This window comes from Vulpes lagopus, chromosome 5 (genome assembly GCF_018345385.1).
Source record: "Vulpes lagopus strain Blue_001 chromosome 5, ASM1834538v1, whole genome shotgun sequence".
In the NCBI taxonomy this organism is placed as follows: domain Eukaryota; kingdom Metazoa; phylum Chordata; class Mammalia; order Carnivora; family Canidae; genus Vulpes; species Vulpes lagopus.
The window spans coordinates 53385054-53506949 of record NC_054828.1 but is presented as its reverse complement, the minus strand read 5'-3'; the positions used below and the strand labels follow the sequence as shown (position 1 = coordinate 53506949).

The 121896-nt window shown below is 42.8% G+C and overlaps 4 protein-coding genes and 1 pseudogene across 6 annotated transcripts; 2 read left to right on the top strand and 3 right to left on the bottom strand.

Annotated features, from left to right (window-relative positions):
* Positions 1-2166: 2166 nt before the first annotated feature.
* LOC121490998 lies at positions 2167-13734 on the bottom strand (annotated as a pseudogene).
* On the top strand, positions 10129-13196 carry LOC121491776 (translation initiation factor IF-2-like). Its single transcript, XM_041756949.1, has 3 exons — positions 10129-10155; positions 11855-11986; positions 12387-13196. The coding sequence occupies exons 1-3, from the start codon at positions 10129-10131 to the stop codon at positions 12978-12980; spliced, it is 753 nt and encodes a 250-aa protein (XP_041612883.1). The 3' UTR covers positions 12981-13196.
* Positions 13735-13864: 130 nt separating the features above from the next.
* Positions 13865-32070, top strand: GLIPR1 (GLI pathogenesis related 1). 3 transcript variants are annotated; one of them, XR_005987823.1, is made up of 7 exons: positions 13921-14447; positions 15723-15965; positions 22650-22759; positions 29130-29212; positions 31402-31428; positions 31531-31757; positions 31793-32070. XR_005987823.1 is itself a non-coding variant. In XM_041755327.1 (6 exons), exons 1-6 carry the CDS (start codon positions 14274-14276, stop codon positions 31683-31685), a joined length of 759 nt encoding a protein of 252 aa, XP_041611261.1. In that variant the 5' UTR covers positions 13865-14273; the 3' UTR covers positions 31686-32070. The 3 variants fall into 3 exon arrangements, 2 of the variants coding, with proteins under 2 accessions (XP_041611261.1, XP_041611260.1); XM_041755327.1 differs by having other exon boundaries at positions 13865-14414; positions 31531-32070; XM_041755326.1 differs by having other exon boundaries at positions 31531-32070.
* A 486-nt stretch (positions 32071-32556) lies between these two features.
* Positions 32557-55502, bottom strand: KRR1 (KRR1 small subunit processome component homolog). The gene is given in 15 exon segments (XM_041756948.1): positions 32557-32868; positions 34903-34996; positions 35089-35118; positions 35121-35168; positions 37490-37657; positions 39329-39385; positions 40738-40818; positions 41196-41228; positions 41230-41288; positions 41291-41327; positions 50373-50387; positions 50389-50546; positions 53102-53192; positions 53402-53502; positions 55403-55502. Coding segments are annotated over 15 exon segments (1212 nt in total). The 3' UTR covers positions 32557-32728.
* Positions 55503-83992: 28490 nt separating this feature from the next.
* On the bottom strand, positions 83993-84922 carry LOC121490452 (olfactory receptor 6C2-like). The gene is given in 3 exon segments (XM_041754138.1): positions 83993-84434; positions 84436-84838; positions 84841-84922. Coding segments are annotated over 3 exon segments (927 nt in total).
* Between the last annotated feature and the right edge of the window lie 36974 nt (positions 84923-121896).

Here is a 121896-nt window from a genome sequence, read left to right as displayed (position 1 = left end):
TTAATTGTGACAAATGTACCACAAGATATTAATAATAGGGGAAAGTGGCGTGAGGTGTGTGGGAACTCTGTAGTATCTTCACAATTTTGATGTAAATCTAAAACTTCTAAAATGAAGTTTTTAATAAAATTTAAAAATGGGACATGAAAATTACATAAAATTCAAATTTTGGTGTTCATAAAGTTTAATTAGAATATAGAAACACACACAAAGGGCTAGGACAGAGCATTAGTAGATCCGGAAAGCCTTCAGACTGGTATGCAGATCTGACACCTGTGAAATTTGTCAGAAAGAGGCTCAGATTGCAATGCAAAAACCCCTCAGCCCACACAAGGCAGGGAGCTACAGTGCAAAAATCCCCTGTGGAGATCTTTTGTTCTAAAAGAAGTATGTGTTGGGCAGCGTGGTCAGAATTTCAGTCTAAAAAAACAGAGAGGACTCCTGGGTGGCTCAGCGGTTAAGGAGCTGCCTTCAGCTCAGGTGGTGACCCGGGGTCAGGGGATGGCCCGCATCCTGCTCCCGGCAGGGAGCCTGCTTCTCCCTCTGCCTGTGTCTCTGCCTCTCTCTGTGTGTCTCTCAGGAATAAATAAATAAAATCTTAAAAAAATAAAAATAAAGTAAAATTAAAGCAGAGGAGGAAAACAAATTAATAAATCAGAGGACACAAAATGGAAAATCTCATGCATGTCACCTAAGGAGCACAAAACTTAAGAACTGAGAGACTGATTTCCCATAATGCCTGATTTACAGAAAACTGACATTGGAATTTTCTTATTCTATTTCTTTGAGAAAGAGGAGAGAGCGAGGGAGCACAAGCAGGGGGAGCGGCAGACGGAGAGGGAGAAGCAGGCTCCCCGCTGAGCAGGGGGCCCAATGACATGTGGGCTCTATCCTGGGACCCTGAGATCATGACCTGAGCCGAAGGCAGACGCTTAACCAACTGAGCCCCCCAGGCATCCCTGAATTAAAGCTTTAGAAAACATTTTTTTCTTAAATTGTATTTTTATTTAAGAAAGCATAGAGTCCTCTGCGGCCTGTAATAAAAATATAGTTGCCCCTGGAACCGCAACTGACGGAATGTGCTAAAGATGCTTTAGCAAAGAAACCGCAAAAAGAAAACAAAGGGAAAAAAAAGAACTAGAACATTCAAAGGAAACAGCAAAATTGCTATTGAAACCACCATTTCCTTTGAGTTTATCAAGTTCAAGACCATTTCTTTCTCAGAAGTGAGGAGTTAGGCAAAGTGGGTAGTTACGTAGTGTAACGGTTAATTGGGCAAGTCTCAGTGCTATGATTCTGCTGCCTGCATTACTTCTCTGACCGCCTGTATCTTGTATTCCTACCAGCAGACACTCGGATTATGTTCAGAGACCTAACGAGGTACGCTTGTTCCCATATATGACAAGCTTAACTCACGAATGATTAAATCTAGCAGCATTGCACATTAAGTGCTTCACAAACACAAGCATCAATCTATTAATATTTATTTATTTTTGCATGGGTATGAATTTAGAAAGTATATATATCCTGTTTGTACTTAAAATAATTTAAAAAGTTTAACCATGAAAAGTATTTTAGGATAAATTGGTTTCAGAAGAGGACTGTTTATTTTTTAATTTTTTAAATATTTATTTATTTGAGGGAGAGTGAGCGTGCAGACACATGCGTGGGCAAGTGGGAAGGGGGTGCAGAGGTAGGAGGGGGAGAGGGAGAGGGAGAGAATCCTGAAGCTGACTCCCCTCTGAGTGTGGATCCAGCTCTGGGCTTGATCCCTGACCCGGAGATCATGACCTGATGACCTGAGCTGAAATCAAGAGTAAAGCACTCAGCCCAGCCACCCAGGGGCCAGAGAAAAGGACCATTTAAAGCAGATATACTTTAAAGGAAGACCAAAAATTCTAAATAAAATGTGGCAAAATGATTTAAATGTTTTTTTTTTTAAGATGTATTTATTTCAGAGAGTGTGTGCATGTGGGAAGAGGGGAAGAGAGTGAAGGAGAGAAGCAGACTCTCTGCTGAGCATGGAGCCCTACATGGGGTTTGATTTCTCTATCCTGAGATTACGACCTGAGCCAAAATCAAGAGTCAGTCACTTAACTGACTGAGCCACCCAGGCGCCCCTAAATGGAGTTTTATTTAGGAAAATGAAAGTGAAAATTTGGAAATTGAACTTCTCTTTTCTCATATTTAACAAATGTTTAACTGTGAATTGCAACTACAGACTAATTCTTAGAAAATTCTTAGAAAAATAAGATGAAATGAATGTTAACTGAGATCAGCATAATGTTTTAGCAAAGTTATATGATCCAAGAAAACAGCATACTTCACATTTGACTTTCAAAATAAAAAGGGCCATTTAAAAAAGTAAAGTGTGTATAGAGAGGTTGACCAGCGCTCTTCATCAATTTTCTCAAGAATTCTTGTTATTCTTTGACACTTAAATCATTCTCCCTTTATAGACTGATGGAGTCATTATTTTAAAATTTGTTCTTCAAATGTCAACTGATTTAATCCTAGTGAGCATTTTATTTGTCAATAGCTTTGGAATAAATTCCTGAAATCCTGAATCTCTTGCAAGAATCTCAACTTCATATTACAATTGATTTTTCTATTGCATTTGCCTTGCATTGCAGGATGTTGACAGCGTTGCACGGTTAGCAAGGCAACTGCAAAGATGTTGACTCTTCCTGAAAGAATTAGAAGTTAGTGATAATGGAATGGGGGCATTTGAATTGGAAATAATTTTGTGTTAATTTATAAACAGGTTTTTGAGTATGTGTTACGACAGCTTCAGGTGCCCAATGCCACCTTGTAACTGTGGCCACTTGAATATGAATACTTTGATAATGAGCATGTGTATTTTTTGGAAGATGTGTATAATTTAATTGTTATACAAGAATATTTTGGTATGGAATTGATAGAATCTATCTATCTTTCTTTCTTTCTTTCTTTCTTTCTTTCTTTCTTTCTTTCTTCTTTCTTTCTTCTTTCTTTGACTGGATACAGTATATTTTATTGATAGTACATGACAAGGGTAGGGCTTCCAAGCCCCTCAGCTTCTTCAGGGGGTCTGGGATGGCAACTGTGGAGGTTGGGAGTTTCTCAGTGTGTTGGGGGGATGAGCTGGGGCAAGGACTCCCCAGTATGAGGGCCTCTCTCTTTCTCTTGCCCTGGCTGGAGCTGCTGGTCCAGGGGGCTCTTACTTCCTGGAGGCCACCTGGTCGCTGCAGCCAAATTCATTGTCATACCAGGAAATGAGCTTGACAGAATGGTCATTGAGAGAGATGCCAACCTCAGCATTAAAGGTGGAAGACTGAGTGTCACTGTTAAGGTGGCAGGAGACAATCTGGCCATCAGAGTAGCCCAGGACACCCTCAAAGGGACCCTCTGATGCCTGCTTCACCATTTTCTTGATGTCATCATATTTGGCAGCTTTCTCCAGGTGGCAGGTCAGATCCACAACTGACACATTGGGGGTGGAGACACGGAAGGCCAGGCCAAGGAGCTTCCTGTTCAGCTCAGGGATGACCTTGCCGTAGCCTTGGCAGCACCAGTGGAAGCAGGGATGATATTCTGGCAACCCCTCAGCTGTCATGCCACAGCTTCCCAGAAGGGCCGTCCACGGTCTTCTGGGAGGCAGTGATGGCATGGACTGTGGTCATGAGTCTCTTCACAATGCCGTGGAGTTTTCTTGGATGACATTGCCTGGGGTGCCAAGCAGCTGGTGGTGCAGGAGGCATTGCTGACAATCTTGAGGGAGTTGTCATACTTCTCATGTTTCACACCCATCAGAAACATGGGGGCATCAGCAGAAGGGGCAGAGATGATGACCCTCTTGGCCTTACTCTTCAAGTGAGCCCCAGCCTTCTGCATGGTAGTGAGTGAAGACCCCAGTGGACTCCACAACACACTCAGCACCAGCCTCACCCCATTTGATGTTGGTGGGATATCCTGGAAGATAGAGATGTGTTTTCCATTGATGACAAGTTTCCCATTCTCAGCCTTGGCTGTGCCATGAAATTTGCCATGGGTAGAACCATACCGGAACATGCAGACTATATAGCTGAGGTCAGTGAAGGGGTCATTGATGACGACAATATCCACTTTGCCAGAATTAAAAGCATCCCTGGTCACTGCTGGCTGAGAAAAAAATAAAAAATAAAAAAAATAAAAATAAAAGCATCCCTGGTGACCAGGCGCCCAACATGGCCAAATCCATTTAATCTGATCTTCACCATCATGTCTCAGGGATGTGACTGGCACGGCACCACAAGATGTGGCTGGCTGTCAAACAGGGGAGAGCAGATAGCCTAGAACCTTCTAATAATGGGGCAACATAGCATTGTCACCAACACCTTTCTTATCCTAATCTCCTATTGATAAGAAACTTGAATTTACTCTATAGTTGGCAGAATTATAAAAAATTAAATATTTTTCTCCCGCGTTAGTCACTATATTCATACTGCACATTGTATTTATTTAAAACATCACTAATACAAATATAATGCAAGCCACAATGCTATTTTAAATACTTTTGTAGCTATATTAACAATGTAAAAAGAAGCAGATGAAATTAATTGTAATAACAGTTTATTAATCCAACTTATCGAAGATACTATTTCAACATTCAATCAATATGAAAAGTACTAAAGAGATATTTTACATTCTTTGTTTCATACTAAGTATTTAAAATCCTGTGTATCTTTTATACTTAGAACACTATTCAATTTAGGCTAGCTACATTTCAAATGCTCAGTGAGCCCCCTGTGACTAGTGGCTATGACACAAAATAACACAAATTTAAAGACTCAGATCTTGCAAGTGCCCCAACTCTAGAACACATCCTGTCCAATATCCCACCAGGTTTTTGTTTACTTAATCTAATTTGAGGTGGGGATTCTGAAATAGAGGATATATTGACTGGATGTTTGCATACCCTTCAGATTCTTATGTTGAAGCTCTAACCCCCAATGTGATGGTATTAAGAGGTGGGGCCTTTAGAGACTAATTTAGATGAGGTCATGAAGGTGGAGCCCCATGATGGGATTAGTGTCCTTCTAAGAAGAGGAAGAACCCAGAGCTCTCTCTTTCTCTCATTCTCTCGACTAGGTGATGACAGAGTGAGAAGGCAGCCCTGTGCAAGTCAGGAAGAGGCCCTCACCATGAACCAAATCAGCCCACACACAATTGGTGGGATGCCCCGGTCTCCAGAACTGTGAGAAATAAAGTTCTTTTGTTGAAGCCACCCAGTCTGTATTTTGTTACAACAGCCTAAGAGGACGAAGGCAGAGGGAAAGATAGAGGTAATATAATGAAGATAGACTGCTTCTGCCTCACAGTTCAGTGGAAAAGGAAGACATGTATGTAAAGGGAAAAAGGAACACAGACAAAAGGAGAGTCAGAAAATCCAATAGAAGAGAGGCAACATTTGAGTGGAGTTTGACTCAGAAAGTTGGATGAGATGTATTAGAGTTTTCGGATGAGATGGAGTTTGACAAAGAAAGAAGTAAGAAAATGACACCTGGGTCAAAAGGAACAAAAAGGCTGGATTCGGAGAAGAACCTGGCCTCTGGTGCCTGCCAAGAAGCTTAATGAAGCTGAATTACAGGAGATCAGCTCCTCAGGGTAGGCTCCTGGCTTGAGGATTGCAAAAGATTTTGATACAACACTGCTCAAAATAAAAAGTGTATCTGATTTAAAATGCTGAGGAACAAAATAACTGTGATGATGCCCATCATCATGGCTTTCTACTTTCTGTAGTTCTACTTAGCAGAAATGAAACCAAAACAAATTCTTTGATCAAGGATCTGCTGACCAAACCCACGGGGAGACCCTAAAACGAGAGTATGGAGGATACTGATGTGAAGATGCCTGTGATCCCCGATCGTTGGTATCTAGGCTAGATAGTGAAAAGGAGCAAACAGGTCGGAGTGGAGGGTCTGAGAATAAGAGAGAAGAATAAGAGGAGAAGCCTTTGAGTCACCAACAGCATAGACAGCAGATTTAATAGCAGGGACTGTGCCAGCACTTGGGAGGTGGGAGGCAGAAGGTTGTAGGAATTTGGAGATACAGTAATTCTGGTTGGAGTTTGGAAGTAGAGCAACTTTAGTTGTTATGTCCATGTGAATGATTTGTTAAAATCAGTGAAGTAGAGTGGGCTGACGAAGTTTGTACTGGGTGTTAGGTATCCAAACGGAGACAACAGCCATCAGCCATGGCCAAGTCCTCGGGGACTATAGGGGAGGGTGAGAATGGAATTCATTGCAAATGGCTGGCTGTTTATACTCACAAAAGGTTGCTGAGGAAAGCTTGTGTGGCAGTGGCAGCAGCAGTAGAAAGCTGGGAAAATTTTGGTCCCAACATCCAAAGAGGCAGGGAATGAGAGCCTTCAGGCCAAGTACTTTGCCAGAGATAAGATGTCATTAGGGCAGAGAGAAGCCACGTAGCGTGAAACAGTGTCCATATCCCAGAAACACAGGGGAGAGCTGATTAAAAGCGCTAACCCTGTCATGGTGTGGGCTGCCAAATGCACGAGGTGTATGCGTCTGTCATTGGTCCACAGAAGAGAGATGCCCCGTGGTTTAATTAACGTCTTTCAATCACCGTGTACTTGAGCAAATTACTTACCACTGGCCCTCAATTCCCTCCTCAAAATGTAGCTACGCAACCCCTACTTTCCAGCGCCCCAATGCTATGCCACGCCCTGGGAAGCCTGAGGCAGGGGCTCTGTCTTGTGAAGGGACTGGGGTGAACTAGCAGAAGTGAGCCCCCCTCTTCACGTGAGCGGCCTAGTCTAGAAGGGGACTGCTAGGCCTCCCAGTGTGGCCGGTGAAAGCAGGTGGGCGGTGAAGGCCTGCTGCTGTGGTAACTGCACACCAGCTCTCCCAGCCTCTCCACATGAGAGCTCCTCTCCCTGTGCACACTTTGCAGTTTGTGCAAAGCTCTTTGCTGAGCTCCCGAGAGGCTGGTAGTACGGTTAGGCAGCAGGGCAAGCACCCTCTGAAGAGGCCCTGAGGGCCCTCGGTGGAGTGCGTTGTAAGAACCCTCCTGCCTTGTTCAATCCAGGCAGCATCACTCCACAGGGAAACAGAAAACGGAGCTTCAGCCAGATTTTTATGCTAAAACTGAGTTAACTCCTATTTGGACCCTTACCAAACTAGGAAGTGCAACCAGAGGATGTGAAGCTTCAGTGAATGCTTTTCTCTGAAACATATTTATGCTTGGGAAAGTTTTGAGAAGTATGTATATATATCTATTGTATATATAGGAAGACAAGTGTAGCAATGTTTAAGAGTTTAGAAACGTATATTACTCAATCCTCATGCTGTCATCTTTGAGTTCATATTTTTTTTTTTTTGAGTTCATATTTTTAAAGGTGACTACTCTGCTTAAGGTTGAGCAGAATTGATCCCAGTGCTTATAAATTTCATTAGCGTGTTGTCTTTCTTGTGATACCAAAGGCAAAATTTAGAAGTTCCACGTGGCTTCCTCTTTTGAAAAACTGTTCCTTGAGGTCTTTGTGACTAAAGCTAAAATCAGGAAGTGATAAACTATAATCTAAGGTGCAAAAGGGTAGAAAACAAGAAGTACCTAAATATGTACATTAGCAAGATGCTCTCCTTGATGGGAATTCAGTCCAATGCCTCTAGGTCCTGTTCTTGACTAGGCCTCAATCTTGCCCCCTACCCCCATCCTTGCCAGACCTGCATCGCCCAGCTTTATCAATAATCTTATCAGTTGAGAGTGTTGGGGAGCAGGGATTCCTGTCTCCTTCAAGGTCCTTCTACCTGGACTAAGAATCAAAGTGATATGAGACAGACCAACAGGAGGAAATAAAATTTAATAATGTGTGTGCAGGGAACCCACAAATACATGGAAATTCCAAAGACAGCCAGGCAAAATGAGGTATATACGTCATCTTGAATTAAGGAGAAGAGGGTAGGGGTCTGGGACTTCAGAGGAAAGGAAGGTACTTCACAGGGACTTAAGAAGAGAGCTCTGGTACTTAGGTGCTTTTCCTGCGTACACATGGGTCACTCAGAGATAATTTATCTCTGCTAATAAACCTTTGTTCTGAGAAAGACCCCCAGTTTAGTCTTTTATTTGGTTTAGGGAGGGGCAAAATTTCTCTTGAGTTCATAGGGTCTTGATTACCTTCAGCCCAAAATCATCTTCAGCTTCAAAATAATCTCAAAATAATCCTCCAAAGTCGCTAATCTGAAGGTAGCTTTCCTTTGGCTCCTGTAAGAGAAAATCTCCCTCACCCTTGATATATGATTAACCTCGGTATTTAATCAAATTCCTCACTTTGATATCTGCTCAGTCTGGCCTGCTCTTTATAATTTTCCATCCACCAATGCCCCTCCCCTCAACTCTGTTTCTTGACTATAAATCCTAAAATGTCTTTATTGTATTCAGAATTGAGCCCAGTTCTATCCTGGCATCTCTTTTCCCCTATTGCAATAGCGTCTGAATAAAATCTATCTTTACTGCTTTAACTAGTGTCTAGGTCTGGTTCTTTTAGACAATATGCACAACCAGGTTCATATATATACATTATTCTAACATTTAGGATGATATATGACATGATGCCCACATGATAATGTTGGAAGTATAAATTAATACAAGTTCTAAGAGGGTAAATGGACACTCTATATTTGAAATCTAAAAAACTCTCGTATCTTGTTATGCAATTGTATTTCAAAAAAGTGAATCCTACTAAATTTGGAATATGGGGGCACCTGGGTTCCTCAGTCAGTTAAGCATCTGCCTTCATCTCATGTCATGATCCCAGGGTCCTGGGATCAAGTCCCACATCGGCTCCCTGCTTAGTGGGAAGCCTGGTTCTCCCTTCCTCCCACTTCTGCTCTCTCTCTCAAATAAGCAAATGAAATCTTAAAAAACAAATTGGAATAGGTCTTATATATAAATATAATCATAGCAGCATTATTTATGATAAAGAAAAAATGAAGGCAATCTAAATATCCAACAATAATTTGTTTTACCTGAAGTACAAAGCAGTAATTTGAGGAAACATTGTACAGCCCTCAAAAATGCTGATGAAGAGTTACAACAGCCAAAAACATATTTATAAACTGATGGTAAGTAGAGAAAAATAAACAAAATACAAAATTGCATAAAATTATGTCATTTAGCAAATAAGTCTCTGCATATATATGTGTATATATTAGAAACATACTTAATGTACAGGAAGCATTGAAAGGACACTAAAATATTAAAAAAGGGAATCTTCGATCTTTTTTTTTTTTTTTTTCCTCTTCAAGAAGTCAGGATTTTTAGTTGCAAACAAAAGAAGTCATTCTGGCAAAGTTAAGCAGAAAATGCACTTATTAAAAGAAATTGGATGATAGGATCAGGGCTAGCGACTGAGGGGGCTGGAAGGAGTCTGCAGGGTACACTTCACTTCTGAGAGCGATGCCCAGACTTCGCTGATAAGAAAAATGTCGCCAGTGTCGCCCCACAGTGCGGGCCGCCAGCAACTCTAGAAGCGACCACCTTCTGAACCGCGCCCCAGAGGCTGTATGTGTCTGGTGCTACTCATCCAGCCCAAACCTGGAAACAATAGGGGGGTATTTCTTCATGCTGATCATCTCCAAATCCAAGTTGTGAAAGGTTTTGAGCACAGGAGTGACATAACTGACCTGGGTTACGAAGGGACACTTGTGACTGCCGCCCAGGTGTCCCTGGAGCTAGTTATGCTTAAGAAACTGCAAATAGAAAAGCTCTGAAAACCGACCAGAAGGCACTGGGCAGCTCAGCTGGTTAGGCACCTGTCTTTGGCTCAGGTCACGATCCCCGGGGTCCTGGGATGGGGCCCGAGTTGGGCTCCCTTCTCCGGGGGGAGTCTGCTTCTCCCTCTGCCCCTCCCTTAGCTCATACGCTCTCTTGCCCACTCTCTCAAATAAATAAATAAAATCTTAAAAAAAAAAAAAAAACCTGAGTAGATACTACCGTTTTGTAAGAAAGGGTAATAAGAAATTTATATTTATAAGGGAAATTTCCATTTGTTAGCCTCTCCCTCTCCCTACTCACTCCCATAAGGAGAGAAGGATGCTCCTTAATTTTTAGGAGCTCTTCTACATGGAGAGGGCAATAATGTAAATCAGCATGACCTTGTTTACGGTGCCTTTCCTGGTAACCTCCTTCCCATAACTGACTTTCCCCTCCCCCAACCTCTGCTTTTACCAGAAGGCGGCTTTAAGGCAGTGGCTTGGGTCATTTCAAGGAGTCCCTCAGTTTTCCTGGGTATCTCTCATGCAAACAGGAGGTATCCATGTTATTTAACTTCCGCTTGTTTCCCAGTACTCATGTGTCTTTTTATTATAGGAGGCGTCTCAGCCAAGAATTTAGAAGGGTAGCAGGGAAATAATTTTTCTTCCTCCACAGTTATGGTTATGCTTGAATACACAAATATAATTAACCTAGTTTTGAGAAATATGTTTTGAGAAAAAAAAACCCAAGCCGTGAGTCATCCAAGCTAGGCAAAACATGAAAGTAAAAATAAACTTTATAAAGTTACAGTTCTTAAGAGGGCAATTGTTTTTTGAAAATGCGTCTTCAATTGTTGAGTAGAAAAAAGAAGTGTATAAAGAGAGAGAGAGAGAAGAAATGTATAATGCAGCTAAAAACTTCAATAAGTATTTCAGTCTAGGGGATCCCTGGGTGGCTCAGCGGTTTGGCGCCTGCCTTTGGCCCAGGGCCCGATCCTGGAGTCCTGGGATCAAGTCCCGCGACGGGCTCCCTGCATGGAGCCTGCTTCTCCCTCTGCCGTGTCTCTGCCTCTCTCTCTATGTCTATCAAGAATAAATAAATCAAATACTAAAAAAAAAAAAAAAAAAAAAAAAGTATTTCAGCCTAACAAATGAAAATGCCAGTATTTCTGCTTTGTATATTATCTTAGAAGAAAGGAGTATGTTTATTAATAGGAGCATGTCTCTAATCCAATGTGTTTGTGTGAAAAGGACTTTTGAATAAAAACTGGAATTTGCCTACCATTTTCCATTTAATCTCCAAAGATGTTTAAAAACTAAGTATAGGGATCCCTGGGTGGCTCAGCGGTTGGGGTCTGCCTTCAGCTCAGGTCTTGACCCCAGGATCCGGGATTGAGTCCCACACCCGGCTCCCTGCATGGAGCCTGCTTCTCCCTCTGCCTGTGTCTCTGCCTCTCTTTCTCTCATGAAAAACAAAATATTTTTAAAAACTAATTATATGATATCATTATGGGTAATTGAGTCCATCCATTTCTAAAGTTAGGAAAATAAATAATTCAGGCTGTCCAAATGAATATCAAATGCAGTGGCATAAAAAAAAATCACAAGATAAAGAATCTGTCAAGAAACACATCTAACACCCTCCTGAAAAATTTGCATCAAAATCCGTTGTGGGGCCACGGGGGCTCAGCTTTTTAGAGGGCTGCCTCCGGGGTCCTGGATGGAGCTCCCTGCTCAGTGGAGAGCCTGCTTCTCCCTCTCCCTCTGCTGCTCCCCCTGCTTGTGCTCTCTGGCTCTCTCTTTCTGTCAATAAATAAATAAAACAAACAAATAAATAAACAAACTTATAATACAAATAATTTCGTATCAACTCAATGAAGTAGCTGCTGTTACTGCTCCACTGAAGGCCCGAGGCACGGTGCTCCGCCGAGGCCCGGGACCGCTCCTCGTCCCAGCCTGGGGGTCCGACCCGCAGCCCCCGGGGAGCAGGCGTCGTGCGGAGGCCGCCACGTGCGCAGGCGCAGCAGCAGGCGGTCAGGGGGCCGGGGGCGGGGCCGGGGGCGGGGCCGGGGGCGGGGCGCTTCCCGGGAGGCCAAGGGAAGGGGCGCGCCTAAGGCCCTGAGGCTTCAGGTGCTGCCGCCTCCGCGCCCCCCACCCCCCCATCCCTCTCATTCCCCCCATCCCCCCCACCTGGTCGCGCGAACGCTGCCCGCAGGGAGGCAGCTCGGAGGAGCCGAGTCACTCTGCGCCGTAAGGTGAGGACGGCCTGGCCAGGGCAGCCCTTCCCTTTTGTTATCATTTTCAACAGATTGGGGGGACACCTAGATTAGTTCACTTTAAACCAGGGTAATGTGGCTTCCTGGGCCTCTGCGCGCCGCGGGGCCGCTCAGAGCTTCGCCTAGGCAAGGCCTCCGGGGCGCGACCTGGGCCTCGGGAGGGCCCCGGGGAGAAGCAGCCCCAGGCCGCGGGTCACCGGACCGTCGCCGTGTGGACCAGCAGGCGGCCTCTGAGACCTGGTCCGCCAGCGCGGAGGGGGCGGCGACCCCCCAGGATTTGGGGGGCCACGGGCTGGGCGCGGGGCCAGAGTTCTCTGCTTCCTCTTACGGGAGTTCAGGGAGAACGGCCCCCTCCATTCGGCACGTCTCGACGTCCTAGGGCACTGCCGTTCCCCGGAGCCGGCCCGCAAGCCCCCGCTGCGGAGCCTCCGCAGCCTCCCGCTCGCTCTGCGCGCAGCCCAAGAGCAGCCCATCGCTCCAGAGGCCCGGGGACCCCCGTGTGACGTCACCGCTCTACGGGTCACGGGGTCGTGTCCCCTACCCCTGTCTAACGTCACCTGTCTCCGGGTCACGAGGCCGTGTCCCCCCGCCGTGTGACGTCACCGCTCTCGGGGTCACGAGAGCCCGCGTGTCCCCACCGCGGCCCACCCCCGCGTGTTCCCCGCCGGCCTCCCTTGAAGCCCGGCTCTTCCTCTGCCGCCGGGACTCCCAGCCAGATGGGGCGCAGGGAGCCGGAGAGGGTTGGGGGCGGGCGGGGGCCGTGACCCAGCCGCGCCCCCGCCAGGACCCCCGCCCGCCACCCGCACACGCCTTGTGGGGCAGAGCGTGGGTTCGCCCGTGGGTCCCCGAGGCTCCGCGGCCCTCGCGGCCTGTGCCCGATCCCCAGAGCCGGGGCGGCCACCTGCGGCCCCGCGGGGCACGGACGCGCGGACTCGGGCTCGTGGGAGGGACAGACACGCGGACTCCCGGCTAGCCCGGCCCGGCAAGTGCCGGCTCAGGAGCCCCCTGCAGGCTGCCTGGCCTCGGCCCTGGCTCTGACCAGTTCCCGGCGGCCGAAGGGGACACGGGCCCCAGGGGGCACCAGGGGCGGGCCTCAGGGGGCACCAGGGGGCACCGCCGAGGAGCCCGGACCCCAGCAGGCAGCAGCCTCCCGCCCTCCTCCGGGGCGCTCCGCCGCCCTTCCCCTCCCCCCTCCCTCCCCCCTCACCCCCCCTCCCCTCCCTCCCTCCCCCTTCCCCCTCCCCCCACCCCCACGCGTGCTTGTGTGTGTGTGTGTGTGTGTGTGTGTGTATTCTGCTCTCACTTCTGCTGGCCTGTGTCTGTTTCCACCCTTCCTGAAGCCAAGGTGAAGCCCCTTGGCCGTCCGGTGGGACCCCCTCTGGGTGCCCGCCCCGCCCCGCCCCTGCCTCGCCCCTGCCTCGCCCCTGCGGGTCCCAGCCCCTGGTCCTGGCTGCTCCTCTGGAGCTCAGCGGGGACCGCACTGCTGCTGCGGGAAGGCGAGCGCCCAGCAGCCCTCTGAGGCCTCAGCCCCCCGTGCCCGCCCCGGCTGGACCTCGGCTGGGGGGCCTGTGCCCCGCGGCCCAGCTCCCTGCTGCCTGAGTTCCCCAGGCCGGTGCCTGTCGCCCTCCTACCCGAGTGCCCACAGCAGAAGGTGCCGGCCGCTGGGTTCCTGCCGCCAGCTTGTTGCACCGGCCAGCGCCGCTGTGTCAGGGGCTGCAGGAAGCCGGACGCCCTGCTTCGCCAGGAGGCAGCCAGGCTGCAGGTGTGTGCGGAGCTGGGGCTACGCGGTGAGGCGGGGAGAGGCCCCTGCTGAGCCCTGCAGGTGTGTGCGGAGCTGGGGCTACGCTCTGAGGCGGGGAGAGGCCGCTGCCAGCCCTGCGTGGCCCCCGGGCACACAGACTCACTCGGCGGGACTGGATGTGTCAGCATGTTGGCCACACACCCCGACTGGCTGACGCGACTCTTAAAAGGCCTGGAGGAGCGTCTGCAAGAGGCTCGCGGCGGTGAGAGGCATGTCTGTCCCTCAGCAGCAGAAGCTCTGCAGCTGCTGAGCCCTGGTCCCCGAGCCTCCAGCTCTTCCCTCCGCAGCCCCACCTCGGGGCCCTGCAGCCCAGGCTCTGCGGCAGGTGTGCCCTGAGCACCCTGCACACGGAGGGTTAACCTTGCAAGGGGCAGCGACCATATATGGGAAACCCGGCCCTTTGAGCCTGCAAGGAGCTCCCGTCCTGCCTCTCTGGCTGCGGTCCCAGTCTCCGCCACCCCGAGCATGCGAGTGGTGCTGGCCATGGCTGCGTGGATAGTCGCCCTGCTGCCCCGGGAGGGGGTCGCCGCCCGCGCTCTGCCGGGCATCGAAGATGAAGCCTTCAGCCAAGCCTGCGTCCGGGCTCACAACAAGTTCCGATCGGAGGTGAGCCCCAGGGCCAGCGACATGCTGTACATGGTAAGGGGCGCCCACCGCCTCACCCGGGGATCCTCGCTGCTCCAGAAGCTCCTTTCCATCGGGACTAGGGGGGCAGCAGACTGGCCACCATGATGGAAGGGATCGGGGAGCCCACCCGTGCCACTCTCCCCCCCCTTCCCCCCCGCCAGCGCTTCCCGGCGGCTCACACACTCCACACTGTGTCCCTCGCTTTCTTCCCTGTCTGCGTTTTAAGGGTGTTTGTCTGGTCTCTGAATTTACTTTCTTTTGCTGATGGCAGAGGATTGACTTTCTCAGGAAGTGGCACAGGCTCTCGGGAAAGGAGCAGCTGAGCTGGGGTTCAAGTCCCAGCTGCACCGCTGGCAGCCCAGCCTAAGGCTTCTGGTTCTGAGCACCTGGGGTGGGGGGGGGGGCGTCGCTGCTAGAACTACAGACCGGGCCCCACAGCATCCATGTCCTTCTGGCCACAGTAGCTGGTGTCACGCAGCCGCGAGTCCACACCCCGCGGTCACCAGGCTTCGTGCTGGCCTGTCCGGGCTGGACGGCCACATGCACCCGAGGCGCGGGGGGCCTGTGTCCCCCAGCTGGCAGGCCACCGCCGGTCCTCCTCCCTCACGTGCTCACCTTGCCCCCCGCGCCCACTCCTTGGCATTGGCTCTCAGTCTCCATTGGGAGGAACCCGAGCTTTCCCGGGAGGCTGGGCCCCCGGGCGAAGGCTGAGCAAATCAGGGCTCTGTGCCCCCGAGGGTGGTAAAGGGTGGGGCCTGCTCAGGGCCGGGGCGGGGGGGCTGCTCAGGGCCTGGGTGGCAGCTGCTCAGGGCCGGGATGGGGGGTACTGCTCAGGGCGGAGGCAGGTGGTGGGGGGACTGCTCAGGGCCGAGGCGGCGGGGGGTGGGGGGGACTGCTCAGGGCCTGGGTGGCAGCTGCTCAGGGCCCGGGTGGGGGGCTGCTCAGGGCCTGGGTGGCAGCTGCTCAGGGCCAGGGCAGGGGGCTGCTCAGGGCCGGGGCGGGGGGCTACTCAGGGCCGGGACGGGGGGCTGCTCAGGGCCGGGGTGGCGGCGGGCGACGTTCCCCGGCTCCCCGGTGGTGCGGCCTGCAGCGTGCAGCCTGAGGGGTGTGAGGGGCCCTGCCTGCCACACCAGCCGCATGAGGCTGGGGGGCCTCTGACCAGCTTTCTCACCTCCCAGGGTGGACGCCGATCCCTCTCAACTTTTCCTCCTCTCTGTAATTGAAAGATCTTTATGAAATCTGGTTTTCATTCTTGATTCTCCTACTGTTTAATGTTTCTTTTTGCAGACTTGGGACCCGGCACTCGCCCGAATTGCCAAAGACTGGGCCAGAAAATGTAGGTTTGAACACAATGGACAGCTGCACTCAAAGACGCTGCACCCAAACTTCACTTCGGTGGGAGAGAACATCTGGACTGGGTCTGTGTCCATATTTTCTGTGTCTTCAGCCATCACAAGCTGGTACGATGAAGTTCACGACTATGATTTCCAGACGCAGAAATGCAACAAGGTCTGTGGCCATTACACTCAGGTAAGTGTCTGCCCTGGATTCTCTTGAAATCAATCTTTCTAACAGTAAGGAGAAAACTGGAATCTGGCATTCGGAAAATCCATAGTAAGCTGCTGCACCTGCAAATATGAAAGAGCCGGGGGTGCAAGCTTATCTTAAAAATAAATGCATGGGCAGAAGCGCCTGGGTGGCTCAGTGGGTTAGGCGTCTGCCTCTGGCTCAGGTCATGATTTCGGGGCCTGGATGGAGCCCCGCACCCCATTTCCCTGCTCAGCGGAGGCCTGCTTCTCCTTCTCTGTCTGCCCCTCTCCCCACTTGTGCTCTTTCTGCCCGTCTCTGTCTTTCTCAAATAAATAAATAAACTGGAGCAAATTGCAGACACAGAAGAGGTGGTGCATGAAGGGTTCCGTTATGTGCATAAACATAAAATGTGAGGCTCACCAACCTGGACAGACTGAATATTCTGGTAGCAGTACCTCCCTGGGGCACTTAATGCCATTTGAGAGCCACCAGAGGACTTTAGGAGTGAACGGGTTTTCGGGTGTGCATCTCCCATGGAATTGGAGGCCCCTGACTTGGGACCATACAGTTGGGGGAAATAAGCTCCCCTGAAGGAACAGCGATTCCATGTCCCCCTGTCCTGTCAAGCGCGGTGGAGAGCCAAGACGTGTCACACAAGGAGGAAGACAACCATGGACAGGCCAGCATGTAAACGCATATAACCCTCCTGCACCTATTCCGCCCCCAGATCTCCTGTATTTCGTCCCAGTGGCCACATTCAGAGGCTCCCGACTGAGACTGTTTTGCTTTAACTCAAAGTGGCTAATTCATTCCCTTTCACTTCCTGGCCATCCCTGTCACGCCAGTGACTAAGGTGCTGAGTCATGTCTGACTGATTCTAATGGACAAGAATGTGTTGAAATGAGGAATGAGGGGGAAACATTGTCATGAAGCGGGAGAGCGAGGTTCTTGTCTCACAGAGTCAAAGAGTGAGTCTTGGGATGCAGGACAGTGAGCCAGAGCGACAGCGTTGTATCGGGTGAGGACGCGGAGAGAGCTCTCAGCAGTGGGGGGTCCGGACCGGTGTGTCCCTTACTGAGAACTGACTGGGAAGCTTGTGGCCTTGAGATCCTTCTGCCGTCCTGGTTTGAGTGAGGACTTGTGATACCACTTTAATGGCTCCCTTTGGGGCCTGGATTTTTTTGCTTCACAGGTGACTGTCATAAAAATGACACCCTCCCCGCCCACACCCAGGGCAGGGTGGCCTGTTTGCTCCCTTATCTCTGGCTTCCTTACATCTCCGCATTTTTGGGATTTCTGTGAGCCTGATCCTGTAGCCTTCTATCTCTCCCTACCTAGCCCTGCTGTTCCTTACGCACAAACAAGGTAGTTACCTTGAATTAATAGGGGTTTTTAAAGAGCAAAATGTTGTTGGAAAGACTTTCAACGTAATTCAGCCTATAGAGCCTCTCCTGTCACCTACCTGTGCTGTTACAGGTAAACAGGTTTGGCATGGCTCTGTATTATTATGATGTGAGAGGAAGGGCAGATTTCGGTGACATTTTCATCTCAAGATCATCCTAAGCAAGGAGGAGCCATCAAACCACCAGTAGCACTGACCCCTTTCTTGAAACTATAAATAAGGTTTCCCCTACACGTATCCCATAACCATTTATCTTGGCTTATGTTTACAAAACATTTTAATCAGAAAATTGATTCCATCAGAATTCCATACATCCTAGCGGGCCAGAAAGCCAAATCCATGTGGTACAAGTGGTACCTGGTGCCATTAAACACGGCGCTGGTGAAATCTCCGAAAACTGTCATTTTGAGGGTACCGACTGTCATTCATTCCCTGTTTAAGCGTCTAACCTGCGCCAGGTGCCATGTAAGGCGGCCACCGATCACAGGTCTCTGCAGACCCCTGCGAAACAGAGCCCGGGAGAGCAGCTTATGTCCTAACACCGTGTGAGGACTACAGCTGCCAAGCCGGGAACGTGAGCAGGAATACGGGGTAGGGCAGGGAGTGGAGGACGCAGGCGGCGCCTGGCCCTTGGGAGGTGACTTGTTCCAGGAGAGACGTGTGTTAGTGGATGTCAGAGGGGACATGCCTGGGGCGACGTGGAGAAGCGGGCAAGGTGCCGTGTGAGCAGAGGACACGGCAAGCTATCCGGGCAGAGGGGGGAACAGGCGGCGGCAGTTGCTTACGCAGCCAGAGCCAGAGCCCTTGGTTCTAGAAAACGAAGTGAGAGTTTGTCAAATGAAAAGGAAGAGGATTCCAGGCAAAATGAACAGGGTGTACAGTGGGTACCAATGAGCCTTGAACCCCAGAAGAATGGCTAGTGGCCCAGCACCCCGAATACACGAAGATCAAAGGGCTGGTAAGCTGAGCACAGACCCCTAGGCGACCAGGTCACGCTCCATGTCCATCGTCCAGGGACTAAGGACCAAAGGCAGGAACTTCATGTGTCATCAAGTAGACTTGAGATTTCAGAGCTGGCCCTCCCCAAATAGCCAAGCGCACTTGTAGGGTGTCTCTTACATCTAGGATGAGCGGAGAAGGGGTAGCATTGGGGCCTGAAAGAATCTACTCCTACGCAGGTGTCAGGGCCCAAGCTGCAGATCCTTCCCTGTTCTCTCTCTGAGACGAGCACCTTCTGCCCCTGGGGACCAGGCCCAGGGACGCCTGGGCTGGGGCAAGACAGCCGCAGCAAGCACTCTGAAGGGAGCTTGGTACTCCGCTCCCCGCGGCTTAAGGTGTCACTCGCAGGTCACTGCAGACCTGGGAGGGCGCCGCAGTCACACCCGGGTGCACCCACAGGCGCAGAGGGGTCCGGACGCTGTTGCACAGCTCTTGCATCCCGCGCGCACCCAGTCTCAGCTGGTCTGCAGGAGACCCTGAGAGCCTAGCACCCCTGCAGGGCCTGATTTCTGCTCCAAGGAGAGGAAAGAGACGCTCCTGAGCCTGGAAGCTGCGAGCCGCGTGGGCCCGTGCGCTCTGTGAGAGAGGACCTGGCCGCCCACGGGGGGCCCACCATGCGGGGCCCATCCACTGCTGCTCTCCTTGCAGAAGTGAGGAGTGAACAATGTCTCTGGGTTGGGGGGTGGCTGTTCACAAACCGAGGGGAGGTGCCCTGGTGCCCACGGGTGGCCGGGCCGGGTCCAGGGAGGTTGCTGAAGCTCGGCCCACCACTGTGTGGACGGGAGACCCGGAGAGGAGGATGCGGGTGACGGTCCGGATCCTGGGGAGTTGATGCAGCTTCCGAGAACGCAGCAAACTGAATGGAGCCCAATGCTGAAGGAGATAGAACTTGAAGAAGTTACTGGGAGCTGCTATTTTATATTATGACTGCTTTTAAAAATTTTGTTCCTGGACGCCTGGCTGGCTCAGTTGGTTGAGTGTCTGCCTGAGGTCATGATGCTGGGGTCCAGGATGGAGCACTGGGTTGTCCCCCCACCCCAGTCTGGGCTCCTGCTCAGCAGGGAGTCTGATTCTCCCTCTACCCCTCCCTCCTGCTCACATTCTCTCTCACATAAAATAAAAAATAAATCTTTACAAAATAATAAGATAAAATGTTCGTGGATCTGATAAAATCTGGATCTCTGACATTTTTAAGCCCCAGCTTCTTGGACACTGCAGTTCTTTTCAGTTTTGGTTTAGATGCCATTCATTCTTTGCAGCTGATTAAGCTCTAGAAGCCTGAGAATAATGTTTGAAACACGGTTAATAAAGCTCTTTGCCTAGTACAAAAAAGAGGAAGAAGAGGAAGAGGAAGAAGAAGAGGAGGAGGAAGAGGAAGAAGGAGAAGAGGAAGAAAGAAGGAGAAGTTGTTTTCTCAGGTGACACAGCTCGCAAGAGGAAGGAGCTGGGTCAGGCATCAGGAATGGGTGAGGAGTAATAGTAGGATGCATATGAATCATCTGGTCAGGGCGGGTACTTTGTGGGCGTTAACAAAGGTTAGATCTCTTGTTTTTTTAGCAGCTACACTGGAGGAACACCTCAACAGCCTGGTTAAATATGACTTTGTGTTACAATGTAATGGTTTCATCCTTGCAAGAAATCTTATACTGGAGAGTCAAGACTACTCAGCTGCCATTTTAAACTCTTGCTGGAGATGACCTCAGGTGGCAGTATGACCTCTCACTTAGCCTCATCTTCTATTAATAAAAAGCAAGCTATTTTCAGATTTCGGCTGGTGGGGGTTCGTTGTACGGAGTAAAGACAATAGACGTAGATCCAATTACTCACTCATACAGGTTTGGGATTTCTTGACACATTAGGTCAACGCTTCAACACTCCAGCTTGGTCTCCACTGGAGATGATAGGTTTGCACTCTGGAAGAGTTCTGGTACATTAATATGGGAGATTATTTTGTCGCAGGCAGTCCGCCCTTATAAAACTTGGGAGTTGCCTGACTTCAAGATAGGGGCAGCTGCTTAGGTTAGGTAGTGCTGAGAATGAGCCCTAATTGGCACCACAGATCTCATTTTTGTTCAGTCTAGGCCGCACTGCCACCCTCTTGAGATCATTATTTTTACAGTTACTCAACCAAAGGAGGTGGGACACGTTTCAGTTTCTCTACCTGGTTTAACATATGTTGCAGTGTTACTACGCTTGTGAGATGGTGCCCGATATCGAGCCAGGAGAACTCATACTGAGCCTTGAAGGATGTTGGGAAGGGGATGTTAGCTCCAAAGGGCAGAGGTGCCTGCCCCAGTAGGCTCCCAGACAGAATGTTTTTGTTAGAAAGGTACAGAGAGTGGTTCCTAGTTCTGTGAAAAGGGAAAGCACTTGGATGGCGGCGTGCTCAGGGTGTGAACTGTGCCCACAGTACGTTGTGGTGAAGCAGAAGTAGGTTTCAATGCTCATCTGCAAAACCAGGGCCATGTCTCTTTAGTGATGTGTCATGAAGTTACACCTGAGGCTGCATGTAAAGCGCTCAAAACTACCTTGGCCTCAAGTAAATTCCCAGTAATCAGTGGTTCTCACTATTTTTTTATAATTACTTATTTTTCTTCACCATACTAAAGGAAATGAAAACATACAACAGGAATCTGTCTGATACAAAGATAGTCTTCAAAAATTTTGAAACAGAAAAAAATTAGAGAATAAAACATGAACATGTGCTGAGGGCTTGCTAGGTTGCAGCAGCTGTTCTGAGCGCTTTCTTACTAGCCCGTTGAGAATGTCGAAATAGGCCCGTGGAGTCGGTAGTGTTATCTTCACTAAACAGTCAAGGAAGCTAAGGCCAAGGTCACATGGTGAGTGGCTGAGCCGGAATAGGAACTCAGTCATTGTAACCCCAGAGCCCACAGGTTGAACCCAGAACCTGAATGCCCATACCCATTTCAAGCTTTTGAAAAAAGACCAACTGGAATGAAAAGTAAACCGTGGGACATCTGTGCAGTAAAGTAGTGAACCCAACAGCACAAATGGATCTCAAATGCTTATGCTTTGTGCAAGAAGCCAGTGTGGAAAAGCTACATTTATATAACATTTGATTCCATTTATATAACATTTTGGAAAACACAAAACAATGGGGACAGAAAACAGATTGGTGATTCCCAGGGGCCAGGGCTGGGGGCAAGAACTCATCACAAAGGAGCACAAGGGAACTTTTGGGGGTGATGGAAATGTTCTAGGTTGTGGCTACACAGCTATGTTTTTGTCAAAACTCATGGAACTGTATACCTAAAAAGGATGTCATTTACTCTGTGTTAATCACAAACTGACTTAAAAAGAGACCGATTAAAACAAAATGAATGCAGGGCACCTTGGTGGCTCAGTGGGTTGAGCATTTGCCTTTGGCTCACAGCGTGATATTGCTTCTCCCTCTGCCTTTGCCTCTGCCTCTCTCTCTGCATCTCTCATGAGCAAATAAATAAAAATCTTAATAAGTAAATAAAACGCAGTGAATGGAAACTAACATTTCATATCCTTGGAAACAGAACAGAAAACAAAAGCCAAAGGTAAAAGCATTCAAGAGTTGTGTGTGGGAAGCCCAAAGATGGAGAATACTCGAGGTAACAAACACCTGAAGAAAGTGCTCAAAGATCAAAGGATAAAAAATATAAAATGATGTACTAAGGTGATAGTAAAAGGAACACACGGGAGACATTGCACCCAGTTAGCGTGCATAGTAATCACCCGAGGAACTTAAAATATAGATTTTATTCTTTTTTATGACTGAATAATATTCCTATATATGTAACACATTTTCCTGGAGAACAGATTCTATTTGGTCCCAGTCCAGCTCCCAGCTCAGGCCTGTGCACCGCATCACCATCCCCATTCCCTGGTCCCAGCCCAGCTCCCAGCTCCCAGCTCCCAGCTCCCAGCTCCCAGCTCCCAGCTCAGGCCTGTGTGCCACCCACCCGCCCACAGGCTTTGCTCCCACATTCAAGCCTTGTGTGTGGTCGGTCGTCCCCGCTTCCTGGCCTTCCCGGACACCTGCCTCAGCCGCTCCTCCCCAATACCCACTACTTTATTCTGTGCCAGAAATGGTCTCGTGTTGTGTACGTTTATCTCACATGCTCACAGCCCAGTAATAACCATCACAAGTCCCATTTCCAACTGAATTCTGAGCGCCGGAGCACCCCTGGCAGCAATGGCTCTTCCTGACGACAGTGAGCGCCCTGCTGTGTGGATGAAGCCCTCATCAGCCTCACACGTTCACCTTCCTGTCTCTCCTGACTTTCTCTCAGGTCGTCTGGGCAGACAGTTACAAGGTTGGCTGCGCAGTACAGTACTGTTCCACAGTTGCCGGCCTGCAATTTTCCAACGCAGCGCATTTCATATGCAACTATGGACCAGGGTAAGTATCCAAATCAACCTCTTTCTAAAAAAAATTTTTTTGAATCTACTTTAGAAGTCTTATCTTCATTATAGAAATTTGGTATAAGGAAAGTGTAAAAAAGGAAATTAATATCCTCGTTAATTCCTCTATGCAGGGATTTACTCCATTAATACCTGGTGCTTTTTTGTAATATATGCGTGTCTGTGTGCACCCTTTACAAGCACTACATAAACACAAAGAGTGGTATTTTTAAGAGTGGTAAGACTAAAATGTTCTTAGGGATGTAGATCAATGGGAAACAGTAATAACACCCCAAAATGGGAGGACTGATGTTGCTTCGTATGTGTGGGTTTATTACAAACTTGGCATGTTTTACACAATTTTCAAAACAAAAAAATCTGAATTTCTCAACTTACATAATTTATTTCATTTAATTTTGCAAGTTTTGGTTTTGAAATGGGTATAGTTTTTCTTCCTTTGGAAATCAGGGTAGACCCATGACGTACTCCCTCCCCTAGCTCTCTTTAAACATATATGTGTGTTTATGAATCCTACATGTCATTATTGAGAAAATGGAGATCATACTGGAAATGCACGTTTTATACTTAAAATTATACTAAGAGCATTCTCCACATCATTAAACTTTTAAACATAGTGTCGGTAATCAGAAAAACAATGAGAGCAGTGCTTCACAAAGGTGGCGTTGAAGGTGGAGGAGGGAGCCCCTGTACCTCCCAGAGCCAAAGCCAAGGCTGTCAAGGCCAAGAAGGTGGTGCTGAAAGGTCTGTCTCACCACACCAACTCAGCTCCAAAGGCAGCCCAAATACCTGTGAAAGGGCGCCTCCACGAGACCGGCTTGATCACGGTGCCTTCGAGTTCCCCCGCTGCTGAGTCAGTCATGAAGGAAGCACAACACAACCATGGAATCACCATGGACGTGCGCTAGGCCACGCTGAGAAGCAGCTCCGCGACCTCATGGCCCGGCCGCCGCCCCGTCAGGCCCGATGGACAGAAGCATGTGTTCCCCTGGCTCTTTACTACGGTGCTTGGGTTGTTGTCCATGGAACTGAGTACATCTAGGGCACCTGGGGGCTCAGTCAGTTAAGGCTCTCCCTTCAGCTCAGGTCCTGATCCTGGGGTCCAGGGATCGAGCCCCCAGAGGGCTCCCTGCTCAGTGGGGAGCCTGCTTCTCCCTCGCCCTCTGCCCTTCCTAACCCCGCTTGTGCCCTCTCTCTAATAAATAAATAAAATCTTAAAAAAAAAATTGGGATCATGTAACCTGAGTCCAGCTGATTAAACATATATATTTCCACTATAAAAAATAAAGTAATACTTACACAATGCTTACTATATGCTAAGCACTTTTTAAAAAAGATTTTATTCATTTATTAGAGAGAGAGGCTCACATGGTGGGTGTGCAGGTGGAGGGCTCAGGGAGAAAATCTCAAGCGGACTCCACGCTGAGCATGGAGCCCCACCTGAGGTTCCAGGCCACGACCCACGAGATCAAGACCTGAATGGATACCAAGGATGCTTAACTGATGGAGCCACCCAGGCCCCACTCCACACTCTTCCAAGGGCTTAGCACATATTTACTTACTTAATCTTCACGAAACGTCTTGAGACAGGTCCTCTTACCATCCCTGTTTGGCAGATAAGAGAATGGAAGTGCTGACCGGGTGAGTAGTCTGCCCAGGGCTCCAGAGCTGGTGACTATTTCACATGTCACCGTGTCATAGCTGGACGGTGACCTGGGCTGTCTGGCTTTTGGGTCTGTGCTCTACGTGGTCACACAGCAGCTTCTCCTACTCAAGAGTTTAGATTGTCTGTGTTTTCTTTTACTATCTGATGAAAAACCTTGTATAGAACTTTGGTCCTAACTTTGTGGATTTCCCCACAATTCCTAGAAATACTATACCAAGTAAAAGGTATGATCATCTTTAAGTTTTTAAAGATGCATACGGCCAACTTACCCTCTGCTATTATACCGATGTATACTCCTTCGTTAGAACTGGATGTTGTATTTTTTTAGTATTTTCTAATTTGATTCAAAGTGTTACCTTGTGTTTTCTTTTGCATCTCTTTTTGACTACTAGTGATTAACAGATTTTCATCTGACTGCCTACTCACATTCCTTCTTTTGTGAATCCTATAGTCTGCTAATTTTTCCACTGGAGTGATTCTCTTAATGATTTATGGAAGTTGTTTATACTTTAAAGCTTTTAACTGGCATATATACAACAATCTTTTCTTTAATCGGTTGACCTTGAATTTTGTTTGAATTTTACCAATCTTTGGGATTCCAAAAGATATGCTAGAAGGCGGCTCTCTTCCCCTAAAATTCAGAAGAAATGTTTGATAGTCTGAGTGTAGGTGGGAGTGGAGGGACCAAAATCAGGTGTCAGCTTTGACTGAAAACCCCAAAGTCAGAAAATAGGGAAAAATCAGGAAAAAACAGCCAAAGCCATTAACTCAATCAGTGGTGACTTTTCGCAACATCTATATAGTTTAATGGTTAAGATGCAGGGTCTTGAGACTCACTTACTGTGGGGCCCTGGACAAGTTACTTAACCTCTCTGAACCTCAGTTTCCTCTGTAAAAGATCAGGATAATGAAAGCACCAACTACTCACCAAGCAGCTATGAAAATTACTTGAGAAAGCGATGTGAAGCACCAGGTTATGTGCAACAGCTGGCAAAGGTGAATATTTGAGAAGTATTCAGATATTGTGGTTACAACAAGGAGACATGGAGGTGAAGTCTCCTGGTTTAGACTCCCTTTGGTTCACTTCAGAGTTCTAAACAGTAAGTCGTAACACTAATAACCAGTTATAATGCTTCTGTAGGGTGACATTCACTTATTCATACAAATCAATGGGTTTATACCTTCAAATATTCAACAAGTATTTGTTTACTGAGCTCCGAAGGAGAACCAGCCAGCCGGAGTCCCCGCTCACATGGGGCACAGAGACAATAAAAATACAAATAAAATAACTGCATGATGAAAGGAGTCACGAAGGAACTAGCACTACTACTGTAGTCAACGCTATCGACGGGCAGGGGCTTTACTTGGATAAAGTGATGTATTTGAGTGTAGGCATGAAGAAGAGAATCCGGGCGCGTGGGGGAACTTCACAGACGTCCTGCAGAAAACACCTGCAAAGCTTCTGCGGCGAGGATTCTGGAGAGGACGGAAGAGCAGAGTGCGAGGGCCACCGGGTGGCCTGCCCCTGGCCAGTCAGCTCAGGCCTCGGGGGCCGGGGCTGCGTTAACTGTAGCCACGTCGCAAGAGGAATCACCCAGGTCTTTTAAGCAAGTGAGTGACAGGACCTGCTTTAAATGGGAGATCGTTCTGTAGACGCGGAACACGGACTGGAGAGCACAGTGTGGGTGACGGGCACGGGCACTAGGTCGGGATGTCCTCAGTTTCTACTCCTTCTGGTGCAAACGGTCCTAGGCCCCCATACCACAGAATTGTAAGAAGTCCAGTACCACTCCCGCCCCCCGTATGTCTGAGATTTCCAAAGGGTGGGGTGCAGGGCGCCTGGTTCTCCAGTCACCTCGAACTCCTGCTCCAGAGCCCCTAACTGCTGGGGAGTTTCGACCCCTCGTCCTGGCTACTTCCGGTCATTCTGATCGGCATGTTTCAAACGTGGACACAACTATCCCTTCCTTCCCTTGGGCCTCCCTGAGCAAGGTGACCTTGTGACAAGCGGAAAAGAAGATCCCGTGTGGAAGAGGAAATGACAATCTTGACCAGCAGATACTACCTCCTGTACCCTGCCGTAATGACCCTTACTTATATTTACCCTTTTCATTAAAAATCTTATCTTGGGGACGCCTGGGTGGCTGTGGCTGAGCGTCTCCCTTCAGCTCAGGTCGTGACCCTGGAGTCCCGGGATTGAGTTCCGTATCGGGCTCCCTGCAGGGAGCCTGCTTCTCCCTCTGCCTGTGTCTCTGCGTCTATGTGTTTCTCATGAATAGATAAAATCTCAAAAAAAAAAAAATTTTCTAGGGGGCGCCTGGCTGGATAGTCAGGAAAGCCTGTGACTCTTGATCTTGAGGTTGTTGAGCCCTATGCTGGGCACAGAGAATACGGTAAAAAACAAAGAAACAACAAGAAAACCTGACTTTTCCTGTGTCCTGGGGCCCTCTCTCTTCTTGCTCAGGCTACCAGGGAAACACTAAAATTTCTTGCTTCTTTATGAGAATCCTTCATGGCCCTGGGTCTCCATTGTTCCCATCCACATAAACGCAGGCCTTCCCAGGAGCATATTTCTCCCGGGATGAATCTGCCATTTCCCTAATATTCACAACTGCCTTGTCTTTAGCCTGTCTTTTGGTAGTAAGTTCTCCATCTTCTCTATAGTGTGGAAATCACAATTCAACAAAGAATGAAATCGCATGAATGATTTTATTATAAACACTCTAGAACTTGACCACTCAACGAGTACTGTGCTTTCTAACAATGAAAGATGTCATTGTGATTAATGCACACCTCGGATGTCTTTTATAATTGTTACCAGAATATTCCTTTGACTATTTTCCACAGTGTAAACATGAAGATAAACTTAGTTTCTGAATCAACCTAAATTAATTTGGAGCCAAACAAGATTAGAACATGTATTTGGTGTTGGAAATGAGGCGCTAATATTTTAATAGTAATGTCTCCTTAAGTTTGGTTCTTAACCAAACTTCTTAACTTTGGAGGTAAAGGTATAGTGTTAGGGGAGGGGAGTCCAGGCCATAAACTTGGATTAGAAAAAAGTTACAAAAAAAAAAAAAAAAAAGTTACATGTTTATTGTCATTCACCTCTACTGAAAATTACATTTCATTATGTACGAAAACAACGCTTCAGTCACATCAGCAGTATGTGACCTGGTGTTGGTACTACGTCTATCTATGTAAATACCAGATATTTTCGTATCACATTCTACTTGCTGCAGATATCTTAAAATATGGTTTTAATTTATCATGAAAGGGATAAGAATCATTAGACTTCTTGCTAGGTCTTATTTAATACTTAAACAAAGAAGCACATATTGCTGTATCACAAATATTTCTAACATTTTGATCACTATTTAAACTTAGTTTCCTTTATAATCTTACAAACTTGATTTTACGCACCTAAAAACAAACATTCAGGGCACCTGGGTGGCTCAATTGGTTAAGTGTCCAGCTTTTGATCTTGGCTAAGGTCTCTATCTCGGGGCTGTGAGCTCAAACCCTGTGTTGAGCTCCACACTGGACATGGAGCTTACTTAACAACAACAAAAAAGTAAAAATAAACTATTTTGAGAGTCCATCGGCTCCACCATGACACAAAAAAAGTTAAGAACTCCTTTCCACAAGAGATGAGTAGGGCAGCCCCGGTGGCTCAGTGGTTTAGTGCCACCTTCGGCCCAGGGCGTGATCCTGAAGACCCAGGATTGAGTCCCAAGTTGGGCTCCCTGCATGGAGCCTGCTTCTCCCTCTGCCTGTGTCTCTGCCTCTCTCTCTCTCTTTCTGTGTGTCTCTCATGAATGAGTAAATACAATCTTAAAAAAAAAAAAAAAAAAAAGAGACAGATGAGTACAATGGCAGATTTACTGAAATGCACCTGCAAGTCTCATTATTACTACTCTGAAGATGTTCATGGGGATTTAAAAGTCTGAATGTTTCACTTTCTAGTGTGTGACCTTGGTCAATTACTTATACTTTGTGCCTCAGCCTCTAGCTATATTGCAGATATATAAATAACAGTGTCTTACCCATAGGTTACTGTGAAAATTAATTCATTCAAGGATTCTTAGCTTAGTACAGTAGTTACTATATATTATTCACCTCACATCTTTCACATGAAAACAAACTGCCCTTTAGAAATTCCCCCAATCTCTTGTTACTTTCTTTTGGAAGGTACTCAACTCAGGCAGATGAGTCCTGTCCAATAAAAACTAAGGAGGCTTGCTAACCTGAGAAGAGTAAGTATGGGTCATGATACCTTAGGATGGGCAGTTTTTCGGATAGTAGTAATCGCACAAGCTAGACAGTTAAGTAGGCAGAGTGTTGCCCTGGAGTCAAATTCAGGTTCCCTTGGGACTCTAACATGTATACATTGTATTTTTGACAAGATAATTTCTTAAGAGCTTTAATTTCCTTATCTGTAAAATAAAAATAAATTTTCCGAGTTGTCTTAAGAATTAAATGAGGTGAAAATATAGGTTCGCAGACACAGACAGACACCATAAACCCTGTAAATGTTAACAGGCTTCTACTTCCATTTCCCTCACCAACCCTCTGAATCCGTGGACTTCCATCCTATGGATTTAGTCAAAGATTCATACTAAATTTCGTTGCCAAAAAAAAAAAAAAAATCCCTCCAAACGTACAGCTTTTTTCTATTTTATAGACAAAGCTACCGAACGCCATACAAAAGAGGATCTACTTGCAGTGCCTGTCCCAATAATGACAAGTGTTTGGATAATCTCTGCAGTGAGTAAAATGAAAAATCTACCAATAATACAATGTGTCTGAAACGATTATAACTGTGGAATTAAGAATGCAAATATTGGCTTTATCCTAATAGCAATTTTCAGGGAAGTTGGCATCAGGTAGCAATCAAACTGATGGCTTACTGTCCTAATAATGAACATGTATTTAAGGTAAATTTAAGGAAGCCGATAATAGACTTCTTAGCTGTAATCAGTAAACGGAGAATGACTATGAGAATAAAAACTGTAGATGCAAGATTTGCTAATTTCAGCAAGATTACAAAAACAAAACAAAACAAAACAAAACAAAAAACAAACTGCTTTGTAAACTCTGAATTCTCATCTTCACTCCAGGTACAGACAGCCATCCTTTTTCAATCAGTTTTCTGAGCCAGTCATCGCTTTCCTGGTTTAACCATTCATTTCACTTAACAGCAGTTTTGCTAAAAGAACTCGGGGTAATGTGTAGCAGCTTTGCAATCTCTTCTCAGAGTATCAACATATTAACTGACTATTTCCTTTCATGTTGCTTCAGCACTACAAAGCATAGTATTTTTTTCCCTCCAGTTAGGCAGTATAACACAGGAATTAAACCCACACATTCTTGAAATAATATGCCCAAGTTCAATTTCCAGTTCCACCACTGTGACCTTGGGCTACCACAGGAACGGGTTTCCTCAATAATAAAATGTAGATGGCAGTATCATCTGTTTGATGAAACAGATTAAGGAAAAAAGAAAAAAATATTTATATCTAGAACAAGAGTCGTGCATACAGTAGCACTCAATAAATATTACCTATTAAGCACAAATTCATCCTTCCTGTACACCCAAATGTTGAGTTTACTTGGTATTTTCTTTATGCCCAAATTTTGTGACATTTTTATGCCACGAACAATTGTCGTGGCATAAAAATGCTTAAATGCTGCTTCTTTAAAATCGGGATGAAAACTAATAATTATTTTAAATTATTTAAAGAGTAATTTAATTATTGCTACTGGTTAGCTCTCTTCCCCTCTAGAGTCTAAATTTCAAACAGGTAGGAACTATGCTAATTCACTTATACTCTACTCTGGCTGGCAAATAAGCACTAATTTGAAGGCTTATTTTCTTAAAAAATATTCCTTCTCTTTAAAAATCTAGTAATTAGTAACAACTCTGTATGACAAGAAGAAAGTTCCTGGACTTTTAGCTTTTGATTTTGGAACTAGCTTGAAATAGCTTCTAATCTTGTGGGATATTCAGAAAATTAAGGCTGTGGTTCGGTATGAAAAAGCCCTGGGGCTTAAGAAAATTAAGGGCAAATAAGCTACCATGCATGAGGGGTAAGGGTTAGAGGATAAAAAGCTTTTATTTAACAGATTCCATATCTGACAAATTATAACAAATACTAGAGAAAAAAGTTCCTTTCTGGTCCTGTAGGTACCATTGGCAAGTTTAATAAATACCCGTGGAGGCCCAATCAGGATGGTTCTGCATAATATGCCGGGTATGCCAATGATACTTGGGATGATTCTAGCAAGTACATGAATGCACATTAGTTTCAATATTCAGGCGCTGAATATTTAACATTGGAGAAAGAATATAACTAGCACAGCAAATCCTTGATTTCATGGGTATTAAATGCCCAAAAAAAGTTAAAGCAGCAGCAGCTCCCTGGCAATCCACCACAGACAAAGCCCAAATACAGGTATGATGCTTGGGGATGCTCACAGACACCCAGCCAGCTCCTTGCTGGATTCCACCACAGAATTCAACAGCAGCTGGCACAGAACTGATGTAGAAAAGGTATCTATTTAATAAAGTATCAAGAAGGCTCAGGCAGATGTAGAATTTTCTACCTACTCCTCTGAATGTCAAAATCTGAATAAAGCTCAATGAAAGGAGAGGAATAATTATGACGTGATGAGAACCAAATCCCTGTAAGAGGTCACAGTCTCTTTATTACTGACTGATCATAAATAGTATATTCTTTTCAGGGAGGAACTTATTCCCAGGAAAATATTTTAATGAATTGCTCACATTGACTGTTACTAATAATTATTTTTAGTTTTAAATTCTAATGGTTTAATTTTTAATTGTATTTATTTGTTGGTTATGGTACATAAAATGATTTTCCACTTACAATAGTGGTAAAATGAAATAAAATAAAATAAGAGCCTCACCAGTACCTATTTGTCTGCCTTTACAGCTAACCCACAGCGAGACAAAGTCACACGTATGTATATAAATCTTTAATTGTGCCTTTAAGATTTATGCGAATTATATTACTGCATTCTGAGAAATAATATTTAAGAGGATATTTATGTTTGTTTCACAGGTTACTACTCTACTGTGTATCCTGACTGGCCAGTATTTTCACGCAACAGATACTTATCTCTCTTTCTCACTGTTAGTCCACCAATCCTAATACTGATTGCTATAATAACCATTTGGGTCAAACATAGATATCCTCATTTAGTTAATCTGAACTGATAAAATCCAGAAAAACACAATTCATTCATATGTGGTTTTTATTTTGTTTTTGTTTTTTTCTTTAAAATAATGGTTGGGTATATTTCTTTTTTTTCTTTTTTTTTTTGGTTGGGTATATTTCTTATTTCTAATTTTAAAACATTTCAGAAAAAAATGTTGCAGTAAACCTTTAATCAAAAGAAAAATCTGTTCCATTTCCTCACTCTAGAATAAACTCATTTTTTACCTTCCACTTTTCTACGAATAAGCATTGTTTTCAGGCTGCTACGGCTGTGAGTTTCAGTAAGTAGCCCAGCCTCTGTCTCAGCTTCTAAAACTACAAAATGAATATGCTAGATTTAGGTGATTCTAAATAAATGACTCCACTGGCTCTCGTTACTAAAAACATTTCTACATAATTTGTTGCATGCTGCTTCAATTCTAAACATCTGGTTTTCCCTGCTCTCTTGCAATCTGAGGTCTTTGGTTTACCACTTTCGTAGACTCATAATAGTAATTAATGGATTTAAGAGGCGCTTTTTTTGCTTGTGGGTTGTTTAATCTTAAACATAAAATAAGATCATAAAAAGAAGCCTAAATGTTTACTCATTTTCATTAAAGAGAACACTGTAAAATCTGTATTTATTTTGCTGAAATCCAAATGATGGGACATGATTTTATTTAAAGACTAACCAGTGGCATCAAACACTGGAACTGATGGACAATTACAATAACCACATTCCAAAAATCTTTACATAAACTACCTAAAAATTACACCTAAAATCATGCTTAGGCAAAACATGCCAAAACAGATAAGGTGCAATGTATACAAAGATGTAAACACCACTTAGCATTACATTTTTCAAAAAACACACAGGGAATACAATAATTCTTATTTATAAAGAACAGTTGTTTATATAAACACTATTTTGAAGAATGACACAAACTCAGAAAATGTAATCAGAGTATTCCTTATTACATAGGCTGTTGACGCCCCAGTATTTCAAAATACTTTACAAAAGGATATAGCTTCATGAGTTCTCATTTAGGGACTTTTTTTAATGCTACTTTTTCTTCTTTCTTTTTTCATCTGCTTCCATTTTAAGCTTAACTTTTTCACCTGAAAGAGCTCCCAGTTTCTTATTCTTTGCTTTCTTAATGTTTTCCTTGATGGCAGCCACATCAATTTTATTTTCAGTAGAAGCTAGACAAAATAAAAATGATACATGTAATCCTTTAGATTTTACCAAATAAAACAAAGAATATATATTTGGTACAATAATTTCAAAGTACTGTAATAGGTGAAAGGTCATGTTGTTAAATATAAAATGCCTGCCTAAAGGAAAGTTAGACATTTTAGACAAAACAAATTATAAAGTACTTTAAAAATACATTAATAGAAATACACATCCAAATGACACATTAATAAAAGTACTCATGCAAATGGCATTATAGATTACCTTTTCAATTACTGAATTCAACAATATCAAAGCTGCACTTATTTTCCTTAAAGTGCACTTAAGATTATTTTTACTTATATTCTTTCCCACATTTTTAGAACTTTAGAGTACTCATTAATATACCAATTTTCCATTCTGCACATTAAAATAACATAGAATTACACTTCATGAAGAATATTAACATGTAGCCCTTCTAGCTTCCATGATTTTTACTAATAATGAAGATTTACATCAAAATCTACTTCATCTATTACCACACATAAAAACTTAAAAATAGGGGTGCCTGGTGGCTCAGTCAGTTAGGCATCTGCCTTCACCTTGGGTCATGATTTCAGGGTCTTGGGACTGAGCCTCCAGTCTGGGTCCCTGCCTTGCAGGGAGACTGCTTGTTGTCATCCCTATGCCCCTCCCCCTGTTCATGCTCTCTAAGGAATAAATCTTTTAAAAAAAAAACCCCTCAAACTTAAAAATGAAAATTTCCAAATATTAGTTCAATAAATGACTAGTAGTATTTTATTTAATAAGGTTTTAGTAATAAAGGTAATAATCTGAGAATATCTGGAGATCCTCCTAACAGAACCCAAACCATGGACTCAATGCCAAAAATGTGAACAACAGAGAGACGAAAAAAAAAAAGTAGCTTTTTCTCACCATTTAAAGAACAGTATTCAGAGCACAGAAGAATCACAAAATAAAACATTATCAGACTTGAAACCTTCACTATCATGAAATAGCTACATCTCTAATCATTATAAACACAGATTAAAATGGCTACTGAACAATCTTTAGGGTAAAACTCACAGGCTGAACAAACTGTAAATTATAATGTTTATGACACTTCTAACTTTACATAACCAATGATCTACATAGAATACAGTATTTAAATTACTGATATAATTAATATAGATACTAAAATAGTACTGGTAGGTCCGGTTTTGACCAATGGGTCAGCTACAATGATGCCAGTGACTTTTCTCCCCTCACTGTGCACTGGCTACTCTGGAAAATTACTTCAGAAAGAGTACAAGTGTTACTAGTGGGAAGGAAAATGTAGAAGAGGAAAGGATGAAATACAGCTAGGAATGGAGAAGAAAAGACAAAATTGTTTTGAGTCTTGAGGGAGGGGCAGATAGAGAAAAATCCTTCAGCAGACTCCCCACTGAGCACAGAGCCTGAGGCCCGGGGCTCCATCTCAGGACCCTGAGCTCATGACCTGAGTCACAACCAAGAGTCTGATGCTTAAGTGACTGAGCCATTCAGGCACCCACTCTGGGTGTCTTTTTAATAATAGCCCCTAAGACCTTCCTGTTATTTTGATGGTGTCCTTTAGCCCAAGGTCATCAGAAATCCGTAACAATATAGGAATGGAACTTTAAGCCACAAATCACATAAAGAGAAGAAAAGCGTGACTTCTGATAAGCTCTAAGAGGCATGATAACAGAGCTTGGGGAGCTTGATGCGTTAGTTATTTTTACGTCTACAGAGGATTCACTGCTCTAATTTATAGATTCACAACGAGTCCTTACCCAGCATAATCAGAGGTCAGGAGAGGACTGTCAACCCAGGATACTCTTAAAGAGGCGTTAGCTGCTAATAAAACACCTCAGTGATCTCATCTCTAGGATTAGTGATTAATGAAATGCCAAGAGAACTGATGAAAGATAATGGTTATTTCTTTAGTTAACACTCATAAAGAGATTTGGACAAATTCACTACTGGTTTACTTTTTAGATAACAGACTTCAACATCATGCCAATAATAAGAAAATAAGCATTTACCTTCCTTTGGTTTCACCACTGGTTTCTCTTTAGGTGGAATAAAAGCTTTGTTTCTTTCCTCTTGTCTCTTACTGGGAGCTTCTGCTTGTTTAGCCTGCATTATTATAAGAACGATTTATCGTTAAGTAGGAATTCAAGTTTCTATGAACTATACTATCAATGTTGTGAACTAGATAAGAGTCTTACCTTTGTGGCTTCCATTTTCTGACACTTCTTTTTTGACTTGCCTTCAGAAAATATTCACCACTAGCCAATTCTTTATCAATCTGTTGAAATCAGTATTTACAATTATATCAGAAATAAGGTAGATGGGAAGTCATTTCCTAAGAAAGGCATAATGCCCTTGGGATAGAGATAGTAAGGGCAAAAATCTATGATTAGTTTATAAAGGCAGTGACATAAAAAAAGATGTGCTCTCTAAGCTGAAGGGAATACACACAAAAAGCACAGAGGTAGGAAAGAGGTGATGTGTTCATGAAATATACAGCGGGCTGTTTAAGATGGGATGGAACATCAATGATTCAGGAAGATGTGAGGAAACTGGAAAGATAATATGAGGTACGCTTGAAGAAACATGAATGCCAGGTGGAGAGGGTGGGCTATGATTTAGAAATGACTGCAGGCTTCTGAGAGAAATAAAGAGACCAAAGCAGCATAAAGAAGGTACAGAAGATGGGGATCCCTGCGTGGCTCAGCAGTTTAGCGCCTGCCTTCGGCCCAGGGCATGATCCTGGAGTCCCGGGATTGAGTCCCACATCGGGTTCCCTGCATGGGGCCTGCTTCTCCCTCTGCCTGTGTCTCTTTCTCTGTCTCTCTCATGAACAAATAAAATCTAAAAAAAAAAAAAAAAGTACAGAAGAAAGAAGAGAAAAACACTTGGAATAAAGTAATGGCATGCAAAATGAAGAGCTAGAATTGTTAGGATTTGGGGACTAATTCAATACTAATTAGAGAAAGCAGTTTATTCATTCAATATATAATTGATTTATCTCAAATTTACACAGATTAAATCTAAGGCAACATTTTAAACTCTTAATAATTACTAACCTCTTTACACAATTACTAATCATTTAATCCTTATTAACAATCCTTTGAAATAGGTATTTTTATTATCCTCATTTTATGTACAGGGAAATTGAGGCATGGGTAAGTTAAATAAATTGCCAGTCATGAAGCAATATAAGTGGCAGAAGAAGTCAACTGGGACATTACTGTTTTTAGAAGCTTAGTCATAGGAGAGAAAGATAAGACAATTACTAACCACAGGACAGGCCCATAAGCAGTATGGCAAGTGCTATGGAAGCACAGTTGAGTAGTAAGATCACTGTACCTTCCCCCAACTAACAGTTCCTTTCTTTGCTTCCCTTTCCAGAATAGACCTCTTGATCCAACATTTCTGTTGTTTTATCACTATGATCTATTAGAAAGGAAAGACTTTAAGATACAGCCAAGGTAGGGAATCATGAAGTAAGATCCTTCAGGAGACAGACGAAGACAGAATTCAAAGAACAGGTGAAGAAAGGTTTGGTGCAGATGGAAAAAAAATTATAGGTGAGAGAAAAGGGAAGTTGAAAGAGTTCTCACTTGAGGGTCTTAAATATTGCCATAAAATAAAATGTAATATCTGCTAGAGGTGGGAAGGTGCTTCAAGAATTAAGAGGACAGAGAACTACCAGACAACAGTGAGGATCTGAGCCTGGAAACACAAAATTATAGTGGATATAGTCCAAAAATAAGACTTTCTCCAGCTATGTTTAGCAGCCACATTTTGGGAAAGAAGTCAAATTTTAGGACTGACCAAGTTTGAGAGTTTTGCTGGACAGATGTGATAGAAGGAAAAAGCAGCATAAAAGCAAAGTGATAAGCAAGAGATAAAAGGAAATTTGGGGCAAAAAGTGAAGCCAGAAAACAAGTAATAAAATGAGAGGCATTCGTAACTTCTATTTTAACAAAAGGGTACAGATGTTAGAATTCAGGATTTCAAAACCGGAGCAGTCTGGGCAGCCCGGGTGGCTCAGCGGTTTAGTGCCGCCTTCAGCCGGGGGCCTGATCCTGGAGACCTGGGATCGAGTCCCGCGTTGGGCTCCCTGCATGGAGCCTGCTTCTCCCTCTGCCTGTGTCTCTGCCTCTCTTTCTCTCTGTGTGTCTCATGAATAAATAAAATCTTTAAAAAAAGAAAACCCAAAACCCCCCAAAAAACTGGAGCAGTCATATAGCACATGGTCATAGGACTGATGCTAAAGCAGAGTGAGAGCATTAAGGGTTAAATTGTGTTTTTTTTTTTTTCAATCCATGGAATCTTTATTGTGGCCACAGGGGCACAATGGACAGCAACCACCTAGATATAGTTTACATTCTTACTGTGAAGCCCCTACTCCCCACATTCACATACTTAGCCGATTTACACTTACCTTTAGTTTCTTATACCCTGCCCCCTACGTGTACGTACGCACACACACACACACACACACACACACACACACACACACACACACAGTCTACCTAAATAACTCTCCATAAACTTTCTAACGAAATAGGTTAAAATAGTATCCCCCTCATGTAAAGAAATTCAACACTTAATACTGACCTGACTTTCTGGCTGTGGTGGTGAGAATGGTGTGTATTTTTTCTTAAGTTTTTTTCTTTGGTTCCTTGCGTTTATTCACATTTTGTGCTTGAACTGTGGCAAGAATCCTTCCCAACTTTGTGATCTTAATTCAGAATCTTCTGCCAACTCTTGTTTAATCATTAAGGTCTTTAGTCGTGGCGATACATAAACAAAGTAGGAATTTTTAATTAATTTTTAAAAAAACATTTTATTTATTTATTCATGAGAGACACAGAGAGAGGAAGGCAGAGATATAGGCAGAGGGGGAAGCAGGCTCCATGCAGGGAGCCAAATGTGGGACTTGATCCCGGGTCTCCAGGATCACGCCCCGGGCTGATGGCTGGCACGAAACTGCTGAGCCACCCAGGCATCCCCTGGAATTTTTAATTTTAATAAGCAATACATTTGTCAAACTAAGACATTATAAATATTAAATAATACAATTAAAATGAGTAGTTCTTAATCTCCTCAGTAGGAGCAAAAGATTCCATAAAAAAAAAGTAATATCAAATCAAGCATCAGAAAACAATTAGAAATTTAGATTAAGAAATGCAGAATTATTGGGGCGCCTGGGTGGCTCAGTTGGTTAAGCGTCTGCCTTCGGCTCAGGTCATAATCTCAAAGTTCTGGGATTGAGCCCTGCATCAGGCTGCCTGCTCACCAGGACCAGGAAGTCTGCTTTTCCCTTTCCCCCTCCCCCTGCTCTCTCTCTCTCTCAAAAAAATAAATAAATAAATAAATAAAATAAATAAATAAATAAAAATGCAGAACTATTAAAATAGAGATTAGAATTGAGATGAGACTAAGCTTTTCAATCATTAGTTCATTAAAACTCTTAAAATGTGGAGAGCCTTGGTGGCTCAGGGTCATAATCTCCAAGTCTGGGATGGAGCCCCGCATCAGGCTTCCAGGGAGTCTGCTTCTTTTTCACTTTCTCCCTCTGCCCCTACCCATCACTTGTTCTTTCTCTCTCAAATAAATAAATACAATCTCTAAAAAACAAAAAATCTTTAAAATACAAATTATTTGGAGCAGGGAGAGTTCTTAATTAGCAATGTTCCCTAAAAGCTGGAAGTTTTGGGTAGCACTTTAATTATCACAGGGAAAGAAAAAAGTAAACTTTCTCTTGATCAGACAAAAGCAATATTCTCACATTTCTCCCACTCCATTTGAATTCTGCACACATTGGAACATCAAAGGATGCCAATCAGGCATCAGAAACAAGACTAGCTCTCTTTATCTCTAATTTGTTCTTTCACCCCAATCTAACAGTGACTTCATAACTTCATCAAATTTAAGTGGATTGCTTCAAAAATACTCCTCATAAAATAGTTCATTACAGCATGGTTACATTCCCAGGTATAATCACGAATGCTGTGCACACAGGGATATAACAGATCTCTCTCAGAGTTTATAATTCGAGAACTTAAAAAAAAAAAAGTCTTAATATAATCTGACATATTCCAAACTCCACTAATAGAAAAAAGCAGAATTTCAAACAGTCACATCTTTAAATATAGTAATGGGCCCATAATCCAAGAAAACTTGATTGAGATCATTGACGACCAATTCCATGAAGCTTACGTCCTTTGTATCGGAACTACGCCATACGTTACCACACAGCAGAGACCTAAGCCTCCACGGATATAACTCCAGGACTAAGGTAGTTGGGTGTGCAGAACTCTACCTCTACCCTGAATAATTCTGCTTTATCTGTTTTGTGCATTAGGCTTCCGTAAAAGATTTAATTTCAAGAAAAGTTTCTGCACCTGAAAGAAGTCTGACAATCACTGTTAAAGTAACATATAATTAACTCACTTTAACGTTACACATTGGATGAGTATTCTTCATGGTATCTAGGACTACTTTTTTAACCTGAAATTTGCAAAGAAAAATTAATTAGATACTTAGAAAGATTTTAATGAACTAGGTGGAAGGGGATTAATACACTGCAACATATCCTATGAACTGAGCAATGACTTCCAAATTGAATACAGTAGGCCTTCAACTGCTCTGAGTGACTCATAGATGTTTCCTAATAGTCAACTTCTCTTGGAAGCAATGAATTTTCTCAACTTTACTGCTAAAATGTAACATATAGAACTATACAATAACATTTTGGAACTGTGGAATTTAGGGAGAAGGTAGCTAGATTTAGTCAGAAAATATGGGCTCAATAATGGGAATGTTACTTCATAAGGGAAAATCACCTAACTGTCCTTTTCCTGCTTTCTCGTTTGTAGTACAGAAAAAAAACTACCAAAAAAAAAAAAAAAAAAAAAAAAAAAAACTACCTCAAGGCTCTGCTGTAAAAATTAAGTAAGATGATATATGCAGACTTCACAAACTATAGGGTATTCAATATATTTGAGTTATTATTTCCACATGAGAAATGGACCAATAACTATAAGATCCAACAGAACTATTGTATTCTAGGTCCTGGAAAGGGAACAAGACCTCACAGCCAGATCCAGACAACAAAAGGAGTTAATAGACACAGTAACTGCTCCACAGATTTTCTCATAACATTAAACTTCACAAGTTAAAAAAAAAATTGTCAATCCATTAAAGATTACACTAAACTTCAAACCAAAAAAATGTATTTTAAAGGAAAGAAGTTTTCAGAGTCTGACCTCTACTGGTTTGTATAGGTTACTGCAAATAACAGTATCACCATTCAATTTTCTAATTACTTGAGCACATGTAACTACATCTTTCCTGTATATGCTACAGACTAAATCCTAAAATACCCATTTAAAACTTGCAGTGGAAAGAGAAATGATGCCCAGACCTTCTAATTCAGGCATGGATACTTCCTTAGTTCCCGAAGGTTGACCATATTATGTTAGGATCTAGGAGTGATGACGATTCCCTCAAATAACATGAAGCACAAAGTATTCACCAATGGGAAATCAAACAAAGGAAAGAAGAAAGAAGAAAGAAAAGAAAAGAAAAAAGAAAAGAAAAGAAAAGAAAAGAAAAGAAAAGAAAAGAAAAGAAAAGAAAAGAAAAGAAAAGAAAAGAAAAGAAAAGAAAGAAGAAAGAAAAGAAAAAAAAGAAAGAAGAAAGAAAAGAAAGAAAGAAAGAAAAAGAAAGAAAGGAAAGAAAAGAAAGAAGGAAAGAAGAAAGAAATTGAAAAACAGTGTATTATCCAAAGAACTATTATAACTGAATTATTTAATTTGTTCTATACTAAAAACTAACTGAAGATAGCAAATAGTTCTCACCTCTTTTAAGCCACTAAAAGGTCCACTGACTGAAACCATGTTTCCCTGAACCATAATATAACAGTTTGTGAGTTCCAAAGCCTTTACCAAAAGAAAAGTTGAAATTCAGTACAATGAAAAACTAATGACACAGGAAGACTCTTAAGTTTTCCACTGATAAAAAGTACCTTTAACATAGATCCTTTGGGACCCATGAGACATTGTCTTCTTTTCACAAATCTTTATTTCTTACTAAACAACCTATTTTAATTATGTCACAATGCAACATTATCCTCAAGAATTTGTACTGCCTTTGGAAACATGAAGAAAATATTCTTTACAAACACATTTGTTTTCAAGGCCCAGGCTAATTAAATCTAAGCAGAAAAATGAAAACTCTAAGATGGAGGGATGCAGTGTTATATGTTATCTCTAATGTTGATGCAAATAAAGCAAAGTTTTTGTAATTCTAAATTTACCTGTTCAAATGATACACTTCTTCCTAAAAGTTTTAATTAGGTCTCTGGCCCTAATGATGATATATGGATCAAAAGTCTTCTTTGTTGTACAGTCATATTGCCCTTGATCAGGTCCAGGATCGCATTAATGTGCTGCAAAAAGCAAAGAGCAAATACACAACTGTCTAAAAATCAATTCAGTTTTAGGTGATTATAGACAGCCTATCCTTTTTTTTTTTAATAAATTAATTTTTATTGGTGTTCAATTTACCAACATACAGAAAAACACCCAGTGCTCATCCCGTTAAGTGTCCCCCTCAGTGCGCGTCACCCATTCACCCCCACCCCCCGCCCTCCTCTCCTTCCACCACCCCTAGTTCGTTTCCCAGAGTTAGGAGTCTCTATGTTCTGTCTCCCTTCCTGATATTTCCCACACATTTCTTCTCCCTTCCTTTATATTCCCTTTCAATATTATTTATATTCCCCAAATGAATGAGAACATACACTGTTTGTCCTTCTCCAATTGACTTACTGCACTCAGCATAATACCCTCCAGTTCCATCCACGTTGAAGCAAATGGTGGGTATTTGTCGTTTCTAATGACTGAGTAATATTCCATTGTATACATAAACCACATCTTCTTTTTCCATTCATCTTTCGATGGACACCGAGGCTCCTTCCACAGTTTGGCTATTGTGGACATTGCTGCTAGAAACATCGGGGTGCAGGTGTCCCGACGTTTCATTGCATCTGAATCTTTGGGGTAAATCCCCAACAGTGCAATTGCTGGGTCATAGGGCAGGTCTATTTTTAACTCTTTGAGGAACCTCCACACAGTTTTCCAGAGTGGCTGCACCAGTTCACATTCCCACCAACAGTGTAAGAGGGTTCCCTTTTCTCCACACCCTCTCCAACATTTGTTGTTTCCTGCCTTGTTGATTTTCACCATTCTCACTGGTGTGAGGTGGGATCTCATTGTGGTTTTGATTTGTATTTCCCTGATGGCAAGTGATGCAGAGCATTTTCTCATGTGCATGCTGGCCATGTCCATGTCTTCCTCTGTGAGATTTCTCTTCATTAGACAGCCTATCCTAATCAAACTATTGATTACTGTAAATTAAGCTCTCTCTAATTCTATCAATTCCCCCCTTGAAGAAGCTGAGTAGTTGATATAAATAATGAACACTTGATTACTTTCATATTTCAAAGAAAATAAAAAACTCAGGCAACTGAAACCATTTGTACTTACTTGGCTTTAGAACTTTGTACTTATTGGGATAAAGATTATTTCTAGTTTAAAAAATATGTTATCAATGCAAATGAGGTCATACTTAAGACCTAGGGTGAAAATCTAAAGCTACATATAGCTCCTCTATCCTGGACCGGGCTCTGATCTGCCATCTGCTCCTTTGGGTTAAGAATAGACTTTCCCTTCAAACTTTTTTCTAGCTGGTTTGTATTAGCTAAATACAAAACGAAAACAAATTCTCACAGGTTCAGAAAAAAGCAATAAATGGAGAATTGCGCATTAACTCTTAATAGGAAGAACCAGATTTCAACAAAGCAAATTAAAATGTCATTTTCTGATAGTATGTTGTGAATAATATTTCAGTGTAGTGAGTGATGAACAGTTTAACATAAGGTTTGGTCTCTATGAGTTCACAAGTCTAATCTCAGAGGTAGCTGTAAAACAGCTTGCAGTTTGTTGAACCACCCTAATACCTAACGGGCACAAACAGCTCCAGAGCAGTCACCTAGATGAGAAATACATTTTATATCACAACCTAGTGTGTGCACATGAGTTCATGTACACATATACAAATGAACCCAAAGCTTCATAAAATGAAACTTATCCTTACCATATGTGATACGTTATTTTTTTTATTTATTTTTTTGGATGCATTCCTTTTTTTAAAGGCTCATTATATCCACTAAATGGGATTTCTTGCTCCACTAATGGGTTTTCCAATCCATAGTTTGAAATACAAAAACAAATATACTGCTCTAGGGAAACGGCAGCAGCTACATATAGGGCAAGTTGGCCACACCCCCCTCTTCCATTTAAAATGAAAGTTAAGGGGGAGGGGCAAGATGGCGGAGGAGTAGGGTCTCCAGGTCACCTGTCCTCAGCAAATTACCTAGAAAACCATCCAATCATCCTGAAAACCTACGAATTCGGCCTGAGATTTAAAGAGAGACCAGCTGGAACGCTCCAGTGAGAAGAGTTCGCGCTTCTATCAAGGTAGGAAGACGGGGAAAAAGAAATAAAGGAACAAAAGGCCTCCGAGGGGGAGGGGCCCCGCGAGGAGCCGGGCTGAGGCCGGGGCGAGTGTCCCCAGGACAGGAGAGCCCCGTCCCGGAGGAGCAGGAGCTGCACCGACCTTCCCCGCGGAAAGGGGCTCCCCGGGAATTGGAGCAGGATCCCCAGAAAGGCGGGGACGCCCTCGGGCTCCCTGGGACAGTAACAGAGGAACCGCGCCCCGGGAGAGTGCGCCGAGCTCCCTAAGGGCTGCAGCGCTCGGCGGGACCCGGAGCAGCTCGGAGGGGCTCGGGCGGCGGCTCCGCGGAGGGGGCTGCGCGGCTCCGGGAACAGCTCGGCGGCGGCGGCTCGGGCGGAGGAAGAAGCTCCGCGGAGGGGGCTGCGCGGCTCCGGGAACAGCTCGGAGGGGCTCGGGCGGCGGCTCCGCGGAGGGGGCTGCGCGGCTCCGGGAACAGCTCAGCGGCGGCGGCTCGCGCAGAGGAAGAAGCTCCGCGCGGAGGGGGCTGCGCGGCTCCGGGAACAGCTCAGAGAGGCTCGGGCGGCGGCTCCGCGGAGGGGGCTGCACCGCCGGGAGCGCGAATCCAACAGCGCAGGCCCCGGAGCACAGGGCGCCGGGACACAGCCCAGGATCCGGCCTCCCCCGGGACAGGCAGAGGCCGGGAGGGCCCAGGACACCAAGGACGCTCCTGCCTGGAACTGAGCAGATCAGCGGCCCCGCCCCGGAGCCTCCAGGCCCTGCAGACGGAGAGCCCCGGAGCTACTGCGGGAGCTGACTCGAGGGTCCCAGAGCTGCCCCCGCCACTGGGGCTTCCTCCCGGGGCCTCACGGGGTCAACAACCCCCACTGAGCCCTGCACCAGGCAGGGGCAGAGCAGCTCCCCCAAGTGCTAACACCTGAGAATCAGCACAGCAGGCCCCTCCCCCAGAAGACCAGCGAGACGGACCAGTTCCAAGGGAAGTCAAGGGACTTAAACTACACAGAATCGGAAGATACTCCCCCGTGGTTTTTTTTTTTGTTTTGTTTTTTGTTTTTTTGTTTTTGTTTTTGTTTTGTTTTGTGCTTTTTTTCCCTCTCTTTCTTCTTGATTTATGATTGCTTCCCCCACCCCCCCTTTTTTCTTTTTTCTCCTTTCTTTCTTTTTCTTTCTTTTTCTTCTCTTTTTCCCCTATTTTTTTCTTCTTTCTCTTTTTTCTTTTTCTCTTTTCTTTCCTTCTCTCTCTTTTTCTCCTTTTCCCAATACAACTTGTTTTTGGCCACTCTGCACTGAGCAAAATGACCAGAAGGAAAACCCCTCAAAAAAAAGAATCAGAAACAGCCCTCTCTCCCACAGAGTTACAAAATATGGATTACAATTCAATGTCAGAAAGCCAATTCAGAAGCACTATTTTACAGCTACTGGTGGCTCTAGAAAAAACCATAAAGGACTCAAGAGACTTCATGACTGCAGAATTTAGATCTAATCAGGCAGAAATTAAAAATCAATTAAATGAGATGCAATCCAAGCTAGAAGTCCTAACCACGAGGCTTGACGAGGTGGAAGAACGAGTGAGTGACATAGAAGACAAGTTGATGGCAAAGAGGGAAACTGAGGAAAAAAGAGACAGGCAATTAAAAGACCATGAGGATAGATTAAGGGAAATAAATGACAGCCTGAGGAAGAAAAACCTACGTTTAATTGGGGTTCCTGAGGGCGCGGAAAGGGACAGAGGGCCAGAATATGTATTTGAACAAATCCTAGCTGAAAACTTTCCGAATCTGGGAAGGGAAACAGGCATTCAGATCCAGGAAATAGAGAGATCCCCCCCTAAAATCAACAAAAACCGTTCAACACCTCGACATTTAATAGTGAAGCTTGCAAATTCCAAAGATAAGGAGAAGATCCTTAAAGCAGCAAGAGAAAAAAAGTCCCTGACTTTTATGGGGAGGAATATTAGGGTAACAGCAGACCTCTCCACAGAGACCTGGCAGGCCAGAAAGGGCTGGCAGGATATATTCAGGGTCCTAAATGAAAAGAACATGCAACCAAGAATACTTTACCCCGCAAGGCTTTCATTCAAAATGGAAGGAGAGATAAAGAGCTTCCAAGACAGGCAGGAACTGAAAGAATATGTAACCTCCAAACCAGCTCTGCAAGAAATTTTAAGGGGGACTCTTAAAATTCCCCTTTAAGAAGAAGTTCAGTGGAACAATCCACAAAAACAAGGACTGAATAGATATGATGACACTAAACTCATATCTATCAATAGTAACTCTGAATGTGAACGGGCTTAATGACCCCATCAAAAGGCGCAGGGTTTCAGACTGGATAAAAAAGCAGGACCCATCTATTTGCTGTCTACAAGAGACTCATTTTAGACAGAAGGACACCTACAACCTGAAAATAAAAGGTTGGAGAACCATTTACCATTCAAATGGTCCTCAAAAGAAAGCAGGGGTTGCCATCCTTATATCAGATAAATTAAAATTTACCCCGAAGACTATAGTGAGAGATGAAGAGGGACACTATCTCATACTCAAAGGATCTATCCAACAAGAGGACTTAACACTCCTCAATATATATGCCCCGAATGTGGGAGCTGCCAAATATTTAAACCAATTAATAACCAAACTCAAGAAATACCTTGATAATAATACACTTATACTTGGTGACTTCAATCTAGCTCTTTCTACCCTGGATAGGTCTTCTAAGCACAACATCTCCAAAGAAACGAGAGCTTTAAATGATACACTGGACCAGATGGATTTCACAGATATCTACAGAACTTTACATCCAAACTCAACTGAATACACATTCTTCTCAAGTGCACATGGAACTTTCTCCAGAATAGACCACATACTGGGTCACAAATCGGGTCTGAACCGATACCAAAAGATCGGGATAGTCCCCTGTATATTCTCAGACCATAATGCCTTGAAATTGGAACTTAATCACAACAAGAAATATGGAAGGACCACAAACACGTGGAGGTTAAGGACCATCCTGCTAAAAGATGAAAAGGTCAACCAGGAAATTAAGGAAGAATTAAAAAGATTCATGGAAACTAATGAAAATGAAGATACAACCGTTCAAAATCTTTGGGATGCAGCAAAAGCAGTCCTGAGGGGGAAATACATCGCAATACAAGCATACATTCAAAAACTGGAAAGATCTCAAATTCAAAAGCTCACCTTACACATAAAGGAACTAGAGAAAAAGCAACAAATAGACCCCACCCCCAGCAGAAGAAGAGAGTTAATTAAAATTCGAGCAGAACTCAATGATATCGAGACCAAAAGAACTGTGGAACAGATCAACAGAACCAGGAGTTGGTTCTTTGAAAGAATTAATAAGATAGATAAACCATTAGCCAACCTTATTAAAAAGAAGAGAGAGAAGACTCAAATTAATAAAATCATGAATGAGAAAGGGGACATCACTACCAACACCAAGGAAATACAAACGATTTTAAAAACATATTATGAACAGCTGTACGCCAATAAATTAGGAAATCTAGAAGAAATGGACGCATTCCTGGAAAGCCACAAACTACCAAAACTGGAGCAGGAAGAAATAGAAAACCTGAACAGGCCAATAACCAGGGAGGAAATTGAAGCAGTCATCAAAAACCTCCCAAGACACAAGAGTCCAGGGCCAGATGGCTTCCCAGGGGAATTCTATCAAACGTTTAAAGAAGAAATCATACCTATTCTACTAAAGCTGTTTGGAAAGATAGAAAGAGATGGAGTACTTCCAAATTCGTTCTATGAGGCCAGCATCACCTTAATTCCGAAACCAGACAAAGACCCCACCAAAAAGGAGAATTACAGACCAATATCCCTGATGAACATGGATGCAAAAATTCTCAACAAGATACTAGCCAATAGGATCCAACAACACATTAAGAAAATTATTCACCATGACCAAGTAGGATTTATCCCTGGGACACAAGGCTGGTTCAACACTCGTAAAACCATCAATGTGATTCATCATATCAGCAAGAGAAAAACCAAGAACCATATGATACTCTCATTAGATGCAGAGAAAGCATTTGACAAAATACAGCATCCATTCCTGATCAAAACCCTTCAGAGTGTTGGGATAGAGGGAACTTTCCTCGACATCTTAAAAGCCATCTACGAAAAGCCCACAGCAAATATCATTCTCAATGGGGAAGCACTGGGAGCCTTTCCCCTAAGATCAGGAACAAGACAGGGATGTCCACTCTCACCACTGCTGTTCAACATAGTTCTGGAAGTCCTCGCCTCAGCAATCAGACAACAAAAAGACATTAAAGGCATTCAAATTGGCAAAGAAGAAGTCAAACTCTCCCTCTTCGCCGATGACATGATACTCTACATAGAAAACCCAAAAGCCTCCACCCCCAGATTGCTAGAACTCATACAGCAATTTGGTAGCGTGGCAGGATACAAAATCAATGCCCAGAAATCAATGGCATTTCTATACACTAACAATGAGACTGAAGAAAGAGAAATTAAGGAGTCAATCCCATTTACAATTGCACCCAAAAGCATAAGATACCTAGGAATAAACCTAACCAAAGAGGTAAAAGATCTATACCCTAAAAACTATAGAACACTTCTGAAAGAAATTGAGGAAGACACAAAGAGATGGAAAAATATTCCATGCTCATGGATTGGCAGAATTAATATTGTAAAAATGTCAATGTTACCCAGGGCAATTTATACATTTAATGCAATCCCTATCAAAATACCATAGACTTTCTTCAGAGAGTTAGAACAAATTATTTTAAGATTTGTGTGGAATCAGAAAAGACCCCGAATAGCCAGGGGAATTTTAAAAAAGAAAACCTTAGCTGGGGGCATCACAATGCCAGATTTCAGGTTGTATTACAAAGCTGTGGTCATCAAGACAGTGTGGTACTGGCACAAAAACAGACACATAGATCAATGGAACAGAATAGAGAACCCAGAAGTGGACCCTGAAATGTACGGTCATCTAATATTCGATAAAGGAGGAAAGACTATCCATTGGAAGAAAGACAGTCTCTTCAATAAATGGTGCTGGGAAAATTGGACATCCACATGCAGAAGAATGAAACTGGACCACTCTCTTTCACCATACACAAAGATAAACTCAAAATGGATGAGAGATCTAAATGTGAGACAAGATTCCATCAAAATCCTAGAGGAGAACACAGGCAACACCCTTTTTGAACTTGGCCACAGTAACTTCTTGCAAGATACATCCACGAAGGCAAAAGAAACAAAAGCAAAAATGAACTATTGGGACTTCATCAAGATAAGAAGCTTTTGCACAGCAAAGGATACAGTCAACAAAACTAAAAGACAACCTACAGAATGGGAGAAGATATTTGCAAATGACATATCAGATAAAGGGCTAGTTTCCAAAATCTATAAAGAACTTATTAAACTCAACACCAAAGAAACAAACAATCCAATCATGAAATGGGCAAAAGACATGAAGAGAAATCTCACAGAGGAAGACATGGACATGGCCAACAAGCACATGAGAAAATGCTCTGCATCACTTGCCATCAGGGAATACAAATCAAACCACAATGAGATACCACCTCACACCAGTGAGAATGGGGAAAATTAACAAGGCAGGAAACAACAAATGTTGGAGAGGATGTGGAGAAAAGGGAACCCTCTTACACTGTTGGTGGGAATGTGAACTGGTGCAGCCACTCTGGAAAACTGTGTGGAGGTTCCTCAAAGAGTTAAAAATAGACCTGCCCTACGACCCAGCAATTGCACTGTTGGGGATTTACCCCAAAGATTCAGATGCAATGAAACGTCGGGACACCTGCACCCCGATGTTTCTATCAGCAATGGCCACAATAGCCAAACTGTGGAAGGAGCCTCGGTGTCCATCGAAAGATGAATGGATAAAGAAGATGTGGTTTATGTACACAATGGAATATTACTCAGCAATTAGAAACGACAAATACCCACCATTTGCTTCAACGTGGATGGAACTGGAGGGTATTATGCTGAGTGAAATAAGTCAATCGGAGAAGGACAAACAGTGTATGTTCTCATTCATTTGGGGAATATGAATAATAGTGAAAGGGAATATAAAGGAAGGGAAAAGAAATGTTGGGAAATATCAGGAAGGGAGACAGAACATAAAGACTCCTAACTCGGGGAAACGAACTAGGGGTGGTGGAAGGGGAGGAGGGCGGGTGTTGGAGGGGAATGGGTGACGGGCACTGAGGTGGACACTTGACGGGATGAGCACTGGGTGTTTTTCTGTATGTTGGTAAATTAAACACCAATAAAAGTTAATTAAAAAAAATAAAAAATAAAAAAAAAAATAAATAAAATGAAAGTTAAGAGCATCCGACCGACCCTTGATTTCTGCTCAGGTCATGATTTCAGGACCGTGAGACTGAACGCCATGTCGAGCTGTGTTCAGCAGAGTCCACATGGGATTCTCTTACCCTCCCCCAAATCTCTACTCGCACATGCACATAGGCACACATACTCGCACTTACTCTCTCTAAAGATATTTCTTAAAACAAAACAAAACAAAACAACACCAAAAAACAAAGGCACCACATTAACCATTTATGCTAGTACCTTTATTTTTTATTTTTTTAAATAAATTAATTTTTATTGGTGTTCAATTTACCAACATACAGAAAAACACCCAGTGCTCATCCCGTCAAGTGTCCCCCTCAGTGCCCGTCACCCATTCCCCCCCACCCCCCGCCCTCCTCCCCTTCCACCACCCCTAGTTCATTTCCCAGAGTTAGGAGTCTTTATGTTCTGTCTCCCTTCCTGATATTTCCCACGCATTTCTTCTCCCTTCCCTTATATTCCCTTTCACTATTATTTATATTCCCCAAATGATATGCTACTACCTTTAAAAAAAAATTCACCGGCATATATACTTATTTAAAAGTAAAGGTGTAAGGAGCAAAACCTCAAAGAAATATATAACATGTGCATACATGTTCATTCAAGGCTCTTCTGTACCAAAGGCCAGCACTCTTTCAAGTAAGCCTCTCTAGAGTTTGGGAACAAAGTTGCAAAACTGCTCTCCTCCAAGAGGCCTCTGGGATTGTCCTTTTTAGAAAACGCTGGTTCCTTCCAACCATCAGGTACAGTGAGGAGTTCTGATTCATCTAAAGAGGAGAAGAAACTTGCACGTAAGATTTTACCCTTCTCTTGGACACTTTTAAAAATGCTTATATGCATATATTTACATGTTTCCCAATACTCCTTGTAGTTCCTATTCTCATGCTCTTTAGATTATTCAACAAAGAACATGACTCCATCATTATTTATCAACATACTGTATTAAAATTAATTGTCTATACTTCAGCCTCATAAGACAAAGTTCCTTAAGGGCAGGGATGCTCCTCGGGTCTACAGTAATTCGCATAAGCCTGACAGTAGGATACTCAAAAAACTTATATTGTACTACACTAACTTAAAGATCCAAATACTGCTTTGTTTACATGACTATTTTCAATATAAATAACCTTTTAGATTTTCCTGAACTGCAGCATGTGTGTGTATATGCACAGGCATATATATTTGTGTTTGTGTGTTTGCACAAACACAAACTTAAAAGCTGATATTCTGGTGTAAACTTTCAGTTACCGTCACTGGTATATGGTTTAAGACTTTCCAAAGAGTTTTTATATGCCTTATTTCTGTATACACCTTCATGACAACTGTGAAAGGTGGGAAGAATCGGTATTATTTTTCCCATTTTATAAAAGACATTCAGTCCAAAAAGATTAGTGACCTGTCTAAAGGGACACAAAGGTAATTCAGCCTAAGTCTCCTTTCAATAAAATGAAATGTCTCTTAAGGGCATAAATGATCTCCAACATCATTTATTAACACTCCCAGTCCTGGATTTTAGGAATCTCTTAAATCTAACAGCAATACTTTAATTCAATACTACTCAAAGGTATGACCCATAGACCTGCAGTGTCAGCACACACTAGGAGTTAGTTACAAATACAATTCTTGGGCTCCAACTCAGACCTAGCAAATCTGAATCTCTTGGATGAGCCCCAAGAATCTGTGTTCTAATAATCTCATTAGGAGATTCTTATGCACACCAAGTCTGAGAAAAGGGCCTTTGTGGTTTGTTATCCCCCACGGTAAACTTGCTTCTGTTTCTCACACTCACATCCGGTTTATTATTTCTGGTTCAAATCACAGAGAATTAGCTAAGCTTCATACATCACTTCCAAAAAAAAAAAAAAACAAAAAAACAAAAAAAACCCCCACCAAACCCTCAAGTTCTACAACCGTGATTACTTAAAATATGTATCTTACCGAGTCTCTACTCAATTTAAACACTTAAATAGCTACAAATTAAAAAAAAGCAAAAACATTTCACAGGAGTTTCACAATAGAGAAGTGCCAATAGCCCCCCAAACACGTGAAAAGGTGTGGCCTCATTAGTAATAAGGGAAGCTCAAATTAGAACCCCAACCAGACAGCATTTCACACTTACCAAAATGACAGAAATCCGACCTGCAGAGAGCATCAGGCACTGGCGCGGCTGCAGAGCAAGGATAACTCTCACCCACGGCCGCCGGAGCATCTCCAGCGTTACCTGCACTACCCTCATTCAGGGATGCCTGTCCCATGTGCATAATGTGAGAAACCGGAACGTGCAAACCGGGAGATACACATGGAGATGTTTACAGGAGCGCTGCTGGTAATGGCAGGCAGCAGGAACAACCCGAATGTCCACCAACAGCAGAATGGAAATATACAGAAGTGGACATTCATGGAAGGAAACAGCATCAGTATCAAAGGAAAATATTAAACGACAGCTACACGGATCACCTTGACTCAGTAAGAAAAATAAGGTTAAGCCTCGGAAGAAAGCAGAACATCCAGAACCCTCTTGCATTCGTAAAAATTCAAACACTGACAACGTCAAACCATTCCGGGGACGGGCGGTAAAGATTATGTGGAGCAGAGAAAATGATCAGAACGACTGGGAACAGGAAAGGGCAGAGGTGGAGAGCGCTCCTCGGGATTCAGGTGCGGTCAGGCGGTATCTCCCATGTCCTGGCTTTACTCTCGGCGCTTCAGACCCTGCATTCCGCTGAATCTGTTACATGACTACAGACTTCTAGGACACCTCGCTAAGGGCACAGGGAGAGCTCGAGGTCCCAGGACACCTCCTGAGGGTGGACAGTGAGAGCTCGAGGTCCCAGGGCAAGAGCTCGAGGTCCTAGGACACCTCAGTGAGAGCTCGAGGTCCTAGGACACCTCCCGAGGGCCCAGAGGGAGAGCTCGAGGTCCCAGGACACCTCCCGAGGGTGCACAGTGAGAGCTCGAGGTCCCAGGACACCTCCTGAGGGTGCACAGTGAGAGCTCGAGGTCCCAGGACACCTCCTGAGGGCCCAGGGCGAGAGCACTTGAGGTTGGCGGCTCACCTGGGCCACCCCACAGCCATCACCCACCCGCCCTTTCGCCGACGGCGTCCAGCCCCGGCCGCGAGCGCAGGCCCCCGGCGCCCCCCCGACCCTCGCGCCCGTCCGCACCTGCACAGGCGCCTCGGCCCCGCAGCGCCGTCGGTCCGCAGGCCCGGCCTCCCCCAACCCCCCGGCCCCCAGGCGGACTGCACAGAACCGACGCCACGTCCCCGGCCAGCGGCAACGCAGCAGCCACGCCCCGAGTCTCGGTTCTCACTCGAACTCACCTCGCTTCTCCGGCTTCGGCTGCTGCGGACGAAACTCAGTTCTCGGTTCGCCGGCGCCAGCGCGTGGAAGCAGGAGGCCGCCATGTTTCAGCTACTTCCGGCGCTACCGGAAGCGGGGCTGCTCTTACATCCTACCGGCTATTCCCCGGAAGTGGGGCTGCTCTTACATCCTACCGGCTATTCAGGCCTAAAAACCTGTTGGCTCGAAATGAGTTCCGTAGAACGCGGACGAGGAGGTCTGCGCAATCTCCGTGCGTGCGTGCGTGCGTGCGCCGCGGCCTGCGTCGGTGCCCACGCTACCGGCGCTTCTCCTGCGTGGCCAATGGAGAGCCGCGGACTGTTTTCCCAGGATGCACGGCAACCACGGAGGTCGGCTGCATGCTGGGAGTTGTAGTCCAGCGCTATGGGGAGGCTGGAGGCCCAGCTCTGCTGCCTACAGCCTCCTGTGGGTCCTTGTGTGTAGCTCAGGGTCTTGGACTCCGGGGTTCGGTCGCAGCGTGCAATCGTCGGCAACCGGCTGCCATTCACGTCACCCACCCACCCACTCGTTTGATGATATGTATTTGGCCGTCAAGCAAGCGCTGGGCCTAACTGGGAAGGCCAAATACGGAGATGCCTGGTCCTTGATGGCAGAGACTGGCACAATCGCTACCATTTACTGAGACTACTTGGTGCTACGCACTTTATTTGCATTTCCAATTTTTAAAACAAAACTAAAACTGATGATTTTTTTTTTTTTGTAAGACAGTCTTAAAAGTCTTTGTTTCTGATGGTACGTTCCCAGGGTCTTGGTACTTCTCCTTCTGAGCCAGAACCATGCAATTTAGTGACGCTTCTCAAGTATTCCCAAAACGGCTCCCTCAACGTTGCATATGGCATGAGCTTAAGGTTTCCCAAAACGGCTCCCTCAACGCTGCATATGGCCTCAGTGTGAGGCTTTTCACTACTTGCACACTTTCGCACTTCTAAAAATCTAAAAATAATTAGACTCACTAATGATGAGACTTCTCTTGGTGACTGGTCTTACTGCTTGCCATTTCTAAAATTCTCTGCAGCACAAGTTGGGGAAGTCTTAGGTTGAATTTCTGGCATTAGTGAGACTGGGAACATCTATTTGGAATCCACCCTTGTATATCTTCTATAAAAACTTAAGATTGTTGTACATACGGTACATACATAAAACAGACCGGTAATTAGGGACAGAAGGTCCCAAGACATGTGGTTATGTTAAGATATTTTTTTCTTGGGACACCTGGGTGGTTCAGTCAGTTAAGCATCAGACTCAGGTTTTGGCTCAGGTGGTGACCTCAGGGTCATGAGATGGAGCACAGTATGGGGCTCTGTGGTAGATGTGGAGCCTGCTTAATATTTTTACTCTCCTCCTCTTCCCCATCCCACTCACATGCTCTCTCTCTCTCAAAAAAAAAAAAAAATTATCCCATTTTTATAAAGCAAACGATTCAATAAGTATTTATTGAGCATCTATAACATTTCGGGTTCTATGTGCTAGATAATTATATGTATGTGTGTCTGTATATATTGTGAATATATGTTTGTATGTGATTATACAACAAAAAAAGATTTAGAAGGCTACACCTCAAGGTTATAAGGCTGGCTATCTTAGGGATGAAGGTAGAAAAGAAAAAGGAAGCAGGCAAAAGGACAAAAATAGGTAAAAATAATAATCATTAAAAAAATATTGTCAACAAGTAAAGGACTCTGCATGAAAGCCTAGAAAACCTGGGAATCCAGGAGAGAGACCAAATTTGAGAAACATATTCGGTCTTGGAATGTTTGCTGTGCAACAACATGTTTCATGTGTCATGGTGTTGGGCTGAAATAGGCTTGCAGGGTATCAACCCCTTCTTGGAAGGCCCCATTTAGCAAATTCTGTAGATATGGACACATGGTGTACAGCTCTGGCTGCTAAGTCACTTCAGTGAACACTTAACCAACCTCTGTTTTTTCAGCTGTAAAATGAGAAAGTTGAGTTAGATTACTGCTTCTTAAACCTTAGCCAAGCATGGACACACGTGGAGGGTGATCGTATTCCCAGTTTATAGTTCAGTAGGTCTAGGACAGGGCCCAAGAATTTGCAATCTGGAAAACAAGGAATTACCCAACCCCAAAATGCAAATAATGCCAAGGTTGAGAGACTTGGGACTACAGATGTTCTTAATTTCTGTGATTCTACTTCAAAGGGCTAGTAAGGGCTTTACTTTTACTTTTACCAGACTTGCAATGAAAGCAAAGTTATTTCCTACTTTTCCCATTATTTCCCACTGCTAGGGCAGAACTTACCTGACATCAAGAAGCCAAAGTTTCCAGACGGTTGTTCATTACTTTTCTGGGCTCCATGGTGGACAATCTTGCTCCATTTCCTGGGATTCTGTTGTCTCATTACCCAAACAAACAATGACACTGCTATATTCAGTGGATGCTTGAGGTCTAAAGGCACTCATTATTTCTTGAATATTAGTCTCTCTGGGACTAAGGCCCACAGAACATTAATATTTCATTGGGCCTCTCCTACTATTTCCAAGGCAATCTTCCATCTTTCTCTTCTTGATTGTACTTATTGATAAGAAACAGCTTTGATTTAATTTTTGGTTATAATATTCTTCTCCTTAAAGGAAAGCTGGAATACATTTCATGATATTAGGTTTCACTGAAGCAACAGAAGGCTTTTTTACGCATGCATGAAAACTCAAGATTTAATTAGTGGCATGTGAAATGTATTGGCACTGCCGAGATTTATGTTTACGTGACATTGGGAGAATATTTGAACTTCTCCAGGAAGCAGATTTCTAGTCATTTGTTAAGTCTATATGCCTCCCCACCCTTCAGACAGTGGTAGCCACAGATGGTTCTTGATGAAATAAATTTTTTTAATGAAATAAACTTTTTAGATTATATATTTCAAACATTTAATGGGTTTGTATTTAAACAAGTTATTTCTTGATGTTCACAAGATGGTGACGTGGCTTCTCCATTGTTTCAAAATCTCAAAAAGTCTAGCTATCTGATACACCTAGAGACTGAAAATTCAGTTTTAACACTACATTTTTTGCTTTTGATCATCTATCAGTGATTTTAATCTCTTTTGGTTTACAAGTCCCTTTAATGATGAAATTAAATCAATGGACCCAGAAAAGCACATATATTTGGGTACACATATCATTTTACCCATAGTTTGACGATATGCTCACATTTCTGTCACACTCTTTCATAAAACTCCTAAGAGATCAAGCCACCAGGTTAGGGACTCTTGCCTTAAAGCAACACAGGAAGAATGTCTCAGAAGCCTGTATCTGATCTTATGAGCACTCAAGTCCTTTGCTTTTAGAGTTCTCCAGGAGACACAGGATTAGAATTTTAGTATGCTTCTGTACTTGAATATACTTCTCAAGATTCCTTTGACTGCAAGTCATAGAAATTCAAAGTAACAAATACAAAAGAGGACTTATTGCCCTACATGCCTGGGAATTGGACCAACGCTCTCAGCAATATCATAGAAACATGCTCTTTCTCTATCATAATCTTGAGACCTCTCTCTCTCTCTCTCTCGCTCTGTGTGTATGTGTGTGTGTGTGTGTGCGTGTCCTTCCATATTTTGGCTCTGCTTTTTCTTTGTAGTTTTTATTTTGAAGCAAAGATATCTGTGAGCAGCGCAGAATTAAATTCTCAGCAGAAGAAATCCTTTCGTCCAAAGAATTCCATCAAAATCCCAGGAAGAGGGGGGGAGGCACAAGATGGCGGAAGAGTAGGGTCCCCAAATCACCTGTCCCCACCAAATTACCTAGATAACCTTCAAATCATCCTGAAAATCTATGAATTCAGCCTGAGATTTAAAGAGAGACCAGCTAGAATGCTACAGTGAGAAGAGTTCGCACTTCTATCAGGTACAACTTGTTTTTGGCCACTCTGCACTGAGCAAAATGACTAGAAGGAAAACCTCACCTCAAAAGAAAGAATCAGAAACAGTCCTCTCTCCCACAGAGTTACAAAATCTGGATTACAATTCAATGTCAGAAAGCCAATTCAGAAGCACTATTATACAGCTACTGGTGGCTCTAGAAAAAACCATAAAGGACTCAAGAGACTTCATGACTACAGAATTTAGATCCAATCAGGCAGAAATTAAAAATCAATTGAATGAGATGCAATCCAAACTAGAAGTCCTAACGACGAGGGTTAACGAGGTGGAAGAACAAGTAAGTGACATAGAAGACAAGTTGATGGCAAAGAGACAAGTTGATGGCAAAGAGGGAAACTGAGGAAAAAAGAGATAAACAATTTAAAGGCCATGAGGATAGATTAAAGGAAATAAACGACAGCCTGAGGAAGAAAAACCTACGTTTAATTGGGGTTCCCGAGGGTGCTGAAAGGGCCAGAGGGCCAGAATATGTATTTGAACAAATCCTAGCTGAAAACTTTCCGAATCTGGGAAGGGAAACAGGCATTCAGATCCAGGAAATAGAGAGATCCCCCCCTAAAATCAACAAAAACCGTTCAACACCTCGACATTTAATAGTGAAGCTTGCAAATTCCAAAGATAAGGAGAAGATCCTTAAAGCAGCAAGAGAAAAAAAGTCCCTGACATTTATGGGAGGAGTATTAGGGAAACAGCAGACCTCTCCACAGAGACCTGGCAGGCCAGAAAGGGCTGGCAGGATATATCAGCGTCCTAAATGAGAAGAACATGCAACCAAGAATACTTTATCCAGCAAGGCTCTCATTCAAAATGGAAGGAGAGATAAAGAGCTTCCAAGACAGGCAGCAACTGAAAGAATATGCGCCCTCCAAACCAGTTCTGCAAGAAATTTTAAGGGGGACTCTTAAAATTCCCCTTTAAGAAGAGGTTCAGTGGAACAATCCACAAAAACAAGGACTGAATAGATATCATGATGACCCTAAACTCATATCTGTCAATAGTAACTCTGAATGTGAACGGGCTTAATGACCCCAACAAAAGGCGCAGGGATTCAGACTGGATAAAAAAGCAGGACCCATCTATTTGCTGTCTACAAGAGACTCATTTGAGACAGAAGGACACCTACAGCCTGAAAATAAAAGGTTGGAGAACCATTTACCATTCAAATGGTCCTCAAAAGAAAGCAGGGGTAGCCATCCTTATATCAGACAAACTAAAATTTACTCTGAAGACTATAGTGAGAAATGAAGAGGGACACTATATCATACTCAAAGGATCTATCCAACAAGAGGGCTTAACAATCCTCAAAATATATGCCCCGAATGTGGGAGCTGCCAAATATTTAAACCAATCAATAACCAAACTGAAGAAATATTTAGATAATAATACACTTATACTTGGTGACTTCAATCTAGCGCTTTCTACACTCGATAGGTCTTCTAAACACAAAATCTCCAAAGAAACGAGAGCTTTAAATGATACACTGGACCAGATGTATTTCACAGATATCTGCAGAACTTTACATCCAAACTCAACTGAATACACATTCTTCTCAAGTGCATGTGGATTATTCCAAAATAGACCGCATACTGGGTCACAAATCGGGTCTGAACCGATACCAAAAGATCGGGATAGTCCCCTGTATATTCTCAGACCATAATGCCTTGAAATTAGAACTAACCCACAACAAGAAGTTTGGAAGTACCTCAAACACGTGGAGGTTAAGGACCAACCTGCTAAAAGATGAAAGGGTCAACCAGAAAATTAAGGAAGAATTAAAAAGATTCATGGAAACTAATGAGAATGAAGATACAACCGTTCAAAATCTTTGGGATGCAGCAAAAGCAGTCCTGAGGGAGAAATACATCGCAATACAAGCATCCATTCAAAAACTGGAAAGAACTCAAATACAAAAGCTCACCTTACAGATAAAGACGCTAGAGAAAAAACAGCAAATGGACCCCACGCCCAGCAGAAGAAGTGACTTAATTAAAATTCGAGCAGAACTCAATGAAATCGAGAGCAAAAGAACTGTGGAACAGATCAACAGAACCAGGAGTTGGTTCTTTGAAAGAATTAATAAGATACATAAAGCATTAGCCAACCTTATTAAAAAGAAGAGAGAGAAGACTCAAATTAATAAAATCATGAATGAGAAAGGAGAGATCACTACCAATACCAAGGAAATACAAACGATTTTAAAATCATATTATGAACAGCTCTACGCCAATAAATTAGGCAATCTAGAAGAAATGGACGCATTCCTGGAAAGCCACAAACTACCAAAACTGGAGCAGGAAGCAATAGAAAACATGAACAGGCCAATAATCAGGGAGGAAATTGAAGCAGTCATCAAAAACCTCCCAAGACACAAGAGTCCAGGGCCAGATGGCTTCCCAGGGGAATTCTATCAAACGTTTAAAGAGGAAATCATACCTATTCTACTAAAGCTGTTTGGAAAGATAGAAAGAGATGAGTACTTCCAAATTCGTTCTATGAGGCCAGCATCACCTTAATTCCAAAACCAGACAAAGACCCCACCAAAAAGGAGAATTACAGACCAATATCCCTGATGAACATGGATGCAAAAATTCTCAACAAGATACTAGCCAATAGCATCCAACAACACATTATGAAAATTTTTCACCATGACCAAGTAGGATTTATATCCGGGACAGAAGGCTTGTTCAACACTCGTAAAACAATCAATGTGATTCATCATATCAGCAAGAGAAAAACCAAGAACCATATGATCCTCTCATTAGATGCAGAGAAAGCATTTGACAAAATACAGCATCCATTCCTGATCAAAACCCTTCAGAGTGTTGGGATAGAGGGAACTTTCCTCGACATCTTAAAAGCCATCTACAAAAAGCCCACAGCAAATATCATTCTCACTGGGGAAGCACTGGGAGCCTTTCCCCTAAGATCAGGAACAAGACAGGGATGTCCACTCTCACCACTGCTATTCAAAATAGTATAGGAAGTCCTCGCCTCAGCAATCAGATAACAAAAAGACATTAAAGGCATTCAAATTGGCAACGAAGAAGTCAAACTCTCCCTCTTCGCCGATGACATGATACTCTACATAGAAAACCCAAAAGCCTCCACCCCAAGATGGCTACAACTCATACAGCAATTTGGTAGCGTAGCAGCATACAAAATCAATGCCCAGAAATCAATGGCATTTCTATACACTAACAAAGAGACTGAAGAAAGAGAAATTAAGGAGTCAATCCCATTTACAATTGCACCCAAAAGCATAAGATACGTAGGAATAAACCTAACCAAAGAGGTAAATGATCTATACCTTAAAAACTATAGAACACTTCTGAAAAAAAGAGAGGAAGACACAAAGAAATGGAAGAATATTCCGTGCTCATGGATTGGCAGAATTAATATTGTGAAAATGTCAATGTTACCCAGGGCAATTTACACGTTTAATGCAATCCCTATCAAAATACCATGGACCATCTTCAGAGAGTTAGAACAAATTATTTTAAGATTTGTGTGGAATCAGAAAAGACCCCGAATAGCCAGGGGAATTTTAAAAAAGAAAACCATAGCTGGTGGCATCACAATGCCAGATTTCAGGCTGTACTACAAAGCTGTGGTCATCAAGACAGTGTGGTACTGGCACAAAAACAGACATATAGATCAATGGAACAGAATAGAGAACCCAGAAGTGGACCCTGAATTTTATGGTCAACTAATATTCGATAAAGGAGGAAAGACTATCCCTTGGAAGAAGACAGTATCTTCAATAAATGGTGTTGGGAAAATTGGACATCCATATGCAGAAGAATGAAACTACACCACTCTCTTTCACCATACACAAAAATAAACTCAAGGTGGATGAGAGATCTAAATGTGAGACAAGATTCCATCAAAATCCTAGAGGAGAACACAGGCAACACCCTTTTTGAACTTGGCCACAGTAGCTTCTTGCAAGATACATCCACGAAGGCAAGAGAAATAAAGGCAAAAATGAACTTTTGGGACGTCATCAAGATAAGACGCTTTTGCACAGCAAAGGATACAGTCAACCTACAGAATCGGAAAAGACAACCTACAGAATCGGAGAAGATATTTGCAAATGACATACCAGATAAAGGGCTAGTTTCCAAAATCTATAAAGAACTTATTAAACTCAACAGCAAAGAAACAAACAATCCAATCATGAAATGGGCAAAAGACATGAACAGAAATCTCACAGAGGAAGACATGGACATGGCCAACACGCACATGAGAAAATGCTCTGCATCACTTGCCATCAGGGAAATACAAATCAAAACCACAATGAGATACCACCTCACACCAGTGAGAATGGGGAAAATCAACAAGGCAGGAAGCAACAAATGTTGGAGAGGATGCGGAGAAAAGGGAACCCTCTTACACTGTTGGTGGGAATGTGAAATGGTGCAGCCACTCTGGAAAACTGTGTCAAGGTTCCTCAAAGAGTTAAAAATAGACGTGTCCTACGACCCAGCAATTGCACTGTTGGGGATTTACCCCAAAGATTCAGATGCAATGAAACCCGGGACACCTGCACCCCGATGTTTCTAGCAGCAATGTCCACAATAGCCAAACTGTGGAAGGATCCTCGGTGTCCATCGAAAGATGAATGGAAAAAGATGTGGTTTATGTATACAATGGAATATTATTCAGTCATTAGAAACGACAAATACCCACCATTTGCTTCAACGTGGATGGAACTGGGGGTATTATGCTGAGTGAAGTAAGTCAATCGGAGAAGGACAGTGTATGTTCTCATTCATTTGGGGAATATAAATAATATTGAAAGGGAATATAAAGGAAGGGAGAAGAAATGTGTGGGAAATATCAGGAAGGGAGACAGAACATAAAGACTCCTAACTCTGGGAAATGAACTAGGGGTGGTGGAAGGAGAGGAGGGCGGGGGGTGGCGGTGAATGGGTGACGGGCACTGAGGGCGACAGTTGACGGGATGAGCACTGGGTGTTTTTCTGTATGTTGGTAAATTGAACACCAATAAAAATATTTTTAAAAAAATCCCAGGAAGAAAACAAATAAACAAAGAAAAAAATCCCAGGAGGACTCTCAGTGGCCAGTCCTGGATCACACTCTAAAGCCAGAGGTGGGTTACACCACATAAACCACCTGGGCTTAGAATGGGAATGAATGATTCCTAAGGAGAAATTGAGAGCTGCTGCCAAAAGAACGGAAAGAGGGGCAAAAACACACAATGTGTACTACAGTAAGTATAGCAAGTTATGCAGGGGATTAACAGGTTTTCAGGTTTTACCCATCACCATCACTCATTTCCAAGCCACCATTTCATTAAAACAAGCCACATACTTAAAGAATTACTTAGCCCCAGTCACAAGGTACATGGAGGAATTATGTACTAAGATTTTATTGGGGGTATGTGTGTATAGTAGCTCTCTATATTTGCTACAAGGATAAAAATGTATTAATTGGTGTAGTAGGTTGATTTATATTTCTCTAGGCACATGTGGTGATACTGAAAATGTGACCTGCTGTAATTGTGGTGATTTGGTGTAGCCCATTGTTATAGTAATTTTTCTCTCATGTAGCATATTTCTCTACAGGAAATGGCTGTATATTTTTTCTTTTAATTTTGAAAAGAATGAAAAAGGAAAATGCAAGGAACAATGCAACCATTGTCCAAGGATCTACCTAAATTTAGTAAATTTTAACATCATTTATCACTTTGGCCCCAGATATACATAAATATTTGTATCATAAAATCTCACAATAATGCAAAAAGAAGTCATTCCTATCTTCTCTCTTCTTGAAGCAATAAATAGATGTTTTAGTTTCTAAGAATTATTTTAGGTTTACTAAAAGCAGATAGACTAATATGACAAATGCTTTTGTAGTCATAGTTAAATTTAAGACATAAATATTTCCAATTAAAGCCCCTGTCTACATGTTCATAAACTCGTCCCTCCCCCCTTCCACCATAGGTGACCACTATGCCAAGTTAGGGTTAGGGTAAGGCTTAGGGTTAGGGGTAGGGGTTAGGGTTAGGGTTAGGGTTTGGGTTTGGGTTAGGGGTTAGGGTTAGAGTTAGGATTCGGGTTAGGGGTTAGGGTTAGGGTTCAGGTTCGGGTTCAGGTTTGGGTTCGGGTTCAGGTTAGGGATTAGGGTTAGGGGTCTGTGTTAGGGTTCATGTTCGGGGTTAGGGTTAGGGGTTAGGGTTAGGGATTTGGGTTAGTGTTAGGGGTTAGGGGTTAGGGGTTAGGGGTTAGGGGTTTGGGGTTAGGGTTAGGGGCTGGGGGTTAGGGTTAGAGTTAGGGTTAGCGTTTAGGGGTTAGGGTTAGGGGTTAGGGGTTAGAGGTTAGGGGTTAGGGTTCGGTTAGGGTTTAAGGTTTAGGGTTAGGGTTTAGTGTTATGGTTAGGGTTAGGGGTTAGTGTTAGGATTAGGGTTAGGGGTTAGGGTTAGTGTTAGGGTTAGCGGGTTAGGGTAAGGGTTGGGGTTAGGGTTGGGGTTAGGGTTAGGAGTTGCGGTTAGGGTTAGGGTTAGGGTTGTTAGCGTTAGGGTTGTTAGGGTTAGGATTGTTAGGTTTAGGGTGTTAGGGTTAGGGTTGTTAGGGGTAGGGTTAGGGTTGTTAGGGTTAGGGTTAGGGTAGGGTTTTTTGGTTAGGTTTAGGGTTGTTAGATTTAGGGTTAGCGGTAGGATTGTTAGGGTTAGGGGTTAGGGTTAGGGTTAGAGTTAGGGGGCTTAGGGTTAGGGTTGGGAGGTTAGGGATAGGGTTAGGTTTAGGGGTTAGCATAAGGGTTAGGGTTTAGGGGTTAGTGTTAGATTTAGAGTTAGTTGTTAGGGTTAGGGGTTAGGGTTAGTGCTACGGTTAGGGTTAGGGGTAAGGGTTAGTTTTATGGTTAGGTTTAGGTATTAGGGCTAGGGTTAGAGATAGGGGTTAAGTTTAGGTTTAGGGTTAGGGTTGGGGTTAGGTTTTAGGGTCAGGGTTATGATTAGGGTTGGTTTTTTTTTTTCAAAGTTATCAAGTTTTATTTATAATGGGAGAATAGTTCCAAGAGATGCCAAGCTTCCAGATGTATTATTGGCTATAAAAAAAAAAAAAAGGCTACATGGCTGGATTTAATCTGCTAATATTTGTTAAGGAGTCTGCATCTATTTTCATGAGACTGGCTTCTAGTTGCTTTTTTTCTTTCTTGTAATTTCTTTCTCAGGCTTTAGTATCACGATTATGCAAATAACTGTCAGGATGACAGTTAATCTGGGGTGGGGGTAGAAACTGTCCAGAGATGCAAAGGGACTTGCTTGGCACTGGTAAGGCCTTTCCTTAATCTGTATGCTGCTGACCTGGGTGCGTTCTCCTGATGAAGTTTCATGATTTGTATGCCGATGAAATATGCACTCTTCCACATGCAGGTGTGGCTGGCCTGGTCTCTAGGAAGAAGACACTAAGAAGGAATGTGCAGGTTTTCTAGGGGGGGTGTCTGTGAGGGATGATGGGAGAGGGACCCCCCCACAAGTGTGTGGGGCTTTCAGACTGCAGTACAGGCTGACGTCTGTGGAAGGAGACAAAGAAGGGAAGGACATTGGCTAGAAAGACACCACCATGTGGCTCCGGGAAAGGCTCACTGGGGCCATCGGCAGACCCAGAGCACCCAGTCTGCGTGGGGCAAGAAACATGTTAGCTCTGGCTGCCCCATCCTGCTCAGTTTTACTGGGAACAGTTTGGGAAGCAGGTCCTAAAGGTGCAGAGGCTGGACACTGACTGTAGACAGAGTCCCCCTTACAGAGAGGGCTGCCCAGCACATGCCAGTGCTGCCCTTGCACAAGGGCAGGGTTAGGGTTAGGGCTAGGAATGGGTTAGGGTTAGGGTTAGGAGTCAGGTTAGGGTTACAGTTAGGGGTTAGGGTTAGTGCTAGGTTTAGCGTTAGGGTTGGTTTAGGGTTAGGGTTAGTAGTTATGGGTGGGGTTAGGGTTACGTGGTTAGGTTTAGAGGTTAGGGTTAGGTTTAGGGGTTAGTGTAAGGGTTATGGTTTAGGGGTTAGGGTTAGGGATAGGGGTTTGGTTTAGGGGTAGGGGTAGGGGTTAAGGCTAGGGTTAGTGGTTAAGGATAGCGTTAGGGTTAGGGGTTAGGGTTAGCGTTAGGGGCTAGGGTTCGGTTTAGGGTTAGGGGTTAGGGTTAGAGTTAGGGTTCGGAGTTAGGGTTAGGGTTTGAGGTTAAGGTTAGTTTTTATGGTTAGGGTTAGGTGTTAGGGTTAGGGTTAGGGGTTAGGGGTTAGGGTTAAGGTTAGGGGTCGGTGTTAGGGTTACGTGTTAGGGTCAGTGTTAGGGGTTAGGGTTAGTTGTTAGGGTTAAGTGTTAGTGTTAGGGGTTAGGATTAGGGTTAGGTGTTTGGGTTAATGTTAGGGTTAGGATTTAGGTTTAGAGTTTGGGGGTTAGGGTGAGGGTTTAGGGTTATGTTTAGGACTAGTGTTAGAGGGTTAGTGTTAGGGTTAGAGGGTTATGGTTAGGGTTAGGTTTGTTAGGGTTTGTGTTAGGGTTATGGTTAGGGTTATGTGTTAGGGTTAGGGTTAGGGTTAGGGTTAGGAGTTAGGAGTAGTATTAGGGTTAGGTGGTTAGGGTAGGTTTGTTAAGGTTATGCTTAGGGTTGTTAGGTTTAGGGTTAGGGGTAGGTTTAGGGTTAGGGGTTAAATTTAGGTTTAGTGTTAAGGGTTAGGGTTTGGGTTAGGGTTAGGGTTAGGGATTATGTTTAGGGTTAGTGTTAGTGTTTGAGGTTTAGAGTTAGGGTCAGGGGTTAGGGTTAGCATTAGGGGATAGGGTGAGTGTTAGTGTTAGGGGTTAGTGTTTCGGTTAGGGTTAGGGATAGGGTTAGGGTTAGGCTTAGCTGGTTATGGTTATGGTTAGGGTTCCGGTTAGGTGTTAGGGTTAGTGTTAGGGGTTAGGGTTAGTTGCTAGGGTTAGGGTTAGGTGTTAGGGTTAGGGGTTAAGGTTAGGGTTAGGGTGAGGGTGAAAGTTAATGGTGAGGGTTAGGGTTAGTGTTAGGGTTAGGGTTAGAGTTGGGTTAGGTTTAGGGTTAGGGTTTGGTTTAGGGTTAGGTGTTAGGGTTAGGGTTAGGATTAGGGTTTAGGGTTAGGGTTAGGGGTTAGGGTTAGGGTTAGGGGTTAGGGTTAGGGTTAGGTGTTACGGTTAGGTTTAGGAGTTAGTATTAGGGTTTGGGTTAGGGCTTAGGGTAGGGGTTAGGGTTAGGGTTTAGGATTAGGGTTAGGGTTAGGGGTTAAGCCATCCGTCAACTAGCTGCGTACTTATTGGTGTGAGAATGTAGCAGCATTCAGAGTGAGGAGGTTCCATGAATACTGCTCTAGTGCACCTGGAGACACACCTTCCAAGCCTGCATTTTTCCACTTGCGTCTCATGAGCTTCGGACAAACATCTCTAATAAGTATGTTCAAAACGCCATCTGCAGAAGAGGGGCAAGATTGGGGAAGAGAAGGGTCCCCAAATCACCTGTCCCCACCAAATTACCTAGATAACCTTCAAATCATCCTGAATCTCTATGAATTCGGCTTGAGATTGAAAGAGAGAACAGATGGAATGTTACAGTGAGAAGAGTTCATGCTTATCAAGGTAGGAAGACGGGGAAGAAAAGAAATAAGTAAACAAAAGGCATCCAAGGCGGAGGGGCCCCGCGAGGAGCCGGGCTAAGACAGGGGCAAGTGCCCCCAGGACAGGAAAGCTCCGTCCCAGAGAAGCAGGAGGTTCACCAATCTTCCCGGGTGGAAAGGCACTCCCAGGGAGTTAGAGCAGGACCCCAGGAGGGTGGGGATGCCCTCAGGCTCCCTGGAACACTAACAGACATCTGTGCCCCAGGCAGAGCATGCCACACACGGCGGCTGAGCTCCCTAAGGGGCTGCAGCGCGCACACAGCTGGACCCGGGAGCAGCTCAGAGGGCCTCGGGTGGCGGCTCCACAGAGGAGGCTGCGCAGCCGGGAGCGCGAATCCAAAAGCGCAGGCCCCGGAGCCCTGGGCATGGGGAGACACAGCCAAGGATCCGATCTCACCCCGGGACAGGCAGAGGCCAGGAGGGCCCAGGACAGCAAGGACGCTCCTGCCCCGAGCTGAGCAGATCAGCGGCGCTGCCCCGGAGTATCCAGACCGCTGCAGATGGAGAGCTCCGTAGTTAACTCAGGAGCTCAATCCAGGGCTCCAGAGCTGGCTGACGCCCACTGTGGTAGTCCTCCTGGGGCCTCACAGGCCCCAGTGCACATGGAGCTTTCTCCAGAATAGACCACATACTGGGTCACAAATTGGGTCTGAACCGATACCAAATTTTAGGATCGTCCCCCGCATATTCTCAGACCATAATCCCTTGAAATTAGAACTAAATCACAACAAGAAGTTTCGAAGGACTTCAAACACGTGGAGGTTAAGGACCATCCTGCTAAAAGATGAAAGGGTCAACCAGGAAATTAAGGAAGAATTTAAAAGATTCATGGAAACTAATGAGAATGAAGATACAACCGTTCTAAATCTTTGGGATGTGCAAAAGCAGTCCTTAGAGGGGAACATCGAAATACAAGCATCCATTCAAAAACTGGAAAGAACTCAAATACAAAAGCTAACCTTACACAGAAAGGAGCTAGAGAAAAAATAGCAAATATCCTACACCCAGCAGAAGAAGACAGTTAATAAAGATTTGAGCAGAACTCAACGAAATTGAGACCAGAAGAACTGTGGAACAGATCAACAAAACCAAGAGTTGGTTCTTTGAAGGAACTAATAAGACAGATAAAAGATTAGCCAGCCTTATTAAAAGGAAGAGAGAGAAGACTCAAATTAATAAAATCATGAATGAGAAAGGAGAGATCACTAACAACACCAAGGAAATACAAATGATTTTAAAAACATATTATGAACAGCTCTACGTCAATAAATTAGACAATCTAGAAGAAATGGGCGCATTCCTGGAAAGCCACAAATGACCAACACTGGAACAGGAAGAAAAAGAAAACCTGAACAGGCCAATAACCAGGGAGGAAATAAAGCAGTCATCAAAAACCTCCCAAGACACAAAAGTCCAGGGCCAGATGGCTTCCCAGGGGAATTCTATCAAGCGTTTAAGAAGAAACCATACCTATTCTACTAAACCAGTTCGGAAATTTAGAAAGAGATCGAGTACTTCCAAATTTGTTCTATGAGGCCAGCATCACCTTAATTCCAAAACCAGACAAGGACCCCACCAAAAAAGGAGAATTACAGACCAATATCCCTGATGAACATGGATGCAAAAATTCTCAACAAGATACTAGCCAATAGCATCCAACAGCACATTAAGAAAATTATTCACCATGACCAAGTAGGATTTATTCCCGGGACACAAGGCTGGTTAAACACTCATAAAACAATCAACGTCATTCATCATATCAGCAAGAGAAAACCCAAGAACCATATGATCCTCTCATTAGATGCAGAGAAAGCATTTGACAAAATACAGCATCCATTCCTGATTAAAACTCTTCAGAGCATAGGGAGAGAGGGGACATTCCTTAACATCTTCAAAGCCATCTATGAAAAGCCCACAGCAAATATCATTCTCAGTGGGGAAGCACTGGGAGCCTTTCCCCTAAGATCAGAAACAAGACAGGGATGTCCACTCTCACCACTGTTATTCAACATAGTACTGGAAGTCCTAGCCTCAGCAATCAGACAACAAAAAGACATTAAAGGCATTCAAATTGGCAAGAAGAAGTCAAACTCTCCCTCTTCGCCGATGACATGATATTCTACAAAGAAAACCCAAAAGCCTCCACCCCAGGATTGCTAGAACTCATACAGCAATTTGGCAGCGTGGCAGGATACAAAATCAATGTCCAGAAATCAATGGCATTTCTATACACTAACAATGAGACTGAAGAAACAGAAATTAAGGAGTCAATCCCATTTACAATTGCACCCAAAAGCATAAGATACGTAGGAATAAACCTAACCAAAGAGGTAAATGATGTATACCCTAAAAACTACAGAACACTTCTGAAAGAAATAGAGGAAGACAGAAAGAGATGGAAGAATATTCCATGCTCATGGATTGGCAGAATTAATATTGTGAAAATGTCAATGTTACCCAGGGCAATTTACACGTTTAATGCAATCCCTATCAAAATCCCATGGACTTTCTTTTTTTTTTTTTTAATTTTTTTTTAATTTTTTTAAAAATTTATTTATGATAGCCACAGAGAGAGAGAGAGGCAGAGACACAGGCGGAGGGAGAAGCAGGCTCCATGCACCGGGAGCCTGATGTGGGATTCGATCCCGGGTCTCCAGGATCGCGCCCTGGGCCAAAGGCAGGCGCCAAACCGCTGTACCACCCAGGGATCCCTCCATGGACTTTCTTCAGAGAGTTAGAACAAATCATCTTAAGATTTGTGTGGAATCAGAAAAGACCCCGGATAGCCAGGGGAATTTTAAAAAAGAAAACCATAGCTGGGGGCATCACAATGCCAGAGGTCAGGTTGTACAACAGAGCTGTGGTCATCAAGACAGCGTGGTACTGGCACAAAAACAGACACAGATCAATGGAACAGGATAGAGAACCCAGAAGTGGACCCTGAACTTTATGGTCAACTAATATTCGATAAAAGAGGAAAGACTATCCACTGGAAGAAAGACAGTATCTTCAATAAATGGTGTTGGGAAAATTGGACATCCACATGCAGAGGAATGAAACTAGACCACTCTCTTTCACCATACACTAAAATAAACTCAAGGTGGATGAGAGATCTAAATGTGAGACAAGATTCCATCAAAATCCTAGAGGAGAACACAGGCAACACCATTTTTGTACTCAGCCACAGTAACCTCTCACAAGATACATCCCGAGGGCAAAAGTAACAAAAGCAAAAATGAACTATTGGGACGTCATCAAGATATGAAGCTTTTGCACAGCAAAGGATACAGTCAACAATACTAAAAGTCAACCTACAGAATGGGAGAAGATATTTGCAAATGACAGATCAGATAAAGGGCTAGTTTCCAAGATCTGTAAAGAACCTATTAAACTCAACAAGAACACACAATCCAATCATGAAATGGGCAAAAGACATGAACAGAAATCTCACAGAGGAAGACATAGACATGGACAACATGCACATGAGAAAATCCTCTGCATCGCTTGCCATCAGGGAAATACAAATCAAAACCACAATGAGATACCACCTCACACCAGTGAGAATGGGGAAAATTAACAAGGTAGAAAACCACTAATGCGGGAGAGGATGTGGAGAAAAGGGAACCCTCTTGCACTGTTGGTGGGAATGTGAACTGGTGCAGCCACTCTGGGAAACTGTGTCAAGGTTCCTCAAAGAGTTAAAAATAGATCTGCCCTACGACCCAGCAATTGCACTGTTGGGGATTTACCCCAAAGATTCAGATGCAATGAAACGTCGGGACACCTGCACCCTGATGTTTCTAGCAGCAATGTCCACAATAGCCAAACCGTTGGAGGAGCTTCGGTGTCCATCGAAAGATGAATGGATAAGGAAGATGTGGTTTATGTATACAATGGACTATTACTCAGCCACTAGAAATGACCAATACCCACCGTTTGCTTCAAGGTGGATGGAACTGGAGGGCATTATGCTGAGTGAAGTAAGTCAATCAGAGAAGGACAAACATTATATGTTCTCATTTATTTGAGGAATATAAAAAATAGTGAAAAGGAATAGAAGGGAAGGGAGAAGAAATGGGTAGGAAATACCAGAAAGGGAGACAGAACATAAAGACTCCTAACTCTGGGAAAAGAACTAGGGGTGGTGAAAGGGCAGGAGGGCAGGGGATGTGGGTGAATGGATGACGGGTACTGAGGGGGGTACTTGACGGAATTAGCACTGGGTGTTACTCTGTTGGAAAATTGAACACCAATAAACATTAATTTAAAAAAAATAAATGTCTTAATGTGTTGATTGAACACTAACTTAATGTGTTTACACACATGGGGACCAACGTGTTGTAAAACATAAAGCACATGAAAGAAGGTTTTATTCTCAGCCTGGAGATTAAAACTGTGTGTTATAGATATTGGAGGAGACATTTTTATTGGATTGAGAGAAAGGGCTTCCTCAGTATCTTTCATAGGTGACTTGACTGTATCCTCTATAAATCATCTGTTTCTGTTATTAACCTATGTACCTCCCATGAATGGTATCCAAAGATCTTACAGAAAGTCATGTCACTTACCATAGAACAAGGTAGTATCTCAAAATTACCTTTGATTCTTCTAGAGTATTGTCAACGTTACTTAGCACCCAAATTTTATTCTATTATTTCCCAGATGGTGAATATATGTTAAAACCAACTTAATTATATTTACCTCTCTTATGGTCTTTCATGGCTTCTGAGCATACTTTAACCAACGTCCTTAGTATGACTCAAAGCTTGACAGGAATAATGACTAGAAAGTATTAAGTGTAGGGCTTATCACATTTTTTTCTGTATACCCCCACACTAGCTCTCACAAAAATTCTTCAAGTTCTCCTCAGGAACTCATACCCATTAATTCCCAGTCACCTTTTATCTTAAGAAAATTAAAAGACAAAAATTCCAAATATACAGTTTCATTCTCTCAATAGGAAAAATCTTCATGTATTCTGGTTAAGTGAGTTCTTAACATATAAGAGCTCTCTGCACTCTGGGAAATCACTATTCTAGCTTTTTTGAACAGGGAGACAAGGTCTCCCACTAAATTTTACATTTACAAAAATAGCAATAGTTATATCCATTTAGGATGCAACAGGTGTGGAGGGATCAATTAAGTGAACGAACAAAAGATTCCCTTGAGAGTACAGGTTCAAAAGTCACTAGTTAATCTACAGTGTAATGAACTAGAATGAATTATTTCCAATAAAAGCTTTAAGTATCTATCAGAAGGAAGAGTGTCTCTGGAGACAGGAAGATGTAACAATAGGTTACGTGCAAAATAATGAATCAGATGAACCGTCAGAAGGTTGGATTAGAAGGTTAGATTCTCTCCATATGCCTAGGGATATTTCAGCTGAACTCAAGAAAGAAGCTGCTCAGAATTTGCTGAGGGAATCTGGATTTGGATGAAGTCCTATCACTCTGTGTCACAGTGGAAACAGTTCCCTCCCTCTATTCTAAGCAGCTTTTTCTTCCGTTGACCATTCTTTGTTAAGACATCACAAACAATCAGGGAAATTTGTGTTCAGTTTTCTCATTTTTGACTTAAGTTTCAAGATCAGTTGCTGTCCACGTTGGTCAAAGGGCACAAACTTGGAGTTATGTGGGATGAATAAGTCTCAATCTAATGCACATTATATGAACTATAGTTAGTGATACTGTATTGACTCTCAGAAATTTGCTGAGTGCTCTCCGTGTGCATGCACACACATACACACACACCTACTCACACATACGGAATTAATGGTGAGAAGATAGGTTAATTAGCTTGACTGTTGAAATAGTTTCATTATGTGTATGTATACCAAATTATCATATACACCTTAAATATATAAAATATTTAATTTAAAAAAGGTCAGCTGCTGTCCAACCCAAAACAAAAATTGATGCAAATAGTATAGGATTATAACTTTATATATATGATTTTGTTTATTTATTTAATCAATAATTTTTATAGAATATTTTCTCCATTCAGTACACTATTATATATTTGATTGAGGTAAGACAAATGTAGGAGTATCTAATGTTACATAACATAGTTACATAAAATATAGTTTATATTTTAGCTAGGTAAATAATATTAATTGAGCTCTTCTTTGGCCTAGTTCTGTGCCAAATACTCTTATTGTATTGTCTTTTATAATCTTAATCACAACATTAGTACATGGGTTATATTACTATCTACATTTTATGGTTGAAAAATTGAGAAGTTGAAAATTAATAAGCTAAATAATTTTCCCAAGGCCATGTATTTGCTAAGAGAGTTTAGACTTGAACTCATGTTTGCCTTGTGACAAAATCCAAGCTTTCTAAGTGCACTACATTATCTCTCTATGCTTCAAAGAACAAGGGCTTAAAGATAATCTGATTAATGATGGGCAAGAAGGGGGTCATAGTGATTGACATTTTTCCCCATAACTCTAGCAGAAATTTACCTCAAAATAGATGTATGCTTTTTGAGGAATTGAATGTATTTCAACAATTAACCCGGAAGGATCAAACTGTTTCTAAATAACTTAATTGCATCATAGAACACAAGAATATTTATAGAAATATTTATAGAAACACAAAAATATTGAAGACCCAACAAGGCAAAAATCACCATGTGTAGAATCCAATAAAAGTTATCAGACATGCAGAGAAGCAAAATGTGTGTGTATGTATTTTTTATATGCACATATATTCTTATTTTATATATATTTATATATGTTACATATATAATAATAATTTTACACACATAAAGCATGAGGAAATAACTTAGTTAATTGAAAGTGATCCAACCAGACACCAATGTTAGAATTGGCAAGCAAGAACTTTAAAACAGCTATTATAACTTCACTCTATACATTCAAAAAATTAAGTAGAAACAAGGAAAGTATAAAGACTCAAATCAAACTTAGAGATGAAAACTACAGCATGTGAAATAAAAAATAGACTGGATAGGTTTAAACACAGATTATACTTGCAGAAGAAAATATTGGCAAACTTGAAGGCATACTAATAGAAACTATCCAAAATGAAAGAAAGAAAAAAGAATTTTTAGAAAGGAGCATCAGTGAGCTGTGTGACCACTTTGAGTAGCCTATAACACATGTAATTGGAGCCCATTGGGGATTGGGTTAAGGGCAGAAAAAATGTTTAAAGAAATAATGGCTGAAAAATTTCCAAATTTTATGAAAACTATAAAACCCTCACCAAGAATTCAGTGAACACTAAACAGAAGAAGCATAAAGAAAACTCCCTCAAGACACATCATAATCAAATTTGGATCTACAGGTACAAAATGAAGCAACTCAGTATTGATAAGTATTTGGGTAAATATACAATACATTTTTTGGTAATTTAAAGATCTCTTTAAAGATAATTGCCCATTTAATTATGCTAAGTGAAATAGGTCAATCAGAGAAGTATAATTAAATGGTTTCACCTATATGTGTAGTATAATAGCACAGAGGATCATAGGGGAAGGGAGGGAAAACTGAATGGGAAGTCATCAAAGAGAGAGATGAGCCATGAGAGACTCTTAACTATAGGAAACAAATTGATGGTTGCTGGAGAGGAAGTGGGTGGGAAGATGTGGTAATTGGATGGTGGGCATTAGGAGGGCACGTGATGTGATGAGCACTGGGTGTTATATGCAACAGATGGACTACTGAACTTTACATCTGAAACTAATGATGTATTATATGTTAGCTAATTGAAATTATTTAATTTTTTTAATAATAAATTTATTTTTTATTGGTGTTCAATTTACCAAAGAAAGAGAAGGAAAAAGATAATTGTCCATATAAATGAAAATACATTTTTGCATTTATGTAATATGTACAATAGACTGTGTTACAACAATAGCATATTCATTTTGAGTTTATCTTTGTGTCTTGTGTAAAAGAATGATCCAGATTCATTCTTCTGCACATGACTGTCCAATTTTCTCAGCACCATTTATTGAAGAGACTGTCCTTTTTCCAGTGGATAGTCTTTCCTGCTTTGTCGAATATTAGTTGACCATAGAGTTGAGGGCCCATTTCTGCGTTCTTTATTCTATTCCACTGATTTGTGTGTCTGCTGTTGTCCAGTACCACACTGCCTTGATGACCACAGCTTTGCAGTGTAACCTAAAATCCAGCATTGTGATGCCCCCAGCTCTGGTTTTCATTTTCAATATTCCCCTGGCTATATGGGGTCTTTTGTGATTCCACACTAATCTTAAGATGATTTGTTCCAATTCTCTGAGGAAAGTCCATGATATTTTGATAGGGATTGCATTGAACGTGTAAATTGCCCTGGGTAGCATAGATATTTTCACAATATTAACTCCAAATGGATAAAAGACCTAAATGTGAGACAAGAATCTATCAAATCCTAGAGGAGAACACAGACAAAATACCTTTTGAACTTGGCTACAGCAACTTCTTGCAAGATACATCTATGAAGGCAAAGGAAACAAAAGCAAAAATGAACTATTGGGATTTGATCAAGATAAAAACCTTCTGCACAGCAAAAGAAACAGTCAACAAAACTAAAAGACAACCTACAGAATGGGAGATTTGCAAATGACATATCAGATAAAGGGCTAGTATCCAGGATCTATAAAGAACTTATTAAACTCAACAGCAAAGAAACAAACAATCCAATCATGAAATGGGCAAAAGACATAAACAGAAATCTCACAGAGGAAGACATAGACATGGCCAACATGAACATGAGGAAATGCTTTGCATCACTTGCCATCAGGGAAATATAAATCAAAACCACAATGAGATACCTCCTCACACCAGTGAGAATGGGGAAAATTAATAAGACAGGAAACAACAAATGTTGGAGAGGATGTGGAGAAAGGGGAACTCTCTTGCACTGTTGGTGGGAATGTGAATTGGTACAGCCTCTCTGAAAAACTATTTGGAGGTTCCTCAAAGAGTTAAAAATAGATCTGCCCTATGACCCAGCGATTGCACTGCTGGGTATTTACCCCAAAGGTATAGATGCAGTGAAATGCCAGGACACCTGCACCCCTATGTTTCTAGCAGCAATGTCCACAATAGTCAAACTGCGGAAGGAGCCTCGGTGTCCATCAAAAGATGAATGGATAAAGAAGATGTGGTCTATGTATACAATGGAATATTACTCAGCCATTAGAAATGATGAATACCCACCATTTCCTTCAATGTGGATGGAACTGGAGGGTATTATGCTAAGTAAAGTAAGCCAATTGGAGAAGGACGATCATTATATGGTTTCACTCATGTGGAGAATATAAAAAATAGTAAAAGGGATTATAGGGGAAAGGAGAGAAAATGAGTGGGAAAAAATCAGAGAGGGTGACAAACCATGAGAGACTCCTAACTCTGGGAAGCAAACAGCGTAGTGGAAGGGGAGGTGGGTGGGGGGGATGCGGTGACTGGGTGACGGGCACTGAGTGGGGCCCTTGAGGGGACGAGCACTGGGTGTTATGCTATATGTTGGCAAATTGAACTCCAATAAAAATATACAAAAAATATGTAGCAAAAAATGTGTGACAACAGAAGGGGCAAAATGAAAGTATACCATTATAAGATTCTTACACTACATCTGTAATGGTGTTAACATTATTTGAATGTAAACTCTTATAAGTTAAAGATCTATTAACCCTAAAGATGTTTTGACCCTGAGTAACCATGTAACAAAACAAAAACCTGGAATGCATAATGATAAGTTAAAGAAGCCAGTCTGAAAAGACTACATACTGCATAACTCCAACTAAATGTCATTCTGGAAAAGGCAAAACTTTGGAGACATAAAAACAATCGGTCATTACCAGGGATGAGCAGGTAATTTTTGGGCAGTGAAAATAGTGATCAGCACTAAGGCAGGAAAATATAAGAATCATGTCAATTGAACATGAAGCATTAGAATAGTTTTTATTTTCAGATGACGTGATCATCAATATAGAAAGTCAATGAGAAACACAAAATTGATGCTAAAACTGTAATCTTTGGGGCAGTGCAATTGCTGGGTTGTAGGGCAGATCTATTTTTAACTCTTTGAGGATCCTCCACACAGTTACCATTTGCTTCGATGTGGATGGAACTGGAGGGTATTATGCTGAGTGAAATAAGTCAATCGGAGAAGGACAAACATTATATGGTCTCATTCATTTGGGGAATATAAAAAATAGTGAAAGGAAATAAAGGGGAAAGGAGAAAAATGAGTGGGAAATATCAGAAAGGGAGACAGAACATGAAAGACTCCTAACTCTGGGAAATGAACTAGGAGTGGTGGAAGGGGAGGTGGGCGGGGAGTGGGGGTGACTGGGTGACGGGCACTGAGGGGGGCACTTGATGGGATGAGCACTGGGTGTTATTCTATATGTTGGCAAATTTAACACCAATAAAAAATAAATTTATAAAAATAATAAAAAATAACATAAAACTAATAAGTAAGCTTAGGACAGTGACAAGATACAAGGTCAATTTATAAATATCAATTGAATTTCTATATACTAATAATGAATAATTGGAATATAAAAATAAAGAGTACAGTTTACATAAAAACATGAATTACTTAGGGATAAATCTGACTGAAGTTGTGTAGTTTTTGAAATGCTTAAAACTATAAATCAGGGCAGCCCTGGTGGCGCAGCAGTTTAGCTCCTGCCTTCAGCTCAGGGTGTGATCCTGGAGACCCCAGATCCAGTCCCATGTCAGGCTCCCTGCATGGAGCCTGCTTCTCCCTCTGCCTGTGTCTTTCCCTCTCTCTCTCTGTGTCTCTCATGAATAAATAAATAAAATTTTAAAAAATTATAAATCATTGTAGGAGGATTACAGAAGGCCTAAATAAATGGAGAGAGAGAGAGAGAACATATTCATGGATCAGAAGACTTAATAGTGTTAAGATTGCAATCCCAATCAAAATTCTAACGGGCTTTCTTTTTCAAGAGAAAATTTAACTAGCTGGCACTTAATATTTATGTGTAAAAGCAAAGGACCTAGATAGACAAAACAATTTTGAAGAAAGAAATTTGGAGGGCTTATGATTCTCCATGTTAATTGTCTATTTGTGTCAGGAGCAGTATATTTCCAGTTATCTAGATTTAAACTCTCCAAGTGACTTTCCTTTCACTTTATATTAATCAGTCAGTAAATAACACTAATTATTTCTAATTTTTATATCTGCCTTAAACATTTTGCTTAGGTAGAAAGATTTGAAAAAAAAAAAAAAAGATTTGCCCAGGAGTTTTGAAGTATATTCTCATTAATTGGTTTAATCTGGTTTTTTGTTTTTAAAGAAATACTGTCTGCTTAATTTTTTTTTTGTGTCTGAGTTCTCTTATTTGTAATGCAAGAATGATAATGGTAATTTGTTCATAATAATGAATAATAACAATAGATTGATGATAGTGAGATACAACATATACTGGTTTTGATTCTATTATTACTATCCCAGTTTCTTAGAATAATGCCTGGGACATAGTAAATAGCATAAATGCAATTAACTATTTCACTTGATTATAGGGAATTCTCTCTTGTATTGAAAGCACAAATGATCTGTGCCACTTATGTGGCATTTCAGTATCTTTTGCCTCATGCAATTTCTTGTATTGTTAACTTTTCATGGCTGTATATTTTATATACTGCTTTGTTGTCTTGTGGCAGATTTACTTTGTTGTATTTTTTATACTGCATAGAAAAATGTTGGACCTACATTCAAATATTTATTAAACTATATACAAAACATGCGTTGAAGGCCAGATAATTTCTAGAGCTCCTTCTCAGGAGAAATAATGACTTGAACAAGGGACATTAACTTTCTGGGGAGCTTTTTAAAAAAATTTTTTTTTAGGTTTTTTAATATCAAAAGTAAAATTTTTTTCTCTCTTCAGAGCAGCCTCTTTGGGATCAATTGTACTGACAAACAATACATTCTCTGGGGGTCATGATTCTGAGAGACTAATAAAGATCCTTTATTGCCATCTTCAATAACAAAAGTTCAAGAGATGTTTAAGAGAAGTCATCCCAGGGATACTGGTGAGGGTAGTGAGGAAGTTGCAATGGGAGGTCAAACACAGGTCACCAGCAGGTTAAAGAAAAGAATGAGAGAAGCAAAACAGTGGGGTTGAATGAAGTCCTTGCAGTGAGCAGCCTCAGGAGAGATCTCTAAATTTCTTTATGCTGAGTGAAATAAGTCAATTGGAGAAGGACAAACATTATATGTTCTTATTCATTTGGGGAATATAAATAATAGTGAAAGGGAATATAAGGGAAGGGAGAAGAAATGTGTGGGAAATATCAGAAAGGGAGACAGAACATAAAGACTCCTAACTCTGGGGAACAAACTAGGGGTGGTGGAAGGGGAGGAGAGCGGGGGGTGGGGGTGAATGGGTGATGGGCACTGAGGGGGGCACTTGATGGGATGAGCACTGGGTGTTATTCTGTATGTTGGTAAATTGAACACAATAAAAAATAAATTTATAAAAAATAAATTTTCTTTCAAACCCATCTTAAACAAAACAAAACAACCCATCACTTAAGCCATACATTTTTCAGCATGGAGAAAATATGGTCTCATTCATTTGGGGAATATAAAAAATAGTGAAAGGGAATAAAGGGGAAAGGAGAAAAATGAGTGGGAAATATCAGAAAGGGAGACAGAACATGAGAGCCTCCTAACTCTGGGAAACGAGCTAGGGGAGGTGGAAGGGGAGGTGGGCGGGGGGTGGGGGTGACTGGGTGACGGGCACTGAGGTGGGCACTTGACGGGATGAGCACTGGGTGTTATTCTATATGTTGACAAATTGAACACCAAAAAAAAAATTATAAAAAAATAGTTGTCATTTAACTTGAGGACTGTATTTATTTTTTAATAGACTTATTTATTTTATTTTTTGTATTTTTTTTCCGTCAAGTGTCCCCCCTCAGTGCCCATCACTAGACAATATTTTTAGAATAATTTTAGATATGCAGAAAAATTGTGTAGGTAGTATAGCTGGTTCCCATATATCATATGCTCAGTTTCTCTTATTATTAACATCTCACATTAATATGATGGATTTGTTACAATTAATGAACCAATGTTGATATATTATTTTAAAATAAAATCTATAGTTTTTATTCAGATTTTCTGAGTTTTAACCTTTCAATATATTTTTTCTATTGCAATATCTCATTTAGGATACCACATTACATTTAGTTGTTATGCTATCTTTTTGCTCCTCTTGACTATGACAGTTTCTCACACTTTCCTTATGTTTGAAGACTTTGACAGTTTTGAGAGTTACTGGTCAGATATTTTATAGAATACTCCAGTTTTGAAATTTGTCTGATGCTATTGGGAAGACCACAGAGGTAAAGTGCATTTTTATTGTCAGTTTTTCCACTGTAAAGTTTTCTCTTTCTTTAGGATGGAGTATCTACACAAATTATTTGGAATACTTCTATGTGGGAGGTTTGTCTCTTCTCCCTCACTTATTAATTCATTCAATCAATCATTTATATAAGTATGAATTCTTGGATATCTATTTTATTCTTTGGGTTATTATCTACTACTATTCCATTTATTTTCTTGTCCAAATTGTTCCGACTTTGGCCATTAGAAGTTCTTTTAGTGCTTTCTCTGTTTCTTGGACATACCTCATCAATGTGATTATATTTATTTTTATTTTCTAAAAAGGGCATACTTAAAGAAGGGTTCTAGACACCAAGGGAAGGAGTGGATTTGGGAGGTCCTGTTTACATAGAAGCATCATCTTTTTCCTTTTTGAGGATGGAACACAAGTTCCATGAGGTCAGAAACCTTGTCCTATCTGTTCATTAAGAGTATCTGGAATATGGTAGTTAGTATGTTGGATGAAGAAATTAAAGAATTATGACATGTCTTAGATGGAAGCAGGAGAAATAGTGTGAACAATTGTAGTGTGAGGTTTAAGTGATACCAAATTAGATTATATCTAATTATGGGCAGCTGGGTGGCTTATTTGGTTAAGCATCTGCCCTCAGCTCAGGTCATGGTCTCAGGGTCCTGGGATCAAGTTCCAAGTTGGGCTCCCTGTTCAGTGAGGAGTCTGCTCTCCTTCTCTGTCTCTGTCCCTCCTCATTGCTTGTGTGCTCTCTCTCTCTGCTCTCTCAAATAAATAAATTAACTCTTTCAATAGATATTTTAAAAAGATTGTATCTAATTAGGAAGGGAGAATGTGGTTTCATTAGAATTGTTGGAGCAAAGTTAAGTCAAACAATGAGGAAATATTAATAAATATTTCTGTCATATATTATTGAACTATATGAGACTTCTTATAAAAAAGAGTTCAGGTCAGATGGTTAGATCTGTACAACTGACACCTAGTGTAGAGGTGATAAACTGGCATTATTATGAAGAAAATTTTGAAATACTTTCTTTGTCAAAGATATTTGCCCTTGTTTCAGATATAAAGCAAAGATAGAGACAAGGTTAAACATATAGAACATATACAATGCAAACCAATTGGGAAATAACAAAATATGTGGAATTAACAAGAGTTCCCATGGGGTGTATAGAAATAGAAAATCGTTTTTGGAAGAAAGGATGAGGGGAGGGAAATGGAAGATGAATTCGAGTGGGGCCAGGGAAATCACTTATGTTTGAATAGGTTATAAATGGATTTGATTAGGGGCAAACGAAGGATATTTCAGGTAGGTAACTATCATGTGAAAAGCTTATATTTTGGATTAGGGTTAATGTTGAGGATTTGCAGAAAATGTTTGGATTAGTGAAGTTGAACATAGATTTTTCAAAACTCCTGATTGCTAAGAGAATGAGTTTCAAGATTAAGAATGAGAAGATTCTAGAAGATTTAAAGCAAGAAGTAAACTAATTAAAATACTGTTATAGGATAATAAATACTGTGATACTGCTTAGGATGACTAATACAGAGAAGAGATTATAAATGCAATATCGTTAGGAAGTTGTCAAGATAATTCTGGTTGAGAGATACAATTTTAGATTAGAAGTATGACAGGAATGATAAACAAGAACTTTTTGACGGAAGAAAATGATAACACTGAGTGACTGAAATAAAGGATTTAGAAGGAAGAGCTGAGGAAGAGTAGGCTAACATAAAACTTTGCCCCTTCCGTGTAAAGGCAACCTACACATAAAATTAGATTCAACAAAATTCTGAGTTCAAACTGGGCAAAGTATAAAGTCATGATCAATTTCAGTAATATTTGAGTTATGTTTGGGAACTGATGTTGAGTCCAAATGTGACCTCAGTTATTTGATGCACTACCTCCAGTTCCAAAGACCTGACAAGATGCAACTCTTTTTCATTTTCTCTTACTGAGCAAGTGAACAAGAGGAGGATATCTCATTATCCAAATCAGAAGTAGAGGATTATCTTTCATGAACCTGCTGAATTTCCAATATTGGACCTATCCAAATACAATTGGTTCTTGAATGGCAAATTAGTCAGGATAGGTTTTTGAATCTACAATATTCTTATCTTTCTTCATCATCGTCCACACCAAACAATGAGATTCATAGACAACCTCTGTTAAGGATTCATGACTCAGGTGATCAACCCAACTACTACACATATATATCATGTAGATGTATGCTAAAGTTAATTATCAGAAGGGAAGCTGGGGAACATGTAGTGGGATTTTGTTGGTTTTTAAAGAAATTTTAAGTGGAAAAAGAGGAAAGGCCTTGAAGAAGAGAGTTCTATTTTCCTCGAATATTTTTGAAGTATAGAAGAAACTTATATGATGGTCATTACCTTGTATGAACAACTGAAAATAAAGAGTACAACATAAAAATACATTTGAGCAGTTGGATGATGTTTAATAAGTATATATATATATTATATATATATATATAATGAAAACACACAACTTTCACAATTACTGTTTCTATCCTTTGTTATTTTATTTATTTTATTTTATTTTTTGTTTCTATCCTTTGATAGAAAAAAGTCCAATGATTTGGTCCAAGCTTCCTGAATGACTATTACTTTTTCACCCACATCTCCCCCCTTTTTTTCTAAGTCTATTTTTATTTTTTTAACATTTATTTATTTATTGTATATTTTTTTTATTGGAGTTCGATTTGCCAACATACAGCATAACACCCAGTGCTCATCCTGTCAAGTGTCCCCCTCAGTGCCTGTCACCCAGTCACCCCAATCCCCTGCCCACCTCCCTTTCCACTACCCCTTGTTAGTTTCCCAGAGTTAGGTGTCTCTCATGTTTTGTCACCCTTACTGATATTTCCCACTCATTTTCTCTCCTTTCCCCTTTATTCCCTTTCACTATTTTTTATATTCCCCAAATATATAATATATAATGTTTGTCCTTCTCTGATTGATTTACTTCACTCAGCATAATACCCTCCAGTTCCAACCACGTTGAAGAAAATGGTGGGTATTTGTTGTTTCTAATGGTGAGTAATATTCCATTGTATACATAGACCACATCTTCTTTATCCATTCATCTTTTGATGGTCACCGAGGCTCCTTCCACAGTTTGGCTATTGTGGACATTGCTGCTATAAATATTGGGGTGCAGGTGTCATGCCGTTTCACTGCATCTGTATCTTCGGGGTAAATCCCCAGCAGTGCAATTGCTAGGTCATAGGGCCACTCTTTGAGGAACCTCCACACAGTTTTCCAGAGTGGCTCTACCAGTTCACATTCCCATCAACAGCTTTTTTTCACACTATACCTGGATTGTATCTTCAGTAGTCAGTCTGTGCTAAGCAACCAAACGCCCCTTCTCAAATTAGCAATATTTTTGATGTTTTAGTCAAGGCTTCTAATCTCTAACATTCTTCTTTTTTAGAAATTGAGGTAAATTGGTATATATCATTATATGTTTCAGATATACAGCATTAAGATTGGCATCTGTATACATTACAAAGGGATTACCACCACAAATCTAGTTACCATCCACCACCATACACTTGGCCTCTTTCACCTATTTTGCCCATCCCTCACTAACATTCTTCTTAAATTAAGGGATAATGTAAGTCTGGATATTGAAGAAGTTATCTAAGTAGGGCTTAGTTGTGCTGCCCCTAAATTCAGTCTTGTTCTCCTTGAGTCTATGTTTAAACACCATCAAGCAATGACAGTAGAACACATTCAGTACTCGGAAAACTATTCTTTCAATTCTGTAGTCATATCATATTTCATGATATAGTACACTCAAAAAATTTCCAGAACGGGCAGTGGAAACTTTTTTGTGGAAATATTCATTAACCATTTATTTGGCAAATTCATGGATGGGTTATTCAGATTTAAATTTAATTTAACCCAGCCTCAAAAAAATCAATAGTCTCTTACTTCTTTGTGAGAAATACAATCCATTTTACTGTGTCTTTGAAGGCATCTTTCACTTGTTTGTTTCGAAGTGTATAAATGAATGGGTTAAACAAAGGAGCAACTGAAGTAGCGAGCACAGACACTACTTTATTAATAGCTACCCTTTCCTTTGCTGAAGGTTTGATGTAGATGAAGATGCAGCTGCCATAAGTGATGGAAACCACAATCATATGGGAAGAGCAGGTGGAAAAGGCCTTTTTCCTTTGTTGGGCAGAAGGGAATCTTAGAATGGTCTTAATGATGTAGGTATAGGAGAGGACTACACACACTAAGGTAATAATGAGTGTCAGCATGGCAAAACTCAGAACAATTCTCTCTATTAAGACTGTGTCTGAGCAGGTTATCTGTAAAACTGGAGATGCATCACAGCCAAAATGATCAATCACATTTGAGTCACAGCTGGAGGCCCAGGCTAAGAGGTGGGAGGATGATTAACAGACCAGCAAACCAACAGCAGAGAACGAGGGTAGTGCAGACTCTGTTGTTCATGATAGTTGTATAATGCAGGGGCTTGCAAATGGCCACATAGCAGTCATAGGACGTGGCGGCAAGGAGAAAAAATTCTGTTGCTCCAAAGAGGACAACAAAAAATAACTGGGTGGCACAAGCATTATAGGAAACAGTATTATCTCCAGTGGTCATAGTATACAGGAATCTGGGAATACAGACAGTGATGAATGAGACTTCTAAGAAAGAGAAATTTCGGAGGAAAAAATACATGGGAGTTTTAAGATGGGAGTCCACCAGTTTGAGGGTGATAATGATGAGGTTTCCAGTTACACTCAACATGTAGGTGAGAAACAAAATACAAAGAGCAGAACTTGTATTTTTGGGTCATCTGTCAATCCTAGCAGGATGAATGTTGTTACTGCTGTATGATTTCTCATCACTGCGTTGCACCAGGAGGGATTTTGCCTGGAGAAAGAAGTGTCATAAGAAGCTAGTACTGGAACCTGAAGGAGGACATTCTGGCAAGCCTGTTCACATGCACTTTCTTCTTTTAGTTAATTTAATTTGTTAGCATAGAGACATCTATGGGAAAGGTTTAGTATGGATCTTGTGCTTTTAACTAGAAAGCATATTTCCGCCATCTTGCCCCTCCCCCCAAAGATGTCAAATAAACACAAAACAAAACATAAATCATATGTCTGATTTGCAGTTTCTCAGCAATATTGCCTTTTGTACAGATTTTATTTGTCTTTATCCTGGAGGCAGTTATGCAGTTTTCAGCCCCCCCCCCATCCTTATTTTCTTTAGTTTTTTTCACACCATACTGAAATGCTCCATTTTCAAAACCAAGAAGGATCTGTTATTTTGTATTTTTTTGTGTTTTAAAATTAAAACTTATTTTTTGGAGCAATCTTACCATCACAGCAAAATTGAGGGGGAGGTACACAAATATTCCATATGCTTCCTGCCTTTACAAATGCATAGCCTCTCCTGTTACTAACACCCCCCACCAGAGTGGTACCTTTGTTACAAATGATGAACTTATATGGACACGTCAAAGTACATAATTTACATTATGGTTCATTCATGTTGTACATTCTATGGATTTGGACAGATATTTAGTATCTTATATTGATCATATTTTGTCGTATGCAGAATTTTAACACTAGAGCATTCATTTATAGTTAGTTCCGCTCTCTGTACTTTGAATTATTTCTAAATAGGGAGATAAAAACTTTAAAATACAAAGATGTAGTTTTGTTTTTCACCCCATGTTTAGGCAAATGAAAGTATTTTTAAGCCAGGCTGGGACTGCTTAGGAGGGGTTTCCTGAAGTGATATAATGAAATTTTTTTTCTGGAACTTAAATATAAACCCAATTTATCTGTACTTTATATATAAGACCTGTTGTGATGTTTTGAGTCCTGGATGGAGTCCAGAGGGGATGATCTGTCCAATTTGTTCTTTGCCAGCCTGATTGGCCTGACCAACTCAGTGTTCTTCACAGCACTCAGCCTTCAGAATCTGTCTTAGGGTTTATCTTAGTGACCTCTTTGAATAATTTGTGTTCTTGCCTGCTTCAATTCAACTTTCCTCACTAGTAAATCAGCTCCCTAACCCTACAGCTTATGTTCTCTGAGTTTCGATATATGTAACTTGCCCAAACAACATCCAGAAACAAATGGACACAATATGAGCCAATCTTTGTAGCCATAGAATAAAGTACCCTACCTTTCTCTGACATTTGTCACTGTCCATTTCTGCACCTCCAAGGAGTGTTAAGCCTCCCTATACCCCAATGTACATTTCTCCCCCCCCGAGAAATCTCTTTAGATAGGTGCTCAGGAAATTCCCTCCCCTCCTTCACGTCAAAACTTAGCCTCATTGAGGTTTGTGTTTCAAGCAGCTGCTTGAAGGTATCCAGGTATCCATCCTGTAAAAAAAAATCGGTACCTGCAACCTCACTGGGAATATCAATAGTTAACAGTAACTTGATATATTGTCCAATAATATGTCTTAGGGTTTTATTGGGGGTAAATGATTGTTAATGAGCAACTTTAGGCATAACTCAGTGTTTGTAGGGAAATCCTATACACTTCTACATGAGAGTGAAAACTACTTTTTTATGTTTCAAAAAATTGTCCTAGTTGTATCCAGTGTATGTTTCCTGAATAGAGAATAAAAATTATGTTAGGTTACTCTTGCATTGCTCAAGTAAATAACCTACATTTATTCATTAAAATAAATATCTAATAAGCCTCTGTTATTTAAAGAACATATCAGAGAGTGGAGCTCCAATAATTTGCAGGTTGAGCTCCCTCAAGGAGCTTTCTGGCTGCCCGTAGAAGATACTATTTCATTTTGGTGCATACTCAGTGACATGATAACACAAGATAACAGTGAAAATATAGCTGTGGATTTCAGATGACAACTGTTCTATGCTTGTTCCTTGGTAATTGATCTTAGCTATTAGATAGATATTTATATTAATAGCTATTTAAATTTTTTTATGTTCACCCAGTTTCTCTAGTTATTTTTTTATTTTTACTAAGGTTGGTCATGACATCTGTCCTCATAAGTTGAGTTAGCAGGTTTATTGCTCAGGGTTCACAGACATGATTTTGAAATACAGACAAGCCCTCCCCCCTTAGCTCCTGGGAAAAATGACTCACTGGAGAGATAGTATCTTGTCATGTACTTGTCAGGGGAAGACTCCGATAGGCCATACTGAATGATGAGTCAGGTTTATTTCTGCATTCTTAATTTTCTTCCCCCTCTCCCTTCTACTGTAGAAGAGTTTAAATCCCTGTACTGGTTATTGGTATTGTAACTCTAGTTCTTCCTCTCCTATGAAGTTCTTAGTATCTAAAATTATTTCCTCTTGTCTTATCAAAACATTAATTCTTCTATATTAGTAGGAAAGACTGATGAACTCAGTCATATTAGCATTTGATCATGAATTTTATGTTTAAAATACTTAATAAAATGTGTTGACCTTCAGTGATACTGTTTTTTAATTTAGGAAGCTTGTTAAATAAATTCTACTCTTGATAATGCAGTTAAGCTTATGGGGGCAGATCCTTTGGATATAAGACTGCTTCATTTTGGCTTTTACCAGCAATCATACTCACACTCTCTGTTATATTGGGAAAATTTTTCTGGGAGACTAAAGTTATTTATTTGCTTAATTTGAATTCAGATCAATTAAAATTTGAAACCATTTCATCAAATAATAAAATCTACCACCCTCTTTGTATAAGTAATGTTTTCAATTAACATTCACAGGTAGGCCTCCAGGCTTACCTATGCAAAACTACCTGTTCTCACTGTCACTTCGGGAGTTAGATGAGTGACAGTCAGTTTATTCCTTCACTGAATCCTCTTTAGTGAATATATTTGAGACACTTTGACCCTCTGTATGTTTGGAACAAAACTCATTCAGTCTTCATTTGGGACAGAGAATGCCCATGGACTAGAAAGAAGAGATGCAAGAAGAGTAAATGTTGCCACCACCACCACCTCTTCCTCCTCCAAGGAAAAGTGGTAAAAATGATCTAAATAACAGAGAATAAGGGGAGGTTCCCTGCAATGTAATTTATAATACTGATATTATTTGACATCTGTGACCCTAGTGGATCTTATTGGATGGCAGTGTCTTTCTGTTGCCTTTTATTTTTTATCTCTTTATTAAGGTTCATCAATTTCAGGTGCCTTGGCAGCTCACCTGGTTGAACCTCCGACTCTTGGTTTCAGCTTGGGTAATGATCTCAGGATCACGAGATTAAGCCCCCTCCATACCCAGTATGGAGTCCGTCTAAGACTCTGTCTCCCTCTCCCTCTGCCACTCCCCAAAATAAAAGCTTCCTGAACTCATAAAATAACCATGGCAGAAAATTCTAATTTCGTGTTCCTTTAGGATAACAACTTATAAGAAATGATTGTTGAATACTTTTCTGCAGTATCAATTATAATGAACTGAATTCCAGATTTTAAAAACTGTGCTCACCCTCTGCCTATGTTTGGAGAATTTGGAAAAACATATCATGACAATTACTTTTTGATGGTTCTTTATCAGAGGCCCTTGAGGGAACTGCAACTTGAGCAGCATTCAGTTGGTCAGGAGTTGGCGTGTGTCCTCTGTTCCCACTCTCATATTCTATTTATCACAGCCTCCAACCTCACCCTCCACACAAGCACACGCACACACACAGGCAAGCCTGACACTTGACAGACCTTCATTAGACATCCATGACTGATATAAGGAGCCTGGGTACAGTCTCTGCTTCTCTCACCAAGTCTAAACTGGCACCAATACTGGATTTCACCATTGCTCTGTTCGTTTGAAAGAAGAAAAGAATGCAGAGGTAAGGAAGTTTCTCTCTAGTTTTATCAGAGAGGCATATCTGATCTTGGACAGGGAGGCAGGCTTCCCTGCAAATTCTATAATAGCAACATTTCTTTTATACGTTTAGATTGTTACCAGTGCACAGGGAACATCTGAGTGAATAACAAAATAGTCCTTGGTGACCAAGTTTCAAAAGTTACTAATGAATCCATGGCAGTCTAGTCAACAGCATAAAAACACATGTAGCAGTGGGAACAATGTCCTCAGGGACACTGGGGATGGTCTGATGCCATCTGAATTCTGTTTGGATTTCTCTGTTGAATCTTTACATTTCTCCCAGAGTTAGACATTCTGGCACTTTATATATATTATGTATTATTTATCTTTAACATAAATCTTAAAAAATAAAAAAAAAATCCCAAATTTTCCTCATTTTACGGAAGAAGTTACTGAGGAGCAGAGAAATGACTGATCAAAATGTCCCAGCGAGGTGGTGCAGATTTTGGATCAGAGTTTATTAAAATACAAAGATCCTTCTTCTTCCTCCATGCTACCTTAGCTACTTGTCCCAATATTTAAGAGGCTTACTGACATTTAATTTTCAAATTTGATGTTCTCTTAATGCTACCTGGCCTTTAGTTTCATCATTTCTCCTTCCACTTAAGACTTTTCAGGGAGGCATTGAAACTACTTTTGGTATTTGAAGCAATGGATTTTTGCATCCCAAATATGCAATAAAAAATAGCCTGGTTCTGGAATAGGTTTCTGGTTTTACTATGGTTTATTACTGAATTTTTTTGTAGTCAACATACAATGTTGTATTAGTTCCAGTTATACGGCATAGTGATTCAACACTTCCATACATTAGACAATGTTCCATGTGTGTTTTGTCTTCGGACATTACCACTCAAGATGCCTAAAGAGCCAAGGCCTGTGGTCACATGACCTCATGGGGAGGAGGCTCTCAGGCTAATTTTTACAGTGTTTATGCAGAGTACAGTTGATTGGAGATGAAGGACACCCCTCAGGAGACCTGATTTCTCCCAGAATCAGCTTCTGAGGCTGTAGGAAATCAATGCCATGACCAAGGGATGGCCTACAATGTGCTATCTTTGGTTCTGTTCCACCAGCCATGGTGTAACTTCTGTAGCCACATCATGAAAGTCAGAATTCAAGTGGGAAGAATACAATGATAACAAAGGGCCCTAGAAGAATGTTGATTTAAGGATCTGAGTCTTCACGGTGACCAAAATAATATTCCTTGTGAAGCAGCATAGGAATCGGGATGCAATGGCCTTCTTGGCTCAATAGGTTACGTGTCTGACTGCAGCTCGCATCATGATCCCAAGATCATGTCAGGCTCCCTGTTCATTTCAGGGTCTGAATATCCCTCTTCCTCTGCCATTCCTGTCACTCCTTTGTCTCTCTCTGTGAGGATTCCTCGTCAGTAATGTCATCCTCAATATTCTCCACCACCCAATCGCTTTCAAATTTCCTGAGGCCACCTTGACAATATTTATTTGTTCTTCCTCATTAATATTTTTTATGAACCTTCTCATTATGAATGTATCGAAGGGTGAATCATAGAAGTGGGTGGAGAGTCACTCACTGAGTTTCGGTGGACAAAATCTGGCACCACAGCCTTGGCAACATCATCGCAGCAGCAACAATTGAGGTTGTCCATTGTCAAAGATGCTAGGTAGAGAGCTGACAACTCACTCAATATCAACTATGAACTGCTCAGCTCAAAGAGTGACAGTTGGGAAGAAACGCAGAGGTATATTTCTCGTCACCATGCCAATGTGTGACATTATAGTGCTTTCAAAGTGAATGCAACTGCACAGCAATCACCTGCTGTCTTGACAGGGGTGTATCTTTTGATTTATAGAGTCAGGCATTCTTCCTTACATCTCAGCTTGAATTCACTGCTGTTCAGGATGACTTGATAGTTATGTAGCTAAATTTAGGGGACCAGCTGACATGAGGAATTCTATTCCACCATCTTCCATCCATCTGAAAATGTTTTTTAACGGGCCTAATCCAAACTGATTCAGGATGGTAGTCCATAAAGCCTGTCTTTTTGCAAGGTATTCAAGTTTGTTTTGCAAATAAAGTCAGTTTTATTTAGGATCGCCCAAACTAGAGACAACTAAGCTGTCCCTATTTATTTATTTATTTATTTTATTTTCTTATTTATTTATTAATTTATTAATTTATTAATTAATTTATTATTTATTATTTATTGGAGTTCTATTTGCCAACATATAGCAACTGGGTTAATAATAGGTGTTAACCCAGTGCTCATCCGGCCAAGTGCTCCCCTCAGTGCCCATCACCCAGTCACCCCAACCCCCTTCCCACCTACCTTTCCACTACCCCTTTTTATTTCCCAGTTAGGTGTCTCTCATCTTTTGTCACCCTCACTGATATTTTTTTAATAATAAATTTATTTTTTATTGGTGTTCAATTTGCCAACATACAGAATAACACCCAGTGCTCATCCCGTCAAGTGCCCCCCTCAGTGCCCGTCACCCATTCACCCCCATCTGCCGCCCTCCTCCCCTTCCATCACTCCTAGTTCGTTTCCCAGAGTTAGGAGTCCTTATGTTCTGTCTCCCTTTATGATATTTCCCACACATTTCTTCTCCCTTCCCTTATATTCCCTATCACTATTATTTATATTCCCCAAATGAATGAGAACATACAATGTTTGTCCATCTCCGATTGACTTACTTCACTCAGCATAATACCCTCCAGTTCCATCCACGTTGAAGCAAATGGTGGGTATTTGTCGTTTCTAATGGCTGAGTAATAGTCCATTGTATACATAAACCACATCTCCTTTATCCATTCATCTTTTTTTTTAATTAATTTTTATTGGTGTTCAATTTACCAACATACAGAAAAACACCCAGTGCTCATCCCGTCAAGTGTCCACCTCAGTGCCCATCACCCCTTCCCCTCCAACACCCGCCCTCCTCCCCTTTTGATGGACACCGAGGCTCCCTCCACAGTTTGGCTATTGTGGACATTGCTGCTAGAAACATAGGGGTGCAGGTGTCCTGGTGTTTCATTGCACCTGAATCTTTGGGGTAAATCCCCAACAGTGCAATTGCTGGGTCCTAGGGCAGGTCTGTTTTTAACTCTTTGAGGAACCTCCACACAGTTTTCCAGAGTGGCTGCACCAGTTCACATTCCCACCAACAGTGTAAGAGGCTTCCCTTTTCTCCACATCCTCTCCAACATTTGTGGTTTCCTGCCTTGTTAATTTTCCCCATTCTCACTGGTGTGAGGTGGTATCTCATTGTGGTTTTGATTTGTATTTCCCTGATGGCAAGTGATGCAGAACATTTTCTCATGTGCATGTTGGCCATGTCCATGTCTTCCTCTGTGAGATTTCTGTTCATGTCTTTTGCCCATTTCATGATTGGATTGTTTGTTTCTTTGGTGTTGAGTTTAATAAGTTCTTTATAGATCTTGGACACTAGCCCTTTATCTGGTACGTCATTTTCAAATATCTTCTCCCATTCTGTAGGTTGTCTTTGAGTTTTGTTGACTGTATCCTTTGCTGTGCAAAAGCTTCTTTCTTGATGAAGTCCCAATAGTTCATTTTTGCTTTTGTTTCTCTTGCCTTCATGGATGTATCTTGCAGGAAGTTACTGTGGCTGAGTTCAAGAAAGGGTGTTGCCTGTGTTCTCCTCTAGGATTTTGATGGAATCTTGTCTCACATTAAGATATTTCATCCATTTTAAGTTTATCTTTGTGTATGGTGCAAGAGAGTGGTCTAGTTTCATTCTTCTGCATGTGGATGTCCAATTTTCCCAGCACCATTTATTGAAGAGACTGTCTTTCTTCCAGTGGATAGTCTTTCCTCCTTTATCGAATATTAGCTGACCATAAAGTTGAAGGTCCACTTCTGGATTCTCTATTCTGTTCCATTGAACTCTGTGTCTCTTTGTGCCAGTACCACACTGTCTTGATGACCACAGCTTTGTAGTACATCCTGAAATCTGGCATTGTCATGCGCCCAGCTATGGTTTTCTTTTTTAAAATTCCCCTGGCTATCCGGGGTCTTTTCTGATTCCACACAAATCTTAAGATGATTTGTTCCAACTCTCTGAAGAAAGTCCATGGTATTTTGATAGGGGTTGCATTAAATGTGTAAATTGCCCTGGGTAACATTGACATTTTCACAATATTAATTCTGCCAATCCATGAGCATGAACTATTTTTCCATCTCTTTGTGTCTTCCTCCATTTCTTTCAGAAGTGTTCTATAGTTTATAGGGCAGAGATCATTTACTTCTTTGGTTAGGTTTATTCCTAGGTCTTATGCTTTTGGGTGCAATAGTAAATGGGATTGACTCCTTAATTTCCACTTCTTCAGTCTCATTGTTAGTGTATAGAAATGCCACTGACTTCTGGGCATTGATTTTGTATTCTGCCACGCTGCTAAATTGCTGTGTGAGTTCTAGGAATCTTGGGCTGGAGTCTTTTGGGTTTTCTATGTACAGAATCATGTCATCTACGAAGAGGGAGAGTTTGACTTCTTTGCCAATTTGAATGCCTTTTATTTCTTCTTGTTGCCTGATTGCTGAGGCTAGGATGTCTAGTACTATGTTGAATAGCAGTGGTGAGAGTGGACTTCCCTGTCATGTTCCTTATCTTAGGGGAAAGGATCCCAGTGTTTCCTCATTTAGAATGATATTTGCTGTGAGCTTTTCGTAGATGGCTTTTAATATGTTGAGGAATATTCCCTCTATCCCTACACTCTGAAGAGTTTTGATCAGGAATGGATGCTGTATTTTGTCAAATGCTTTCTCTGAATCTATTGAGAGCATCCTCTGGTTCCTAGTTTTTCTCTTGATATCTGTCACAGTGATTGCTTGTGTTGAGCCCGCCTTGCATCTTGGGGATGAATCACACATGGTCATGGTGAATAATCTCCTTAATATACTGTTGGATCCTATTGGATAGTATCTTCTTGAGAATATTTGTATGCCTGTTCATCAGGGATATTGGTCTATAATTCTCCTTTTTGGTGGGGTATTTGTTTTGGAGTTAAGGTGATGCTGGCTTCATAGAATTAATTTGGAAGTATTCCATCTCTTTATATCTTTTGGAACAGTTTTAGAATAGGTATTTTTTCTTCTTGAACATTAGATAGAATTCCCCCGGGATGCTATCTGGCCCGGACTTTTGTGTCTTGGGAGGTTTTTGATGACTGCTTCAACTTCCTCCCTGGTTATGGGCCTTTTCAGGTTTTCTATTTCATCCTGTTCCAGTTTTGGTAGTTTGTGGTTTCCGGAAATGCATCCATTTCTTCCAGATTACATAATGTATTGGTGTATAGCTGTTCATAATACATTTTAAAATTTTATGTATTTCCGTGATATTGGTTGTGATCTCTCCTTTTTCATTCGTGATTTCTTAATTAGAGTCAATTCTCTTCTACTTTTCTTAATGCAGGCTAATAGTTTATCTATCCTTTTAATTCTTTCAAAGAACCAACTCCTGGTTTTGTTGATCTGTTCCACAGTTCTTCTGGTCTCTATTTCATTGAGTTCTGCTCAAATCTTTATTAACTCTCTTCTTCTGCTGGGTGTAGGTTTTATTTGCTATTCTCTCTCCAGTTCCTTTAGGTTCGAGGTTAGCTGTGAATATGATTGTTTTTTCCAGTGTTTTGAGGGAGGCCTGTATTTCAATGTATTTCATCTTAGGACTGCTTTTGCCTTGTCTTAAAGATTTTGAATGGTTGCATCTTCATTCTCATTAGTTTTCATGAATCTTTTTAATTCTTCTCTAATTTCCTGGTTGACCCGTTCATCTTTTAGCAGGATGCTCTTTAACCTCCACATATTTGACTTTCTTCCAAATTTTTTCTTTTGATTGACTTCAAGTTTCAAAGCATTATGGTCTGAAAGTATGTAGGGAGGGATCCCAATCTTTTGGTGTGGTGGAGACCTGATTTGTGACACAGTATATGGTCTATTCTGGAGAAAGTTCCGTGTGCACTTGAGAGGAATGTGTATTCACTTGTGTTTGGATGTAAAGTTCTGTAAATATCTGTGAAATCCGTCTGGTCCAGCCTGTCATTTAAAGCTCTTGTTTCTTTAGAGATGTTATGAATAGAAGATCTGTCATTTGCAAAAAGCCCGTGATGATGTCTCCCACTATTAGTGTATTATTATCTAAGTATGTCATTACTTTGGTTATTAAGTGATTGATATACTTGGTATCTCCCACCTTAGAAGCATAAATATTCATGATTGTTAGGTCCTCTTGTTGGATATAGATCTTTTAAGTATGATGTAGTGTCTCTCTTTATCTCTTACTACAGTCTTTGCGATAAACTTTAATTTCTCTGGTATGAGGATTGCTACCCCTGCTTACTTTTGGGGACCATTTGAATGATAAATGGTTCTGCAACCTTTCGTTTTCAGACTGGAAGTGTCCTTATGTCTAAAATGAGACTCTTTGAAACAGCAAATAGTTGGGTCTTTTTTTTTAATCCAGTCTGAAACCTTGCATCTTTTGATGGGATCATTAAGCCCATTCACATTCAGAGGTACTATTGAATGATATGAATTTGGTTTTGTAGTATTACCTATTCAGTCCCTGCTTTTACGGATTATTACTTTGGGCATCCTCTTTGTTTTACAGAGTCCCCCTTAATATTTCTTGCAGAGCTGGTTTGGTGGTCACATATTCTTTCAGTTTCTGCCTATCTTGGAAGCTCTTTATCTCTCCTTGTATTCTGAATGAGAGCCTTGCTGGATAAAGTGTTCTTGGCTGCAGGTTCTTCTCTTTTAGGACCCTGAGTATATCCTGCCAGCTCTTTCTGGCCTGCCAGGTTTCTGTGGGGAGGTCTGCTGTTATCTAATGTTTCTCCCCAGGTAAGTTATGGATCTCTCGTCTCTCACTGCTTTAAGGATTTTCTCTTTATCTTTGGAACTTGCGACTTTATTAAATGTTGAGGTGCTGATTGGTTTTTATTGATTTTAGTGGCCACCTCTCTTTCTCCTGGATCTGAATGCCTGTTTCCCTTCCCAAATTAGGGAAGTTCTCAGGTATGATTTGTTCAAATATGCTTTCCGGTCCTCTGTCCCTTTTGGCACCCTCTGGAACCCCAATTAAATGTAAATTTTCCCTCTGAGGCTGTCATTTATTGCCTATTACCTTTCCTCATGGTGTTTTGTTTTTCCTTTTTCCCTCAGCTTCCTTCCTTGCCATCAACTTGTTTAATACGTCACTAACTCTTTCTTCTACCTCATTAACCCTCGTTGCTAGGACCTCCAGTTTGGATTGCATCTCATTTAATTGACTTTTCTTTTTTTTTAATTATTTATGATAGTCAAAGAGAGAGAGAGAGAGAAAGAGGCAGAGACACAGGCAGAGGGAGAAGCAGGCTCCATGCACCAGGAGCCCGACGTGGGATTCGATCCCGGGTCTCCAGGATCACGCCCTGGGCCAAAGACAGGCACTAAACCACTGCACCACCCAGGGTTCCCTTAATTGACTTTTAATTTCAGCCTGATTACATCTACATTCTGCAGTCATGAAGTCTCTTGAATCCTTTATGCTTTTTTCCAGAGCCACCAGTAGCTTTATAGTTGTAGTTCAGAATTGGTTTTCTGACATTAAATTATAATCCAAATTCTGTATCTCTGTGGCAGTGAGTACTTTTTCTTTTTCTTTTTATAGAGTAGTGTTTCTAATTCTTTCTTTGTGTTTAGTTCTTCCTCTTAGTCATTTTGCTCTGTGCAGTGTGGCTGTATGAGTGGGCTGGTCAAGAATATCAACCACGACCTAAGTAAATTTCACCCTAGATGATTCTGCTGAGGTCAGAGACCAGGAATTGAAAACAAGGATCAGAATATATAAAAAATAGTGAAAGGGAATAGAGGGGAAAGGAGAAAAGCAAGTGGAAATATCAGAAAGGGAGACAGAACATGAAAGACTCCTAACTCTGGGAAACGAACTAGGGGTGGTGGAAGGGGAGGTGGGCAGGGGGTGGGGGTGACTGGGCAGCGGGCACTGATGGGGGCACTTGACAGGATGAGCACTGGGTGTTGACACCATTGTGTCAATATGCTGACAAATTGACCACCAATAAAAAATAAATTTATTTATTTATTTTTTTTTTAAATTAACTTTTATTGGTGTTTAATTTACCAACATACAGAAAAACACCCAGTGCTCATCCCGTCAAGTGTCCACCTCAGTGCCCGTCACCCATTCCCCTCCAACACCCGCCCTCCTCCCCTTCCACCACCCCTAGTTCGTTTCCCCGAGTTAGGAGTCTTTATGTTCTGTCTCCCTTCCTGATATTTCCCAACATTTCTTTTCCCTTCCTTTATATTCCCTTTCACTATTATTCATATTCCCCAAATGAATGAGAACATACACTGTTTGTCCTTCTCCGATTGACTTATTTCACTCAGCATAATACCCTCCAGTTCCATCCACGTTGAAGCAAATGGTGGGTATTTGTCGTTTCTAATTGCTGAGTAATATTCCATTGTATACATAAACCACATCTTCTTTATCCATTCATCTTTCGATGGACACCGAGGCTCCTTCCACAGTTTGGCTATTGTGGCCATTGCTGATAGAAACATCGGGGTGCAGGTGTCCCGACGTTTCATTGCATCTGAATCTTTGGGGTAAATCCCCAACAGTGCAATTGCTGGGTCGTAGGGCAGGTCTATTTTTAACTCTTTGAGGAACCTCCACACAGTTTTCCAGAGTGGCTGCACCAGTTCACATTCCCACCAACAGTGTAAGAGGCTTCCCTTTTCTCCGCATCCTCTCCAACATTTGTTGTTTCCTGCCTTGTTAATTTTCCCCATTCTCACTGGTGTGAGGTGGTATCTCATTGTGGTTTTGATTTGTATTTCCCTGATGGCAAGTGATGCAGAGCATTTTCTCATGTGCTTGTTGGCCATGTCCATGTCTTCCTCTGTGAGATTTCTCTTCATGTCTTTTGCCCATTTCATGATTGGATTGTTTGTTTCTTTGGGGTTGAGTTTAATAAGTTCTTTATAGATTTTGGAAACTAGCCCTTTATCTGATACGTCATTTGCAAATATCTTCTCCCATTCTGTAGGTTGTCTTTTAGTTTTGTTGACTGTATCCTTTGCTGTGCAAAAGCTTCTTATCTTGATGAAGTCCCAATAGTTCATTTTTGCTTTTGTTTCTTTTGCCTTCGTGGATGTATCTTGCAAGAAGTTACTGTGGCCAAGTTCAAAAAGGGTGTTGCCTGTGTTCTCCTCTAGGATTTTGATGGAATCTTGTCTCACATTTAGATCTCTCATCCATTTTGAGTTTATCTTTGTGTATGGTGAAAGAGAGTGGTCCAGTTTCATTCTTCTGCATGTGGATGTCCAATTTTCCCAGCACCATTTATTGAAGAGACTGTCTTTCTTCCAATGGTTAGTCTTTCCTCCTTTATCGAATATTAGATGACCGTACATTTCAGGGTCCACTTCTGGGTTCTCTATTCTGTTCCATTGATCTATGTGTCTGTTTTTGTGCCAGTACCACACTGTCTTGATGACCACAGCTTTGTAATACAACCTGAAATCTGGCATTGTGATGCCCCCAGCTAAGGTTTTCTTTTTTAAAATTCCCCTGGCTATTCGGGGTCTTTTCTGATTCCACACAAATCTTAAAATAATTTGTTCTAACTCTCTGAAGAAAGCCCATGGTATTTTGATAGGGATTGCATTAAACGTATAAATTGCCCTGGGTAACATTGACATTTTTACAATATTAATTCTGCCAATCCATGAGCATGGAATATTTTTCCATCTCTTTGTGTCTTCCTCAATTTCTTTCAGAAGTGTTCTATAGTTTTTAGGGTATAGATCTTTTACCTCTTTGGTTAGGTTTATTCCTAGGTATCTTATGCTTTTGGGTGCAATTGTAAATGGGATTGACTCCTTAATTTCTCTTTCTTCAGTCTCATTGTTAGTGTATAGAAATGCCATTGATTTCTGTGCATTGATTTTGTATCCTGCCACGCTACCAAATTGCTGTATGAGTTCTAGCAATCTGGGGGTGGAGGCTTTTGGGTTTTCTATGTAGAGTATCATGTCATCGGCGAAGAGGGAGAGTTTGACTTCTTCTTTGCCAATTTGAATGCCTCTAATGTCTTTTTGTTGTCTGATTGCTGAGGCGAGGACTTCCAGAACTATGTTGAACAGCAGTGGTGAGAGTGGACATCCCTGTCTTGTTCCTGATCTTAGGGGAAAGGCTCCCAGTGCTTCCCCATTGAGAATGATATTTGCTGTGGGCTTTTCGTAGATGGCTTTTAAGATGTCGAGGAAAGTTCCCTCTATCCCAACACTCTGAAGGGTTTTGATCAGGAATGGATGCTGTATTTTGTCAAATGCTTTCTCTGCATCTAATGAGAGTATCATATGGTTCTTGGTTTTTCTCTTGCTGATATGATGAATCACATTGATGGTTTTACGAGTGTTGAACCAGCCTTGTGTCCCAGGGATAAATCCTACTTGGTCATGGTGAATAATTTTCTTAATGTGTTGTTGGATCCTATTGGCTAGTATCTTGTTGAGAATTTTTGCATCCATGTTCATCAGGGATATTGGTCTGTAATTCTCCTTTTTGGTGGGGTCTTTGTCTGGTTTCGGAATTAAGGTGATGCTGGCCTCATAGAACGAATTTGGAAGTACTCCATCTCTTTCTATCTTTCCAAACAGCTTTAGTAGAATAGGTATGATTTCTTCTTTAAACGTTTGATAGAATTCCCCTGGGAAGCCATCTGGCCCTGGACTCTTGTGTCTTGGGAGGTTTTTGATGACTGCTTCAATTTCCTCCCTGGTTATTGGCCTGTTCAGGTTTTCTATTTCTTCCTGCTCCAGTTTTGGTAGTTTGTGGCTTTCCAGGAATGCGTCCATTTCTTCTAGATTTCCTAATTTATTGGCGTACAGCTGTTCATAATATGTTTTTAAAATCGTTTGTATTTCCTTGGTGTTGGTAGTGATGTCCCCTTTCTCATTCATGATTTTATTAATTTGAGTCTTCTCTCTCTTCTTTTTAATAAGGTTGGCTAATGGTTTATCTATCTTATTAATTCTTTCAAAGAACCAACTCCTGGTTCTGTTGATCTGTTCCACAGTTCTTTTGGTCTCGATATCATTGAGTTCTGCTCGAATTTTAATTAACTCTCTTCTTCTGCTGGGGGTGGGGTCTATTTGTTGCTTTTTCTCTAGTTCCTTTATGTGTAAGGTGAGCTTTTGAATTTGAGATCTTTCCAGTTTTTGAATGTATGCTTGTATTGCGATGTATTTCCCCCTCAGGACTGCTTTTGCTGCATCCCAAAGATTTTGAACGGTTGTATCTTCATTTTCATTAGTTTCCATGAATCTTTTTAATTCTTCCTTAATTTCCTGGTTGACCTTTTCATCTTTTAGCAGGATGGTCCTTAACCTCCACGTGTTTGTGGTCCTTCCATATTTCTTGTTGTGATTAAGTTCTAATTTCAAGGCATTATGGTCTGAGAATATACAGGGGACTATCCCGATCTTTTGGTATCGGTTCAGACCCGATTTGTGACCCAGTATGTGGTCTATTCTGGAGAAAGTTCCATGTGCACTTGAGAAGAATGTGTATTCAGTTGAGTTTGGATGTAAAGTTCTGTAGATATCTGTGAAATCCATCTGGTCCAGTGTATCATTTAAAGCTCTCGTTTCTTTGGAGATGTTGTGCTTAGAAGACCTATCCAGGGTAGAAAGAGCTAGATTGAAGTCACCAAGTATAAGTGTATTATTATCAAGGTATTTCTTGAGTTTGGTTATTAATTGGTTTAAATATTTGGCAGCTCCCACATTCGGGGCATATATATTGAGGAGTGTTAAGTCCTCTTGTTGGATAGATCCTTTGAGTATGAGATAGTGTCCCTCTTCATCTCTCACTATAGTCTTCGGGGTAAATTTTAATTTATCTGATATAAGGATGGCAACCCCTGCTTTCTTTTGAGGACCATTTGAATGGTAAATGGTTCTCCAACCTTTTATTTTCAGGTTGTAGGTGTCCTTCTGTCTAAAATGAGTCTCTTGTAGACAGCAAATAGATGGGTCCTGCTTTTTTATCCAGTCTGAAACCCTGCGCCTTTTGATGGGGTCATTAAGCCCGTTCACATTCAGAGTTACTATTGATAGATATGAGTTTAGTGTCATCATATCTATTCAGTCCTTGTTTTTGTGGATTGTTCCACTGAACTTCTTCTTAAAGGGGAATTTTAAGAGTCCCCCTTAAAATTTCTTGCAGAGCTGGTTTGGAGGTTACATATTCTTTCAGTTCCTGCCTGTCTTGGAAGCTCTTTATCTCTCCTTCCATTTTGAATGAAAGCCTTGCTGGGTAAAGTATTCTTGGTTGCATGTTCTTTTCATTTAGGACCCTGAATATATCCTGCCAGCCCTTTCTGGCCTGCCAGGTCTCTGTGGAGAGGTCTGCTGTTACCCTAATATTCCTCCCCATAAAAGTCAGGGACTTTTTTTCTCTTGCTGCTTTAAGTATCTTCTCCTTATCTTTGGAATTTGCAAGCTTCACTATTAAATGTCGAGGTGTTGAACGGTTTTTGTTGAATTTAGGGGGGGATCTCTCTATTTCCTGGATCTGAATGCCTGTTTCCCTTCCCAGATTCGGAAAGTTTTCAGCTAGGATTTGTTCAAATACATATTCTGGCCCTCTGTCCCTTTCCGCGCCCTCAGGAACCCCAATTAAACGTAGGTTTTTCTTCCTCAGGCTATCATTTATTTCCCTTAATCTATCCTCATGGTCTTTTAATTGCCTGTCTCTTTTTTCCTCAGTTTCCCTCTTTGCCATCAACTTGTCTTCTATGTCACTCACTCGTTCTTCCACCTCGTCAAGCCTCGTCGTTAGGACTTCTAGCTTGGATTGCATCTCATTTAATTGATTTTTAATTTCTGCCTGATTGGATCTAAATTCTGCAGTCATGAAGTCTCTTGAGTCCTTTATGGTTTTTTCTAGAGCCACCAGTAGCTGTAAAATAGTGCTTCTGAATTGGCTTTCTGACATCGAATTGTAATCCACATTTTGTAACTCTGTGGGAGAGTGGGCTGTTTCTGATTCTTTTTTTTGAGGTAAGGTTTTCCTTCTAGTCATTTTGCTCAGTGCAGAGTGGCCAAAAACAAATTGTATTGGGAAAAGGAGAAAAAGAGAGAGAAGGAAAAAAAGAGAAAAAGAAAAAAGAGAAAGAAGAAAAAAATAGGGGAAAAAGAGAAGAAAAAGAAAAAGAAAGAAAGGAGAAAAAAGAAAAAAAGTGGGGGTGTGGGGGAAGCAATCAGAAATCAAGAAGAAAGAGAGAAAAAAAAAAAGCACAAAACAAAACAAAAAAAAACAAAAACAAAAACAAAAAAAACCACGGGGGAGTATCTTCCGATTCTGTATACTTTAAGTCCCTTGACTTCCCTTGGAACTGGTCCGTGTCGCTGGTCTTCTGGGGGAGGGGCCTGCTGTGCTGATTCTCAGGTGTTGGCACTTGGGGGAGCTGCTCTGCCCCTGCCTGGTGCAGGGCTCAGTGGGGGTTGTTCACCCCGTGAGGCCCCGGGAGGAAGCCACAGTGGCGGGGCCAGCTCTGGGACCCTGGAGTCAGCCCCCGTAGTAGCTCCGGGGCTCTCTGTCTGCAGGGCCTGGGGGCTCCGGGGCGGGGCCGCTGATCTGCTCAGTTCCAGGCAGGAGCGTCCTTGCTGTCCTGGGCCCTCCCGGCCTCTGCCTGTCCCGGGGGAGGCCGGATCCTGGGCTGTGTCCCGGCGCCCTGTGCTCCGGGGTCTGCGCTGTTGGATTCGCGCTCCCGGCGGTGCAGCCCCCTCCGCGGAGCCGCCGCCCGAGCCCCTCCGAGCTGTTCCCGGAGCCGCACAGCCCCCTCCGCGCGGAGCTTCTTCCTCCGCGCGAGCCGCCGCCGCTGAGCTGTTCCCGGAGCCGCGCAGCCCCCTCCGCACGGAGCTTCTTCCTCCGCCCGAGCCGCCGCCGCTGAGCTGTTCCCGGAGCCGCGCAGCCCCCTCCGCGGAGCCGCCGCCCGAGCCCCTCCGAGCTGCTCCGGGCCCCGCCGAGCGCTGCAGCCCTTAGGGAGCTCGGCACACTCTCCTGGGTGCAGGTGCCTGTTAGTGTCCCAGGGAGCCCGAGGGCATCCCCCCCCTCCTGGGTCCTGCTCTAACTCCCTGCGGGCCCCTTTCCGCGGGGAAGGTCGGTGCAGCTCCTGCTCCTCCGGGACGGGGCTCTCCTGTCCTGGGGACACTCGCCCCGGCCTCAGCCCGGCTCCTCGCAGGGCCCCTCCCCCTCGGAGGCCTTTTGTGTCTTTATTTCTTTTTCCCCGTCTTCCTACCTTGATAGAAGCGCGAACTCTTCTCACTGTAGCATTCCAGCTGGTCTCTCTTTAAATCTCAGGCCGAATTCGTAGGTTTTCAGGATGATTGGATGGTTTTCTAGGTAATTTGCTGAGGACCAGGTGACCTGGAGACCCTACTCCTCCGCCATCTTGCCCCTCCCCCCAATAAATTTATTTTTAAAAAGGGACCATTGGAGTGAAAAACGAATTTTAAAATAATGTAGTAAAAGTAAAAGGCCAGGAATCCTAAAGCAGGATAAAGAAAAAGAAAAAAGAAAAAAAAACGAGGTGGTGATTGGGAGATGGTGATGGTGATGAATTTGTATTGGAGAGAGAATGTAGTCTACCTGAGGGGTTCTAGACGGTGTTCCTCTTGTTTCTGAGTATATTAAATTCTGTATATTAGAAAACCCTCAGTCCCAAATTTATATAAACCAGAAATACTTGTAGAAGGTCTCACCACTGACCAACAAAACATAAATGAGATAGAAGAGGGGGACAGAATGTGAATGAGGAATCTCACATGATGAACCAGCACGGTGTTACCACTTGGTTCTGGGTGCATGCTGGTCATGTTTTAGAAGGTATTATCTTCCCTCATTGTAGAACAAAATGAGGCAGAGAAAAAAACAAAAAGCACAAAACAATAAAAAAAATGGATCTCCTCTCTTGTATATCTCCCCAAATTATGTTGATTATGTTGAAGGGAATATAGAAGTGGAAAACATATCTAGGACCTGTCATTGTAGAAATATGAAAGTGAAAACAGAAGAAATTTTAAAATGAAGAGGTGGTGAAATATTGTAGTTAAGGTGAAAAAAAGAGAAAAAATTGGAAATTTACAGTCTGCTATAAAAACGAAGTGTATTGGGAAAAGGAAGAACAATAATAGGAGGGTTACCCCCTGGTTGTATATACTGCATATCCCTCGACTTCCCCTGGAGCTTTCCAGCGCTGCTCCGTGAAGAACTAGCTCTTCCCCTGTCCTTCCAGCTGGTCCTCTGGGGGAGGGGCTGCTCTGCTGATTCTCAGGTGTGTGCACCTGGGGGAGCAGCCCCGACCCCCTTCCAGGTGCCGGGCTCAATGGGAGCTGTTGACCCCGTGAGGCCTCTGTCCCCTGGCAGCCCCACTCCATCCCAGGCACCAGGTGACACCAGGAGGAACAACCACACTGGAAGTGGCCATGTCTCCAACTCTGGAGTCAGCTCCCCGAGTAACCACCGGTAGTTCCCATTATTCACTGGCCTAGATGCTCCTGGGGTAGGGGGCACTGACCTGCACAGCTTGGGGGCGCCCGAGGGCAGGAGCGTCCTCCCTGTCCTGTGCCCTCCCTCCCCCCCGCCTGTCCCTGGGGGAGCGCAGGATCCTGGACTGTGTCCCCCCGCGCCCTGGGCTGCAGGGCCTGGGCTGCTGGCACCGCACTCCCGGGGCTGAGGCTCCCGAAGGCAGCAGGGCAGAGTGCCCCCCGCCTCCCGAAGCCTTGCTGCCCCGAAGCCCAGCTGCCCCCCTCCACCCGAAGCCCCGCTGCCCTGAAGCCCCGCTGCCCCCATCCACCCGAAGCCCCACTGCGCCCCCCTCCGCCCTGAGCCCGCTGACCCCCTCCCCCCGGAGCCCCACCGACCCCCTCCGCCCAGAGCCCCACTGCCCCCCCTCCGCCCTGAGCCCGCTGACCCCTCCCCCCGGAGCTCCCCCGACCCCCTCCGCCCAGAGCCCCACTGCCACCCCCTCCGCCTAGAGCCCCCCGCTGACCCCCCATCTGCCCGGAGCCCCCCACTGCCCCCCTCCGCCCAGAGTGCCCTGCTGACTCCCTCCCCCCGGAGCCCCCCACTGACCCCCCTCTGCCCAGAGCCCCTCTGCCCCCCTCCGCCCGGAGCCCCCCGCTGGCCCCCTCCACCCGGAAGCCCCGCTGCCCCCTCCCCCGGAGCTCCCCACTGACCCACCAGCCTCTCCCCATGGCCCTGCCGGGCGTGCTCCAGCCGGATCCCGAGCTTGGCGGGTCTGTGTGGCTTCTCACAGACGCACTTCCTCTGTTAGTGACCCTGGGAGACCGGAGACCTCACTGCCCTTCTGCGCTTCTGCTCCCGCCAAAGTTCCCTGCTGAGCACCTTTGCCTCTGGGAAGGATCCAGGGTGGACTTTTTAAAGTTCCCGCCTCTCCGGGGCGGGCTGTCCTGTCCCTAGGCTCCCGCTGCCCCCTAGCCCGGCTCCTCAGGGGGCCCCTCCCTCACTTGATTCTTGTTAATTTTTTACCCGCCTTTCTACCTTGTTAGAAGAGCACACCCTTCACACTGTGGCATTCCAGCTGTTCTCTCCTTAAATCTCAGGTCGAATTAGTAGATTTTCATAATGATGTGACAATAATCTAAGTCAGTTTTGCAAACAAAATTTAAAACAAAGTAGTAAAAAGTAAAAGGCCAAGAATCCCAAAGAAGAAGAAGAAGAAGAAGAAGAAGAAGAAGAAGAAGAAGAAGAAGAAGAAGAAATGAAAAGAGAAAAGAAGCAAAAGTAAAGAGAAAATAAAAGAGAAGAAAAAAAGGTGTGGGACTGGGAGATGGTGGTGGTGACGAAATTGTAGTGGAGGGAGAATATAGTCTGCTTGAGGGGTCCTAGATGGTGATCCTCTTGGTTCTGAGTTAAGTTCTCTATGTTAGAAGATGCTCAGTCCCAAATTTATATAAGCCAGCAATACTTGTGGAAAGCCCCAACATTGAGGCCCTCCTCCTGAATATGTTTTTTTAACCATGGATAGAATTATTGAAAAACTATACAAAGTTCTTCTAAGTGCTGTGCTTTCAAAAATTCCCAACATTTTATCCATATCTTGTTAGGTGTACAAACCTTAGATGAATTGATGTGCAGTATTTGTGTGTGTGTGTGTGTGTGTGTGTGCACGTGTGTGTGATTTCACACATTGTACTTTATTAGTGTATGGCTGAGTTTACTTACCAGAGCACACAGTCGAAGGAATTGAAAACTTTATTAAATGGAATGACTAGGCGCTGTGCTTTTCTATACATGTTTTGAGTTTTGATGCCTAAAAACAGATTCTATAATCCCATATTTCTGTAGAAGATTGGTATGGGGTATTCCATAAAATGATTGGGAAAGGTTAAAAATAATTTTCTGACCTCAAATATCAGGGCAACTATTAAAATGTTTAGAATAATACAATTTTTCCATGTAGAGGGGATTATAGATGTATTCTCCTTCAGGGGTAGCAAATGAAGGAGACATGCCACTAACCTTCCTTTCCTGTGGCTATAGCACGTCATTGCAAATAAGTTGCATAGTTATTTCTCAAAAAGTGAGGACATGACCTCAGAATCCTTCTCAACCTCGTGCCAATGCCATAAGAGTTGACCTATGAGATGAGATTTATTTCTACACCTGATATAGCTAACTTTCTCACTTGTGAGATGAAGCAACTGAAACCAAGAAAGAGAAGGGAATTCTCCCAGGTGACTCAGTGAATTGGGACAAATCGAGATCTACGTCCCCGTTCAGTTAATTTTCCATGCACCATGCTGTCTACTTGCTTGTCCCTGTCCTGGTCATGGTTTCCATATTAACTTATGCTCTCCAAACAAACATGCCAGAAGCTAGGAGCACCTTATGGGAGCACAAGCAATATCACACCCAGCAAGGAGATTCATGGCATGTATATTCCCCCCAACTGAGAAAGCTGCATCCTTCTCCCAGTCACCATAAAATGTTTTCTGACAGCCAATCCTCATCCTAAGCGAATCATACACATCCTTTTTCTTGGATATCAATCTTATTCTCAATCCCCTGGTATGCACTCTTTGGCAAGCATCCAGAAGTGACTTTGGCTGAAAGTCTTCAGGCCCCTGACACCCCTGCTTACTGCTGCTTCTACCTCACAGTTGCCCAGATAAAGCTTAGGGCTGCTTAAAGCTCCAAGGCCTGGGTTCCAAATACTTTAATGCTTCCTCCTTCTTCCTTTCTGTGCGGCTGTTTGTAGAGCTTCCCAGAGGAAAATGCGAAAGGGCCATCTTTTTAAAACTGTGGTAAGAAGACTTAACATGAGATCTACTCTCAACAAAATTTTAAGTGCACAACACAGTATGGTCGGCTATACGCACAGTGTTAAACAGCAGATATCCTCCCCACTGTCAGGTTTAATCTGATCAGTAGTGAAAATGAAATAGAGGCCAGGGAAAGTTGGTTGAAACAGGTGGTTTTTGTTTTTGTTTTGTTTCCTTTTGTTTTTAAAACAGGTTTTTAATGGGATGCGCTCTTGGGCAAGGTTCCAGGGCCCTGCAAGGGAGTGAAGCCAGGGAAGTCTCCAGCAGGGGAAGTCGCGCTCAGGGGAGTACAAGTGGGCTTTTGTTAAGGGGGAGGGGTAAGCGGTTGTGTGTCTGCATGGGGTGATAGGTATTAGAGCATGTCACAGGTGCAATCACTATGGGCTGATAACTGCTTATGCCCTTATATGGGGTCTGGGTAAGGTATGGTTCAGGTTTCCTGCATAGGTCCTGTCTCCCCGCTGATGGCATGTCCTTGGGCGGTCTGCTGCTGGTGGGAAAGTTCTGAGGTGGGGGTCACAAGATCAAGGATCCGCTGCCATTTTATTGGTGCCTCCGGATCCCCCTTGATCCCGCCGGCGCGCCCAACACCCACTGCTGGCAACCACCATTCCACTTTCTAATTCTCTGATTTTGACTGGTCTAGGTACTTCATTATTAGTGAAATTATACAATATTTGTTCTTTTGTGTCTGGCTTATGAAAATTAGTATAATATCTTCAAAAGTAATTGATCTTAGAAAACACCGTCTTACCGAGTTCTCGGGGACCTGGACAATCTCTGTAGACTCCAGGGCAAGTCGGATCAAAGGTCCCGCAGGTGCAGGCTTCCCGGGACCTCCACACCCCCTCCCTCTGCTCCCAAGGCTCCAGCACCCAGGTCCTTTTGGTGCCGGCACCGCTCCCTCCCTCCCTTCCCCCTATTCCCTCAGCTCAGAAAGTCCCCGAATCCTTTCCCCTTTCCCCTCTCTGGGAGTCTCCTGAGACCTTGGCCCATCCACCTCTTAAGGGGACGCCAGCCTTCCCCCTCCCTATCTGGAGCCCCCTGCCCCCTCTCCTTCTCCTCCTGCCTCCCAACCACACACCTCTTTACCCGTTTCTGACCCCCGACCTTCATCCCCCATCCCCTCTCGATCTCCAGCGCACCAGATGCCACAAGGTCTCTTTCTCCCCTGACCTGGCCTGCCCCTGCGAGCGGTGGTGGTGGGGGCTGAAGCGGTTGTTTGGGGCCATGCTCCTTTCTCGCTCCGGGACCCTTCCAAATTGAAAAGTGGCTGGCTCTTGCTCTGCTAACCCAGGAAACTATACCAAGGAATCCCAATATTTGGCGCAGGCATAGGACTTGACTTGGCATGATTTGCATGTTGTCCAGACCACCGCCCTCACACCGGAGGAGAGGGAGCGTGTTCAGGCTGCTTCTGGAGAGCACGCTGACCAGGGACCATTAGACGGATGCTGCTGGGCCATCAGTGCTCAGTTCCCACCGTGGGTCCCAGACGGCGTTATCAGGCTGGCCAGGGGGGCCAACCCGCACCGCGACTGCATGGCCATTGTCTCATCGCTGTCAGGCGGGCAGCCTCTAACAGGGCCGTCAACTATGATAAACTCGGTGAAATCATTCAGCACTCAGATTAAAACCCTGCAGTTTTCCTTAATAGGCTCACTGAGGCCTTAACCCAGTATACTGGCCTGGGCCCTGCCTCCTCAGCCGGTGCTACTGTCTTGGTGACCCATTTTATCTCTCAGTCTTCCCCCAATATCTGTAAAAAATTAAAGGAGGCCGAGGGGGGTCCTCAAACCCCATTCCTGACCTGGTGAAAATGGCATTTAAGGTCTTTAATACCCAAGAGGAAGTCGCTGAACTTAAGAGGCAGCCTAGACTCCAGCAGAAGGTCAAACTCTAGACCCCAGCCTTGGTGGCAGCCCTGTGGCCGGCGGGCTCCGAAATCAACCACACCTGCCTGGGGCTTGCTTCAAATGGGGCACTGAGGGTCACTGGGCCTGTCAATGTCCCAATCCCAAGGAGCCAATGCGGCCATGCCCTCAATGTCGAATGATGGGCCACTGGAAATCCGACTGCCCCGGTGTTAGAGGATCCTCAGCACCTCCACGTGGAGGAAACCCTGAACCGGTAAGTCCAGCCTTCCAACTACTTGGATTGGACAATGACTGACGAGGCCCAGACTTGGACATCCCCCTAACCCAGACTGAGCCCAGGGTCCTGCTCCAGGTAGCGGGTAAGTGCATCTCTTTCCTGTTGGACATGGGGCGACCTACTCTGTTCTGCCTTCCTACTCGGGGGCTAGTTTCCCCTCTCCAGGGGTGGTGGTGGGAATTGATGGCACCTCCTCTATTCCATGGACTGCCCCACTCCTCTCTTGGAGTCTGGATAGGTTCCCCTTCTCACACTCCTTTATAATTCCTTCCTGCCCAGCCTCTCTCCTTGGCCAGGATATGCTACACAAACTCAAGGCCACCACTCGTCTTTCTCCCTCACCACTGTTTCTGCTCACCCCCTCTTCATCGAAAATCCTGATATATATCTATCAACTTCTCCTCATCTAAATCCTGATACCCTCCTACTTACCCCCTCTACTAACCTAGAACCCTCCCATTCCTGTCTTCAACTCCTGGAAGAGCTGACTCCTCCACATCCAGAACTTTCAACCCCTCCCTAAACCTGACTGAATACTCTTTGTGGTTCTCTCATCACCCTGGATGGCCAGAGACACGCAGCATACACTGTCATTACCCTAGACGCCATCCTAGAGGCAGTTCCCTCCCCCTCAGGACAAGCTTTCAGAAGGCAGAACTTATAGCTCTCACCAGGGCTCTTCATCTGTCCAAAGGGCAATGAGTTACCATATACACTGACTCCAAATATGCCTCCCTCATCACACATACAAATTCTTTCCTCTGGAATGAGTGAGGGTTTCTTACAACGAAGGGAACCCCCATAATATGGGTCCTTCATTTCAAAACTACTCAAGGCCCTCAGCCTTACCACTGAAGTGGCCATTGGCCACTGTCTTCGACACCAATCCTCCAAGGACCCGGTGTCCCGAGGCAACAACAAAGCCTACTCCACTGCCTGAGTCACTGCCTTAGGCTCCTCACCAGCTCCCTTCCTCTCCCTCAACACACCACATTCCCCCTCTTACACAGACGAGGAAACTCGGATACTAAAAAGGATGAGAAGAATAGCCGGGGGAAAAGGCTGGATGTTCATTCAAAAGAAACTCGCTCTTCCAAACCATTTAGCTCCCATGATCATTTCAGACATACATCAATCCCTACATATTGGTCCCAATGCCTTACACCAGTTCCTAGAACCCCTTTTCCCCTCTCCACATCTCCAAAAGGTAATCGGAGAGGTGCATCAGTCTTGCAAAACCTGCTCCACTGTAAACACTCAAGGTGGAATTCGCAGGCCGAGACCCAATCACCAGCTCCACAGCCACCAACCTGGTGAGGACTTGCAACTTGTCTTTACTCACATGCCACGCCATAAACTCTTTCCCTAGCTATTAACCTTAGTGGAAACCATTACAGGGTGGATAGAGGCTTCCCTCATAGCTCGGGAGATGGCGGATGTGGTGGCCACCATACTCATCAAGCACATCATTCCGAGATTCAGCCTCCCACGGACCTTACAATCTGACAACAGCCCAGCTTTCATCTCCAGCATCGCCCAGCAAGTCTCCGAGAGCCTAAATATTACCTGGAAACTCCATATCCCATATCATCCCCAGTCTTTGGGTAAGGTAGAGCAGGCCAACGGCCTTCTCAAGGAGCATCTCACCAAACTTACCCTTGAAACCTGCCTGTCCTGGCCAACCCTCCTCGCACTGGCTTTAACAAGGCTCAGAGTTACCCCTAGACGGTCATCGGGTCTAAGTCCCTTTGAGCTCTCTACAGGCGGCCCTTCCTGCTCACTCAAAATCTTCCATCATCACCTCCTCCTCTCCTATCTTACTTACCTTACCTAGCTCTTCTATGAGCCCTCCTGTGGGCCCATGCAGATTCAGTCACCCCTACTCCAGGAGAACCCACACCAGATACTCCCCAAGCCCTGGCCCCAGGGGATAGTGTCCTGGTGAAAGAAGCACACCCAAAAACCTTCCAGCCTAAGTGGACTGGTCCCTATATGGTGGTCTTTACAAGCCCCACAGCCACCAAACTCATAGGACACCACATGTGGGTACATGTCTCTAAATTAAAATGAGCCCCCTCACAAGGTGTATGGATAGCACAACCTTTGGGACGTACTCAAATATGGCTTTCACACCATCATCCTCTTCCTGGTCCTACATCCTAGTCACTCCACCACTGCCCCTGGGTTTAGGTGGAGGTTTTACATGACAGAAACCTGGGAGTAGGAAATCAGGTCTCACCTTATTTCCACCACTGATTCTCAACCACAGGGTTGCCAGGCTGTCATCAATTTCTCCATACCAAATTTACAGTCAATTCCTGTATCCAGCTCTGATCCTATAATCTGTTTCACCTATGATCAGACCCATCCTACCTGCCAAAATTACTGGGTTGAATCCTATGGAGGCTGTCCTTATCACCTTGGCCACTCCTGTTGGGAACCTTTCACTGGCACCTTTGCAACCAGTGACCTACGATGCCGGTTCTACAGACAACACAATAAGTATATCCTAACTTATTCCAGACCCTTGGGAATCCTGCTGGGCAACGGAGGCAACTGCAAAATTATATCGATGGCCTTTTTCCTCTTACCCCACTGCCTCTCTCTGAATCTATAGAACATACGTGCAGGTCTCACTTCCACAAATCCAGTGGGCCCTAAGTAACCAAGGTCACACCATACAGGAACAGGAACAATTTCTCCAAACCCACCTACAGGCTAACCCAGCTCAGGACCAGGGCCCCTTCTCCTGGATAAAACTTATCCAACAAGGCACTTCCCCCACCAGCCTTTCCACGATGGGCAATCTGTCCCACTGTTTAATCTGTGCTACCTTGGGTAAAGGCCCCCTGGTGGCCGTTCCCCTCCCTAATGCATTTAACTGCACCAACCTCACACCCACGGGACATTATTATCCCTCTCTCCGTGACATTCCCTTAGTCACTGAGCCTCTCAACTACCAATTCCCTTTCTGTTATTCCACCCCTAACTCCTCCTTCTGCAACGTCACCCTGTCTAATGTTACCTCTCATCACACCCCTATTGGTGGTCTCTTTTGGTGCAACAGCACCCTTTCTAAATCTCTCAATACCTCTGCCTCTCTCCTCTGTCTGCCTATCTCCCTGGTTCTGAGATTATCTATAGTCAGGTAGAAGTAGCCCTCCTGGGATCCCTGGGTGGCGCAGCGGTTTGGCGCCTGCCTTTGGCCCAGGGCGCGATCCTGGAGACCCGGGATCGAATCCCACGTCGGCTCCCGGTGCATGGAGCCTGCTTCTCCCTCTGCCTATGTCTCTGCCTCTCTCTCTCTCTCTCTCACTGTGTGCCTATCATAAATAAATAAAATTAAAAAAAAAAAAAAGAAGTAGCCCTCCTTGCCAGCCCCCTGGAAAAGCAGAAACGAGTGGTCTCTCTCTCCCACTAGTTATCGGGGTTTCCCCGGCTTCAACCCTGGTGGCCAAGGGATTGGGGATGGGGGCCTTAATCCACTCTGTAGATTCCACCAGGGACGTATCTGAAAGGCTCCAGAAGGCCATCGAGGCCTTGGCAGAGTCTCTGGCTTCCCTCCAACACCAGATAACCTCAGCGGCCCAGATGGCCCTCCAGAATTGATGCGCCTGGGACCTCCTCACTGCAGACAAGGGCGTTTCTCAACGAAGAATGCTGTTACTACAGCAATGAAACAGGTATAGTTGAGACCATTCTCCACACCCTTGCTGAATTCCTGAGTCTCTCCAAGCCCGGTACCACCCTGGCAGCCCAACTACACCCCAATGGTGGCAGACCCCACCAACCACATGGCTTCTCCCCCTTCTAAGCCCACTCCTAATCATCAGCATATTATTAATGGTGGCCCCTTGGATTCTCTGATTCATCCAGGAACGAATTCACGAGATGTCTCGAGTATTTGTCAACCAACTCCTCCTACACCCCTACTCCCGCTTGCCCACTTCCAAGAGACCCCACGACACTCCCTACTCAGCAGGAAGTATCAGATCTGAACCAATGCCCTATAACAACAAAAGGATCAGAATGTTGGGCCAGCGGGACCAAGGGGGATCGGGAGGCACCAACAAAATGACAGCAGTCCCCCCACCTTGTGGTCCCCAACTCAGAACTTTCCCACCACTAGCAGACCACCCGAGGACACATCATTAGGGGGAGCCTGGACCTGTGCAGGAAACCTGAACCATACTTACTCAGACCCCATATAAGGGCATGGGCGGTTATTACCCCAGGTTGATTCCTCCAGTCATATGCCTAATACTTATCACCCCATACAGACACACAATCCCTTCCCCCTCCCCCCTTAAAAAGCCCCCTTGCCCTCCCCTGGGCACAACTTCCCTGGCCCACGACTTCCCCGCTCTCACCCTCCCTTTTGGACTGTGGAACCTTGCCCAAGAGAGCGTCCCATTAAAAGCCTGTTTTGACCAACTTTTCCCTGGCCTCTTTATTTCACTTCACTACCAATTGGATTAAACCTGACACTGACTAAAGATGAAATATAAACAACCATACTCTAGAGAAATATGCAAATATGCATAAACATTTTAAGTGTCTAAAATTATGATCAGTAACTCCTTTGTGGAAACTTAACTGTCAAAAGGTAATAGGTAAAAAATGCCGAAATGTATATGTGTGTCTATGCATTCTAATATTATTTACACTGGGGGGAAAATTTTCAAAGATTTGATTGATTGATTTATATTTTGAGAGAGACACAGAGAGAGAGAGAGAGCAAGAGAAGTGAAAGAGGGAAACATCTTCAAGTAGACTCTCCGCTGAGTGCAGAGCCTGACACAGAGCTCAATCCCAGGACCCAGGAGATCATGACCTGACCCGAAACCAAGAGGCTGAAGCTCAAGCGAATGATCCACACAGGCATCCCCTGGGAAAATTTTAAATGCTCGGGCAGGGGGCAAGAGGGCGGAAGAGTAGGGTTCCCAAGTCACCTGTCCCCACCAACTTACCTGGATGATTTTCAAATCATCCTGAAAGCCTACGAATTCAACCTGAGATTTAAAGAGACAACAGCTGGAATGCTACAGTGAGAAGAGTTCACGTTTCTCTCAAGGTAGGAAGACGGGGGAAACAAAAGATAAAGAAACAAAAGGCCTCCAAGGGGGAGAGGCACCGCAAGGAGCCGGGCTAAGGCCTAGGCGAGTTTCCCCAGGACAGGAAAGCCTCTCCCGGAGAAGCAGGAGCTTCACCAATCTTCCCGGATGGAAAGGTGCTCGCAGGGAGTTGGAGCAAGACCCCAGGAGGGTGGGGATGCCCTCAGGCTCCCTGGGACACTAACAGACACCTGCCCCCCCCCCCGGGGGAGAGCACTGAGCTCCCTGAAGGGCTGCAGCGCATGCCCGGCTGGACACAGGAGCAACTCGGAGGGGCTCGGGGGGAGGCTCCCCGAGGAGGGTGCTGCCCAGCCTGGGAGCCCAGGGCGCGGGGGACACAACCCAGGATCCGGCACTCCCCCTGGGACAGGTAGAGGCCAGGAGGGCACAGGAGAGCGAGGACACTCCTGCCGCTGGGAGAGCTCTGCAGATCAGGGGCCCCACCCTGGGAGCATCCAGGCCCCTGTGGACTGGGAGCTGCGGTAGTTACTGCAGGAGCTGACTCTAGGGCTGGAAAACTGGCCGCCGCCACCATAGTTGTTCCCCCTGGGGACTCACAGGATAAACCTCCCCCACTGAGCCTTACAGCGGCCTCACTGGATAAACAGGATAAACAACTCCCACTGAGCCGTGCACCAGACAGGAGGCTGAGCAGCTCCCCCCAGGTGCTCACCCCTGAGAATCAACAGAGCATACCCCTTCCCCAGAAGACCAGCTAGAGGGACAGGAGAAAAACAAGTTATTGATCAAGCAGCACTGGAAAGTTCCAAGGAAAGTCCAGGGATTTACAGTATATAGAATCAGAGGATAATCCCCCTTCTTTTTGTCTTCCGTTTGCTTCCCCTCCACCATTTTTCCTTTGTTTTCTTCTCATTTTTTTCTTTTTTCTTTTTTTTCCCCCTCTTCTACATTTTTCTCCTTTTCCAAATACAACTTGTTTTTGGCCACTGGGCACTGAGAAAAATGACTAGAAGGAAAACCTCACTTCAAAAGAAAGAATCAGAAACAGTGCTCTCCCAGAGTTACCAAATTGGGATTACAATTCAATGCCAGAAAGCCAACTCAGAAGCACTATTATGAAGCTACTGGTGGCTCTAAAAAAAGCATAAAGGACTCAGACTTCATGACTGCAGAATTTAGATCTAATCAGGCAGAATTTAAAAATCAATTAAATGAGGTGGAAGAATGAGTGAGTGACATAGAAGACAAGTTGATGGAAAAGAGGGACACTGAGGAAAAAAGACAAAAACAAACAAAAGATCATAAGGATACATGAAGGGAATTAAAGGACAGCCTGAGGAAGAAAAATCTACATTTAATTGGGGTTCCTGAAGGTGCAGAAAGGGACAGAGGTCCAGAATATGTATTTGAACAAATCATAGCCGAAAAATTTCCTTATCTGGGAAGGGAAATAGGCATTAAGATCCAGGAAATAGATTTCCCCACCTAAAATCAATAAAAACTGCTCAACACCTTGAGATTTAATAGTGAAGATTGCAAATTCCAAAGATAAAGAGAAGATCCTTAAAGAAGCAAGAGACAAGAAATCTCTAACTTTTATGTGGAGAAATATTAGATTAATAGAAGACCTCTCGACAGAGACCTGGCAGGCCAGAAAGGGCTGGAAGGATATATTCAGGGTCCTAAATGAGAAGAACATGCAGCCAAGAACACTTTATCCAGCAAGGCTCTCATTCAGAATAGAAGGAGAGATAAAGAGCTTCCAAGATCAGCAGAAACTGAAAGAATATGTGACCACGAAGACAGCTCTGCAGGAAATACTAAGGGGGATTCTGTAACAGAGGAAGTCCAAGTAAACAATCCACACAAACAGGGACTGAATAGGCACCATGATGACACATAATTCATATCTTTCAATAGTAACTCTGAATGTGAATGGGCTCAATGACCCCATCAAATAGTGCAGGATTTCAGACTGGATAAAAAAGCAAGACCCATCTATTTGCAGTCTACAAGAGACTCAGTTTAGACAGAAGGACATGTACAGCCTGAAAATGAAAGTTTGGAGAACCATTTACCATTCAAATCCCCCTCAAAAGAAAGCAGGGTTAGCAATCCTTATATCAGATAAACTAAATTTTATCACTAAGACTGTAGGGAGAGATGAAGAGGGACACTATATCATAATTAAAGGATCTATCCAAAAAGAGGACCTAACAATCATCAATATTTATGCCCCGAATGTGGGAGCTGCCAGGTATATCAATCAATTAATAACCAAAGTTGAGACATACTTAGATAATAATACACTTATAGTTGGTGACTTGAATGTACTGCTTTCTACAATCAACAGATCTTCTAAGCACAACATCTCTAAAGAAACAAGGGCTTTTAATGACACACAGGACGAGATGGATTTCACAGATATTTACAGAACTTTACATCCAAACGCAACTGAATACACATTCTTCTCAAGTGCACATGGAACTTTCTCCAGAATAGACCACATACTGGGTCACAAATCAGGTATTTACGAACGCCAAAAGATTGGGATTGTCCCCTGCATATTTTCAGACCATAATGCTTTGAAATTAGAACTAAATCACAAGAAGAAGTTTGGAAAGATTTCAAGCACGTGGAAGTTAAGGACCATCCTGCTAAGAGATGAAAGGGGTAAACCAGGAAATTAGAGAAGAATGAAAAAGATTCATGGAAACTAATAAGAATGAAGACACAACCATTCAAGATCTTTGGGATACAGCAAAAGCAGTCATGAGGGGGAATAAATCGCAATACAAGCATCCATCCAAAAACTGGAAAGAACTCAAGTACAAAAGCTAACCTTGCACCAACAGGAGCTGGGAAAAAACAGCAAATAGACCCTACACCCAGCAGAAGAAGAGAGTGAGTAACTATTCAAGAAGAACTCAACGAAATCGAGACCAGAAGAACTGTGGAACAGATCAACAAAACCAGGATTTGGTTCTTTGAAAGAATTAATAGGATAGATAAACCATTAGCCACCTTTATTAAAAAGAAGAGAGAAACGACAGAAATTAATAAAATCAGGAATGAGAAAGGAGAGAACACGACGAACACCAAGGAAATAAAAACGATTTTTAAAACATAGTATGAGCAGGTCTATGCCAATAAATTAGACAATCTAGAAGAAATGGATGCGTTTCTGGAAAACTACAAACTACCAAAACTGGAACAGGAGGAAATAAAACCTGAACAGGCCAATAACCATGGAGAAAATTGAAGCAGTCATCAAAAACCTTCCAGGACACAAAAGTCCAGGGCCAGATGGCTTCCCAGGGGAATTCTATCAAATGTTTAAAGAAACTGTACCTATTATAGTAATGGTGTTCGAAAGATAGAAAAAGATGGAATACTTCCCAACATGTTCTATGAGGCCAGCATCACCTTAATTCCAAAACCAGACAGAGACCCCAACAAATGGAGAATTATACACCGATATCCCTGATGAACATGGATGCAAAATTCTCAACAGGATACTCGCCAGTAGGTTCCAATAGCACACTAAGAAGATTATTCACCATGACCAAGTGGGATGCAAGGCTAGTTCAAAACTTGTAAAGAAATCAATGTGATTGATCAAATCAGGTAGAGAAAAAACAAGAACCATATGATCCTCTGAAAAGATGCAGAGAAAACATTTGATAAATACAGTATCCATCCCTGATCAGCTCTTCAGAGTGTAGGGATAGAGGGACCATTCCTCAACATCTTAAAAGCCATCTATGAAACGCCCACAGCAAATATCATTCTCAATGGGGAAACACTGGGAGCTTTTCCCCAAAGATCAGGAACAAGACAGGGATGTCCACTCTCGCCACAGCTATTTAACATCGTCCTAGAAATCCTAGCCTCAGCAATCAGGCAACAAAAAGAAATAAAAGGCATTCAAATTGGCAAAGAAGAAGTTAAACTCTCCCTCTTCACAGATGACATGATTCTTTACGTAGAAAACCCAAAAGATTTCACCCCAAGATTTCTGGAAATCATACAGCAATTTGATAGTATGGCACGATACAAAATCAATGCCCAGAAGTCAGTCGCATTTCTATACACTAACAATGAGACTGAAGAAATAGAAATTAAGGAGTCAATCCCATTTATAGTTGGATCCAAAAGTATAAGATACTTAGGAATAAACCGTGGAATTTCTTCAGACAGATAGAACAAATTATGTTAATTATTAATTAAAATTATTTTAATTATATTAAGATTTGTGTGGAATCAGAAAAGGCCCTGAATATCCAGTGGAATTTTTTTAAATAAAATTATTTTTTATTGGTGTTCCATTTGCCAACATATAGAATAACACCCAGTGCTCATCCCATCAAGGGCCCACCTCAGATGAGATAGGGTGCGTTCAGGGTGGTATGGCCGTAGACATGATACTCTACATAGAAAACGCAAAAGACTCCAAAAAACTCCACCCCAAGATTGCTAGAACTCATATAGCAATTCAGCAGTGTGGCAGGATACAAAACAATGCTCAGAAGTCAGTGGCATTTCTATACACTAACAATGAGATTGAAGAAACAGATATTAAGGAGTCAATCCCATTGACAATTGCACCCAAAAGCATAAGACACATAAGAATAAACCTAACCAAAGAGGTAAAGGATCAATTTCCTAAAAACTATAGAACACTTCTGAAAGAAATTGAGAAAGACACAAAGAGATAGAAAAATATTCCATGCTCATGGGTTGGCATAATTAATATTGTGAGAACGTCACTGTTACCCAGGGCATTTACACGTGCAATACAACCCCTATCAAAATACCATGGACTTTCTTCAGAGAGTTAGACCAAATTATTTTAAGATTCATGTGGAACCAGAAAAGACCCTGAATAGCCAGGAGAATTTTAAAAAAGAAAACCGTAGCTCGAGGCATCACAATGCCAGATCTCAGGTTGTACAACAAAGCTGTGGTCATCAAGGCAGTGCGGTACTAGCACAAAAACAGACACATAGATCAATGGAACAGAATAGAGAACCCAGAAGTGGACCCTGAACTTTATGGTCAACTAATATTCGATAAAGGAGGAAAGACTATCCATTTGAAGAAAGACAGTCTCTTCAATAAATGGTGCTGGGAAAATTGGACATCCACATGCAGAAGAATGAACCTAGATCACTCTATTGCACCATATAAAAAATAAACTCAAAATGGATGAAAGATCTAAATGTGAGACAAGATTCCATCAAAATCCTAGAGGAGAACACAGGCAACACCTTTTTTTAATTCGGCCACAGTAACTTCTTGCAAGATACATGCACGAAGGCAAAAGAAACAAAAGAAAAAATGAACTATTGGGACTTCATCAAGATAAGACGCTTTTGCCCAGCAAAGGATACAGTCAACAAAACTAAAAGACAACCTACAGAATGGGAAAACATATTTACAAATGACGTATCAGAGAAAGGACTAGTTTCCAAGATCTAGAAAGAACTTATGAAACTCAACAGCAAAGAAACAAACAATCCAATCATGAAATGGGCAAAAGACATGAACAGAAATCTCACAGAGAAAGACAAAGACATGCCAACATGCACATGAGAAAATGCTCCATATCACTTTCCTACAGGGAAATACAAATGAAAATCGCAGTGAGATACCACCTCACACCAGTGAGAATGGGGAAAATTAACAAGGCAGGAAACCACAAATGTTGGAGAGGATGTGGATAAAGAGGAACCCTCTTGCACTGTTGGTGGGAATATGAAATGGTGCAGCCTCTCCGTAAAACTGTGTGGAGGTTCCTCAAAGCATAAAAAATAGTTCTACCCTACAACCAAGCAATTACACTTCTGGGGATTTACCCCAAAGATACAGATGCAGTGAAACGCTGGCACACCTCACCCCCTATGATTCTAGCTGCAATATCCACAATAGCCAAACTGTAGTTGGAGACTCGGTGTCCATCGAAAGATGAATTCATAAAGAAGATGTGGACTCCGTATACAGTGGGATGTTCTCATTCATTAGAAATGACAAGTACCCACCATTTGCTTCGACGTGAATGGAACTGGAATGTATTACACTGAGTGAAATAAGTCAATCAGAGAAGGACAAACATTATATGGTCTCATTCATTTAGGGAATATAAATAACAGTGAAAGGGAATAGAAGGGAAGGGAGAAGAAAGGGGTAGGAAATATCAGAAAGTGAGACAGACCATTGAATCCTCTAACTCTCTGAAACGAACGAGGGGTGGTGGGAGGGGAGGAGAGCGGGGGGCGTGGGTTACTGGGTCTCGGGCACTGAGGGGGGCACTTGACAGGATGAGCACTGGGTGTTATTCTGTATGTTGGCAAATTGAATACCAATAAAAAATAAATTTATTATGAAAAAAAGAACTCAATAAAATAGAGAGCAGAAGAACTGTTAAACACATCAACAAATCCTATAGTGGGTTCTTTGATAGAATTAATAAGATAGATAAACCATTAGCCACCCTTATTAAAAAGAAGAGAGAAACAATTCAAATTAATAAAATCATGAATGAGAAAGAAGAGATCACCACCCACACCAAGGAAATAGAAACAATTTTAAAAACCTATTATGAGCAGCTATACGCCAATAAATTAGACAACCTAGAGGAAATGGACGCATTTCTGGAAAACTACAAACTATCAAACCTGGAACAGGAAGAAATTGGAAACCTGAACAGGCGGATAAACACGGAGGAAATTGTAGCAGTCATCAATAACCTCCCAAGACACGAAAGTCCAGGGCCAAATGGCTTCCCAGGGGAATTCTATCAAACGTTTAAGGAAGAAACCATACCTATTCTACTAAAGCTGTTTAGAAAGATAGAAAGAGATGGAGTACTTCCAAATTCATTCTATGAGGCCAGCATCACCTTAATTCCAAAACCAGACAAAGACCCCACAAAAAAGGAGAATTATAGTCCAATATCCCTAATGAACACAGATGCAAAAATTCTCAACAAGATACTAGCGAATAGGTTCCAATAGTACATTAAGAAGATTATTCACTATGACCAAGTAGGATATCCCTGGGATGTAAGACTGGTTCAACACTCATAAAACAATCAATGTGATTCATCATATCAGCAAGAGAAAAACAAGAACCATAGGATAATTTCAATAGATGCAGAGAAAGCATTTGACAAAATACAGCATCCATTCCTTTTTTCTAATTTAATAATAAATTTATTTTTTATTGGTGTTCAATTTGCCAACATACAGAATAACACCCAGTGTTCATCCTGTCAAGTGCCAACCCTCAGTGGCGGCCACCCAGTCGCCACCACCCTCCGCCTTCCTCCCCTTCTACCACCCCTAGTTCATTTCCCAGGGTTAGGAGTCTTCCATGTTCTGTCTCCCTTTCTGATATTTCCTACCCATTTCTTCTCCT

What these genes read in the sequence shown, in the direction of transcription:
- GLIPR1 (XM_041755326.1), top strand. Translation starts at nt 14,274, where the DNA reads ATGCGAGTGGTGCTGGCCATGGCTGCGTGGATAGTCGCCCTGCTGCCC. An exon ending in CCAGCGACATGCTGTACATG is followed by an intron (nt 14,448 to 15,722) that starts GTAAGGGGCGCC and finishes TTCTTTTTGCAG; the next exon opens with ACTTGGGACCCGGCACTCGC. An exon ending in ATATGCAACTATGGACCAGG is followed by an intron (nt 22,760 to 29,129) that starts GTAAGTATCCAA and finishes TCTATTTTATAG; the next exon opens with ACAAAGCTACCGAACGCCAT.
- LOC121491776 (XM_041756949.1), top strand. Translation starts at nt 10,129, where the DNA reads ATGACCTTGTTTACGGTGCCTTTCCTG. An exon ending in TGTTTACGGTGCCTTTCCTG is followed by an intron (nt 10,156 to 11,854) that starts GTAACCTCCTTC and finishes TAAGGCCCTGAG; the next exon opens with GCTTCAGGTGCTGCCGCCTC. An exon ending in GAGTCACTCTGCGCCGTAAG is followed by an intron (nt 11,987 to 12,386) that starts GTGAGGACGGCC and finishes TCGACGTCCTAG; the next exon opens with GGCACTGCCGTTCCCCGGAG.